Source organism: Phocoena phocoena, chromosome 2 (assembly GCF_963924675.1).
Source record: "Phocoena phocoena chromosome 2, mPhoPho1.1, whole genome shotgun sequence".
Classification (NCBI taxonomy): domain Eukaryota; kingdom Metazoa; phylum Chordata; class Mammalia; order Artiodactyla; family Phocoenidae; genus Phocoena; species Phocoena phocoena.
The window spans coordinates 28,655,914-28,777,809 of record NC_089220.1 but is presented as its reverse complement, the minus strand read 5'-3'; the positions used below and the strand labels follow the sequence as shown (position 1 = coordinate 28,777,809).

At 38.2% G+C, this 121,896-nt stretch overlaps 1 protein-coding gene across 4 annotated transcripts; it reads right to left on the bottom strand.

Annotated features, from left to right (window-relative positions):
- Positions 1-212: 212 nt before the first annotated feature.
- Positions 213-65,398, bottom strand: NUMB (NUMB endocytic adaptor protein). 4 transcript variants are annotated; one of them, XM_065900819.1, is made up of 10 exons: positions 65,273-65,398; positions 36,714-36,788; positions 31,179-31,211; positions 14,290-14,364; positions 12,185-12,325; positions 8,585-8,789; positions 6,550-6,843; positions 4,444-4,593; positions 2,083-2,229; positions 213-928 (listed from the first exon to the last, which is right to left on the bottom strand). In XM_065900819.1, exons 1-10 carry the CDS (start codon positions 65,396-65,398, stop codon positions 213-215), a joined length of 1,962 nt encoding a protein of 653 aa, XP_065756891.1. The 4 variants fall into 4 exon arrangements, with proteins under 4 accessions (XP_065756891.1, XP_065756906.1, XP_065756898.1 ...); XM_065900834.1 differs by lacking the exon at positions 2,083-2,229; XM_065900826.1 differs by lacking the exon at positions 31,179-31,211.
- Positions 65,399-121,896: the final 56,498 nt, after the last annotated feature.

Sequence of the window (121,896 nt, the reverse complement as noted above, 5' to 3'; positions counted from 1 at the left end):
AGTCTAACTGCAAGACAGCTCTTCTCTAGGAATGGTTTTCTCCACTTTTTTCAATCACCCCTTCAGCACTCTATGCCTGGACATGCTCCTGGGGACCTTTGGGATTAGTGAAAAGCGTACTGGTTGGGAACACAAAGTCCCCTTTGCTCCTTTGACCTCCACCCTCCGCCCTTGCCTAAGTACAGACAAAATACGTAAACCATAAGGACTGCTTAAAGTTCAATTTCAAAAGTCTTCTGTAAGTCACTGGAGAAAGGGTTGGTGGGGGAGGGGTTAGTACGCTGCTTGGACTTGCTTTCTAATGCGGCCCACTGGGCTTCGAAAGGATCCACTGGGCAGGTGCCTGCAGGAACCTCTGTGTGCTTGTCTCCTGAGGCCAACCTGCCATCGTCTACACCATTGAAAGCTGCAGAACCGTTGAGGTGCTGAGCAGGAGGCTTAAAGAAGGGACTGGCAGTAGCACTGCTTGTCTCATACTGAGGGAATGTCTGCTGCTTGACCAGGTTGGGAGACTGATGGGGTTGGGCAGCCTGAGGGTGGCCTGCAGTGCCAAACACGTTGGCAACCATCTGGGAGGGAGTGATGCCCACCACAGGCACATTAGGGGCTGGATAGGTCATCCCGTTAGCCACAGGATAGGACTGGGCAGGGACAAAGGCTGGCTGCAGGGGTGGGACCACACCCACTGGCACAGGCTGAGAGGTGAGGAATGCATTTCCTTGGAAAGGTGGCGCTGGCTGGGAGATGGCACTGGGTGGAGGAGGTTGGAGAACTGGCTGCAGAGGGGCAGCTGAGGCCTGGGGCTGCTGAGCCCGGACGCACTTGGACACCTCTTCCAACCAGCGGTCAGCCTCAGAGGGAGTGCGTCTGTGACCAGCCTGGAAGAGACCTGGAGAGACAGCACCAGAAGATTGACCCCACTCGGTCCCTGGAACCAACAAGAGGAAGAGAGGAGAGAATCAGAATTATTAGGGGCTTCTTTCTTCACTGGATAATCTTGGCTATTTGAATGAGCCTAACGTAGAACAAGCCCCCCAGTGGGATATTCTGTGGTTTTGGTAGGTGGGAGGAAAGTCTCTATTACCAGGTTTTGTGGTAGGACAGGGAGAACCCATGAGACCATGTGGCTACCTCAGCCACACTGAGGAGCTGCTAGATATGGCTCAACTGCATCGAACCAAGGCTGCTGGCTGGCATCAGAACCCATCCCCACTGTTGCTGTGGCCTGCACATACTCTAAAGGGCCCGAGGTAATTTACCTTCTGCTCTAGCAGAATGAAAAGAAAATAACCAGCGACTTGGTGCCGTACTTTGTGGCCCCTTCCTAGCTTCCAGACATATGTTGTCTTCCTGGTGAACTGCCTTTAATGTTATTAAATTTTTTTTAAATGTTCATTACAGAAAAACTAGAAAGTATAGAAAAGCAAATATAAGGTGCTTTTTGCAGCCTTTTTTGTAGGCCTGCCATTGTAAGAGGCAGAGTCGTCTCTTCCTACAGGCATGGCCAAGGATCTGCATCCAGGGATAGGCTCTCTGGAGGTGGGGCCCAGGAATCTGGACATTATGGAGCTCTATGGGTGGTTCTATAGTCCTAAGAGCTATCAACCTAACCTCTTTAGTTCCTCTCTGAAGGAACCATCCTTTCTTTCCTTCTTTTTTTAACTGGAGTACTGTTGCTTTACAGTGCTGTGTCATTTTCTGCTGTACAGCAAAGTGAATCAGCCATACGTATACATGTATCCCCTCTTTTTTGGATTTCCTTCCCCTTTAGGTCACCACAGAGCACTGAGTAGAGCTCCCTGTGCTATATGGTAGGTTCTCATTAGTTACTGACTTTATACATAGTAGTAAATATGTGTCAATCCCTATCTCCCCATTCATCCCCTTGCCCCCTTGGTATCCATATGTTTGTTCTCTATGTCTGTGACACCATCCTTTCTTAGTAGTAGTTTATTTCCAAGAGGGAACATACTTTTCCTAAAAGGACTCCTCCCTGGTTCCCACTCAGCTAAATGGCTGATTTTTGAACAAGGGTCACTTATCTGATCCCAGAATCCTCACCATCATCTGTGGTCACCTTACCCGAATGTGTGGCTGCAATTCCCTTGTTAGCAGCATCAGGGGCATAGGCCCAAGGGTTGGTTTCACGCACAGGCATTGCTACGGGTGCTAGAGCAGTATGGGCTGGCTTAGCAGCAAGCACATGGAAGGCTGAGTCAGTGCCATTAGCTACAATGGGAGCAGACAACACCAATGTAGTTAAATTCATGCAAGGTGTACAGGTGGCCCCTTGGAGCTGGGTCAGTCAGGCCAATGTGCAATACTGGTGGAACAGATAAAACAGAAAAGTTGGTGTTGGGATAACCATGCCATTTGCAATGGATACACAAACCTTTTGGCAAAGAGGGAATTAGAGGATGTAATTAAAATGGGTGTACTGATAAAGTTGTATGACTCTTTTAGGAAAATATGTGTATGGAGAGAGAGGAAATGAAGACTAGAAAAACAATTTCAAATTAAGTTGAACAGAGCTGCTTTGTATTACAAGCAGGAAAAAGTCTATTCTAAGATACAGCTTAGCCTTCGGCATAATGATATAAAGTATTTTCTTCTCCTACCACTATTCCAAAAGATCAAATTATGCCAACAATAACAACAATGGTTAAATACAGTAAGTCCTTATTATGTGCTAGGCACTAAGCTATGTGCATCACCTCAATTCTCTCAAAACCTCCATATCACAGATGAGAAAAAGCAAACTTGGTATTTCATATGCTTAATAATTTTTAAATGTGTTACAGAATTAATTTCATCTTTTTTAAAGGTTTTTTTCCCCTCAGTAATGTTTGTAATATCTCAAGGCACCTACTGTTCTTTCCTGTCTCCCTTTACTAAAATCTCCTAACCCGTGCTCCTTTACTCCAGACATCTACTCCATCACTTTCTATTCCTTAGCCTAGCTCTCTATATTTCATATGGAACAGACAAGTAGGCACCTTCTCCTGCCCTACACCAATCAGTCCCTCTTTAAGACTCAGCAACTATGCTTATGGCATTGGTATGATTTACCCAGGGCTTGCCTAAAAGACTAGCTTATCCACACACTGAGATTCCCTTAAAGGCAGGGAAAGGACTATATTCTATTCAGTTTTGTATACCCACTGCCCTGTAAATAGGCATAGAGTAAGTAGAATGTAACAGGAAGTATATTCAGAAAGACCTGGGTTTAAATCCTGGCTGTGTGATTTGGGCAATTTACTTAACCTCTGTGAGCCTCATTTTCCTTATCTGTGATGCCTACCTCAAAGGGTTGTTGTGAGGATTAAATGAGATGAAAAAATGTATGTCCTTACCATGATGTATGTGGTAGACACTGTGCTAAGTGCCCAATAAATTGTGCCTATTATTATTGGTAGTATAAATATTTGTTAGATGAAATGAAAAGCCACTTGGTGCATATGACTATTAAGGGTTTTTTTTTTAAAGAGACTCCCTCCTAGAGGAAAAGCATGTTGTAGCTTTTCAATAAGAGCAGGCAAAAAACGTCTCCACAGAAAAACTTTTTCTGAGCTCTCTCCCAAAAGAAATGAAGAAAGATCAATTACAGGAGCTCAAATTCTAAAAGTCTGTAATTTAAGTTATATAGACTCTTTGCTGACCTTTGAGTCAAAACCAACTATTAATTCAGTATCTCTGAAAACAACAACTTTTACTAATTCTTCAATGCCACAAAGGCTAATTTTAGGATACTTGTTATGGAAAATGAAATGAACTGAAGTACCTTTTTCTTTATGGGCCTCTTGTGACAGGGTACAGACTAGATGGGTCCAGTCTTGGCACCACTGATAATTTGGGCCAGATTGTTCTTTGTTGTGAGGGTGGCTATTCAGTGTGGCAGTAAACAACACTGAAGGATGTTTACTGCCATCCCTGGCCTCTACCAGGATGTCAACAGTAAGCACCTGCTACCATATTGTGAAACCCAAAAACTGTCTCCAGATAATGGATACCGAATTTTCCCTGAGGGGTCAAAATCACCCCAGGTTGAGAACCACTGTGCTAAAGAAAGCACAAGGCTAGAACCAACTCTGATGACTGCTGTTTCTGGAGAAATGGCTGGATACTCTGACTCTTAACAGTTAAGTAGCAAATAAAGCAGTGGGTTGGGACTATAGATGCTCCTGATAGAATGGGATGAAAGACAGGTAGGTACGTGCAAAATGACAAATGCAGACATCTCAGGAAACAGGAAGGTGAACAAAGCACAAAGACACTGTCAAATAGGGAAATTTAACGATTCCGAGATAATATCAAACAGGGAAATTAGTGGGTATGACCAGGTCTTGGGAAGCTCAGAATGCCAACTTACAGTTAGTGAGCAGTGTCTTATATAAAAGAACTAGTTTCAAAGAGAACAGGTGAGCAGGCTAAGTGGGCACCAACCTTGAAAGGCAGGAGACTGTGGTGCCACCACTGTCACTGGTTTGGTCATTGGGGCGGATGAAAAGGGATCCTCGGAGGGTGTGCTGAAGGCATTGGTGATCTGTGAGCACAGGGAGCTGATACTCTCCGCTTCCCCTTCTACCTCTGGCACTGCAAGACAAACAGAAGATGGCTCCAGACAGAAAAATGGAATGATCTTGAAACAGAACAGTATCACACAAGGTGGCATTTTACACTGAACCTTTTATTTGTGGAAGGAAAAGACTCAACTGTCAGGTGGGGATATAAAAGCGGCTTCAAAAAATTTCCTGACCTATTCACTGGCTTTTCACATGAGAAGGTATAAAATGATAACAATTCCTGTACTAGGGTCTATCTTCCTCCCTTGCAAATCCCCAGATTTCCTTATTTCCTCTCCTGTGTGACACTGTTGAGAACTTGCTGTTCTCTTTTTGTGCCAAGATGTCCAGTCAGTAAGATCAACCTGTTTGTCTTCCGACCAGGTCCCAAGGCTGTGGTCTGAGTTAAGATCTGCAACCCTCCAGTGACTCTTGTCAAAAAATGGGTTAAAGTCAGGCGCACCAGTGGGTGCTCAGTCCTTTTCTCTGTAATAAACTACGACAATGTGATCACTCTCATTCTTCTCCAAAGTACCAAGTACATGAGCTGTGATAACATGAAAAAGTGAACTGAGGTCCAGGACTCCAGAGGCTTTGTTCTTAATATTGACTCTAGGGGGCTTCCCTGGTGGCGCAGTGGTTAAGAATCCGCCTGCCAACGCAGGGGACACGGATTCGAGCCCTGGTCTGGGAAGATCCCACATGCCATGGAGCAACTAAGCCTGTGCACCACAACTACTGAACCTGCGCTCTAGAGCCCCTGGGCCACATCTACTGAACCCGTGTACCACAACTACTGAAGCCCATGCACCTAGAGCCCATGCTCTGCGACAAGAGAAGCCACCACAATGACAGGCCTGCGCACTTCAACAAAGAGTAGCCCCTGCTTGCCGCAACTAGAGAAAGCCCGCATGCAGCAATGAAGACCCAACACAGCCAAAAATAAACAAACAAACAAAACAGAACAAAACAAAAAAATTGACACTGGGATACTTCTGTGTCACAGAGGAAGCTAATTGTATGTGCTGAACCTCTGTTTGCTCAACTGTGGAAAGAGAATAATCGGTTTTTTTCCCCATCTGCTCCAGAGGGAGACTGAAAATGAGGTACCTGAAGCATCTGGAGTTTCAGTTTCTACAGGAGTTGAGAGGTGAAAAGACCCTCAGTAACCATCTAGTTTAACTGTTCTTTAGGCTGAGTTTTATCCATCAAAGAACTTAACTCTCTGTACTTTTGTACCACCAGCAGTGGGAGTGCCCTATTGAGACAGAGCTTCCTCAGATTCTGTTATAGCACCAGCTCAACATGTCTCAGAGTGAAGTAAAATAGGGCCCAATAAAAGCACTGACCAGATCTGACACTTTAGCTCCGGATCTTATGATGAGGATAGAGCTACCAGGGCTGGCTCAGCTGTACACAGGCCACACAAAGGCCTGTGTGGCAGTTCTGAAAGGTAATGAATATGTGTGAGCAATCCCACTGTCTCTGATGAACAACAGATCTTAGATTTATACAGGAGACCCGTTTAGAGTTTCCTCCCTATGGAGCCAACCAGCCACAAGGACATTGAGAACTTATCCATTTCTTCTGGTACATCTGACAGTAATGCTATTTAACTGGATGTGTTTCCAAAGCCTTTTAAATTAATTCCCTGCTGGGTCCCAAATGGCAGAATAAGAATGGAAACTTGAGACCCTTGATGTTTGGAAGCAGGTACACTTTCATCAGGACAAATCACAAACCTTGTAGCTCAGGCTGGGAATTCCCATCATGGCTCTGTTACCTATTTGTTGAAGAGAAATGAATGACTCACATCCCTCTCCATGAATCTCCATTTTCTTCCAATGGGAAATGATACAAGATATGTAACCACCAACCAGCCTCAGAAAGAGGGGTGGCTAGTTTGATGGGATCAGTGACTCCACGGGAAGTGATGGTAACGCTTCAGTGCCAGAGCACCCAGTAAGTTAGGTGGATGCTGCATTACCTGCATTTTTTATGGGGAAATCAGTCTTCCTCTGCATAGTGGAAGGCAACTCGTTGATGCGCAGGGATAGCTGGCGTTTAAAGGGTGACATCTTCTGGCTAAGAGCAGGAAATCCTCGGAAAGAGCCTTGGCGAGCAAGTTGTTCAATTGGTGCGTGCCGGCGTGGGATGGCGTGAGGATTGTTCATCTCCAGAGAGGCAGTAGCATCCGAAGTGGGAGAGGTGGGAGAGGATGGGGATGGGGCAGTGTTGCCAGGGGCCACTGATGAACCAACAACTGTCTTATCTGTTTCAGCTCAAGAAAGTCAAGAGAAAGAGGACCTTAGCAATGTCTTCAAATAATTTGAGCTTATATTGCTGAGGAACTCAAAAACTCTTCTAGGTCTTTTTACCCATCTCCTTCACCATGTCTCTTAAAGGACAGGTTAGAAGTGGGGCTCAGATCTCCTATTTTTCAGACAAATAAAACGTTTAGTAATCTACTACATGTCACATGGTATATCTACTAAGACAAAAATATTAGATCTTTTATTCCCATGCAGTGATTAAGACTCTGAACAAGATTAAACAAAACAAAACAAAACTACCTATGAACTCCTAGCAAAAGGTCCTTTAAAGAATGATGGTTCACAGTGTTCAATATTTGTTTGCTTTTTTGTTTGGGGGAGAGGATTTAGGAGTGGCAGAGTCAGAAAGGTCTAAATAAGCGTAAGTTTGATTAGATGTTAAAGAATGTCATAAAGCAGACATGGACATTAGGCATTTGTGGCTCATTTGAATAAAAGCATACAGAAGTAAAATTTTAAATTGGAGTAAACATAAATACAAGACTGTTTCCATGTGAGTACCCACTGTGTCCCATTCTGACTGTGGTAAGTCTCTACTCCCCTCCCCTCACAATCCTCTGTAGATGCTAGGACTCAACCATTTTGGCAGTTGCTGTGTGTATCAAAAAGTATTCTTCGGTGGTGTTAAAGAACATGCATCCAGTCTGAAAATCACTGAAGCATACTAAATAACAGGTATACATACTACATTTTCTAATTAAAATGGCATGGTGTTTCTTTATTCTTTGGTATCCTGGCACAAATATTTATAAGAAATGAAAAAAAAATCACAATCAATAATTTAATTTCAAATAAAAGTATGTATCCTTTTTTTGGCTTAAAAATTAGAGCTGTTTGGGTCAGTATTAATGAAGTTACCTAAAATGGCTGGTTTAGAATTGAAAGAATATAGTTAAAAAATTAGCAAAATTATATTTATATTTAAACCGAACTGTTTAATTCCAAAATATTCCTTGTTGGTTTCAGCCCTAGTTATACACAAGAATGCAAAGCATTCTCCCTAAGCCCTCTCACTCAGTTCTAAAACACACTTGACTCAACAGCCTCCTGAGTGACTTGAACGCTTGTACAGGCATTTCTGCTATGCTGCTATGGGCACCTGAAAAAAAAACACATTCTGCAAAACCACACACTAAAATTAATGGGGCTATGGAAGAAAGATGGGCCAGCATCTCAAAATCTGTGGACTTTTTTCACAAAAGCACTAAAACAACAGTAATAATCTAATAAGAAGAGTATCACCGAGAAATTTCTGCCTGCATTTATACCCAGCATCACCATCAGTGGGTCCTCTGCAGCCTAAACCTGGGACTTGTACTTCTTCCTTTAAAATGTAGGTCCTTGATAGCATTTGCTTCTCACAGACATCAGATGCATCAGAATTTAAAAATCTGTTCGAGGATGCAGGTTTTCCCAATTTTGTTTTTGAATGTCTTTGCGGCTTCTTCAACTGCACTCTCAGCTTCCCCGGTAGTTTAACATAATGGGAAGAGTAAACACTCTGAAGCCACTAAACAAGCCACTCTAAAGGAAAGGACTCTGTTTAGATTTTTAGCTTTGTTCTTAAGGTCTTCATATATTGCTAAGAGTTCTCCTTGACTGAAAAAGCTTGCCCCGATAGCTTCCAAATATTAACCTGTTGGGAAAAACTGTTTAAATAAACACACATTGTAGTAGAACAGATTGTACCTTTCTTAGCATCTTGGATTTGTTTCATAATCTCCTCTCTTTCTGCTTGCTCAGTGGCTGTCGTGACACGGAATGATCCTTCTCTTGTGAAAGTGGTCCGACTGGCATCAAAAGTAGCAGTCACTCCACATTCCTTCTCCCGCTTCTGCTTACGTTCTAAACAGGCTGCAAAAGCACAGCCCACTGCGTGGCTCAGCCTTTCACCCTGTATGTAACAGAAGGTTTAAAAAACTTTTTTAGAGTTATGGTGTCAAAAATTACACATTAGCTTGGACCACAAAATAAGTCTGTTTCCACACAGGCAAAATATTAGGAACTCCAGCTTAAAATCAGATTTTAGTATATTAATACGCCAAATTAATCTAAATGAATTATTACCTTAGGTAATGCTTACGATCCTTTACTGTAGTAGGCATTGGGTAAAGCGACCATCGGTAAGCGGTGTTTTCTGAGCAGCCACCAATACTTCCTTATTAGTCAGGTCCCTCTGTCACTCACATTAACTGTGGTCACCAGCTTAGAAGACACTGCTCAAGGTTCCAAGCCCTAAGTCTTGACACACAAACCTCTATTTGCCGTTTAGGGGAATAGTAGGAATATTTACCAAGCATTTCTAAGAAACCACTGGAAAGGCAGGGCAAATTTCAGAGCTTAAATATACTATCAACATGTCTAGGAACAAAAGGCGCAAACTTAAAACTTCAGATAAATAAATACAACTGCAGCGATGAGAAGCAATCAGGCAAAGGAAAGCTTAGCTTTCTCAGTCTTTCTGAATGCTCCTCCCCTGCCCCATCTGGGCCCTCAGTGCTTGTAGGCTCTCTCCCATAACTTCCCTATCTTCTTCTAGCTCTCTCAAACCCCAACTCTACCTCCCAACCACACACAGGCAAAAGTAAAAGCATGTTTTCACCCACACTTTCTACTTATAAAGGAATTAAACAGATAAACCTGAATTTTTTGTGTGTGGGAGGGGAGGAAGGCTTATGTAAACTAAATATTGTTTTAAAGATACACTGGATTACCTAGAGTAAATTTAATAGATTTGGTGGGTTACTTTTTACCAGGGTTATCTGTATTTTAAACTATATCCCTAATTGTGGAATGAAAAAGTTAGGGATGATATAATAACTGTTGGCGTCTTTAAACAGCGAGAAGAAAATCTGAGAACAGGGAAATCTTTGTGGAGTTTCCAAAATCATACAATGTAAGCGGCTGCTCCTACATATTGCTCTGAGTAAGTAATTTCACTGCATTTTATATGCCAGTATCAGATATCATAAGGGGAGGTAAATGTCTGAAATGCTTTTGTCCCTAAGATTTCACATGACTGTAAACTGTAAGATCTCACGTGACTGCTTATTTAAAGACTGACAGACTCACCCTTTATGAATCTGCGTGAGCTTCTATCTAACTTCCTAGTAGGATGATACAAGGGTAGGCATTGAAGGGTGAAATAGGAGAGAGGACCGAAAGAATTTTAGAACCGTGTGCGTTTGAACACAGCTCTATTACAAGGACAGAACTATAGGCCAAGGAAACTTATTATTTCTGCGAGGCCTTATGGCAGAAGTTCTTGAAGTGGAGCAGTTACCATGGGCCAGACCCTATGCTATAAGTGTTTATACTTGTTACCAAATTTAGTCCCCACAACTGTAATCTCCATCTTATAGAAGTGGATACTAAGACTTAGAAAATGTTAAATAACCTGCCCCAAATCCCACAGCTAGTAAGAACCAGAAAGAGGAACTGAACCCATATCTGATTCAGAGCTTGAGCTCCTAATATTTGTTTATACAACTGCTTTTTAAAAAGTTTTTGGTCAATATTAGAATATGGCCACCACTTCCCTTCCAGGTTAAACCTTAGCAAGAGTTCATCGAGTTGTAGTCATGAATGGCTACAACTGCCTTATTCTGTCTGGATGTTTAAAAACTCAAATATTACACACTCAACGCTATATTATAATGAAGATCATCATCATATAAGAGACTTGTCTTTCATATCAGAATTTTCGGTAATTTAGATGAAGAATGATAGATTCAATTATTCCCTACTTTTTAAAATTAATTTTATTTTATTTATTTTTGGCTGCATTGTGTCTTCGTTGCTGCACACGGGCTTTTTCTAGTTGTGGCAAGCAGGGGCCACTCTTCATGGAGGTGCACAGGCTTCTCATTGTGGCGGCTTCTCTTGTTGCAGAGCACGGGCTCTAGGCGCGTGGGCTCAGTAGTTGTGGCTCGCAGGCTCTATAGCGCAGGCTCAGTAGTTGTGGCACATGGGCTTAGCTGTTCCGTGGCATGTGGGACCTTCCTGGACCAGGGCTTGAATCCGTGTCCCCTGCATTGGCAGGCAGATTCTTAACCACTGCGCCACCAGGGAAGTCCCTATCCTCTACTTTTAAACAAAACCAAAATTTCTACTATGTAGCAATTTCTAGCATAGTTCACTGTACCATAATTTAGTATTTCTATTTTTTAATTGAAAATATACTCCCACTCAGTTCTTGTGGTAGAGTCACTTTGTAAATGAATTTATAAGCGCCTTTCAAATGCCAATATCTTCTACCCAGATGAATCAGCAAACAAATGCATGTAAGGATCTTGAAAATAGTTCTAATAATGAAAAGTTTCAAATAAAGTTTAGCAGCCACCATCACCAGAGAACTTTTACTTTCCTTTAATGACCTTGGATCTCAGCCAATCATCTTGCTCTGTAAGTGGTAGGGTTATACCAAGAGTGTGAATTACTTGAATAAAAGGAGTGAAAGCAGGCTAGTTTAGGCACTTCCAAGTGCTGTAACAGCACGTACTTGATAAAAATGTAGTGGATACGGTATTTGTTTTTCTCTTTCTGACTTACTTCACTCTGTATGACAGACTCTAGGTCCATCTATCTCACTACAAATAACTCAATTTCGTTTCTTTTTATGGCTGAGTAATACTCCATTGTATATATGTGGCACATCTTTATCCATTCATCTGTTGATGGACACTTAGATTGCTTCCATGTCCTGGCTATTGTAAATAGAGCTGCAATGAACATTTTGGTACATGACTCTTTTTGAATTATGGTTTTCTCAGGGTATATGCCCATACCATACGCTAACACATATATATGGAATCTAAGGAGAAAAAAAAAACCAAAAAAGGTCATGAAGAACCTAGGGGCAAGATGGGAATAAAGACACAGACCTACTAGAGAATGGACTTGAGGATATGGGGAGGGGGAAGGGTAAGCTGTGACAAAGTGAGAGAGTGGCATGGACATATATACCCTAACAAATGTTAAATAGATAGCTAGTGGGAAGCAGCCGCATAGCACAGGGAGATCAGCTTGGTGCTTTGTGACCACCTAGAGGGGTGGGATAGGGAGGGTGGGAGGGAGGGAGATGCAAGAGGGAAGAGAGATGGGAACATATGTATAACTGATTCACTTTGCTATAAAGCAGAAACTAACACACCATTGTAAAGCAATTATACTCCAATAAAGATGTAAAAAAAAAAAAAAAAATGTAGTGGAAACTGTTTGGCTGAGCCAACCCAGAAGGAGCTTGGTGACTGAGGCTAGTCATGATGAAATCCATGCTATTGGACTCACCGTGTCCTTGACAGCCATGAAGCAGTGACAGATCCAGCGCCGAGTTGTGCCATCACGACATATGTAAGAGAAGGCCCTATCAAAGTTCCTATCTGGGGCACAGAAAGAAACTTTTTCTATTGTCTGGTCAACTATGAGGTCCTGGAAAAAAGGAAAACACAAAGGAATAGAGGACTTATGAGGTTAATCAAGTTTCTCAGAAGAAACACAGGATGTTCATTTCACAACACAGAATCTCTACATCTAATGCATCAAGGCTATAGAATAGCTGGATCTGAGCCAGAAGTCTGAATACTAAGACTTTGACCTAGGAGAAATCCCAAGAGGCACTTTCCCCAGATGCCTCCCTCACTTCATCTTCATATATATAATATATGCCTGCTGATTCTAGTTTTATGATGGTAAATTCCATGTTCAATTTTACAATATATGTAATCAATTTAATCCAATTTCCATATAACTTACATTCAAATAACATCATTTCCAGAACAGCTCTATGTATTTATTAACTTACTGATTATTTCATTTTGAGTATGACTCTCTATGTTTATATACTTGCTGAATGACATCATATACACATAGTATAAACATTGCACAAAATGTTTTTTAAAATCTTGACACTCTTTGGCTCTTCTGTGTGATATTCCAGTCACCTAAAATCCCTAGATGCTGAGATGGGGGATGTAAGTGCTAAAACATGCAAACAAAATGGCTTTTATACAGCATAACTATGAGAATTCCTATTGCTCCACAAACTTGCCAGTCAATTCTTTAAAGTTCTGCAATACTGGTGGCTCATTATAATTTTATTTTGCATAACCCTGATTACTATGAATTTCCTCTTCAGCAAAGTAATTCAAGTCTTTTGGATTATCTGTCATTTTTCTTTTGATATGTAGGAGTTATTTATATATTCTAAATATGAGCCCTTCATTTGTTATACATATTGCAAAATTTCTTTTCTGCTCATAATGGGTCCCAGGATGACAAGTCATCATTACTATTATCACTCAATGTGGGAAGAAGTAAATTAATTAATTCCAGTGTTATAAGTAACCAATAGGGGGCAACATCACTTTCTAACTATCGTGTAAAGCAACTAAAAATATAGCCTCCACATACAACAAATTTCACCCAAAGCACTAATGAAAACTACACAAAATAAGCTAATTAAAATGATAGTTATTTCCAATTGTAATGTACACTTGAGACTACCACTTCTCTTGAACTTTAAAAAAAAGAAAAGCCTTAGTGAAAAGAACTAAAATGTAGCTAAATTAAATCACTTACAATATACCAGGCAAGCTACCCATGAAAACTGTTCTTTACCTGCCAGACTTTCTCCTCCTTCCAGTGACACCTGAGGGTTTTTTTTCTTTTTTGTTTTTTTTTGAAAATTGCCTTCTTGTTAAAATTTCTCCAGATTTAGGTCTCTTAAAAAGTTCGAATTAATGATTAAATGTACTTATATAAATAACACCTTATGCTAAGGGCAGAGTCTATGTCTATTCTTATTTAGGCATGTAGGATCACTTTCTTTCAAATGCAAAGTGCTACATATTATTTGAGATACTGTGTGTATTCTAAATAAATGTTAACCAAATGAGCAATTTACTAGTCCTTAAGATTTCATTTAAATTGAGTCTTCAGTTAAATAGTAGGTTAATCAGTTCAAATATCACTTTCTAAAAATAGTGTTTTATTAAGGAACAAGAAGAAATTTTAGATATGGTCTATCAACTTTTTTTTTTAACTGTGATATCAATAAAAGGTCCATCATTTTTCACATCGTATTTGTGGGGGCAAACTTTTTTAACGTGTCAGAACAAAAACAGAACTCAGATCTTAACATTAAATGCTAATACACCGTAGGCTAAACATGCTGTGTCATGTAGACCAAAATGTTGAGAGAATTCTCTTCTGTTTTTCGTAAGGTAAATGAGTAACTAAATTGGTTTTTCTGAACATTAACTAGTCTCTCCAAAGATCGTTCTTTGGACAAAGTGGAAGGATACAGAGTGACTACAACAGCTTAATGGCATTATATTTGATCATAGGGATAAAAAACATATGAGCAGTAACATTTAAGCTTATGAAAGTTTTACCTTAGTTTTTTCATCCACAACTCTGAGTCCATCTGCCGATACCCACAGGACTGCCTTAACTGCTTTCTTTCCAGTCTTTTAAGAGAAACCAAAAAGGAAGGGGGTGGGGGAGACACACACATATATAATATTAAAAAATAGTCATCTCCCTAGAAAACACTGACTTCTGCCTTCCAAAAGTCACAAGTACAGATGGAGTCAAGTTCAGGAGGGGTGCCAAAGCTAGATACTCAAACCAAACTGCAGAAACATTCAAGAAAAAATAAGCCAAAGCCATTATTTTAGAAACACAATGCAAAATAATAAGATAAAATTAAGTAAAGGGTAAGGGGGACAAATGGAATAAAAACCAAGATATCACATTCTGTAAAGGGCAAAGAATAAGTAGATTCTTCACTCATTTCAAAACTCAACCACGAAAACCAAGAGTTAGATAAATATTAAATACATAAGGAGTTACACCACAAGTAGCTTCTACAAATGCATTTAGAGTAGAAAGTAATACGTAAGTCTAAAATGAGATGCTGGCCATTCTACTATCCTTTGGCCCCAATGTGTATAGCGGGACCCTTGGTCACCTGAAACTTTCATATTAAAAACCCAAGAAGTCTTCATTATTCCTTTAACAATCTTTAAAAACCATTATTTCTTCTCTCAGGATTAACACAGAACTGGTTTAGTTTGTAATTTGACATTAAATGCATGGAGACATTTTGGGGACATAGGAGAATTAAAAAACTGTTGGAAAAATATTGTCATTATAACATGAATTCTTTTTACTGGCTGAGAAAAGACTTTTGGCACACCAAGAATCACATGAGAACAAGCTGATGTATGATTTCTCCTGTGATGGAATGAAAATGGGACAGTGGGAATTTGTAATAGTAATTTAAATAGCTTCCTTTCTTTTTAACTGCTCCAAAGATAAAAGCAAAATAAAACAAAAGCAAAGTGAAGGCTGAGAATAGGTATCAGAACATCATAAAAAGTATAGATCAAAAGGAATCTGGTACTAAAGGTTGGAACAGCAGCCTCTAGAAGGAACAAAGGAAGATAAAGAAATGTCTACCATTCTTCACTATACATGTCCAAGCCCAGCACTCCTCAATAAGGCATGGCCTTATTTAAGTGAACTGTATAATCCACTCTGGGCTCCGTTTCCACCACCACAACAAATCTGATGAGAGCCTATTATATGCCAGGCAGTAGAAATACTCGAAGAGTTCACAGTCCATTGCAAGGTGACAGATAAACAAAAAATAAATAATACAGTAGTAAGTGCTATAGTAGAGTTGAAGAGTTTGTAACAATGTCAGAAAGGAGGTATGGTCAAATCTATTTGTGGAATTGGGGGAAGGTTATTCCAAACTAAAGATTGAACTGGGTACTAAAATAATTTTTCTAGATGCCCCAGGTGGGGGTAGGAAGGTAGGGAAGTAATAGAGGTAGCGGACATTCCAGGCAGAAGAAACAGCAGAATAGGACGTGGAAGCCAACAATACAGCAAATCTGGGCTCTATAAATATGTCGGTGTGGCTTGAAGTAGGACGGGTGAGCGAGGCGCAGTGGAATATAAAGAGCAGAAAAGGCCTAGCCATGGAGGACTGTATGCCTGCTAAAGAATTCTATCTTAAATCGGTGGGCAATTAGGAGCTACTAAAAGAATTTTAAACACGAATAAACAGATTTGCATTTTTAAAATATCACTTTGGCAGCAGTGTAGAGGGGTTGGAAAGAGACTGATGGGAGGGAGAAATACCACAAGATCCTAGGTGAGAGAAAATGAGGGTTGAGCTCTCTTGGTTGAGATAGGAATGGAGATGGGAAAGTCTTAAATGGTAAATGTAAGAGAGATGCTGAAGACTCCTCTCTGGTTCCTGGCTTGGTAAACTAACTGGGTGCAGACGGTACTACAAACTAAGATAGAGAAAGAAGAGATGCAGAAGCAAGTTGGAGAGTGGGAGAACAGGATTTCAGTTTTAGACAAGCAAAGTTTGAGATATCTGTGCAACATCCAAGCAATTGGATATACAGGTCTAAAGCTCAGTAGAGAATTCTAAGATGGAATTTTAGTTTGGGGAGACATCAATAGTGGGAGTAATAAGAGGGCCAAGGACAGGAGAGAATATTAATAATTAAGGAATTGGGAGACGAGTAATGAAATATCAGAAAAGGAATAGCCAGACGGACAGGAGAATGAAAAGAGATTAGGGTCATTGAAACTAAGGGAGAAGGGTTTCGAGAAGTAACAGGTTGTCCAAAATGTCAAATGTTGCAAAGTGACCAAGTTAAGGAAAGATGTGAAAAATGTCCACTGGATTTAGCAATGAGTAAGACACCACAGTGATAGAGGTTGTGGTGGTTATTTTTATGTGTCATATTGGCTAGTCTATGGTTGCCCAGTTGTTTGATCAAACACTGGTCTACATTTTGTTATAAAGGTATTCTGCAGATATGATTAACACTTACAGTCAACTAACTTTAGGTAAAGGAGATTACCCTTGATAATATGGCTGGGCCTCATCCAATCAGTTGAAGGCCTTAAGGGTTAAAAACTGAGGTTTCCCTGAGAAGAAATTCTGCTTCAAGTCTGTAACAGAAATTCTGCCTGAATTTCCAGCTTGCTGGCCTCTGTGTGTACACATACACACACACACACACACACACACACACACACACACAGAGAGAGAGAGAGAGAGAGAGAGACAGACAAGACAGACAGACAGACAGATGGTAGTTTTGTTTCTTTGGAGGATCTGACTAATAAAAAGGTCGAAGTCACACTAGAATGGGTTGAGAAGTAAATGAAAGGCAAGATGAGTCTACACATACAAAAAGAGCTATAAGGCGATGGAGGACAAGCAGAGGATCAAGGGACGTCCTTTAAGAATTGTGGTAAACTAACATGATATACTAGAAATAGAATGGATTTTGGAGTAAGACAAATACAAGTCTGAATTCAACGCCACTATCCATAAGCTAAGCAAGTTATAGAGTCCTCTGAGCTTCCATTTCTTCATCTGTAAAGTATCCATAGGGTTGGTAAAAGGATCAGAGACATATACAGTATCTGGAATTTAAAGAGGGTAATAAATAATTCGTATTCATTTATCATCATTATATTAATAAACATAAAAAAATTCTCCCAACAATAAAGCTTCTTGAAGGAGTAACACACACTTTCAACAACAACAGATCATGCTTATATGCTGAATGGGAAAAGCCAGTGGAAAGATGGAGACTGAAGGCCCAAAAAGAGTAATGTAGAGAACAAAGTCCTCTAGGAGGCAAAATGGGATGAGGCTAGGATACAAGTTTTAGATGGGAAGAGGGATGTCCCGTCCTTGAAATAGAGGGATGGAGTGAAGCCAAGTAAAAATGAAGACAGATTTGTAAAGGAGTGAGTGACAAGTTGAGGAAGTTCACTCCAAAGAGCCACAAATTCATCTGTCACGGAGATGAGATTACCCGATTTACTTTGCTAGGGAGAAGAAGGTAGACAGGCAGAATAAGAAAGCAGATTGACCATAGCGGTATTGGGGCGGTACAGTATAGTGACTCAGCACAAACTCTGCAGCCAGGCTGTTGTCTGGGTTTGAATTCTGGTTCTGCCACTTACTAGTATGACCAAGGGCAAATTACTTAACCTCTCTATGCTTCAGTTTCCACATCTGCATAATGATATTAATAATGTCACATACCTCATGGATTATTATGAGGATTCAATAAATAAATAGATGTAAAAGGTTTAGAACTACGGTGGCCATATAATTTACTGTCCAAACTGGGACCACTTTGAAAGTGAAAGGGGACACTATTAAAACCCAGAAACAGGTGTTACGCTGGGGCTGTTCAGGCAAACTGGGACAACAGTCACCCCATCAACAACAGTAACTGCCCATATTTAACCAACGCTTATGCAGCATTTCGTATTTTGCTGGAACGTAAGCTCCATGATGGCAGGGTTTTTTCCATCCTTATTGTTCACTGCTATAACTTCAGAGCTTAGAACAATGCCTGGTACAGTGTAGGAGTTTAAGAAATATTTGTTGAAGGAATAAATTTGCTAAATATCTGCTGTAGGAAATAGGAGACAGCTAATCAGTGACACAGAAGACTGCCAAAAGGCACTGAAAATCCTGCGTAAGAAATTTCAATTTGCAGTTATATCAGTATGCTCATCGTGCAAATGCAGCCTACAGTGTTCAGCATCGGAGGCAACAGACAGAACTACTTCAAGGTTGGGAGACTAACAGTGGGAAAAATAAAAGGTCATTTTAGAATGGGACTGTTCCCCATTTAGTTTCCTTATCATATACAGGGAAATACTTCATTGGCCCTATTAGACTATTATGAAAATATCTCTACTTTTTGAGGTATGTCTTTATATTAATTTTTATAGTGTTGTACTAATATATCAGTGAAGCATTGTATTTATCGTATTTCACAGCATCTGATTGCTCTAAATAGGCGAAGAAAACAGATAATATGAATTCTTCCATTTGTTCATACATTTGAGTGCCAGTTCTTGAATGTCAGTATAGTTTGCCACATTACAATTATTTCAATCAGGTATTGAGATATTAACACTCAAAGACACCTGCAGCTGAAATTAAGTCCAGACTTCCTCTCACAAATTCTAAAGTAGGAATGCTTCTGAACTATCTGTAAACTTTAGTGTCTTTCATTCTGATAATATAAACTAAGATTCCTAAACACTTTTTAGAGATAAAAGTCACAGAAGATGAAAGTTTTCCTTTTGTTTGCCCTAAAACTATCTACTTAAGCCAATACCTTAGGAGATAAGGCCAAAGTTAGCTAGCCACAGGACTAAAAAATGAGATAACCCAGAGTAAGTATGAAATATAGAATATACATACATCTTTAAAAACTTTAAAAAAATTTTTTTAATTAATTTTTATTGGAGTATGGTTGCTTTACAATGTTGCGTCAGCCTCCACTGCACAACAAAATGAATCAGCCATACACATACAGATATCCCCTCCCTTTTGGACTTCCCTTAGGTTACCACAGTGCATTAGGTAGAGCTCCCTACGTTACACAGTATGTTCCCATCAGCTGTCTATTTTCTACATAGTATCAATAATGTATATGTGTCAATCCCAGTCTCCCAATTCCTCCCTCCCCACCCCTTTCCCCCTTGGTATCCATACATTTGTTCTCTACGTCTATGTCTCTATTTCTGCTTTGCAAATAAGAGCATCTATACCATTCTTCTAGATTCCACATATATGCGTTATTATACGATAGAATATACATACACCTTAGTGACACAAACACCCCTTAAAAAAAGACTACATAATACTTCAGACATCAATAAAAATGTGGTAGGGGTAACGTATATGTGACACAGTAAGAATTATTTCATCACCACGGTTCCAACGCTTTTTATTTTAATAATAATTTCAAGGTTATAGGTAGAATTCACACTGAATAGTGTTAATGTATGAAAAATAGTTTTACAACAAAGAGAAAACTGCTTATTCTTCAAGGAAAGAAAATGGGTCTAACATGAACAGAATTTCAGTAACTTAGAATTTAAACTGAGAAGGATCAAACTACCTTATGAGTGAAAAATGTCAAATATAATTTTCAAGTAACCACTCAACTCTCTAAATATCCATGTTAAAATTTTAAAACTAACATTTCCCTTAAACACCTTTTACTTTGGGTAGATATAAACCAATACAGAAATTAAGCAGACTGACACTGGAGAAAATGATAGCAGGAAATGGGTCTATTACAAATTATTAAATCAGGAAACTTACACTGCAAGTAAGAGAATGCACAGGTAATCTTAACGTGAAAATACCAGTGAACAAAGACAAAAAGGTTGCAAAAGTGACATGGAGATAGTAACTAAACAAACTCAGTACACTAAGATCATTTCCCCTAAATATAAAAGCTACTCACAATAAAAGGCAATGAAATAACTAATTACAATAAAGAACTGCCATCTGCCTACCTATTAATCTCTAGGGGGTTTTTTGTTTTGTTTTGTTTTTTTGTTTTTTTGGTAGACACCACTTAAAAATTTTTTTAAATGGATGGAGATCATAAGTTGGTAGTGTGCTCAGTACGCTAACAGATCCTCACAGTCACTCTTCTGTTTTACATGCTGTTATCTGGGGAAGTACTTCGGATTTCCAGTTGGAGAAGTATGTTTCTAAACTGTTTAAATCATGATTAGAAAACTTTTCCTGTGAAGGACCAGGTATCAAATATTTAGGGCTTCGCAGGCCATACAGTCTATGTCACAACTACCCAACTCTGCCCTGCTGCACAAAAGCAGCCACAGACAATATGTAAACAAATGGACATGGATTTGTTCCAATACAACTTTATTTATAAAAACAGGTAGTGGGCCATAGTTTGATGACCTCTGATATAAATCATCATAATCCCTGGAAAGTGATTAAACCTATTTTGGAAAGACAATTCATTATATTGAAATACTAGAACTGTTTGGAATTGTCCCTGAATTCTTTTTCTTTTCTATTTTTAAACAAATGTGCTTATATCCTATTATTTTAAACTGAGACCCAAACTCAGGCACAGTCCAACTCTAAAGTTCTATGATTCCTAAGGCCACCAGTGAGATAAGAACACGCAATTAATCAACATAAACAGAAGTGATATTTGGAGGCAAGACAACTGTGTTGGGCATACGACAGACAAGAACAAAAAGGTGTTCTAATGTAAGCCAAAGCGAAGAAATGCTAAAGACACACAGAAGCATAATTTGGCATAGCTATGAAATGTTAAGAAGCAACAGCAGCGAACAGACAAATTTGGGCAGGAAGGGTAGAGCAAGTCACTCTTTCTGAGCAACGGCGATTTGCCATTCTATTGTGCAAAGCTCTTCTGCTACACACCAAAGAGGTCTTCAAGGGTACCCAATATGTAAAGAATCTCTGGTCAGTCTTTCTGTCACACCTACACACAGAGATAACCCAGTCATTATGGAGTAATAATGATATATTCGTAGGCAACCATGACACGGTGTGTCTTGTAATGAGTGAATGAGAGACTTCCTTAACAGGAAACTTGGCTTCTTCTTCTTCTTTTTTAATCTGAGAGGGCCTTCATATCTATCATTTGATGACATTTGAATTTCTGAACAGAACTGTGTAACAAATAAATTTTGTCTTATAATTCCAAGATACGGTAATGTACCTCCGAGAAACACAACTTTCTGTAGGATTTGAGACTGGTACTATCTCCAATGGCTGCTTCCTTAAAAGTACAGTAACTTTTAACCTGCACTTTCTTAAGTGAGAAGGGCCTTTAAAAGGCTTTTGGGGAAAAAATAAGGATAATAGCACGTCATGAACCAAACAACAAAGGCGAGATTTTTGGAGGCTATTTAGCTCTCCTAGTTTATAAATCACTTTTAACTGAGAGAAGGGAACTTAGAACAGAAATTATTCTAATATTAAGTTCATTTAAGTTCATACTAAGTTCATATTAAGTTTCAAATGCATATAATAGAGTGAAAATTCCACAGGGACCTCAAATTCAACCTGTCCAAAACGAAATTCATCATAACTCTTCTCACAGTGAATGATTTCCCCACCACCTTTCATCCATACCATAAACTTGGGTCTTATCTTCTGTCTCCTTCTGTATATCCCTAGGTTGAATAAGTGAATGAGTCGGAGCAGGTTCTCTGTCGCTCCAGTGGCCCTGTTAATGCTGTTCCTTCTATGCCTTTTCCCTCTAACTTAGTTTAACTGGAAGTCACAGTCTTAAGTCTCAGCCTTAGGTATCATCTCCTCTCAGAAGCCTTAATCACAATCTCCAACATTCACTGTCCTTCTCTGCTCCAATAGTACCTATTATTGTTACACAATTTGTTAACTACCTTTTTTTACCTGTCTGGTTTTTCCCACTACAGGGTGAACTTGAAAGCACTGCATGTGTCATTCACTAACTCAGACATTTTGGAACAGCTACTATGGACCACAAACTATTCTAGGCATTGAAGATTCAGCAGTGAACTAAATTAGGTGAAGATCTCTGTCCACAAAATGTTTATGTTTTAGTGAGGAAGAGATTAAAAAAAACCCAAATAAGTAAAATGTAGGCTATGACAAATGGTGATAACCCCTATCAGAAGAAAATAAAGCTAGGAAGGGGAATAGTGAGTGTCTGTATATGGAGGAGGGTGGTATTTGAAATTTAAAATAAGGTTCTCTCAGTGACTGCCTCAGTGAAAATGGGGCTTTTGAACAAATGGGAAGAGATGAGGAAGTGAGCCATGCATATATCTGGATGATGTGTGTTCCAGATTAGCGGTTACAGTAAGTGCAAAGGTCCTGAGGTGGAAGCATAGCTGGTATGCTCAGGGAACAGCAAGGAGGCTAGTGTGGCTGGAACACAGGAAGCAAGAATAGGAGAAGATAGGAAAAGGGACAGAAATAATGCATGTATAATGGCCTGCTAGGCCTAAAAGACTGGTTTTTACCCTGAGTAGCTCAGGAAGCTACTGGAGGATCTAGGGCAGTGGAGCAACACAATCAGACCTCTGTCTTAAAAAGATCACTCTGACTGATATCTTGAGAACAGATGGTAGGGGGACAATAATGAAAGCAGATTGTGTAGAACATTAATGCAATGATTCAGGTGAGCGGAGAAGCTGGCTTGGACCACAGCAATAGTGGTGGAGGGTAGTGAGACAGGAACTGTTGATGGGATGGATACAGGGTAAAAGAGAAAGAGAGGAGTCAAGATCAGATCCAGGATTTGCGGCTAAAGCACATGGACTGGGATGGGAAAGACTAGGGAAGACTAATTTGGGAGAGCGTTTCGGAATTTGGTTTGTGACACATTAGTGTGAAATGTTTAATGATGATGATGATACTGACACATCCATATGGCAGGCTATTCTGTACACTTTGCTTATATTTACTCATTTAATCGTCACAACAATCAGGTGAAGATGGAATTAGTATTATCCTTTTTCTATAAGTGGGGAAGCTGAGGTACAGAATAGTTAAGAACCTCTCCCAACGTCACAAAGCTAATAAGTGGCTGAGCCAGGATTAAATACAATTAATCCAGATCCCCAGTCTGTGTCCTTGACCCCTATGCTACACTGCTTCTAAGATGGAAGTACCACTATGGAGTTTAGGGCAGATGTCTGGAGACAGAACTTTCAAAATCATCAGCATAGAGATGGTATTTAAATCCATGACACTGGATGAGATCATCAAGGGAGAAGTGTAGGTAGAGAACAGTCCACAGACTAAGAAGTAGGCATCAACACAAGGGAAAATCAAGAGAATATGACACCTGAACTCCAAATGAATAGACTGTTACGAGGAGTGGGAGGGATTTGGCTGCTACATCAAATGCTGCTGATAGGTTGAGTAAATAAAGTCTGATTAAACGAGTTTAATAGGGGAAAGGAGAGCAGAAACTGAAGGCACCAAGAAGAAACCTTTTTTTAGAAAGATGGTTTGTTTTAATGCTAATGAATGATCCACTAGAGAAAGAAAAACTGATTATGGAGGAGGGGGGTAGCATTACTAGAATGACTAAGAGCTAGTATAAGAATCTTGCGGAGGAGTTGGCCTCAGCTAGGAGCACAGACAGTTCATCCCTTGAATTGGAGGGAAAACAGAGTATATATGCACAGATTCACGTAGGTAAGTAGATGTGGTGTCATGTTTGAGAGTTCTCTTCTGGTTGATTCTATTTTTTCAGTGAAGTAGGAAGCAAGGTCATCAACTGAAAGAAGAGTAAGAAATTCTGGAGGTTTAAGGAAAAGGAAGGAGGAGTCAAACAGTCATCTGAAAATGAGAGTAAACTGGACTTAAAAAATGGAGATTGTCTCGCTCATCTTTGATCTGGATAGCCTAGCACAGTCCCTAGTATGTTTTAGACACTGTGACTTGAGGCTTGAGAACCACTAAGTCTTCATGAATACAAATAAAAAAGATAACTCCAAAGGTTAATGAATTTTTTTTAAATCTAGAAAAGATCAGTGGCCAGGGCATTTGACATATTAGCTGATCATGTCATAGGAAATACTGAAACCAAGGATCAATGGAAATCTTCTGAGTACTCTTGGGATTGTCTTTTTTCTTCTTCAGAAATTTGTTATATTGCACTTCAAAAGGATAAATAAACCAAATCCTAAAAGATGCAACTAATAAAATACAAAAGAAGGTAAAATTTATAGAAGGGCATGAGAATTTAAAAAACAGAAAGGAAGAAAAGGAAAGAGGCAGCAAGTGATATTCCCTCACATGTAAAGGAAAGGATCCAGAGTGAAGATAAGCACTGAGTACAATTTGCCATTGAGGAGAAAATTTAGGAAATCTAATTAGAATGTAGATGTGAGTACACTGACTTAACAGTGGTCATAAATACCATGAAATGTTTTACTCTTGATACTTAGTTGAAAACAATATAACCCTGCATTACTTTTCAGCTATGTATTCTCTAAAACATAACCATTTCTAATGATGCCATTTAACAACTGTAACAGCATCAAAACTTGAAAAATTATATCTGGCAGTACATTAACAGTATCTGTTAAAACAAATATTATAATATTTTTGGTGCTTTTTATACAGTTAGAAGTGGTTAACACACACACACACACCCCACCACAATCAAGTAATAGCCCAGGGAGGAGTTCACAAACTCAAACGCCTACAGGGTTAAAAGCGGCAACAAAATGAGTGAAGCAGGCTGAGTGTAGGGACCATAGGGAGTTGCAGGGATGTGGCAAACAAGCAACCAAAGGGCACAACTGGTACTCAGCTCAAGCCACTGTTGCTACATACAAAGCATGCCGTTTTGCCAGATCTTCCATTCTTAAGATAGATGTAATAGTTTGGGGTTTTTTTGCGGTACGTGGGCCTCTCACTGCTGTGGCCTCTCCCGTCGCAAAGCACAGGCTCCGGACGCGCAGGCTCAGCGCCATGGCTCATGGGCCCAGCCGCTCCGCGGCACGTGGGATCCTCCCAGACTGGGGCACGAACCCGCGCCCCCTGCATCGGCAGGTGGACTCTCAACCACTGCGCCACCAGGGAAGCCCAGATGTAATAGTTTTGATGTAAAAATTTTCAATGTTTGAAATATTAGCAACTAATCCATATTTATGAACTGTGCGCAGGCCATACAATGCATGTTTGTGGGAAGCATTCAGGCCCTTGAGATGTCTAGTGTCCCCTGCATTTGACACTTCTCCATTCACTATAATTAAAGCCTATCCGAGGAAAGCAGAGGCCAACACTTCTGAATGACAGAACAACACGGGGTAGGTGAAAGAACTCTGCACTAAGTTTCAGAAAACTTTGGTTTCAGGGTAGGCACTGCCATTTACTACTAGCTGGGTGACCTCTTTGAGCTTGTTTATTTATTTGTAAAATGTAGTTTCATGAACTATCACGTCTAATTCACTGAGCTGTTGTGAGTAACAAGTTAGAAAGTAGGTCAAAACACATCACAAACTATAAAGTTCTATATAAATACAAGTAGATGGCTAAGAGATAGTAGAGAATATATACTGGTCTCTGTCCCTGGTTCCTGGCACAGACCTCCTGAAATCCTTGTAATTTCCTAAGTGATAAGAGCACAACAAGCATCTCTTGTCCTGATATTTGGTCTCTGACCCCATCCCTGACACAGGGCTCCTAAAACCCTTGTAAATTCCTAAGTGAAGGGCATCTTTTGTTTAATGAGACAATCCTGGGTGGGCTCCTGGATGAGGGCTTGTTGCCAGAACGACCAAGCCATGATGAGAAGTTTAGGATTTTCAGCCTTAACCCCTATCCTCTAGAGCGGGAAGAGGAGCTGGAATTGGAATAATCTATCAAGCCTACGTGAGGAAGCTACCACAAAATCCCAATAGTACAAGGTTCAGAGAACTTCCAGGTTGGCAAACACATCCACATGGAGAAGGTGACACACTCCAATTTTACAGGGACAGAAGCTCCTGCCCTTGGGACACTCCCAGACTTCGCCCTATGTATCTCTTCATCTGGCTCTTCGCCTGTATCCTTTATCATATCCTTTAATAAACTGGTAAACATAAGTGTTTCCTTGATTTCTGTGAGCTGTTCTAGCAAATTAATCAAACCTGAGGAGGAGGTCATGGGAACCTCCAATTTGTAGCCAAATTAGACAGAAGTTATTATGGGTAACCTGGGGACCTACAATTGCAACTGGCATCTGAAGTGGGTGGGAGCAGTCTTGTGAGACTGAGTCTTTAAATCTATGGGATCTGACACTATCTCCAAATAGACAGTGTTAGAATTGAGTTAAATTGTAGGACACCTAGCTGGTGTCACAGAGAATTGTTTGGTTAGGGAAAAAATCTCTACACATTTGGTGACTAGAAGTGTTTTGTGTCAGTAGTCAAGGACATACCCAGGAGAAAGACTCACAGGAGGTAGACTGAACTGAATTTTTCTAATACAATGGCTTTAAAAAGAGACCTAATAGGGTGGCCTGAAAACATTTTATATCTCTGTGTTCAGTCAGTTCCTCATAAAATGGTAATATAGATTACTTAGCTCATGAGTTTCCTCAAATACATTAAAATTTTAATATCCTTTTCAAACATTAAGTGTCACGTAATTGCTTGGTAATAAAATGTTTGCCGAGTATGGCCAAATACACTAGAAGCTGTATGTAATACTTCCTAAAAAGCTGAGTACATTCTTGACTTTCCTAAAAAAATGATCAATTTAATGTAGCTAAGTTTAGAAAAAGGTATTTCAGAGCCTCAGGGTTTTTTTTTCCTTCTAAGATGTGTGTAATCTTACAATGGGTTAATAATACAGCCCTGTAACACACCCAGGTTTATCTGTTCCTCACTGCTAAAGCTTCTGAAGGTACTGCTCCCATTTGCTGGAGGAACAGGGAGGTCAGGCCCCTGACAGGAATAGAACAGGGTGGTCAGGTCCAGGATGCAACTTAGGGAAAAGCAGCAGCAGTTCTCCTGGCCATGATTTACAAATTCAGAATCAGGGCTAATAATTCTCCCATCTACCTACTTTTCTCCAAATGTGTTTGATGGAAACACTCGATAACTGTTGTTCTCTTTATCTTGGACCATTAAACCATACATGATAAGAAGGCTAAGAAAGTATCAAAATTTATGAGGAACTCTACTAGATAAAAACTCCCTATGAGATTCTTCATTTTTAGCTTTCATCAAAACACAATCGACCTAGCAAACTCAACAAACCAAATCTTTTTCACCAGACTACTTCTTGTAGATTAGTGTGAATGTGAGTTGAATGATGCCAACTTGAAAGGTTTAAAAGGCTCCAAATTAAAGAAAAGTTTTTCACTTAAAATTAAGCACATTTCTGGAAAGTTATAGGTGATGGTTTTTTCTCCCTTGATTTTCAAAACTCTTTGAATGACTTACTGTAATTTAAAAAAATTGTACATAAGAATAAAATTGCCTGGCCATAAAAAGAATTCTCCTCACAATAACATAAGAATTCTGTATTGTATCTCTGTGAGATGAGAGTTGTTCATTAAACTTATTGCAGTAATCATTTCATGATATATGAAGTCAAATCATTATGCGGTACACCTTAAACTTATACAGTGCTGTATGCCAATTATATCTCAATAAAACCGGAAGAAAAAAAATTCTGAGGTTCATGTTTGTTCACATTATGGGATCAATTAGAATCTTTTAAGAAAATCTCACTAGTATGGTTTAAACATCTCTAAATAAATAAAATGTTAGTCTGAACCACTGAAAAAGATTCTTTAAAACATTAACTAGTAACAAAGTAAACTGACAAGAGACAAAAATCCAAAATTAAATTACTACCTTTAGGGACTTCCCTGGTGGTCCAGTGGGTAAGACTCAGCGTTCCCAGTGCAGGGGGCCCGGGTACATTCCCTTGTCGGGGAACTAGATCACGCAGGCATGCCGCAACTAAGAAGTCTGCATGCCAAAACTAAAGATCCCGCATGCCGCAACTAAGACCCAGCATAGCCAAAACGAATAAATAAATTAAAAAAAAAAGTACTACCTTTAAAGAAGAAAGAAAGTAAAAATGAGTTTCCAGGAAGCTCTTAACTAGCATCTTTTAAGGTTAAATCTTTTAAACTTTGCTTGTAAATAATCTGAAAACTGAGTGATTGTATAGCATAGTGATTAAGAGTGTAGACTCTGGAATCAGATTATCTGGGTTCAAATCCTAGATTCTACCACTTATTGTATCTGCGGATTCAGGCAGGTCCCTTAACCTCTGTAAACTTTAGTTTTCTCACTGTAAAATGGGAAAATAATAATTTCAGGGTTACTGTAAGGATTAAGTGAGATAATTCATAGTTTTCTTTCTCATACCATATGGATTTGCCATGTAGCAAAATGCAGTGAAAACAGCTAAGAAGCACAGTGTGACCCAGTTTGGTGACACTGTAGATGCACAATGACCCCATTATTTATAGCAATGAATATTGCCACCTTGGAGGTGATTCTCAAGTGAGAGCTATCTTTGTTCTTTAACATCATGTTATAACCTTTTAAAAAATATACTTTAACATGTTTTTTCTATAAACCAAACCAATATTTTCTCCTTTAGCTTTCTCTATCTAGCCTTCATGGACAAGAAAGACTTTTACTAAAGTAGATATACTAAAAACTGATCACTTAGAAGATAATTAAAATTGTATTTTAACTGGGGTGATGTGAAATTGCTTTGAGAAATTCTATTTAGGAAAGAATAAATGCTCCACCAAAAAAACCTGTTTAACAATTATAGTGTCTATTTATAATGATGCAAATGTCTATAGGATTTATTCTTTCTAGTTATAAATCCTACATTCTACGGACCTGTTAATTTGACTCAGGCTCAAAATATCTACTAAAAAATTTTATTGTGACATGTGTGGGTAATTTATATGACTTTTTATTTCAGATTGACAGAAGTTACTGAATTAAACCATTCAATCTAAAATCCTTCAAATTTGTTTACATTAATATAAAGGTGACCTAAACCAGAACATGTTAAAAAAAAAAAAAAAAAAGGGTTACAACTAAAATATTTAATTGAGAAGAAAGCGGCAACTAATAATTTTTTTTTTTTTTTTGCGATACGCGGGCCTCTCACTGTTGTGGCCTCTTCCGTTGACGCGCAGGCTCAGCGGCCATGGCTCACGGGCCCAGCCACTCCGCAGCATGTGGGATTTTCCCGGAAGAGGGCACGAACCCATGTCTCCTGCATCAGCAGGCGGACTCTCAACCACTGCGCCACCAGGGAAGCCCTAAAATTTTTTTAAAATTGTTCTTTAGGGACTTCCCTGGAGGTCCAGCAGTTAAGACTCCGAGCTTCCACTACAGGGGGCATGGGTTTGATCCCTGGTCAGGGAATTAAGATCTCACGTGGCATATGGCAGGGTCAGGGAAAAAAAATCGTTCTTTAAAGTAACAAAACCACCCAGTGAAAAATGAACTGTGATGGGATTTTTATATTCACATAAACTTTCAGTAATGTACACTCAGTTATACAATGACAGTAGTTTTTTCTTATACTCTCTCAGTCTGACTTATTTTGTAACTTACTCAAAACTAGACAATGATAAGCTTAGACACAAAAGTGTTAGAAATGTATTTATCTGTAATACAGATAAATACATTCTGTACTGTCATCATATATATATATATATATATATATATATATATATATATATATATATATATATATATATAAATATACACTTTTTTTTTTTTTTTTTTTTGCGATACGCGGGCCTCTCACTGTTGTGGCCTCTCCCGTTGCGGAGCACAGGCTCCGGACGCGCAGGCTCAGCGGCCATGGCTCACAGGCCCAGTCGCTCCGCAGTATGCGAGATCCTCCCGGACCGGGGCACGAACCTGTGTCCCCCGCATCGGCAGGCGGACTCCAACCACTGCGCCACTAGGGAAGCCCTATATATATATATTTTTTTTTAAATTTTTATTTATTTTATTTTTGGTTGTGTTGGATCTTTGTTGCTGCACGCGGGCTTTCTATAGTTGTGTTGAGTGAGGGCTACTCTTCATTGCGGTGCGCAGGATTCTCATTGCAGTGGCTTCTCTTGTTGCAGAGCACGGGCTTTAGGTGCATGGGCTTCAGTAGTTGTGGCACACGGGCTTAGTTGCTCCGCAGCATGTGGGACCTTCCTGGACCAGGGATCGAACCCATGTCTCCTGCATTGGCAGGTGGATTCTTAACCACTGTGCCACCAGGGAAGTCCCATCCTATATATTCTTAATTCTAAGGAAATTTGAACAAGCATTCTTTGAAAAGTATCTACATAAAGAACATTCCACATATGACAGACATTTGGCAGACTACTAATTAAGACAGTTTTTCTTAGGTTACCATCCCAGGTTAAAGAGTACAGGATCCTCAAAGATAAGTTTATGTACTTTCACTTACTTCGCCTGAAATTTAACTTGGATTGAAAAAAAGTAATAGCAATGAATGTAAAATTTGGGATACACTTAATTTTCACTTGAATTTAGTATTTCTTCCCACTTCTCTGTCAATATTGAACACTAAGTAAAACTTGTTAAAAAACTCAACAAATATGCTAATATGAACAATTTTGCAAGATCAAATTAAATTTATTTTAACACCTAGTCTTGAGGAAGCAATTCTTTTTTAACCTACTTGATTTATTTATTGGACTTTCCTAGGAATCATCAGATTTAGTATCAACAGACACACAGGTAATATCATAGATAGCTTTCCAATTCATTAATTTACATATTTAGTCAAATCAATTCCTGTATTACAAAGAAATCAAAGCTGTACTTCTTTTTCAAAAAATGTGTCAGTGCTATACTAGGGGTGTAACTCCTTATAAAGCAAGCATGAATGTGGCATCAGACTTACTTTTCCAAAGAAGCCTTTGAAGAACTTCCTTTCCTGGAGGAACAGGGGGACAGGTCGAGCGCTATTATTGTATGGGCTAAATGTCCCAAGGTTTCACAGCAATAAGCATATACAGAGGTTGGGTGAAGGACAAAGTAGGAGAAGGGGAAGGGAGTGAGAGTTTTAAAGAGTTATCCATAACAGGAGTGACCGGGAAAAAGGAAGGGTGCATGAAAATGCAGCGAAACATACTGTATGGCCTAATAATCCGCAGAAAGAGAAGAAATCAGAACCTGTATCCATGCAGAGCAACTAGTTACTTTAGCATTCTCTACTGACTTTTAAAACAGAGATTATTCAAATTTGGCAGCAGAGAAAAAGACTAGGACATACTGGTTTGTGAGATTTGCATTTAAATTTTCGTAATAGTGAGTGGTAAATTGATCTGTTCACATACATTTTTCAATTTAAAATCAGTTGTCAAATATGTGGAAGTCACCAATGAAAAAACCAGTCCACACTCAAATGATCACAAAGTAACATTAAAAAAATGCTACACTTAAATTATGAGTGTGAAGGGAGGGTCCTTGTCAGACTTTTTCTTGCTGAGTTCAAGATGCCACTTTGAGAATTCTTACTTATGCATTAGGACAGGTTTGTATGTATGTGTGTGCTGATCAATTCCATAGCAACTGTGGGGAAATAATAGATATGTTCTATTTCAAACACAGAATAAATCATCTATAAAGAACACATGGCCAATGCTTTCACTGGAGCTGAGAAAACTAATATATTTGAGAACCAAACCACATCTGTTAACCACAACTAAAATTTGAAGAATAGGGTTGTTTTCTTTTTAAATGCTACTGTTTTAGAAGAAAGAAATTTGTACTGACAGTTATAACTATACAATTCTAAAACTACATAGGTAAAAGAGACACAACTGTCTGTGGTCCCAGCACCAATTTTTAAGCATATACAAACCTTGAAAACTGCTCACCATTTAAAATCTGAAGAACTTATGCAAAGTAGATGAGTTCTAACTCACCCAAGCTAGCTTAACTTTAACATTTCCTAGTTTTGGTTGAACTATACTTTAAGCCTTTACCTTTTATAATCCATTATTAATAGTGAATAAATGTCTAGACAAAGACAACTCTACAGAAATTTGACTCATAAAACTCATTCAATACTCTCAAACACTGAATGGTTTGTTTTTTCTCTAGGTTTTGAAAATCACAAACAGCAACATATATTTCCATAAAATGTTTTGAAATAAGACTAAGTTTATTTCTGCTGCCAAGTTTGGTGACCTTAGTTTCGTTAGACTTTTAGGTAACCACCAGCTTTTAAAAGATGCAGCCCAAGTTAAAAGATTCACCATTCTTTAGGGATAGGAAGATGTGGGAAGGAGATTCGTTAATATTTAATTTAGCTCCCAGAAAAGCTCCTGTTAAACATGGAGTTTGCCTTCTATTTATAAAAGACCTCAGATGTTAATGAAAAAAGTTGACGTGCAAAATGCATCAAAAGACAGTTATTAGAGTAGAGAATAATATTAATTAAAAAAATTAAATTATGATTCTTTTACCTGCTAAAACAAGAACATACATTAAAACAAATTTATCAAACAGCAAATAAAAAATCAACATATTAGAAACTGGTAGTGTAATGAAACTAGTCTAAAACCAAGACAGAGAGGGAGAAACACAGAGACAATGGGAAGAAAAGACATTTTAAAAGGAAAGGCATCTTGCACCAGTATCAAGCAAGATAACCAAAGGTCCAATACACTTTTTACAAAATAGATTGATAAATGACAGTACTCCTCCCCCTGCAACTAACTCTGCATTAAGGCAATGAAAATGGGCAATAGTCATTTCTGTCATTTAACCTATACAATCTAAGTCCCTAAGTGGCTAACTGGTAAAATTACGCCACAAAGTAAATGAATGGCAAATAACTGTAACTAACTTTATGCATATAAAGTAAAAAAAATTTAAACATATTTATGCTCTGAGAAGCATATGTTGTTTAGTCACAATATCTTTTCATTTGAAAATATTAAGTATGCCGATAACTTCTAACTGAAGTTAAAGTAATCCTAAATTGTAAGGGACTACTTGGAAGGAAAAAAAAAAACTTGCAAATTATCCTGCTTCTTCAAGCCCGCACAAATTTAAAAAGCGCTAGAATGTTACATTTTTAGTTCAAAGATCATTTGAGTGATAGGTTTAAGATGTTTGTTTTCCTATTTAACTGGTACATCTGAGCTACATAATTCTTTAAATTTAAAAACTTTTTTGGCATTCAAACTTGTTCCAGACATGCTATTTCTTCTTTAATCTGTAGGTCTGTACATTTTTACATTTGCTTCCATTTATTTGAAACGATAAGAGGAATATTTATCATCTATGAAAATAAACAAACATCTCCAGACACATAGCTTTTGGCACAATATAAGCATCTGGCACAGTAGATTATACATGTTTGTTAGATGAATGTTCGGTAAAAGAAGGGAAAAAGGCATCTAGAAAATTCTGTATAGTAAAAATATGAAAAGACAAAAAATGAATTTTTGTGGACTAACATGATCTGAGATGAACAACATCTGAAGACTTCCAACTTTCTGCAGCCTTTTTCATACAGCATTAGAAAGGGTATTAATAGAAGGGGAAGTTCCAGTGAGTATAATAAATAGGAAATTGGCACTAGTCTCCCAAAAATTCAATCTTATTTTTAAAAATACTTGTTTGCCTGTGCAAAATTATTATACAACAGTTGCTCCAAGTCTCCTGGGTAGGGTTAGTCTGAAGAATTTTTAAAAATTTCTTGAATCAAAAGTTCAGAAGTGGTCAATCTTCCTTCAAAGTTCAAAAGTTTAAGTATGTCCAGAAAAGCAATCCAAATATGCATAATTTCATTTTAGTTGTCAAAGACCACAGGGAAATAAGGATTTTTAAGAGATATGCAAAAGGGTTTCATAAACTTTAAACATTAAATATAACATTGTTATGATTATTACGAAATTCAATTTGACCCCCTATTGAGGACTGAATTGTTTCCTGTATATTTATTCCAGAAATATTTTTTGAGTGGCTACTATGTGCCAGACACTGTTCCAGGCATAGATATAATTTTTCAAACAGCAATTTGGTTCCGATTTCTGGTAAAAATAAAAACTTATTTTTTCGATAATTTTATTATTTAAATAAGTCCTGTATCTCAAATAACCATGCTTACAGTTTCCAATTTCCTTGGTTAAAACCAAAAGGTAAAATAAAAAAATTCACTCAACTAAACAATCAGTTTTAAAACTAGACGGCTTCCCTGGTGGCTCAGTGGTTAACAATCCGCCTGCCAATGCAGGGGACACAGGTTCGAGCCCTGGTATGGGAAGATCCCACATGCCACGGAGCAACTAAGCCCGTGCGCCACAACTACTGAGCCTGTGCTCTAGAGCCCGCATGTCACAACTATGGAAGCCTATGCACCTAGAGCCCATGTTCTGCAACAAGAGAAGCCACTGCAACGAGAAGCCCACGCACCACAACGAAGAGTAGCCCCTGCTCGCCGCAACTAGAGAGGGCCCAGGCACAGCAATGAAGACCCAACGCAGCCATAAATAAATAAACAGATAGACAAATAGATAGATAAATAGAGGCAGGCACTCTGCCCTTACTAAAAATAAATAAATGAATAAAAATAAAACTAGACAGTGAATAGTGGCTATCTCTGGGACTGCAAGAGATTTTATGTACTGTTTTTGTTCATTTGTATTTTACAGAATGAACATATACTACCTATGTAATAAAGAGAGGTTTCTAATTAAAAGTAGGTTAAAGAAAACTAGACAGTGAAGAGGACTGACTGCTCATTAAACAACTAAATACCACTTCTTAATTATCTTCTGGGCAAACATAAACCATCCCTAGTTTTTCCTTATTTAGAGAGTAAACATGAAGCCATATGCTGAATTAAGACTTTCCAAAGGCTCATTCCACAGTGACCTTCCAAATGTTAAGTTTATGTAGGCTCTAAGATTTTAATAACTATTTAAGGTTTGTTTCAGGTCTATCTAGTCTATTCACTGATTCATCTGTTGTTTTCAGTTATTAGCATTATGATGTTTAATGACTAGTAGGGCAAATCATTGCATTACTTTTTAAAATGTTCTTAGAAAATCTTATTCTATTACTGAACTTAGAATTATTTTGTTAAATAAGAGATTGAATTTAAATTTCCTGGAAAACTGCATTATCTGAGGCTGTATTTAACTGGGGACTATATTTACGTGGACACGGCAAGTCTATAAATTATTATATAAAGTCCCTTTAACATTAATGATGATTAAATGGAGAGCACAGATAGACTAAGAAGGGCTTCAAACATTTAAGAATTTAAATGACCAAAATCTGCAGTGAAGGGTATGTATGTGTGTCTATATATTGTTTTGTTTTTTAGTTTTTTGCATACCATAATCAGTTATTTTTCTCCTCCTCTCCTTTCTATAACAGATTCAGACATTTGTTCGAAAACATAATCCACTTCTCTGAGTTGGTTGCTTCCTTGACTTTGTATCTTTTATATTGGGGAACTGTATGTAAGAGGTCATATAGAATGTACCAAGAAGCAGAAAAGTTTTGATTAAGCAAATTGAGGGGGAAAAAAAGCACTCATTAGTAGCCAAATTTGTAGCAGCCCACCATACCAGCAAACCCAAAGCAACAAGTATTTAATGCTGTCCTGGGGCAAGGGCATGCAAAAGTAATGCTTAAAGCTTTCACAGCAAAGGGGGAAAAGGCCACACATTGGAGAGAAGGTTGTGAAGAGGGCTGTCAGAATTTAAGAAACATTCTTCAAACCTATCCAAAATATGAAGTTAACACTTTAATCTTAACATTTATGAACTCTGAACTCATTCTCTCCTTTTATTAAATACACAGGCATGTGCCTGGGATGTGTTCTATGGCATAATAGGCAAAACAGACATTATTTATCCTGGAAAAGGACTCTCCATTTCAAGTATGCTGAAGTTTGTGCAAAAGGCAGGGAAATACATTGTTTATGTTAGAGGAGTATAGAGAAGGAAACTGGGGAGTAGCAGTAATGATAATTAAGTCTCCCCAAAATGTAAACCTCACCTGCTGTCAACACAGATATCTCTATTTTATACTTTTTCCTGGAGAGCTGTTTCCTATAGAGTTAAAATCAGTAATTTATAACCCAGTTGTCACAGTTAGGTTAAAAGACTAACTGTAATAGTTTTATCCTGGTTTTAGAATATTATTCATCTATAAGAATTCATACCATTTGTTTAATATGGGTTCTGAATTAAAAGTATCTTTTACATAATGTCTGGCCTAAATTGAAGAAGTTGGTCATTGTAACTTACAACTTTGGATGGACAACGTGAAATGCTCTTTATTAATTAGCCCACATATTTTGGAAATACTGTTCTTACTGGATAGTGGGTCACTAAAATTTACTGAGCAAAATCTTCTGAGAAAATATTTACAGCATATAGATCAACACTGGCAACCATCAAATACATACAGCTTTCAATCTTTTTACAGCATCTTCACAGATGTGCATTCCTCTTGATTCATCAACTTCTACATGCCCAAGGTACTGTAGAAAGAAGAGAAAAGTTACAGCTATTGCTGTTTACTGAGTAGCTGCTATATGGCAGATATTACATGGTAGAAAATTGAATATTAAAATTCCTGCACTCAAGAAACTCACAGCCACTATAGAAGAGTTAAGGTAATGTTACTTTACTTACCCTCAGTGTCCTCATGTGACTGAGATTTAGAATAAAGGTCTCCAAGAGCTGTTATAGAGGAGTAGGCGAAAAAGTACATGATAAGCACTAAATGTTACCTGAATCTATTGGATCTGAGGCATAACAGCCTATGCTAGACACAGTTACTATATCTCTAAACATAAAAATAGTCCTAAAACAAAGTGTGTGTGTTTGTGTGTGTGTGTGTGTTGAAAAGGTACAAATAAAAAAACAGTTACTCAAGGGCTGAAGAGATCACATACTCCTTTTATGGGAAGCACATAAGAACAGGGCAGAAAACTAAAATTTTAAGAAGGTAGTGAGTGCATCTGAGCTTTAGAAGATGTGCAGAACTTGAAGAAGCTGTATTGGAAAGGTTGGGAACCTATTTTAGGCAGGTAGAATTTAACAAAAGCTATAGGTGTAGAACAGAGTAACTATATATCAGCAAATATTCCTGTCTGGCAAGAATATGAGGTATTTGCAGCTGGGGAATTTGAACACTGAAATGAGTCTGTACTTAATCCTAGAGGCAATGGAGAGCTAATAAAGCTTTTTTTGGTTTGTTTTTGCAAGGTAGTAATATTATTCAAATTGTACCTTAGTATGGGAATAGTCTTGGGTTAGAAAGCACAAAGGATGATGGCAATATCACAAGTGCTCTCTTTTAAAAGGAAATTTAGAGTCTGGTTCTGGGTAAGATGGAGTAGACATACATTACCCTGTCCCACCCTCCGAATGAAACCATAAAACCAGAACAGAATACATGGAAGCACCTATTTGAGTTCTCTGTAAAGAGTATAAGATGAATCAGAGAAGAATACCAGAATTCAAGGTATTTCTGAACTGGCAGGGAGTTTACCTTCCCTGCCCCTCCTCCCCTTTGGTACCTCCAGCCTGAACTTTACACAGCCAGATATCCAAGTGAGTGCTATGGCACAGACAGAACTCTGGGAAAAGCACTCTAGCTCTGGCCCAAGGACCAGGTAAGGTAACTCCTTATCCTCAGAGAGTATAGGAATCCCCCTCCCTTTTATTTATCTTTTTTTGAACTTTCACACCCCAGTCCCCAGGAAATTCCGTGGTGGTGTCGGTGGTAGCAGCAAGGGAAACCTGCAAGAGCCACACACCTCTGAGAAAAGGCGGCTGTCCTCCATTTAAAGAAACTGTGATTCCAGGAAGGTGGGCCAACACCTCCACCCCCCTTTCTGCTTCCCCCGCCCCGAATCTCCCACCATTTGGCCCTGGATGAAGATGAAACAGTAGTAATTCATGGGCACAATAACCAGTGCCCTACGAAACACAGGCATGGAGAGTTTAAGTAACTTGCCCAAAACCATTCAGCTAGTGAATGCTCAAACCCAAGCAGCCTGACCCAGGACAGTCCTATAATGCTCATATACTGAATTTTTCATTTTTACCCCTATCTTTCCAATACTGAATAAATGCATAAAACCAACATATTAAAATCAATTTAGGAAACTGTTGGACTTTAGGTAGCAAAATACCTAAGGTATCGATCATAAAGATCATATAAGACTAAGGACATTAAAGAATTGTAACAGCTATAATTTTGAATAAACATTATACAAAGCAGCAAGAATGCTCAGTTTTAAGTGAATCAAATAATATATATATTCAGTTATATATATTATATATATTCCTTTTCAGATTCTTTTCCATTACAGGTTATTACAAGATATTGAATAGCTCCCTGTGCTACACAGTAGGTCCTTGTTGGTTATCTACTTTATACATAGTAGTGTGCATCTGTTAATTCCAAACTCCTAATTTATCCCTCCCTTCTCCTTTACCATCTGGTAACTGTAAGTACATTTTCTATGTCTGTGAGTCTGTTTTGTGAATAAGTTCATTTGTATCGTTTTTTTAGATTCCACATATAAGTGATATCATATAATATTCGTCTTTCCCTGTCTGACTTATTCACTTAGTATGAAAATCTCTGGGTCCATCCATGTTGCTGCAAATGGCATTATTTCATTCTTTCTTATGGCTGAGTAATATTCCATTGTATTTATGTATCACATCACCATATCCATTCATCTGTCGATGGATACTTAGGTTGCTTCCATGTCTTGGCTATTGTAAATAGTGCTGCTATGAACACTGGGGTGCATGTATCTTTTTGGTTTTTTTTTTTTTTTTTTTTGGCCACGCCATGCAGCATATGGGATCTTAGTTCCCCAACCAGGGACAGAACTTGTGCCCCTGCGGTGGAAGCACGGAGTGGTTAATCACTGGACTACCAGGGAAGTCCCTGCATGTATCTTTTTGAATTACAGTTTTCTCCAGATATATGCCCAGGAGTGGGATTGCTAGATCATATGGTAACTGTATTTTTAGTTTTTTAAGGAACGTCCATACTGTTCTCCATAGTGGCTGTACCAATTTATGTTAACACCAACAGTGCAGGAGGGTTCCCTTTTCTCCACACCCTCGCCAGCATTTACTATTTGTAGACTTTTTGATGATGGCCATTCTGACTGGTGTGAGGTGATACCTCATGGTAGTTTTGATCTGCATTTCTCTAATAATCAGCAATGTTGAGCATCTTTTCATGTGCCTGTTGGCTATCTGTAGGTCTTCTTTGGAGTAATGTCTATTTAGGTCTTCTGCTCATCTTTTGATTGGGTTGTTTGTTTTCTGATATTATTGTGTATGAACTGTTTGTATATTTTGGAAATTAAGCCCTTGTTGATCACATCGTTTGCAAATATTTTCTCCCAGCCCATAGGTTGTCTTTTCATTTTGTCTATGGTTTCCTTTGCTGTGCAAAAGCTTCTAAGTTTAAGTCCCATTTGTTTACTTTTGCTTTTATTTCTTTTGCCTTGGGAGACTGATCTAAGAGAATATTGCTACGATTTATGTCAGAGGATGTTTTGCCTATGTTCTCTTCTAGGAGTTTTATGGTGTCATGTCTTGTATGTAAGTCTTTAAGCCATTTTGGGTTTATTTTTGCATATGGTGTGAGGGAATGTTCTAATTTCATTGACTTACACGCAGCTGTCCAGCTTTCCCAACACCACTTGCTGAAGAGACTAACTTTTCTCCAATGTGTATTCTTGCCTCCTTTGTCGAAGATTAATTGACCATAGGTGTGTGCGTTTATTTCTGGGCTCTCTATTCTGTTCCACTGATCCATATGTCTGATTTCATGCCAATACCACATTATTTTGATTACTGTAGCTTTGTAGCATTGTCTGAAGTTGGGGGGGTGGGGTTGTGCCTCCAGCTTTGTTCTTTTTCCTCAGGATTGCTTTGGCAATTCCGGGTCTTTTGTGGTTCCATATAAATTTTAGGAGTATGTGTTCCAGTTCTGTGAAAAAGTCATGGGTAATTTGATAGGGATCACATTAAATCTGTAGATTGCTTTGGGTAGTATGGCCATTTTAACAATATTAATTCTTTCAATCCAAGAGCATGGGATATCTTTCCATTTCTTTGAATTGTCTTCTATTTCCTTCATCTATGTTTTATAGTTCTCAGCATATAAATTTTTCATCTCCTTGGTCATGTTTATTTCCAGGTATTTTCTTTTTTGATGCAATTCTAAACGAGATTTTTTTTTAAACTTTCACTTTCTGATATTTCGTTGTTAGTGTAAAGAAATGGAAAAGATTTCTGTATGTTAATCTTGCATTCTGCTACCTTGCTGAACTCATTTATCAGTTCTAATAGTTTCTATGTGGAGTCTTTAGGGTTTTGTATATAAAGTACCATGTCATCTGCATATAATGACAATTTTACCTCATCCCTCCTAATTTGGCTACCTTCTGTTCCTTTTTCTTGTCTAGATTAGAAAAATTTTAATTCAAAATTATAGGCTGTCAGAAATGTCAAGTGTTTGGTGACTCTGTGAACTCGTTCTAGATGTTGAGATTGAGCTCACACCCAGAAATAATAGAATACTTTGTCACTGAAGACTGCTTTTCATCATTCAGTCAGATGCTACAGTGATATACTACATATTACACTCAAATCCTGGAAAGTTGTATTTTTCAGCTTGGAGACAGTGATGAATGGCCATTTAAATAATTCTTTGAATTCGGCTCTAGAAAATATTCCTTCATGTTCTGTTGATATTTGGCCTTCTTCAAAGCCTAATAATATATTCTTAATTTCTTGGTCCAATAAGTAAAGAAAATCAAGTACTGGGAAAGAGTAAAATCTCAGCAATTGAGCTCTCAGCATTGCTGTTCTAACATTTTAAGAAATTCTGACATCTCATTCTGGGTACCTTGCCACATATACTATCAATTTTTAAAAATTTGTTATTTTGTTTTTTAATTTATTCTCTATCCTTGATCACAATGCCAAATATGTATTTTTAAAAATTACATTATCCTGAATTTTCTATTTTGCTCTACCAATATTTCTATTTTGGCACAAGCTGCTATTTTGATCATTATGTTAACAACTGCTTTGGCATAATCACTTTCGCTAATTTTTATCCCACAGAATTTTCCTGGTTATTTCCCATGTTTATTCTTTGGGATCAACTTTGTAGTAATTTTGTTCAGTTGTTGACAAATAAAACCTTTGGGATTTTAATTAAGATTGCCTTAAATTCACTGGTTAATTTGAGAAAAACTGACATAAAATTGACCCATTCCATCTAATACTATTTATTCAAGTCTTTTATGTCTCTGAAGTTTTAAGGTAGGCTTCAAATACACATTTTCCAGATTAATAAGTATTTAATAATTTTTGTTGCTACTGTGAACTGGCTTTACACCCATTATTTATGTATATATTTGTGTATATATATTCTTTTAAAAGACTTTAGTTTATAGAGCAGTTTTAGGTTCACAGGAAAACTGAGCAGAAAAGTACAGAGTTCCCATATACCCTCTGCACTGCCCCCCCAGCTTCCCCCACTATCACATTCCACACCAGAGTGATACATTTGTTACAATCAACAAACCTATAGTTTATCCACAGTCTATATTAGGTTTTACTTTTGGTGCTGTAAATTCTATGGATTTTAACAAATGTATAATGACATGTATTCACCACTGTAGTATCATACAGAATAGTTTCACTGCCCTAAAAATCCTCTGTGTTCCTCCTATTCATCTCTTCTTCTCCCCTAAACGCTGGCAAGCACTGGTCTTCTTACTGTCTCCATAGTTTGGCCTTCTCCAGAACTGTCATGGAGCTGGAATCATACAGTATGTAGCCTTTCCAGACTGGCTTCCTTCACTAGTAATATGCATTTAAGGTTCCCCATGTCTTTTCATATATTCCATTGTCTGAACATATCACAGTTTATTTATCCATTCACCTGCTGACAGACATCTTTGTTGCTTCCAAGTTTGGCAATTATGAATAAAGTGGCTATAAACATCCGTGTGCAGGTTTTTGTGTGGACATAAGTTTCCAACTCATTTGGTTTGAGTGTGATTGCTGGGTCATATGGTAACTGTACATTTAGTTTTATGAGAAAACTTCTCCTAAAGTCTTCTAAAGTGGCTGTCCCATTTGCATTCCCACCAGCAATGAATTACAGTTCCTGTTGCTCCACGTTTTAACCAGCATTTGATGTTGTCAGTGTTCTGGATTTTGACCATTCTTGATAGGTGTGTAAAATCATTATATTTTTATTTGTATATAATTTGTCTTTCCCTCTCTGGTTGCTTTCAAGATTTTCTTAGTCTCTGATATCTACAGTTTCATTCACGTGTCTAGGAAACAGACTTTTTTTTTTAGATTGAGATATAATTCACGTACCATACAATTCACTCAACGTGCACCACTGAGTCATCAATTAATTTTTTTTAATTGTGGTGAAATACATATAACATAAAATTTGCCCCAAAAAGTTGCCATTTAAACTATTAAGTGTATAGTTCCGTGGTATTTATTATATTCACGATATTGTACAACCATTACCACTACCTATTTCCTGAACTTTTTCATCACTCCAAACACAAACGCTGAAAACATTAAGCAATGACTCCCAAGTTCTCCCTTCCTTCAGCTCCTGGTAATCTCTAATCAACTTCCTGTCTCTATGAAATTGCCTATTTTAGATGTCATATAAGTGGAATCACAATATTTGTCATTTCATGTACAGCTTATTTCACTTAGCATAACGTTTTCAAGGTTCATCCATGTTGTAGCACATATTAAAACTTCATTCCTTTTAATGGTGGAATAATATTCCATTCTATGTATATACCACATTTTGTTCATCCATTCACCTATTGACAAAACACCTGGGTTGTTTCCACCTTTTGGTTATTATGAATAATGCTGCAATGAATGCTGACATATAAGTATCTGTTTGAATCCCTGCTTTCAATACTTTGGGCATATGCCTAGGAGTAGAATTACTGGGTAATTATATGTTTAGCTTTGTGAGGAACTGTCCGTTTTCCATAGTGTTGCACTATTTTACATTCCCATCAAAATGTATGAGCGCTTCAATTTTTCTATATGCTCATCAGCACTTTATTTTCCTTTAAAAAAAAAATTATACCAACCTAATACGTGTGAAGCATATCTCGTGATTTTGATTTGCATGCCCCTAATGACTAATAATATTCAGCATCTATATTTTCATATGCTAATTGGCCATTTGTATACCTTCTTTAGAGAAATGCCTAGTCACATCCTTTGCCCATTTTAAAAATTGGGTTTTACTCTTTAGATATATGATCTCCAAATATTTTCTGCTATTCTTTGGGTTGCCTTTTCACTTTCTTTCTTCAAAAGAAAACGTCCTTTGATGCATAAAAATTTTCAATTTTGATGAAGTTCAGTTTATCTATCTTGGGCTTCCCTGGTGGCTCAGTGGTTAAGAATCCACCTGCCAATGCAGGGGACACAGGTTCGAGCCCTGGCCCAGGAAGATCCCACATGCCACAGAGCAACTAAGCCCATGTGCCACAACTACTGAGCCTGCGCTCTAGAGCCCGCGAGCCACAACTACTGAAGCCTGTGCACCACAACTACTGAAGCTTGTGCACCCTAAAGCTTGTGCTCCACAACAAGAGAAGCCACTGCAATGAGAAGCCCACGCACCACAATGAAGAGTAGCCTCGCTTGCCGCAACTACAGAAAGCCCACGCACAGCAACAAAGACCCAAAGCAGCCAAAAATAAACAAACAACAAAAAAAATTTATCTCTCTTTTCTTTTGCTGCTCATGCTAAGGACTCCACTGCCAGATCCAAAGTCATGAAGATTTACCCCTATGTTTTCTTCTAAGAGTTTTATGGTTTTTACTCTTATATTTAGGTCACTGATTCACTGAGTTAATTTTTTACATAGCCTGAGGCAGAAATCCAACTTCACTCTTTTTCATATGGAAATCCAGATGTCCCAGAACCACTGGGTGACAAGACAATTTTTTCTCCATTGAATGAACTTTGCACACTTGTCAAAAATCACTTGGATGTAGATGTATTAGACTAATTTTTATTTATCCCATTTGCTTCTTCAATCTGAGGATTCAAACACTGCTCTGAATGAATTCATCCTCCTCTCTCTTCCTGGAGCTTCCATTAGGTCTGCTAGTGTCATTGGACTTTTAAATTTGTTCATCCATGTTTCTTAACCTCTTTTTCATATTTTCTCTTTATCACCTTGTGCTGCATTCTGGGTAACTTCATCGAATTTATTTTCCAGTTTACCAACTGCCTTTTCAGCCAGCTCTAATTCACTATTTAATCTATTTACTAAGTTCAATTTCAGGAACAGTATTTTTCATTTTTAGAAGGTAAGATTTGATTCTTTGTCAAATCTGCCCATTCCTTTTTTCACTGTTTTATTTTTTTTCCTATGGTATGAATTCATTTTTTGGTTTCTAATAATTTTATATATACACATTTTATAGTCTCCTCTATAGCCTATTATTTCAAGTTCTTAGAGTGTTAATCCTCTTGTTGATCTTTATTGTATAATCCTTTACTGTATCTGCTGATCATTTCCACATATGATTTAAAACTTTAAAAAAACTGTAAGCTCACCTCTAGTGAAGCTCAATTTTTGTAGGGAAATTTCATGCATTCTACATTGTGGAGTAGTTTTACATTTGCTTCTAAAAGGTACCGCAGATGTTTACTGCCTAAGACCTACTGTATATTAATTTGAAGATTCTTACATCATGCAGGTTTTAGCACATCAAGTCCAAATCCATGGTTTCAATTTTTCCTGGCAGATTCCTTTCCTCACCCAAGTTCTGGGTAGAGGGATGTTTCCTTTTTTGTTTTTGTTGTGTTTTTTTTTTGGCTTTTCCTTCTAGTTCTCTATTTCACTGCTTGTAAAGCCCACTGAAGGTTCTGTTCCATGCTGGGTTCTCAGTTCTAATTCTCTGCTTTTTATGAGTCCAGGACCTTCAGAATGGATGTTAAAACCAAAGGCTCTAGCTCACAAACCGTTTCCCTCTTAGGCTGCTAGTGTGATTTCTGCCTTGCTCTCAAATTCCCTCTTAATTTCTGGTAACTGGAGATCTGTCTTTATTGAAAGCTCAGCTATGGTTTAAGAGAAAAGTTTGTTTGAAAATACAGTCAGCATTTCTAGATATTTGTATTGGGAGTATTACTATGTTAGCTTAATCCACATTCTGCCAGGATCTAAGACCTATAATATTTCCCAACTAAACTAACTGGTTTTTCTATCCACTGATTTCAGTCTATCTTAAAAGCAGCCAAAATACTAGAATTTCCTATCATTTTCAACAGTTTTTTGGGTTGATTCTCTTGGGTTTTTCAGATAGACATCATCTGCAGAAAAAGAAAATACAGAAAATATCTGGATTTCCCACATTTACAACTTTTGTTTATTTTCTTATCCAGAGGTACTTACTACCATTTCTCAATCACTGTCGAATAATAATGATGTTTAAGAACAACCTGACTTTCCTCCTGAATTCATTGTACATGTTTCACCATTATGCATGACTCTGGGATAGTTTTTCAGTCATTGAAAGAAAGTATTATGCTATTCTGATTTTGATAAGATTTATCAGGATGGAAAAATAATATTTTTAATGTTTCCATTTTACTGATATAATCCACATAACATAAAATTAACCATTTTAAAGTGAATAATTCAGTGGCATTTAGTATATTCACAAAGTTGTACAATCTCCACCTTTATCTAGTTCCAAAACATTTTTTATTTATTATTAGACAATAATTGCTTTACAATGTTGTGTTAGTTTCTGCTGCAGAGCGAAGTGAATCAGCCATATGCATACATACATTCCCTCCCTCTTGGACCTCCCTCCCTCCACATCCCACCCAACTAGGCCATCACAGAGCACCGAGCTGAGCTCCCTGTGCTATATAGCAGGTTCCCACCAGCTATCTATTTTACACATGGTAGTGTATTTATGTCAAACCTAATCTCTCAATTCATCCCGCCCCTCCTTGTCCCACTGTGTCCACATGTCCGTTCTCTATGTCTGCCTTTCTATTCCTGCCCTGAAAATAGGTTCATCTGTACCATTTTTCTGGATTCCACACATATGTGTTAACATACGATATTCGTTTTTCTCCTTCTGACTTACTTCACTCTGTATGACAGGCTCTAGGTCCATCCACATCTCTACAAATGACTCGATTTCATTTCTTTTTATGGCTGAGTAATATTCCATTATATATATGGACCACATCTTCTTTATCCATTTATCTGTCGATGGACATTTAGGTCGTTTCCATGTCCTGGCTATTGTAAACAGTGCTGCAATGAACATTGGGGTGCATGTGTCTTTTTGAATTATGATTTTCTTAGGGTATAGGCCCAGTAGTGGGACTGCTGGGTCGTATGGTAGTCCTATTTTTAGTTTTTTAAGGAACCTCCATACTGTTCTCCATAGTGGCTGTATCAATTTACATTCCCACCAACACTGCAAGAGGGTTCCCTTTTCTCCACACCCTCTCCAGCATTTATTGTTTGCAGATTTTCTGATGATGCTCATTCTGACCAGTGATACCTCATGGTAGTTTTTTTTTTGCGGTACGTGGGCCTCTCACTGTTGTGGCCTCTCCCGTTGCGGAGCACAGGCTCCAGACGCACAGGCTCCAGACGCGCAGGCTCAGCGGCCATGGCTCACGGGCCCAGCCACTCCGCGGCATGTGGGATCTTCTCGGACCGGGGCACGAACCCATGTCCCCTGCATCGGCAGGCGGACTCTCAACCACTGAGCCACCAAGGAAGCCCTCATGGTAGTTTTGATTTGCATTTCTCTAATAATTAGTGATGCTGAGCAACTTTTCATATGCCTCTTGGCCATCTGTATGTCTTCTTTGCTGAAATGTCTACTTAGGTCTTCCACCCATTTCTTGATTGGGTTGTTTGTTGTTTTGATATCGAGCTGCATGAGCTGTTTGTATATTTTGGAGATTAATACTTTGTTGCTTCATTTGCAAATACTTTCTCCCATTCTGAGGGCTGTCTTTTCGTCTTCTATGCAAAAGCTTTTAAGTTTAATTAGGTCTCATTTGCTTATTTTTGTTTTTATTTTCATTACTCTAGGAGGTGGGTCATAAAAGATCTTGCTGTGATTTATGTCAGTGTTTTTCCTATATTTTCCTCTAAGAGTTTTATAGTGTCTGGTCTTACATTTAGGTCTTTAATCCATTTTGAGTTTATGTTTATGTATGGTGTTAGGGAGTGTTCTAATTTCATTCTTTTACATGCAGTTGTCCAGTTTTCCCAGCACCATTTATTGAAGAGGCTGCTTTGTCTCCATTGTATATTCTTGCCTTCTTTGTCATAGATTAGGTGACCACAGGTGCATGGGTTTATCTCTGGGCTTTCTATCCTGTACCATTGATCTGTATTTCTGTTTCTGCGCCAGTACCATACTTTATAGTAGCTTTATGGTCAAAACATTTTCTTTACACCATAAGAAGAACCTGTACCTATTAAGCATTTACTTCCCAATGCCCCTCCACACAGGCCCTAACAATCAATAACCTGCATTCTGTCTTTATGGATTTACCTATTCTGGATATTTCATATAAATGGAATCATACAATATATGACCTTTCATGTCTGATATATTTCACTTAGCATACTGTTTTTGAGGTCACCACATTGTGGTATGGGGTCACCACACTGTAGTATGTATGAGTACTTTATTGCTTTTTATAGCTGATGTATTTCCATAGTTTGTTTTTCCATTCTTCCACTGAAGGACATTTGGGCTGTTTCCACCTTTCAGCTATCATGAATAGTGGTGCTATTAGACATGAGTGTACATGTATTTATTTGAGTATCTGTTTTTGACTCTTTTGGGTATATACCTAGCAGTAGAATTGCTGAGTCATATGGTAATTCTATGTTTAGCTTTTTGAGGAGCCACTGAACTGCTTTTCACAGAAGCTGAACCATTTTGCATTCCCATCAGCAATGTAAGAGGGTTCTGGTTTCTTCACATGCTCATCAACACTTGATTTCCTTTTTGTTTTTTTAATTATAGGCATCGAAGTGGACATGATGTGGTACTGCATCGTGGTTTTGATACGTATTTCCTTAATGACTAATGATGCTGACTATCTTTTCATGTGCTTGTTGGCCATTTGTGTATCTTCTTTGGAGAAATTTCTATTCACGTCCTTTGTCCCTTTTTAAATCAGGTTCTTTTATATATTCTGGATACTAGACTCTTATCAGACATATGATTTCCAAATGTTTTCTCCCAGTCTGTAGTTCTCTTTTCACTTTCTTGACATCAATGCACAAAAGTTTTTAATTTTAATGAAGTCCAGTTCGTATATTATTTCCTTTTTTGCTCATGCTTTTGGTGTCATGTATATGAAGGTCACGAAGAGATCCCCATCTTATCATCTAAGAGTTTTATGGTTTTACTCTTCTAGTTAAGTTGTTGATCCATTTTGAATTAATTTTTGTATATGGTGTGAGGTAGGAGTCCAGCTTTTTTTTTTTTTTGGGCCTCTCACTGTTGTGGCCTCTCCGGCTGTGGAGCACAGGCTCCAGACGCGCAGGCCCAGCGGCCATGGCCCACGGGCCCAGCCGCTCCGCGGCATGTGGGATCCTCCCGGACCAGGACAAACCCGTGTCCCCTGCATCGGCAGGCGGACTCCCAACCACTGTGCCACCAGGGAAGCCCCCAGTTTCATTTTTTGCCACGTGGAAATCCAGTTGTCCCATCACCATTTGCTGAAAAGACTATTCTTTCCCCATTGAATGGTCTCGGTACTCTTGTCAGAAATCAGTTGGCCATAGATGTTTAGGTTTATTTTTGTACTCTCAATTCTATTCTATTGTTCTATACATCTGTCCTTATGCCATTACTACAATGGTCTCATTACTTAAGCTTTGTACTAAGTTTTGAAATCAAAAAGTATGAGTCCTTCAATGTCGCTTCCATTGCAATGATGAAGTCTTTTTCCTCTTAGGTCCATCAATTTGATGAACTATATCAAATTTCCTAATACTGAATCATTTGTGGATTCTTGAGTTAAATCCTACTTTTAGATCCCATTTGTTCTACTTTTCTGCCTAGTTTTTCATCTATATTCTTAAGTGGAGCTGGTCTATGATTTTTTGTGTTTGTGCTATCTTTGTTAGGTAGTTGTATCAGGATTTTGTTAATGCCTTAAAAAAAATTGGAAACTGTCCTCTTTTTCTTCCCTTTCTTTCTCTATTTTTTCCCCCCGTCAGCTCTGGTACACTTAAATAGCATAAGAGTTATTTTTCAAGGTTGTGAAAGAAAACTGACCTGTAAAACCATCTATACTAAGTCTTTTGGGGATAGCTTTGGAGTTTGCTTTTTTTTTTTTTTTTTTTTTTTTTTTTGTGGTACGTGAGCCTCTCACTGTTGTGGCCTCTCTCCCGTTGCGGAGCACAGGCTCAGCGGCCATGGCTCACGGGCCAAGCCGCTCTGTGGTATGTGGGATCTTCCTGGACCGAGGCACGAACCCGTGTCCCCTGCATCGGCAGGTGGACTCTTAACCACTGCGCCACCAGGGAAGCCCAGCTTTGGAGTTTTAATAACTTTCTCTATTTCCTTCATGGTTAGGGGTCTATTCAACTTTTATGCTTGTACTTTAGCTAATTTTAATAATGCATATTTTCCTAGAATATTCTTAATCTAAATTTTCAAATTTATCAAACTATACAGTATTCACATATTTAGTCTGTAATTGGGTCTCGCCATTTTCTTTCTTTTCTTTTCTTTTTCTTTTTTTTTGCTGCGCCACGTGGTGTGTGGGATCAAACCCGCGCCCCATGCAGTGGAAGCATGGCATCTTAACCACTGGACTACCAGGGAAGTCCCTTCACACTTTCTTATCTCTAGTATCACCTATCTGTGTGTGTGTGGTGGGTGGGGGGGGGGGGTTTGCCTGTGGGATCCCCGACCAGGGACTGAACCTGGGCTCTTGGCAGTGAACATGTGGTGTCCTAACCACTGAACCACCAGGGGATTCCCTTATATATGTTTTCTTTCTTGTTTTTTATTAAGGTTCATTTCTAATACTACCTCTGAGTTATTTAACCTCTGTTTCCATTTTATATTAATAATAAAATGAGAAAGTAGGGTTTTATGTTCTTTGAGTTACCTTTAGGTGCTGAGAAATGAATAGAGGTTTCAAAGTGTTTCCAAGGGATTTTATTCTATCATCTTGATCATCTCAACTGGTCACATATGGGTATTTATGCCAGGAAAAAAAAAAAACGGAGGGAAGGCTTGGTGGAAAGAAGAAAACAAATCTCATATATGGACTAACTCAGTCACATAATCTATTTTAGAAATGTGGAGATGGAAATCAGCCTTGTGTCTTATTAGACTATGAGAAAAACATGCCAATTGAAAAAACATTATTAAAGAGGTCTCTTTTCTTCTCTGAGACACTATCTCACTGAAGAACTGCAGCTGATTTATGCTTTAATGGCTAAAATATTTGACTCTGGAACTTCTTTTGTCTGTATACCATTTCCAAACTCCCTCTGAGTCAGGGGCTTTTATTCACAAAAAGTAGTTTAGAAAAACTAGTATGTGGAATTTCATTCTTGGATGAATTAAGTCATTTTTCTTTTCTTGAAAAAAATTATTTAAAAAGTAGATTTCCCCCCTGCTTTGACTGTTATCCATGAGAAGAAATTGCAGAGCTCTGATGTGAGAGACTGTACAGTCAGCAGTTCCCAGCATTAACAAAAAGTGACAGAATCATTAATTTATAAGAAGCTACAAGGCACATTATCACATACACATAGCCTATGTTATTTAGCAAATACAGGACGCAGATGTGCAGAACATGACATCAGAATTTGTTTAGGGTCTTTAATCAAAAAGGAGTAGTTAAATTAAAATGGACTATTCTTTAAGTATAAATTTGGAATAATACAATTACATTTGAACAAGTGATCTAAACTAAGTATATTCCCTGGTGGACCAGTGGTTAGGACTCCACACTTTCACTGCCAAGGGCCAGGGTTCAATCCCTCGTCAGGGAACTAAGATCCCACAAGTTGCGCAGTGCGGCCAAAAAAAACCCACTAAACTAAGCATATGTACTAAATCTAACCATGTAAATTTAAAGCTTAAAAGAACTTAAAGAGATCAAAAAACTTCACCTTCCAAATGAGACACTAGGTGTCAAAAAAGTTACGTGCTTTAGACAAGGTTATATAACTAGTAAATTAACAGGTGATAGGTCTGATAGTACTGAGAGGTACTAAACTACATGCATAATCAGGGGACCCTGCTACTTACCTGATCTCACCTCTACTTGTGCCATCTGCTCTAAACACACTGGCCTCCTTGCTGTGCCTCCAACATACCAGGCTTTCTCCTACCCCAGAGCCTTTGCACTTGCTGCCCCACTGTCTACAATCTGCTTCCTCAGACACCTGAATGTTGCTTTCTTACTTTTTTTGGGTCTTTCCTAAAAAATCACTTTTTCAGTGAGGGATTCCTAGAGCATCCTATTTTAAATCTCACCCTCCACATACTCCCTTAACACCTAATTCCCTTTTTGTATGCCAGGTACATTTATTTGTTCACTGTTAACACCCACTAGAATGTATGCACTGTGCAAGGATTTTGTCTGTTTTGTTCCCTTGTGTTCCCAGTGCCTAGATGCCTACAACACAGCAGGCACTCAGTGAATGTCTTTTGACTCATCAATGAATTACTGGACAGAGAAGGAAACGTACACATTACTTAGTGCTACATTAAACAATAATAAGAGTCATAATAATGAAAACTTTTACAATAAACTCAAGACAAAGAAAGGGAGACAATTTATGGTGTAGAATGCAAATATTATTGACCTATGTAATATTAAAAAGAAAAGCACAGTTGATATCAGTTTGAAGGTAAGAGAACAAAGGGTTTTAGTATTTTTATATTACATGGTTGGGAATGAAGACATACCATCTAAAATTAATAGAACAAAAATTTTATGAGTATAGGAAACCAAGAGAAAAAACTAAAAATAATCTAATCCCTGAAGTCTGCGTGGAGAAGGGGCACAGAGAAGATGGAAGGGCAGGATGTGTGGGTTAAATCATCCTTTCTCTTCTTTATAGTGGAGAACCAATGATAAGCATTGGTATATGAAGACCAGACAGTAAAATCATATTATCTGAAGAACTTAAAATATTACCAAGGGGAAGCAGAAATAAAAATGGTTAAGTGTCATTGGGGAGTGGGATTAGGGGTAGGGAAGGCACTGTTGTTTTTTAGCCACAAGCATATATCATATGAATGAAAAGCATATATCATGAAATTTTTTAAAGTTTACTTTATTAAAACAGTCTTGAATATAATTAATTTTTAATTCACACATTGTGTTATAAAATTATAACAGTGCTTAAGAACACAACCCTCTAAATCTAGACTGCCAAAGTTCAAATCCTAACTTCAAATAATCAGATATCATCAACTATTCCCTAACAATATCATGTAATCTTACTGCATTTTACTCCACAAAGAAAATAAATTCTTAAGAGGTACTGAACAGACTAAATAGCCATTTCTCCAGAGAACACATACAGATGGCCAAAAGTCACATGAAAAGATGCTCAACAATGTTAATTATTAGAGAAATGCAAATTAGAGAAATGCAAATCAAAACTACTGAGGTACCACCTCACACTGGTTAGAGGGGCCACCGTCAAAAAGTCTACAAATAGGGCTTCCCTGGTGGTGCAGTGGTTGGGGGCCTGCCTGCCGATGCAGAGGACGCGGGTTCGTGCCCCGGTCTGGGAGGATCCCACATGCCGCGAGCGGCTGGGCCCGTGAGCCATGGCCACTGAGCCTGCGCGTCCGGAGCCTGTGCTCCGCAACGGGAGAGGCCACAACAGTGAGAGGCCCACGTACCACAAAAAAAAAAAAAAAAAAAAAAAAAAGAAAAAGTCTACAAATAATAAATGCTGGAGAGGCTGTGGAGGAAAAGAAACCATCCTACATTGTTGGTGGGAATGTAAACTGGTGCAGCCACTATTTAGTTTTTTAAAAAACTAAAAATAGAGTTACCATATGATCCAGCAATCCCACTCCTGGGCATATATCCAGAGAAAACTATAATCCAAAAGATACGTGTACCCCAATGTTTGTAACAGCACTATTTACAATAGCCAAGACATGGAAGCAACCTAAGTGTCCATCAACAGATGAATGGGTAAAGAAAATGTGATACATACATACAATGGAATATTACTCAGCCATAAAAAAGAAATAATGCCATCAGCAGCAACATGGATGGACCTAGAGATTATCACACTTAGTGAAGTAAGCCACAGAAAGACAAATATCATGATATCACTTATATGTGCAATCTAAAAAAAAAAGATACAAATGAACTTATTTACAAAACAGAAATAGACTCACAGACATAGAAAACAAATTTAGGGTTACCAAAGGGGAAAGGGGTGGGGGGGGATAAAGTAGTAGTGGGATTAAAATATACATACTGGGCTTCCCTGGTGGCGCAGTAGTTAAGAATCCGCCTGCCAATGCAGGGGACATGGGTTTGAGCCCTGGTCTGGGAGGATCCCACATGCCATGGGGCAACAAAGCCCATGAGCCACAACTATTGAGCCTGCACTCTAGAGCCCAAGAACCACAACTCCTGAAGCCTGTGTGCCTGGAGCCCATGCTCTGCAACAAGAGAAGCCACTGCAACGAGAAGCCCATGTACCCCAACGAAGAGTAGCCCCCACTTGCTGCAACTAGAGAAAGCCCGTGCGCAGCAACAAAAACCCAACGCAGCCAAAAATAAATAAATAAAATAATATAAATAAATTTTTTAAAAAACAGGTTTAAAAAATAAATAAATAAAATAAAATATACATACTAGTTTATATAAAACAGATAACCAACAAGGACCTACTGTAGAGCAAGGGAAGTATACTCTATCTTGTAATAACCTATAATGGAAGAGAATGTAAACAAAGAATGTATAACTGAATCACTTTGCTGTACACCTGAAACTAACACAACATTGTATATCAACTATATTTCAGTAAATTTTTTTAAAAAACAGTTACTGAATAGAGTTGAAGCTTCTTTGTAAAGTATACAGCAAATCAGGAGTAACTGAAATGCTTGGGACGAATAAACCAGTAAACATTTCAAAATTTATGTTAAAAACTTATCTGAGGGCTTCCCTGGTGGCACAGTGGTTGAGAGTCCGCCTGCCGATGCAGGGGACGCGGGTTCGTGCCCTGGTCTGGGAAGATCCCACATGCCGCGCGCGGAGCGTCTAGGCCCGTGAGCCATGGCCCCTGGGCCTGCGTGTCTGGAGCCTGTGCTCCGCAACAGGAGAGGCCATAACAGTGAGAAGCCCGCATACCGCAAAAAAACCCCAAAACAAACAAACAAACAAAACTTATCTGAAATATCTCATTGCTCTGATCCAAGGACCGATTTTTCCAAATTTTTAATGTTTCAGAAAGAAGAGCAAATTAAGATGTATTTGTCATTGTCAGAGTGCTAGCAAACGTAGATGTGAATACAATGTATCTGTTCAACCAACTGTCACTTCAGTCGATTTATTTCATTGGTATCACACGTGGCTGAACATTAAGTTTTACAGTGTGAGGCAGCTTTGAAACAAAACATTACATATGCAGAAGATTGTCACACACAAGCAATAAAATTATAAGCAGCAGAAAATATCTCATCTCTTGGGATAAACAGAACTTTTAAAGCTGGGAGAGGTTGGTATAACCAGTGCATAAGTCCTCAGGCACCAAACATCTATCAAAAACTTCTGGCTACTTTTCAAGAGAACACATTTAACTTGCAGTGTTAAAAAAATCAATTGAGGAAAACACCAAAACAATAAGAAATGCAGATTAAAAACTCAAGTATTCAGTTGTCATCTAACCAATAACAACAATCAGAGCAGCAGCAGCAGCAAACATTTATTGTGCATTCACTATGTGCCAGACAGTGTTGTATTTTTCATATACTGTATTTACTCATTTAATTTTCATAACACTATACTAATTCTAGTACTAGTTCTCATTTTGCAGATGAAAAACCTGAGGCACAGAGAATTTAAGTAATTTCTTTTTTAATTTTATTTTTTTATTGAAGTATAGTTGATTTCAACTGTTGTATTAGTTTCAGGTGTACAGTAAACTGATTCCATTATATATTCTTTTTCAGATTCTTTTCTCTTATAGGTTATTACAAAAGTGCAGTTCCCTGTGCTATACAGTAGGTCCTTGCTGGTTATCTATTTTATACATAGTAGTGTATATATGTTAATCCCAAACTCCTAATTTATCTCCCCCTTTCCCCTTTGGTAACCCTAAATTTATTTATTTTTATTTATTTTTTAAATTTTCAAATCATATATTTAATAAAGTACATATATATATAGAATACATAAAGAGCTCTCAAAACTCAAAAATCTGAAAACAATCTAATTTTTCAAATTGGCATCAGATATGAATAGAAATTTTACCAAAAAAAAGTATGAATGGCAAGATAGTTACATGAAAAGATGCTCGACACTACTAGTCATTAGAGAAAAACAAATTAAACCCACAATGAGATACAACCAAATATCTTTAGAATAGACAAAATAATTAGAATTTTAAAAACCTGACAATTCCATGTTCTGGTAATGATGTAGAATCACTGTAACACTTATATTTGTTGGTGGGAATGCAAAATGGTAGAGACATTTTGGAAAATAATTTGGCAGTATTTTACAAAGTTAAGCACAGATTTACCACATGGTCCGCAATTCTGCTCCTTTGTATTTACCTTATTAAAATGGAAACTCATATTTGTATGAAAACTTACACAATCATGTTTACAGGCTTTATCTGCAATCCCCCCAAGCTGGCCAAACCCAAATTTCCTCTAACTAGAGAACTAATAAATGTGGTACACCATACAATGAAATACTACTCTTCAATTAAATGCTAAACACAACAACATAGATGAATCGCATGTACATCATGTTAAGTGAAAGAAGCCATATTCAAAAAACAAAATATCATATGATTCCATTTATATGACTTTCTGGTAAAAGCAAAAATACAGAAGAGAAAAATAGATCGGTGGCCACCAGAAGCTGGTGCTAAATTTATTTTTTATGTCTGTGCTTCTATTTCTGTTTTGTATATAAGTTCATTTGTATCTTTTTTTTTTCAAGATTCCACATATAAGCAATATCATATGTTATCTGTCTTTCTCTCACTGGCTTATTTCATATAGTATGATACTCTCTAGGTCCATCCATGTTGCTGCATATGGCATTATTTCATTCTTTTTTATGGCTGAGTAATATTCCAGTGTATGTATATACCACATCTTCTTTATCCATTCAACAGAGGTTAAGTAAGTTTTAAGAGAGATCACATAGTTAATAATAACTGGCATAGATCAAACTCAACTCAGGTAGTTTGGCTTAAAAGTATATGCGTTTACAGAAGTCTAGATGCCTCTCCAAAATTTTATTACAGAGCCACTGGAGGACAGGAAGCAGGTAAGTGATGTAACCATATGTGCAATTTAGAAAGATCACTATTATGCACTAAGACAACAGTTTGGCAGGGAAACAAGATCAAAAGCAAGAAAAACAGTCAAGAGTTCTTGTAATGGTCTGAGGGAGAAAACAAAGATGAGGACTTGATTAAAGCAGTGGCAGTAGGAAAAAGAACAAAAAAAGAGAGGACAGATACTTAAGAAGATTATATATGATATAGTGACTGTGGCTGACATTGTTAGTTGCCTATGACAGCCATTCTTCCAAGTGGTTTCCCTGCCAGAAGAGCTTGCCTCCACGGTACAGGCTGAAAAAAGCAAATAACTGCTTTCTTGACTTTGCTTGCAACTATGGATTTGATTTGATTCAATCTTAGCCAACGTAAAGTAGTGGGAAGTCTCTGTGTGTATGTTTAAAAAGAGCTGTCCCATTCTGATATAAAAGGTATTTGCTCCCTCGATCTTTATCTTTTGATAATAATGAGTGAGGACATAAATTATTCTTTAATTTGGTTGCTGGATTCTGTTTATTAATAGTTTCTCTTATACTAGCAGACAGAATTGCCAGACAAGCTTTGAAACCTACTTAACTCTAATTATCACTACTCTAATACTAAATTATTACACTTCCACAGGCACCAGTTTATTTAAACATACATGGCAGAGCCCAAACCAGCTGTAGCTTCACTTGATTAGTGTCTAGTAATTGCATTTCTATTTCTAGTAACTGCATATTCTGTATCACCTATTCTCTAGAGTAGCTATGCCAATCTAATTCCACAACTTCTCCCCTCTCTCTTCTACAGATGTCTTCACTTCCTATTTCCTTGAGAAAATACGTCTTTAGAATAGAACTCCATCAATCTCATGCCACCAACACCATAAATTTAAGTGCATTTACCCCGTTTTTCACCTTTGCTATTGTTAAAAATAGAAGCAGCATCCTTCCTCCAGTATAAAACTAATCTACTCTCTACATGCTTCTTTGTAAAGACCTTTATTTATGCTCAAGTCTCTCCCATTTTAAAAACAAAATTCAACACAAAATCAAACCATGGTGATTTACACACTTTAAATGAGTAAACTTCATTTTATGCAACCTATCTAATAAAACTGTTTTTAAAAACAAAACAAAATACCCCTCCACCCCCAACACACACATACAGGTTTTCAACCTCACACTCCCTTTGTTACTCTGCCTTTCTGGTCTCCTTTGAAGACAGACTTCTTCATTAAAAACAAAATTTAAGGGCTTCCCTGGTGGCGCAGTGGTTGAGAGTCCGCCTGCCGATGCAGGGGACACGGGTTCATGCCCCGGTCCGGGAAGATCCTACATGCTGCGGAGCGGCTGGGCCCGTGAACCATGGCCGCTGAGCCTGCGCGTCCGGAGCCTGTGCTCCGCAACAGGAGAGGCCACAACAGTGAGAGGCTCACGTACCGCAAAAAAAAAAAAAAAAAAAAAAAAACAAGAAACCCCACAAAATCTTACTGAGGTATAACTGACATACAATAAACTATACCTATTTAAAGAACACAATCTGCTGAGTTTTTGGATCATGTATATACCTGAGAAACCATCATCACAATCAATGTAATAGACAGCCATTACCACCAAAGTTTCCTTCTACCTCTTGCAATACTGCCCCCTTCCACCCCTCCCCCATCACATAACCTTGTCTGACAAACTTCTTGGATTAGTAATCTCTAGATTTGTTGTCTCCTTATTTTGCATCCATCCACTCAACCCAGATTCCATCCTCATGACTCCAATGTAAGTCACCAACACTTTCAAATATTTAATCTAATGAAGTTTCATTTCTTACTTGATTTCTTTATAGCACTTGACCACTTTCTTCTTCCTTGAAACCTTGGTTTCTGAGACCACATTCTCCTGGTTTCTTTTTTTTCTTTTCTTTTTTTTTTTTTTGCGGTACGCGGGCCTCTCACTGTTGTGGCCTCTCCCGTTGTGGAGCACAGGCTCCGGAAGCGCAGGCCCAGCGGCCATGGCCCACAGGCCCAGCCGCTCTGCGGCATGTGGGATCCTCCCGGACCGGGGCACAAACCCATGTCCCCTGCATCGGCAGGCGCACTCTCAACCAATGCGCCACCAGGGAAGCCCTGGCTACTCATTCTTATTCTCCTTTGAAGATACCTATTACACTGCCTGTCCTTTCTATGTTTGTCCCAGGCCTTCTTCTCTCTCACTTCCCCTAGGCAATCTTACTTACTCATGACTCTAATGTTAACTTATATATAGCCAACCCCTGTTATTCGAGGATTCCATATTTGCAAACTCACCTACTCACTAAAGTTTATTTGTAACCTCAAAATCAAAGCTCATGGTGCTTTTGTGGTCAGTGGGGATCTGCATGTGCATGTCTCATATGCACCTCAAAAGGAACTCATCTTCTCTACCCCCAAACATGTTCTCCCTCAGTAAGCATGCCCACCACCTTACTAGTTGCCTACATGGGAAATTTATTTATACCAATCCATTACTAGTTCAGAATTCAGTGGTTTCTAAGGCAAGTCCAGATAAGATATCATTTGCCCAGTTATATCTGACTGAGGAAATGCATCTATTTCTAGGCTAGGGGAAAAGAATTTCAGGTTTTGATCCTCCTATTCTATCCTGGGTCACCTGTATGTAAGAGTATGGGATAGTGAGGGATAGGGTGGGTTGGGAAGGAAGGCAGGAAAGGGGAACACAACACAGCAGAGGATGAATATCTTGTAGAAAGGATTTCAAAAGACCATTTGGTAAAGATCAAACAAAAACACCCTAAATAAGCTGCCCTACCTGCATAAGATAAAAATCTCTTATCTTCTGTGTTTACCTCTAAAACACATCCCAACCAGCTGTTTCTTATGACAAATGAGAACTTCACTGAAAGATACTGAGCCTTACTTATCTCACATAAAATACTGTACATAAAGCTGTATATTTCATAGGCAATTAAAAGTGCTTCAATTAACTTTACTACAGTTATTTCAACACTATACGAGTCTCTCAGAATCCTGTGAATGAGGTTTTAAATATACATATATATACATATATATATGCTTATTACAAATATGATACATGCTCATGATAAAAAATGTCACTAGTTCCAAAAGATATATATTGAAAAGTAAAAGATCCCCAATCCTTCATTACCATTCAGAGTTCAGAATTACCTGCATCATCTTCTTACAGATATTTCTTACATATATATAAGCATATACATTTTTTCTTTTTAACCATAAACAGAATCATTCTCTATAAACTGCTCTGTACCTTGTCTTTATCACTTCATAATACACTAAAATCATCTGTATAAGCACATGGAGAGAATATTCTTTCATGTTTCCTATATCAATGATCATCACCTCTATCAGTTTGGGACAAGATACTAGGTATCATCCTTAATACTACCCTTTTTCATTTCCTAGATCCAAGCTGTCTCCAATTCCTGTTGCCTTTATCTCAATTATCTTTCAATTTACTTCATTTCTTTTCATCTCCACAGTCACCACCCTAGTCCAGCCTACCATTATCTCCCCTCTGGATTAGCAATCTTTCACCAGATTCCTTGTAACCACTATGGGTGACCTCCAAACAACTGCAGCTAGAGTCCCAGTTTGGGAAGATGAAAAAGTTCTGGAGATAGATAGTGCTGATGACTGCACAACAATATGAATGTTATTAATTTTTTTTGTTATGTATATTTTATCATAATAAAATAAACAAGTAATGAACAACACACCACTTAATGGTTTCCCATTACTCTAAAAGCCTAAAATCCTTAACATGGCCTACAAAGCTCTGCCTTACTTCTTTCCAGGTTTATCTAACTTCCTATACTACAGCTTTCCTTTAGCTCCTTGCTATTCTTTCCTCCCACCACCAGGGCCTATACACTTTCCATAATTTTGAAATGTTCTGCCTATCTTTGTACCTAATTCATTCCTACTCAGTCTTTAGATATCAGGTCAAACTTTACTTTCTCAGGGAAGCCTTCCCTGATCCTGTAGTCTAAGTCAAGTTTTTTGTTACACGTTCTTACAGAACCAGATTCCCTTTTAAAAAGCACTTACCTCAAACAAACGTGATCTAATTAAACTTAAAAGCTTTTGCACAGAAAAACAGACCATAAACAAAACAAAAAGACAACCTACAGGGACTTCCCTGGTGGTCCAATGGTAAAGAATACATCCTGCAATGCAGGGGACACGGGTTCGATCCTTGGTCAGGGAACTAAGGTCCCACATGCCGTGGGGCAACTAAGCCCGTGCGTGCCACAACTACTGAGCCTGCACACCTCAACTAGAGAAAGAGAAAACCTGCACGCCACAACTAGAGAGAAGTCCACGCACTGCAGAGAAGATGCCGTGCGCTGCAAGGAAAGATCCTGCATGCCACAATGAAGATCCCACATGCCACAACGAAGATCCCGCAACTAACACCCGACACAGCCAAAAAAAAAAAAGGTAAAAAAAAAGACAACCTACAGAATGGGAAAGAACATTTGCAAATGATGCGCCGGACAGGGGATTAATCTCCAAAATATGCAAATAGCTCATACAGTTTAATATCAAAAAAATGAACAACTCAATCAAAAGTGTCTACTTAGATGACTTAAGTAGACATTTCTCCAAAGAAGACATACAGATGGCCAAAGAGCACATGAAAAGATGCTTGACTTAATTATTAGAGAAATGCAAATCAAAACTACGATGAGGTACTACCTCACACCAGTTAGAAGGGCCACCATCAAAAAGTCTACAAATAATAAATGCTGGAGAGGCTGTGGAGGAAAAGGAACCATCCTACACTGTTGGTGGGAATGTAAACTGGTGCAGCCACTATGGAGAACAGTATGGAGGTTTCTTAAAACACTAAAAATAGATCTACCACATGATCCAGCAACCCCACTCCTGGGCATATATCCAGAGAAAACTATAATCCAAAAAGATATATGCACTCCAATGTTCACAGCAGCACTATTTACAATAGCCAAGACATGGAAGCAACCTAAGTGTCCATCGACAGATGAATAGGTAAAGAAGATGTGGTAAATACAATGGAATATTACTCAGCCATAAAAAAGAATGAAATAATGCCACTTGCAGCAACATGGATGGACCTAGAGATTATCACACTAAGTGAAGTAAGCCACAGAGATAAAGACAAATATCATATGACATCACTTATATGTGGAATCTTAAAAAAAAAAGATACAAATGAACTTATTTACAAAACAGAAATAGACTCACAGACACAGAAAACAAACATAGGGTTACCAAAGGGGAAAGGGGTGGGGGAGGCATAAATTAGGAGTTTGGGATTAAAATATACACACTACTATATATAAAATAGACAACCAACAAGGACCTACTGTATAGCACAGGGAACTATATTCAATATCTTATAATAACCTATAATGGAAGAGAATATAAAGAAAAGAATATATATATAACTGAATCACTTTGCTCTATACCTGAAACTAACACATTGTATATCAACTATATTTCAAAAAAATTTTTTAAAAGAGAGAAAAAAAGTTTTAAAAAGCACATATCTCGGTTTGTAATCATATATTATTAACACAAATATCTAACTAAAGTCTCTCTCTCCCACAAGGAGACTATAAACTCTACAAGAGCAAGAACTATATCTTATTTGCTTACCACTCAGCATGTGTCTGGCACATAGCAGGTATTCAAAATAATTTACCAAATATGTGAATACAGATCTACCTTATTCTTATTTTAAGTGTCAAAGAATTCCCCATAATTGATGCCATAATTTCTTTACCCAATCCCAGAATGATGGCATTTAACTTGTTTCCAGATTTTTACTATTATAAACAAACTGCTAGAATGATCACTCATGCCAGTGTATATCTATGGATGTACTTTTTTTTTTTTTTTTTTGCAGTACGCGGGCCTCTCACGGCTGTGGCCTCTCCCGTTGCGGAGCACAGGCTCCGGACGCGCAGGCCCAGCCGCTCCGCGGCATGTGGGATCTTCCTGGACCGGGGCATGAACCCGTGTCCCCTGCATTGGCAGGCAGACTCTCAACCACTGCGCCACCAGGGAAGCCCCTATGGATGTACTTAAACGTAATTCTTAAATGTAAAATTGCTGGTCAAATGAAAAGTGCGATTAAAATTTTAACTGATATTTCCAAATTGTCCTACAAGGCTGCAAAGTATCCTCCAAGCAATCAACAATGTGTAACAGTACCCATATCGATATCGATATACTTTTTTTTTTTTTTTTTTGCGGTACGCGGGCCTCTCACTGTTGTGGCCTCTCCCGTTGCGGAGCACAGGCTCCGGATGCGCAGGCTCAGCGGCCATGGCTCACGGGCCCAGCCGCTCCGCGGCATGTGGGATCCTCCCGGACCGGGGCACGAACCTGTGTACCCTGCATCAGCAGGTGGACGCTCAACCACTGCGCCACCAGGGAAGCCCGAGTTTGATATACTTAATACTCAATTTGTATAATCAAAATGAACCTACTGGGCTTCCCTGGTGGTGCAGTGGTTAAGAATCCACCTGCCAATGCAAGGGACCGGGGTTCGAGCCCTGGTCCGGGAAGATCCCACATGCCACGGAGCAACTAAGCCCGTGAGCCACAATTACTGAGCCTGCACTCTAAAGCCCACAAGCCACAACTACTGAGCCTGTGTGCTGCAACTACTGAATCCTGTGTGCCTAGAGCCTGTGCTCCGCAACAAGAGAAGCCACCAAAATGAGAAGCCCACTCACTGCAACCAAGAGTAACCCGTTTGCCGCAACTAGAGAAAGCCCACGTGCAGCAACAGACCCAACACAGCCAAAAATAAATAAATAAATTTATTAAAAAAAAAAGAACCTACTGTTTGGCTGGGTGTGGGGTAATAGAGAAGAGTGTTAGTTTTTATGTAAGAGAGGTGTTTTGTTTTGTTTGTATTTTAATATCATACTAAGCATTTAAAATTAAATATTAAGTTTATTATTCCTATAAAAGAAGTTTCAGCAAATGAGTTGCGTAGACAAAGCTAAGTGATTAGGAAAATGTTTCATTATTGACAGACTGTGGATAATTTGTGTATTTTAAAAATCATGTATTAATTTAACCTATAGATTCTCAAAAGCACTTTTCCTGTCATATTGACTGTTTTTCTTTCTGAGACTTTAGTCCATGTTTCAATCATAGTACTGAGGCAGTAAAAAGGAGCAGAAAATCACAATAAGAATATTCACACATAAGAATATACAAAAAAATAGAGAAAAATGCTAACACTTTATATTAAACTAAATTTTTTTCTTCAAGATATTAACATTTTGTTGTAGTTCCTTCTATTTTTTGTCCTCATACTTAATACATCTCATAGCATGTTTATACTATTTATTGCTTCTTTTCACTAAGCAGTATAGCATGTATGTTTATTTCTTCCATGACCTTAAATACAGACCCTTCTTCTCCAGTCTCAAGTAGCAGTAACAAAAAGCACCTGCACGGCACCCGCTTCTCTAGATCTTCACTATGTTCTTAACCTCTTTAAGCTTCCTTTTTCTGATCTGACAAATGACAGCATTAGTTTAAATGACCTCTACATGATTAAAAGTTATAAGATTAAAGAGGAAATCCCTTTTGACTTAACTCTTCCCATTTAAGCTTTTCTAGAACATACCAGGCCTGTATTTAAGAAGGCAGGCGCCAGCTTCCTCTGTCCCACCACTTAGTAAGCATATCCTGTTGAAAATAATTTGATTCTTGTGATTCTTGATAATTCAGGACTTTTAGATATTTCAGGATTAGTATTCTCATCAGAAGTGATCTTGGGACTGCCTGGTAGCTCAGTGGTTAAGAATCCACCTGCCAATGCAGGGGACACGGGTTCAAGCCCTGGTCCAGGAAGATCCCACGTAATGCGGAGCAACTAAGCCCATGCGCCACAACTACTGAGGCTGCACTCTAGAGCCCATAAGCCACAACTATTGAAGCCCACACGCCTAGAGCCCGGGCTCTGCAACAAAGACAAGCCACCACAATGAGAAGCACAGGCACCGCAATGAAGAGTAGCCCTCGCTCGCCGCAACTTGAGAAAGCCCGCACGCAGCAACGAAGACCCAACGCAGCCAAAAATAAATAAATTAAATTTAAAAAAAGAAGTGATTTTATTTGTAGTGATTCCAGATTATATACAAGAAATTCTTATTTAAATATAAAGAGAAAAATCATTAATTATAATCTGTTTTTCTTCTTACTAATTCTATCATTGAAGCAGAATATAAAGGGATTAGCTTTTAGAGTGTTTTCTTTTAACTGTCCTAATTAATGGAATTTCACATATAATAAACTGTCAATTCTTTTCCACATCTAGATTTATAGAAACATGAGCTCTTACCTTAACTGGGAAGCTACATTTTCCAGTACGAACTCCTTCTTCATCTGTCTGCCACTGATGTGGACGACTGGCCTCTGGAACATAAACATCTTTCTTTCTCCTAAAACTTTGCCGTAGTTTATTCATTTTAATTTTTACAAGCTGTAAAAGAAGTATGAAAAGGAAGTTATTACTTTCTCACATATTTAAAGTTTGGATTACCGTCCTAATAAAAAACTAGTATCCCAAATTAAAGGTTTTGTTTTAGGGGGAAATGAGCAATTAGTATACTTCCTCTTAGAGTAACTCTAAGTTCAAACAAACAAATCACTTCACTTTTTGAAAAGACAATTATAATGCTATTCTTGTAAAACAACAATAACCTGTTGTAGGATCGGAAGAGATGTTATTCTAAGAACCTTCAAGCACTTTAATTGCAATAATCCAATGAGTATTCCTCCTGATCTACCTCTCAAATCCATTCTAACTCCTGAATAAGGAAATGTGTACCTGTAGCCAAATTATAAACTGCTAACAATTTTTGAAAATATTCTGAAAACTTTGATCCTTATTAAGAAAAAAACATTCTGGAACACTGAAATTTGGGGATCTTTTTGGCTTACTATCAGAAGACACTAAGCAAAGCAGGGAATTTAATAGCCTTTTGTAAAAGATATTTTATAAAAAGAAATAAAGTTTCCTTTAAACATACTTAAAGAAGAAAAAGTTCTAGGATTACATTATTCTAAAGAAGAAATTTCTTGCAAGTAGTATGACATCAGAATGTACTTTCATATTCATAATAATTACAGACATGAAAGTAATCTAATAGTTTTCGATGACAAAGGTCCAAGTCTCATCATTAACTCTGTAAATTTAAAAGTATTAAACTACAGTCAGTGTTTTTGTTTTGTTACTGGAAGAGGCACTTCTCTAATGCTTTCAAAGGTACAGTAGAAATCACAAAACTACAGGGAAGGAAGACTTATCTGATAAGAAACAATGGAGCATTTAAGAGCCAATGAATAAACATAATGATTAAGTGTCCCTTTATAGGGCGAATCTCAAAATCTGAAACCAATACCTTCAGTTTTCTGTTAAGGAGCATTGCTCATTCTTTCCATGAGGGATTTAAGCACCTCAACCAGCCTAAAAAAGAGATCCTAACTTGAGAAAATGATGTGACAAAGCTATATAGAGGAAACATCTTCTCTGTCAGGAGTGTTAAATAACAAGGGATGGAACATTAATTCCCACATTAAAAGCAATGAAAGATTTGAAAATCAAAATTTGCATTCTGAGGAAAAATCATTTTGTATTTTAAAGTTCATAATGCCACAGCAGAACTATTACCAAATTAGCTAATTTACACAGACAGGCCAATCTTACCACACGTTTTTCTTAAAAGGTAAAAATTCTGACAGATGAATGGTAATGTAAAAATCTCTGGATTTTCTAAAAATCAATTTATTATTTCTCAATTCAAAGTTGATTTATAGAGATGAGGTAGATATTAAACAATCAAAGGACTCGACGAAAGGTAATCCATCCCTTTGCCTTTAAGTAGATCACTCATTCCTAAACTACCTTAAATGAGTGCCTGCCTTAATCTAACAGACTTCCAAAAAGAATTCCATAACCTTCCTTGATAATACGTCCTGTTATATACTTTCATATCACATTTAAAAAATATATACAAATACAAATATAAGAAAATAAAAAGCACCTATATCTTTGCTCAAGTTGGCACCCTAAGAATCTTGAGGCAAAAAGCCTATATGATTCCTTTCTTTTTAATTTCTTTCTCTTAGCAAAAAAAGACTACACACACCTATCCAGCTGGCCAACCCAAACACCTGAAAGTCATCCCCACTTCTATTCTTTCTCTGACCAATACCTATGGATCTTACCTCCTTAGTATATCTTGAATTAATTCCCCCACCCACCACATCGGTTCTACTATCCTCATTTTTGCTTAAATCATTGCAAAAGCTTAACAACTTAATGGTCTCTTTGCTTCCAAGAGAGGTCCATTCTGATCTGTTCTCCTGACTACTGCAAGAGTGCTTTCTAAAATACAAATCTGACCATGCAATTACTCTGCTTAAAATCTTTCAATTGCGTCACATCACTTTCAAGATAAAGTCTAAATTCCCAAGCATGGCAAACACAGTCCTTTTTTTAATCTGGCTTCACTCACCAGCCCCATTCACATGCTAAGCTCCAGCCATATGAAACTACTTACAGTTCTCCAAACAAGGCATGCTATCTTTCAGAGCCTCTGTACATGTTCCTTCATCTGCCTAGAAAGACCTTTCTATATTTGCTTCTGTTGAAGTTTACTCATCTTTAAAGAGTCAGCTCAGAGTCTTCATAGAAGCTAGCATTTTTTCTGACAAGCCCCTATCTGGTCTGGGTCCTTGCATTTCACGTGATTCCCATGAACACCCTCCGGATAACTCTATTACTCTACTCCTCAAGACTTACAGCAATTTTCTATTTCCTTTATGGTAGGCTATATCTTATTTGTTTAAACTTATTTGTTTAAATAGTACCCCTGCATCTAATACAGTGCCTGTCATATATATGGCATACTACAAATTTGAAGAAATGAAAGATAAACCCCATCGTATTAGATGATATTTACTAGGTAGGATAAATGTAGACATGTAAGACCAGAGAATCATCGATGTTGGAAGAGACTGCATTTAATAGTAGGCCAACCTCCCACTGACAAAGGAACTACTTCGACAACTTTCCTTAGAGGAAGACATCCAACCTCTGTCTAAATAGCTCTATTACAAATTTATTTGCTCTTGGGCAGCTATTTATTGTTGTACCACTCTACTGACCAATAAGAGAACAGACTGGAAGTGTCAATTGGTTTGGGGGGTCTAAATATCATGTCACTTTCAGTACTAAAATGCTTTGCAATCAGCATTTCTACAAAGAAAATTACGTGTCAGTGATTCTTGAACTATGCTTTAGGTAGCCCTAGGATTTCCACAGAGGAGTCCCCAGGACCACCAGTTGTTTGGAAGGCAAGAGAAGGTTAGAAGACTGGACAAAACTCTCAGGAGGAGCTTCAGGTCCCTGTCACAGCTTCAAACAGACAAGCTCCACTTTCTCTGATTTACATGTTGGGGTTCCATGTAAAAGTTTAAGGAAAGGGTTTCACAGCCAGAAATTTTTGAAAATTAGTGATATTAATTATAATTGTTCTAAAATGAACTTGGCAAAGTGAAAATACACAATGATAGTATCTTGTTACTTCTTAATGAGTAACTACCACTGGCCTGTAAAATAATCTAGCAATTAAGATAATAATTAATACAGGGAAGAAACCAAACATTCTATTTTCAAGTAATCTATGTATAATGATTTTGCTTACAAAAAAAAAAAACAGATAATAAGAAAAAAATAAAAAAAGTTAATTCAAAGTAACGTTTACTATTGGTCCTCAGCAAGGTTGAACTTTACTCCCAAATAAAGAAAATCATACCCCTTGTGACAGTCCTGGTTGAATATAGGTAAAGAATATATTTTTGTAACTATAAAACCTGAGAACCAACTTATTTTGTCCTTTCTAAACTTTTTAAAAATGAAATCCCCATTCTACTAGAATTTTCAAAGGTCACTAGGTACAACTTAATTGCCAAATTCAGAAAATCTTTTCACAGTTCTCATTCCTTAAATGCTCTACAAAATTTGACACCACAATTACAGCTCTCCTTTGTACATGTGTTTCCTCCCTGCCTTTCCCTGTCCCCATACTCTACTCCACTGCTTTATCTTCTTCACTTCTGTCTCTACTGATGCCTTTGAGGTCTTCCTCTACTTTCTCCTACACATTGAGGGTATTCCCCAAATATCAGTCCTCCACTGGTGTTCTCTGTGCATTATCACTCTTGGAGAAATAATCAACACAAACTATTACCCCAACTATGATCATTTCCTAATTGTACTCTTAAGTCTTACTCTCTTACTCAAATTCCTATGTTTGGGTGCATCAACGCTGTCTCAATCACATTAATTTAAAGTTAAATCATCACCTCTGGGCTTCCCTGGTGGCGCAGTGGTTGAGAGTCCGCCTGCCTATGCAGGGGACACGGGTTCGTGCCCCGGTCTGGGAGGATCCCACATGCCACAGAGCGGCTAGGCCCATGAGCCATGGCTGCTGAGCCTGCGCGTCCGGAGCCTGTGCTCCGCAACGGGAGAGGCCACAACAGTGAAAGGCCTGCGTACCGCAAAAAAAAAAAAAAAAAAAAAATCATCACCTCTTATCTCCTATTCCTTCGGTCTTCCCCCCTCTGACCCAAATTGTTTGGGTCAGTAAAAACTGTTTGAAAACTTACCATGTGCTGGGCCCTGTTACTAATGCTAGTGGATACAGAAATTCGTAAGACAACTTGCCTTTTGGTGGCTCTCTTCCCTTATAAAAGGTTAATTTCTGCACAATATGGGGAATGGAATAATAATACTATACACAGTATGGCCTAGAAGCAGTCTAGGTTCAGGAAACATTTCCTGTAGGAGATACTATCTGAGCTAAGTTTTAAAAGAACAAACATTAGCCACATACTGTGTAGAGTAGGAGGGAAAAGATATTTCAGGTAGAGGTAACAGCATCAACAAAACACAGATTCAGGAAACGTATGAATTAACTGAGTCAACATGATATAACTGTGCTCCAGGAAAGTATTTTGCCCAAAATGAAAATGATAAGATTGTAAGCCAAGAATTAGCTTCACTGTGTCAGGAAAGTTTTACAAACTAATTTATCTGGGCAAACAATTTGTACATCAGGGCAAACAGCTCTCCTGACAGGATAACAGACTGCTTCAAGAACCTTTTCTTGTTAAGTCCACTAATTTTAAATATTGTGTCACAAACTTTGCCCATCCCAACCAGTTCGCCACCTTGAAGGACCTGCCTTAAACCACATGAGTCCAGATCTCAAAATCCTAGAAATACCCTTTCCTAACTTCCCCTAACTACCAAGGCTCTGTCAAAGTGGTGCTCTCCCTTGCTGCAGTAAGTTTAATAAACTCAGCTTTGCTTGATCAACAGGACTCTCTTTATGGGGAAAGTCAAGAGCAGGAATTTATTACAGAAGGTGAGGAAGAGGGAGAAATCCAAATATGACTCCTAAGTTTTAGGCCTCAGTAAACTGGGTAGATGAATTCAGCAAACTGAATTGTTGAATTTGAGGGGTCTGTTTATAGGGCTTCTAGGTGGAGATATGTATAAGCCTGAAGTTCAGGGAAGAGATCAGGGCAACCATAAGCAGTCACGACAGGTGAAACTTTTCTTGTGATGATCTCATTATTTCCCTATTTTTCCTAATAGGAGTTAGGATACAGTAAGTAGAATTAAACCCAGCACACTCAAACATGAATAAATAGAGGTGCACACACTATGTAACTGGCCAGTATGAAGTAACATAGCCATAGCAGTGATTAAGTTTTTGCAATGCTTGCATTCTAGATAGTAAACAGCCACTGTGCTGAGCCCCTAGCCTAGGATCTACCCCTTGACCGGCCACAATCCAACAACTGGTTCAGCTGAGTAGTAAGGCCAGTGAATGTTTTGATTGGTCAGGAACAATGTAAGTCAGATTCCAAAAGTCTCATCTCTCTCAGGCAGAGTTGCTGGCTTCCTACAGGGTCCCCAAAGGGTTGGCCTGCCTTCATGTGCCTCTGCCCGGTCCCAGGTAGGCACAGCAAGGATGATACAACAGTACTCACCAGCCCTCCACCCTGTCCACCATGGTCCTGAGTGTTGGCCCCCATCGCCATATGTTCCCCCAGTGAAATGTGGAATAGACTTGTTAGGGGAGACAGTACCTTCAGCAGTGACACTAGCTCCCCAGTAGTCAAACAGACTAACTCTTCACTAGGCTGGATAAAAAAGCAAGACCCAACCATGTGCTGCCTACAATAAACCCACTTAAACCCAGAAAAATGGTACAGATGAACCGGTTTTCAGGGCAGAAATAAAGACACAGACGTGGAGAACAAATGTATGGACACCAAGGGGGGAAAGTGGTGGGTGGGGTGGTGGTGTGATGAACTGGGAGATTGGGATTGACATGTATACACTGATATGTATCAAATGGATAATTAATAAGAACCTGCTGTATAAAAATATAAAAATAAAATAAAATTCAAAAATAAATAAACCCACTTAAAATATAAAGACACAAATAGGTTAAAAGTAAAATGATAGAAAACAGTATACCATATTAATACAAGTCAAAAGAAAGCTAGAGTGGCTATATATGCCCCCCTCAATAAGTAATAGAATAAGTAGGAAGAAAACCATCAAGGATATAAACAGCAAGACTTGAACAACAGTTATCAACCAACATAACCTGACTGACATTTATAGAACATTCCACCCAATGACAACAGAATATACATTCTAATCAAGTGCATGTGGAACATTTACCAATACAGAACATTTTCTGGGCCATAAAACAAGTCTCAGATTTAAAAGGCTTCAAGTCACGCAAAGTATGATCTCTGACCACAATGGAATTAAACTGCCAAATATTTGGAAACTAAATAACACATTTCAAAATAGCCCACGGGTCAAAGTAGAAATCGAAAAGGAATTTAGAAAGTATTCTGAACTGAATGAAAACAAAATATATCAACATTTGTGGGATGTAACAAAAGCAGTACTTAGAAATTTATAGCACTAAACCGGTGGTTCTCAACCGGGGGTGGGAAGGGCAATCTTGTGCATTTGGCAATATCTGGAGGAGACATTTTTGGTTGTCACTAGGGGAGATGCCACTGACATCTCATGGATAGTGGCCAGAGATACTGTTAAACATCCTATGCATAGGCCAGCCCCTGACAACAAAGAATTATCCAGCTTAAAATGTCAATAGTGTCACTACTGAGAAACCCTGCACTAAACGTCTATATTAGAAAATAAGAAAGGTCTTACTTAAAACAATTACCTTAGCTTCTACTTATAAAAACTAAAAGGACAAAGAAATGCAAAGGAAGCAGAAAAAAAGGAAATAGTAGGAATCAAAGCAGAAAACAATAAAGTAGGAAAACAGAAACATAGAGAAAAGGAAACCAAAAGCTGGCTCTTTGAGAAGATTAAAAAAACTGATAAACCGGGCTTCCCTGGTGGCCCAGTGGTTGAGAGTCCGCCTGCCGATGCAGGGGACACGGGTTCGTGCCCCGGTCCGGGAAGATTCCACATGCCGCAGAGCGGCTGGGCCCGTGAGCCATGGCCACTGAGCCTGCGCGTCCGGAGCCTGTGCTCCGCAATGGGAGAGGCCACAACAGTGAGAGGCCCGCACACCACAAAAAAAAAAAAAACTGATAAACCTATAGCTGGACAATTTAGGGGGAAAAAAAGATACAAATTACCAAGATCAAGAATGAGACAGGTGTCGTCTCTAATATTCTACAGATATTAAAAATAATAAGGGAATATTATGAACAAGTTATGCCCATAAATTCAACAACTCAGATGAAATGGAAAAATTCCTTTAACGTTACAAACTTTCATAGCTTATTCAAGAAGAAATAGATAACCCAAAATAGTCCTATATCTATTAATGAAACTGAATTTATAGTTTTAAATCTTTCCACAAATACAACTCCTGGGCTAAATAGATTCACTGGTGAATTCTGCCACACATTTAAGGAAGAAATTATACCAATTCTACACAAACTCTTCCCAAAAAATTGAAGAGGAGGGAATATTTCTCAAATCATTCTATCAGGCTAAGATTACCTGACACCAAAACCAAACAAAGACATTATTTAAGCTTCTTAAATAGATAGACCAATATCTCCCATGAACATACATAAATTCTAAACAAAATTTTAGCAAATCAAACTTAAAAAATACATTAAAAATATATGACTACATGGGAGTTTTTCTAATAAATGCAGTTAGTCAACATTTGAAAATCAATCCACATAAGTCACCTTATTAGCAAACTAAAAATGTCCCTGTTAATATGTAAGGTTATAGCTCATGACAAACTGTACCTTTCCTTCTCCGAATTCACAGATTATATACTGAACTGAGATTTTTTTTTAATTGGTTAAAATTCAACTAATTATAAGCATAAATTCTTTTCTTTCTCTATCTCCCACAGAGTTTATATTTAGCCCTGACTACTTTGTGATTTCTAGTCTTGTACTTCCAATTCCAATTCAAATGTCTCCAAATCAATTTATCTTTCCTTTCAAACAAGCTCTTCTTCCTGACTTCCCTATTTCTATGTAACACCTTTACATCCATCAAAGCTTTGAAATGAGAAGAGCATACTCTAAGGTTCATCTCTGACACTTTTTCATAATTCTTCCATACCAAGTCCATCAACAGGTGCTATTGGATGGGAATAGGTATCAATATCTCTGGTATTCAGCCATTCAGCATTTCTATTCCTAATTGCCCTGGCAGAAAAATCACTTCATCCATGAACCTCTGCAACAGCCCCTGGACTCCAAGTCCTCTTTCCTCTATCTCCTTACATAGTTGTGCCAGATTAATATTCCTAAAATTCTTCCTTGAATGTGTTCAAAAACTGTTGGGCTGGAAAAAGGTTGGGTTCAAGTTGTGGAGGCTCCTGAATGCCAGACTCAGACATTAAACTTCAGGATCTTCAACAGTCCAGCCTTGTCTCCCAATGCTTTCCTGCATAATCCTATGAAGATCAGACCTTTCAAATATTCTGTGGCTTTCTCACTTCTTTCTCTTTCTTCACCCTATATATTCTACTTGTAATATTTTACTTTCCTCCTCATTTAACTAAAATACTACACTAGGGTATGATAAGGAAGCTGATTTTAAAATAATTTTCTCATGTAATAGATGTGACTTGTAAAGAACAGGAAAAACAGAAAAATCCAAAGAATGAAATACAAATGACCTGTAATCCCACTAAACAGAAATAACCTCCATCAACATTTTAGAGTTTTAGCCTTTGTTTTTTTTCTATGCATATATGCTTCAATTTCTTCTTTTTATAAAAGAGGGATCACATGATATCTTTCTCTCAGCAAGGCAAATTTGAAAATCTTTCCATCCCTTTCAGAGTAGCATGCTTTTATTTATAATTTAGGTCAATAATTCAGAGAAACAAGAATTTTATGCTAGTTATAATCAAAACTTCATATTTAAAAATGAAGAAAAAAGTTTCAATTTATTTGAAGACAAAATTTATTTTTCACTCAACACCTAGTTCATTTATTTACATTAATGTTAAATTATATATAAAAGACCTCAAATATTTTAATTAAAATTCAGTCACCAAGTATTTATTGACTGGCTACCATGCCATGCTGCAGTAACCAATACAGAAGAAAACCCCTGCCTCTATGAAGGAGACAGACAGAAAATAAATAGCCAGATTATTCACAGTGGTGTTCTGACTGACAAGATCCAACTGTCAAATTTTCAGCAAGTTTGTGAACTGGGTGCTAAACATAGCCTTTATTACAAATTAAATTATATGTTATAATTATATGTTATATAACTTATAATTATATAAGTTACTTTAAAACAAAGGTAAAAAATCATCACTTCCTATATTTTTAACTACATTTTACGATTATCTATGCTTTTGGGGTTATTTATGATTTTCTATCTGTAAGGTAGAAATACTATCTAATGCCGGGCTATTGTACATCTCTTCCCAACAACACATTCAGTTCAGTGACTTCATGCTGGTAACTTGAAATCGGCCATGGCAGAAGTATTTACACTACAGAATTTGGCAAAAACTACCAATCACTGCTTGATTTATTGTTCTGTGATTGTCTAGATCTAAGAAACTGATGGAGAAAATGTTAAGATGCAGATTGAACTTAAAAGTGTGTGGTGTCTATAACCATTACATTGTGAATAGCACAAAAATTTTGAGGAAATATTCTTCCATTACTTGAAAACTATTATCTGATTCAGCAAAGAAGTCTCTTACGTCAATGACAAATGAGTGAAATTTTGACACACATCTTCATTGCTTCACTTTCATCTTACTAAACAAGCAAAAATATCAACCATCGTTCATGTTGGAACTATACTTGGAGAACTAATTGTGAAACACTTACCCGAACACCACCAACTCTGTGGTATGTTAGAGGTGGTAAATGCTATGCAGAAAAAGATGAACAGGGTTAAGAGAGGGATTAGAAGTACTGGAGGCAGGGATGAAATTTTAAACCAAGAAAGTAACACTTGAGCAAAGAATTGAAGAAGGTAAAAAAGTGAGCCATGCAGTAGGATGAGCGTTCCAGAAGAAGAAAATAATTAATGCAAAGGTCATGAAGGGATAGCTTGCCTAGAGAGTCTGACAAACAAAAGAAGGTCTGTGTGTCCAGTGCAAAATGAAGACAAGAGAATAGGAGAGATGAGACCAGATGGGTTATAAAGGACAAACTAATATAGGACCCTGTGGGCCAAACACTTTAGTTTTTCCTCTGAGAGAAATGGGGAGCTACTGGAGGGTTCTAAAACGAAGCACCTATATTTTACATTTGGCTGCTGGGTTAAGAATAGATTGAAGAGAACAAGAAAGAAGCAGGGAGACAATTAGGAGGCTATAATAATCCAGCAGATGACAGTGAACTGAATCCAGACTGTTAGTACTAGAAGTACTCCTGAATCTTGTTTTCATGCCTGCTCTAGAAAATGCACTATTTGCTGATATAATATCTGTTGAAATCAGATTTAGAGTATTTAAATGGGAGAAAGGTGTACTAAATTCCAGTGCTGGAATTAAAGGCAGTTTTCTGAAAGTATCTGCTCGACTGTTTCAAATGGGAAATCTTATCTATAATATTAATCAAAAGATCAGCTAAATTATCATACTTTTCATGGTAATTAACCTCATGCTTGACAAGATAGATTTCTTGAACACTACCTAGGTATACGAGTGTATGAAGGATTACAAGTACACGTGGTAATTTGCTCTACCCAGGAAAGACAAAAAAAAGAACAAGAAAAAATAATAAATATTAGGCATCCACTGTGAGTGGTACTTTAACAGGACTTTCATGTGCAAGTTTACAGATTGTTAAGAAATACTGTCTCTGGGCTTCCCTGGTGGCGCAGTGGTTAAGAATCCACCTGCCAATGCAGGGGACACGGGTTCGAGCCCTGGTCCGGGAAGATCCCACATGCCACAGAGCAGCTAAGCCTGTGAGCCACAACTACTGAGCCTGCGCTCTAGAGCCCGTGAGCCACAGCTACTGAGCCCATGCACCACAACTACTGAAGCCTGCATGCCTAGAGCCCAAGCTCTTCAACAAGAGAAGCCACCACGAGAAGCCCATCGACATAATTAGAGGAAGCCTGCGTGCAGCAACAAAGACCCAACACAGCCAAAAATAAATAGATTTAAAAAAGACACTATATACCATTTTACATCTGCCAGTTTTGCAAATATTAAAGAATCAGACAATAAAATATGGAGCAATGGGCACTCCTTTACTCTTACAGGAGCATAAACTAGTGCAACCATTTTGATAAGTAATTTGGCATTGTCTAGGAAAGTTGAAGACTCACATACCCTTACAACTCAGCAGTTCCTTCTCTAGGTGTATATCCTAGAGAAACTCTTAAACATGTGCACAAGAAGGTGTGCAAGATGTCTGCATAGCATTGTTTATTATTTGTAACAGTAAAATAAACACTAGAATCTAATTATCCATCAACACAAGCAATAGAGAATATTCACACTATTAGAATACCATGCAGAAATAAAAATAAGACCTCAATTTAAACACTCTTAAAAATAAAAAATTTAATTAAGAGAAAAAGAAGTAAAAATAACTCATCTACAGCTATAACTATCAACATGGATGAATCTCACAATCATGTTGAGGGAGGAGGGAAGCAAACTGTTTATATTATGATTCCTTCATACAAATACTAACAACTCAGAGAATACTGCCTGCGTACCAGGCACTGTACACTGTGCACTTTGCATATAATGACTCATTTTATTCTCACAATAGCCCTATCAGGTAGATTCTATTTTTAATCTCTATTTCATGAATGAGGAAACAAGCACTGAAAAGTTAAGTAATTAGCCCAAATCACATGGTTAGTTAAGTGGCAGATTTGCCTGGCTCCAGAATTTGTGCTCTTAGTCCCCTCACATTACCTCTCAAAATTATGCAAAACTAAACATGATAACATTTAGGGATATGTGTATAGAAATAGAAAGAAAAACAAGAGAATGATAAACATAATTAAGGGCACTGTTACTTCTGAGGGAAAAGAAAGGGGGACATAATCGGGAAAGGTTCACATGGGGACTTCAAAAGTTTTCGTAGTGCTTAAGCTGAGTAGAAGATACACAAGTTTTCATTTCATTATGCTCTATAACCTACATATGGTACATATATTCTTTTGTATACATCAACTATTTTATAATTTTAATTAGGTGGAAAGCAAGTCACCTAAAATCCTTCTGAGGATAGAGACGGGGAGTGTAAAAATATACATACACACCTATAATTATGAGATATCTAACAAGGGGTAAGAAAAACAAGTCACGGGACTTCCCTGGTGGAGCACTGGTTAAGAATCCGCCTGCCAATGGAGGGGACACAGGTTCAAGCCCTGGTCCGGGAAGATCCCACATGCCGCAGAGCAACTAAGCCTGTGCACCACAGCTACTGAGCCTGTGCTCTAGAGCCTGCGAGCCACAACTACTGAGCCCATGCACCACAACTACTGAAGCCTGCATGCCTAGAGCCCATGCTCTGCAACAAGAGAAGCCACTACAATGAGAAGCACACGCACTGCAACGAAGAGTAGCCCCCGCTCACCACGACTAGAGAAAGCCCGCGTGGAGCAACAAAGACCCAACGCACAGGAAGGAAAGAAAGAAAAGAAAGAAAGAAAAGAAAGAAAGAAAGAGGAAAGGAAAGGAAAGGAAGGAAAGAAAGAAAGAAAGAAAAGAAAGTCACATTTAGTTATAATATTTAAGTCTCACTTTTACTAAAAAGAATAAAGTTACTGAAATTCAGTTTGTCCAGCCCAGTCGAAAATGAACCAGATGGAAATTCCCTGGCGGTCCAGTGGTTAGGACTCCATGCTTTCACAGCTGAGGGCTCAGATTCCATCCCTGATCGGGCAACTAAGATCCTGCAAGCCACGTGGCGCGGACAAATAAAATAAAATAAAATGAGCCAGAAGAAAAAGAAAAAAAAAATTTTTTTTTAAGTTTTTTTAAAAAGAGAAAATAAAATGAACCAGAGGCTTCTGCAGGGCTAATGGAGAGCTACAACTCTTAGAAAAATGGGGACTTTTCTCTCTAGAGTTTTTTTCCTTCTAAATTATACTTGTTTGCTTTTCTTTGTTCTATTGACACAATTACACCTCTAACTTTATGCCCCTCTTGTATATAAATTATAAGGAAGATTGGACAAGACAATGCTTTAGAAAATTCACTATGAGAAAAAAACCCCATAAACGCTAAATAGCACATACTTGATATACACAGATATAGACAAGACACATACAGGAAACTTGACCTTGACACTTAAGACAGTTTCCCTTTAAGAAAGAAAAAGAAAAATCAAAGTTAGGGAAAATCTTAAAATTACTCTAATTGTTAAAACAGTATTAGTTGGTTTCAAATGTAAAAATATATAAACTAAAATATAAAACCATGGGTACCATTCTGAATAGCTGGAAAAATATAAACTCACAAATTTCCTTAGATTAGCTAAATTTATCTTTTCAGGACACTCTAATCTCACAGGGTTAAGTTCCAAAGATAGCACTAAAAGCAAAACATCACATAAATTCAAAATAACATTGGGAATACTTTTTTTTTTTTGGCTGCCTTGGGTCTTTGTTGCTGTGCGTGGGCTTTCTCTAGTTGCGAGAGCGGGGGCTACTCTTTGTTGCAGTGCGCGGACTTCTCATTGTGGTGGCTTCTCTTTGTTGTGGAGCACAGGCTCTAGGCGCATGGGCTTCAGTAGTTGCAGCACACGGGCTCAGTAGTTGTGGCTCTTGGGCTCTAGAGCGCAGGCTCAGTAGTTGTGGCGCACAGGCTTAGTTGCTCCGCAGCATGTGGGATCTTCCCAGACCAGGGTTCGAACCCGTGTTCCCTGATGGCAGGCGGATTCTTAACCACTGTGCCACCAGGGACGTCCAAACACTGGGAATACTTAAATCATCCACAGAGTACCACAGTACAATCTCTTGCAATAAGTGCAACACACCCAAGGATTATTTGTAATATGGAACAGTTTGCTGTTTTCAACTGAACACAGTTGAAGTAGCTTACTAATGTTCAGGAATTATGCTATGAGAAAAATATCTACCTAGCACTAGAACCACAGAGCATGCTCACAATATGGGAGGCACAAGAACACTGTACAGCAGAAACTCATTGAGAACAACAGATAATCTAAATTTAATTATATTGTTTTTAACTCTCACTTTTATTTTACTGTTTTCTGAACAAACACAGTTGAATGTGAATATATACAATTCCACTATATTCTTTTTTTTTTTTTTTTTTGTGGTACGTGGGCCTCTCACTGTTGTGGACTCTCCTGTTGCAGAGCACAGGCTCCAGATGTGCAGGCTCAGTGGCCATGGCTCACGGGCCCAGCCGCTCCGCGGCATGTGGGATCTACCCAAACCGGGGCACGAACCCGTGTCCCCTGCATCGGCAGGCGGACTCTCAACCACTGCGCCACCAGGGAAGCCCTCCACTATATTCTTCATCACACTTCTACGCCAGAATTCTATAAGTTACGAGAAAAAAATTGCACTGACTGTCCATCTGCCAATAATAGTAATAATAATAATTTGTTCAGTCACTAAAAATGTAAGCTAAAAATGCCACATATTAAATCACCATTTAAAGTATAATATTATACCATAAAGTATTTCGTTTTTGAATTTTCTTTCTTTGATGTCTACTTTTTCTTGTGATGTGAAACTTGCTTTCAAGATTTAGAGTGAAGGAAAGAAATCCTTTTATTTGATCAAGTTAAGTAAGTGAAAAAATGTAAGGGATCCTAGACGCTTACCATGGCCAAAGGACTTAGCGGTAGGTCATCCAGTCAATCACCTACTCAATCAGTGAATCCTAAGAGTTGTGGATTTCATTAAATATTGGTCTAACTGGCATAGTCTGCCTAACAGGAAACAATTTATTAAGTTGTATCACTAGCTCAGTGTTCCACTTAGGCACTGAGCCAAATGAAAAGTAACAAAGTACAGATTCATCACCAACTGTGAAACAAATATGTCCAGTACTTAACCTATAGGACTAATAAAGTTTATTTTAAAAGTTCACACTCAGGGGGCCTTCCCTGGTGGCGCAGTGGTTGAGAGTCCGCCTGCCGATGCAGGGGACACGGGTTCATGCCCCAGTCCGGGAGGATCCCACATGCCGCGGAGCGGCTGGGCCCGTGAGCCATGGCTGCTGAGCCTGCGCGTCCGGAGCGTGTTCTCCGCAACGGGAGAGGCCACAACAGTGAAAGGCCCGTGTACCGCAAAAAAACCCAAAAGAACAACAACAACAAATTGAGTCTGGGCTGCCCTAAAGATTGGTATTTGAGAAGAGATTACTGTCACAGTATGAATGTTGAAGCTCTCTAGGCACATTCTACTCCTCAGCCCTGATTACCATTCAGACCACGTGTTCTCGACCAGGGCAACTGCATAGGCTCTTCAGATTTAGCAATGCCCTAAGATTATGTACAAATCTGAATGCACATGTATCTGTGCACTTTCTGGGGCCAGATTCTTCAACTTTCTTTGGTACCTCAAAGGATTCTGTAACTACCAAAAATTTAAGAACCACTGATTTAAACAGTATTCCATGATCCTTATCTATTATCTGACTTTAATTTCAGATTTCTGCTATACGAATTTTCATATTGTCCACAAAATTCTCCCTTTTGTTTTGATACATGGCTTCTTTACTCACTCCTTAAAAACAGTGGAAAACTAGAGCTTCATAAAGTGAGGAAAGACCCTGTCGACTTAAAACTTCAGTCAGGGACTTCCCTGGTGGTCCAGTGGATAAGACTCCGCACTCCCAATGCAGAGGGCCCGGGTTCAATCTCTGGTCAGGGAACTAGATCCCGCATGAACGCCACAACTAAGACTTCGCATGCCACAGTGAAGATACCGCATGCTGCCACTAAGACCTGGAGCAGCCAAAATAGATAAATTAAAAGATAAAAATAAAATTGCAGTCAAAGTTGGTTTCAAAAGCTGAACCTATATATATTTAAGAAACATTTAAAAAAGAAAGCTATCTCTTCTGAGAGTTTTTCTTTCAGTTACACAACCAATTTTATCTTTTAGTTGATCACTTGCCTTTCAACTGAGAAAACAATTGGTGAACTGAATTTGCAGTTCAGCTATTCTTACCCTTATCTTTTAAGGCATGTTGAGACTTAACAGATAAAAATACATATGACCATCACCCCTAATCCCACAAAACACATATACAGAGACTGACTTCCTAAGATGCTGTTCCTTCAAGAATTAAACCTTTACTTATAGAACAAAATTGTTTTGCTCTGATATAGCAAGGACTGATTTAGCAAGGAACATCTTGATAAAAAGGGCAGAACTGCTGAGAATGCTAGCCTACTTTTCAACTGACTTTCCTCCTCTAAGCATCTGTCAAGTGTGGGATAAGAAAAAGGTGCTGCAATCTGGAGAGGCAGACTAGAATAAAAATATATTTGGTTCCAAGAATTTTTTAAAAAGACAGAAATGCCACAGGAAAAATGATAGACATAAGAAGGTTGAAAAGAGCTCTGCTCTCCTTTACTGACAAATAACTTCGCAAATTATCTACACATATCATCTCTTCAATTCTTTAACCCTCTCCAATCTGACTCCTTCCTTTCCCTCACAACCCTCTCCCTTCATCCAAGACATCAACAAAAGACTTGTAAATATACCTTAAATCTGTCCACTGCTCTTCACCTTTACCATCAGAACCATGATCCAAGATTACTTCATATCCTACCTGAACCACCATCAACTAGTATTCATTTCTATTTCCTCTGCTGTCCCCTTCTGATCAACTATGTACAAAGTAGCCAGCGTAATCTTTAAAAATGGATCATGGCACTGAGTAATAGTTCCATGGCTTCCCAATGCATCTTCAAATTAAATCCAAACTCTCAGCATTCAGAGAGTCAGTATGGCACAATTACTCACAATGCTCAAGAAGCGCTTGGAACAGTGGCCAGCACTTCACTAACGCAAAGCAGATGTTAGCGTATTAAGGTATAGCCCCTGCCTGCTCTCCTACCTCGAGGTGGCACTTTCCTCAACTAACTAGTATTCTTTCAGTTAACTGCAAGCTCTTTCCCACTTTGGGCCTACTGTTTCCGACTGTCTAAAATGCTTTTGTCTTTGGGACCTCCCTGGTGGTCCAGGGGTTAAGACTCTGTGCTCCCAACCCAGGGGGCCCAGGTTCAATCCCTGGGGTAAGGGCACTAGATCCCGCATGCCACCAACTAAGACCCAGCACAGACAAATAAATAAATAAATATTTAAAAAACAACAACAAAAACCCAAAAAAACTTATGTCTTCCACTCATACTTCAAGTCTCAACCTAAATGTCACTTCATTGATGAGACCTTCTTTTCCTCTCTTTCTAAATACAATCCCCTATAATTCTTTTTTTAACATCTTTATTGGAGTATAATTGCTTTACAATGGTGTGTTAGTTTCTGCTTTGTAACAAAGTGAATCAGTTATACATATACATATGTCCCCATATCTCTTCTCTCTTGCGTCTCTCTCCCTCTCACCCTCCCAACCCCACCCATCTAGGTGGTCACAAAGCACCAAAGTGATCTCCCTGTGTTATGTGGCTGCTTGCCACTAGCTATCGATTTTACATTTGGTAATGTATATATGTCCATGCCACTCTCCCACTTTGTCCCAGCTTACCCTTCTCCCTTGCTGTATTCTCAAGTCCATTCTCTAGTAGGTCTGCATCTTTATTCCTTTCTTGCCCCAAGGTTCTTCATAACCATTTTCTGTTTTTTTTAGATTCCATATATGTGTGTTAGCATACGGTATTTTTCTCTTTCTGACTTACTTCACTCTGTATGACAGACTCTAGGTCCATTCACCTCACTACAAACGACTCAATTTCATTTCTTCTTATGGCTGAGTAATATTCCATTGTATATATGTGCCACATCTTCTTTATCCATTCATCTGTTGATGGACACTGAGGTTGCTTCCATGTCCTGGCTACTGTAAATAGAGCTGCAGTGAACATTATGGTACATGACTCTTTTTTTTTTTTTTTTTTGCGGTACGCGAGCCTCTCACTGTTGTGGCCTCTCCCGTTGCGGAGCACAGGCTCCAGACATGCAGGCTCAATGGCCATGGCTCAAAGACCTAGCCGCTCCGCGGCATGTGGGATCTGCCCGGACAGGGGCACGAACCCGTGTCCCCTGCATCGGCAGGCGGACTCTCAACCACTTCGCCACTAGGGAAGACCCCGCATTGTAGTTTTGATTTGCATTTCTCTAATGATGAATGATGTTGAGCATTCTTTTGTGTGTTTGTTGGCAATCCGTATATCTTCTTTAAGAAATGTCTATTTAGGTCTTCTGCCCATTTTTGGATTGGGCTGTTTGTTATTTTGATATTGAGCTGCATGAGCTGCTTGTAAATTTTGGAAATTAATCCTTTGTCAGTTGCTTCATTTGCAAACATTTTCTCCCATTCTGAGGGTTGTCTTTTCGTCTTGTTTATGGTTTCCTTTGCTGTGCAAAAGCTTTTAAGTTTCATTAGGCCCCATTTGTTTATTTTTGTTTTTATTTCCATTTCTCTAGGAGGTGGGTCAAAAAGGATCTTGCTGTGATTTATGCCATAGAGTGTTCTGCCTATGTTTTCCTGTAAGATTTTGATAGTGTCTGGCCTTATATTTAGGTCTTTAATCCACTTTGAGTTTATTTTTGTGTATGGTGTTAGGGAGTGTTCTAATTTCATTCCTTTATATGTAGCTGTCCAGTTTTCCCAGCACCACTTATTGAAGAGGCTGTCTTTTCTCCACTGTATATTCTTGCCTCCTTTATCAAAGATAAGGTGATCATATATGTGTGGGTTTATCTCTGGGCTTTCTCTCCTGTTCCATTGATCTAGATTTCTGTTTTTGTGCCAGTACCATACTGTCTTGCTTACTGTAGCTTTGTAGTATAGCCTGAAGTCAGGGGGCCTGATTCCTCCAGCTCCGTTTTTCTTTCTCAAGATTGCTTTGGCTATTTGGGGTCTTTTGTGTTTCCATACAAATTGTGAAATTTTTTGTTCTAATTCTGTGAAAAATTCCAGTGGTAGTTTGATAGGGTTGCATCGAATCTGTAGATTGCTTTCGGTAGTATAGTCATTTTCACAATGTTCATTCTTCCAATCCAAGAACATGGTACATCTCTCCATCTATTTGTATCATCTTTAATTTTTTTTATCAGTGTCTTATAATTTTCTGCATACACGTCTTTTGTCTCCTTAAGTAGGCTTATTCTTAGGTATTTTATATTTTTTGTTGCAATGGGAAATGGGAGTGTTTCCTTAATTTCACTTTCAGATTTTTCATCATTAGTGTATAGGAATGCAAGAGGTTTTTGTGCATTCGTTTTGTAACCTGCTACTTTACCAAATTCATTGATTAGCTCTAGTAGTTTTCTAGTAGCATCTTTAGGATTCTCTATGTATAGTATCATGTCATCTGCAAACAGTGACAGCTTTACTTCTTCTTTTCCAATTTGGATTCCTTTTATTTCTTTTTCTTCTCTGATTGCTGTGGCTAAAACTTCCAAAACTATGTTGAATAACAGTGGTGAGAATGGGCAACCTTGTCTTGTTCCTGATCTTAGTGGAAATGGTTTCAGCTTTTCACCACTGAGGACAATGTTGGCTGTGGGTTTGTCATATATGGCCTTTATTATGTTGAGGTAAGTTCCCTATATGCCTACTTTCTGGAGAGTGTTTATCATAAATGGGTGTTGAATTTTGTCAAAAGCTTTCTCTGCATCTATTGAGATGATCATATGGTTTTTCTCCTTCAATTTGTTAATATGGTGTATCACATTGATTGATTTGCATATATTGAAGAATCCTTGCATTCCTGGGATAAACCCCACTTGGTCATGGTGTATGATCCTTTTAATGTGCTGTTGGATTCTGTTTGCTAGTATTTTGTTGAGTAATTTTGCATCTATGTTCATCATTGATATTGGCCTGTAGCTTTCTTTCTTTGTGACATCTTTGTCTGGTTTTGGTATCAGGGTGATGGTGGCCTCGTAGAATGAGTTTGGGGGTGTTCCTCCCTCTGCTATATTTTGGAAGAGTTTGAAAAGGATGGGTGTTAGCTCTTCTCTAAATGTTTGATAGAATTTGCCCGTGAAGACATCTAGTCCTGGGCTTTTGTTTGTTGAAAGATTTTTTTTTTTTTTTGTGGTACGTGGGCCTCTCACTGTTGTGGCTTCTCCCGTTGTGAAGCACAGGCTCCAGACGCGCAGGCTCAGTGGCCACGGCTCACGGGCCTAGCTGCTCCGCGACATGTGGGATCTTCCCGGACCGGGGCATGAACCCGTGTCTCCTGAATTGGCAGGCGGACTCTCAACCACTGCGCCACCAGGGAAGCCCTGTTGAAAGATTTTTAATCACAGTCCTAATTTCAGTGCTTGTGATTGGTCTGTTTATATTTGCTACTTCTTCCTGGTTCAGTCTCATAAGGTGGTGCATTTCTAAGAATTATTCCATTTCTTCCAGGTTGTCCATTTTATTGGCATAGATTTGTTTGTAGTAGTCTCTTAGGATGCTTTGTATTTCTGCAGTGTACGTTGTAACTTCTTCATTTCTAATTTTATTGAGTCCTTTCCCTCTTTTTCATAATGAGTCTGGCTAATGGTTTACCAATTTTGTTTATCTTCTCAAAGAACCAGCCTTTAGTTTTATTGATCTTTGCTATCGTTTCCTTAATTTCTTTTTCATTTATTTCTGATCTGACCTTTATGATTTCTTTCCTTCTGATAACTTTGGGGTTTTTTTGTTCTTCTTTCTCTCATTGCTTTAGGTGTAAGGTCAGGTTGTTTATTTGAGATGTTTCTTGTTTCTTAAGGTAGAACTGTATTGCTATAAACATCCCTCTTAGAACTGCTTTTGCTGCATCCCATAGGTTCTGGGTTGTCATGCTTTCATTGTCATTTGTTTCTAAGTATTTTTTGATCTCCTCTTTGATTTCTTCAGTGATCTCTTGGTTATTAAGTAGTGTACTGTTTAGCCTCCATGTGTTTGTATTTTTTACAGATTTTTTCCTGTAATTGATATCTAGTCTCATAGCATTGTGGTCGGAAAAGATACTTGATACGATTTCAATTTTCTTAAATTTACCAAGGTTTGGTTTGTGACCCAAGATATGATCTATTCTGGAGAATGTTCCATGAGCACTTGAGAAGAATGTGTATTCTGTTGTTTTGGGATGGAATGTCCTGTAAATATCAATTAAGTCCATCTTGCTTAATGTATCATTTAAAGCTTGTGTTTCCTTATTTATTTTCATTTTGGAGGATCTGTCCATTGGTGAAAGTGGGGTGTTAAGTCCCCTACTATGATTGTGTTACTGTTGATTTCTCCTTTTATGGCTGTTAGTATTTGCCTTATGTATTGAGGTGCTCCCATCTTGGGTGCATAAATATTTACAACTGTTAAATCTTCTTCTTGGATTGATCCCTTGATCATTATGTAGTGTCCTTCTTTGTCTCTTGTAATAGTCTTTGTTTTAAAGTCTATTTTGTCTGATATGAGAATTCCTACTCCAGCTTTCTTTTCATTTCCATTTGCATGGAATATCCTGTTCCATCCCCTCACTTTCAGTCTGTATGTATCCCTAGGTCTGAGGTGGGTCTCTTGTAGACAGCTTAAATACAGGTCTTGCTTTTGTATCCATTCAGCCAGTCTATGTCCTTTGGTTGGAGCATTTAATCCATTTACATTTAATTATCGATATGTATGTTCCTATTACCATTCTCTTAATTGTTTTGGGTTTGTTATTGTAGGTCTTTTCCTTCTCTTGTGTTTCCTGCCTAGAGAAGTTCCTTTAGCATTTGTTGTAAAGCTTGTTTGGTGGTGCTGAATTCTCTTAGCTTTTGCTTGTCTGTAAAGGTTTTAATTTCTCTGTCAAATCTGAATGAGATCCTTGCTGGATACAGTAATCTTGGTTGTAGGTTTTTCCCCTTCATCATTTTCAATAAGTCTTGCTACTCCCTTCTAGCTTGCAAAGTTTCTGCTGAAAGATCAGCTGTTACCCTTACAGGGATTCCCTTGTGTGTTATTTGTTGTTTTTCCCTTGCTGCTTTTAATATGTTTTCCTTGTATTTAATTTTTGATAGTTTGATTAATATGGGTCTTAGCATGTTTCTCCTTCGATTTATCCTGTATGGGACTCTCTGTGCTTCCTGGATTTGAGTAACTATTTCCTTTCCCATATTAGGGAAGTTTCTGACTATAATCTCTTCAAATATTTTCTCAGTCCCTTTCTTTTTCTCTTCTTCTTCTGGGACCCCTATAATTCGAATGTTGGTACGTTTAATGTTGTCCCAGAGGTCTCTGAGACTGTCCTCAGTTCTTTTCATCCTTTTTTCTTTATTCTGCTCTGCAGTAGTTATTTCCACTATTTTATCTTCCAGGTCACTTATCCGTTACTCTGCTATTGATCCCTTCTAGAGAATTTTTAATTTCATTTATTGTGTTGTTCATGATTGTTTGTTTGCTCTTTAGTTCTTCTAGGTCCTTCTTAAACGTTTCTTGTATTTTCTCCATTCTATTTTCAAGATTTTGGATCATCTTTACTAACATTATTCTGAATTCTTTTTCAGGTAGACTGCCTATTTCCTCTTCATTTGTTAGGTCTGGTGGGGTTTTGCCTTGTTCCTTCATCTGTTGTGTGTTTCTCTGTCTTCTCATTTTGCTTAACTTACTGTGTTTGGGGTCTCCTTTTTGCAGGCTGCAGATTCATAGTTCCCATTGTTTTTGTTGTCTGCCCCCAGTGGCTAAGGTTGGTTCAGCCAGTTGTGTAGGCTTCTTGGTGGAGGGGACTAGTGCCTGTGTTCTGGTGGATGAGGCTGGATCTTGTCTTTCTGGTGGGCAGGTCCACGTCTGGTGGTGTGTTTTGGGGTGTCTGTGGCCTTATGATTTTAGGCAGCCTCTCTGCTAATGGATGGGGTTGTGTCCCTGTCTTGCTAGTTGTTTGGCATAGGGTGTCCAGCACTGTAGCTTGCTGGCCGTTGAGTGGAGCTGGGTCTTGGTGTTGAGATGGAGATCTCTGGGAGATTTTCACCGTTTGATATTATGTGGAGCTGGGAGGTCTCTGGTCGACCAGTGTCCTGAACTTGGCTCTCCCACCTGAGAGGCACAGCCCTGATGCCTGGCTGGAGCACCAAGAGCCTGTCATCCACACAGTTCAGAATAAAAGGGAGGAAAAAAAGAAAGAAAGAAAGAAGATAAAATAAAGTAAAATAAAGTTATTAAAATAAATAATTAAAAAAAATTTTTAAGTAATAAAAAGAAAGAAAAAAAGAAGAGAGCAACCAAACCAAAAAACAAATCCACCAATAACAAGTGCTAAAAACTATACTAAAAAAACAAAAAACAGACAGAGAGAACCGTAGGACAAATAGTAAAAGCAAAGCTATACAGACAAAATCACACACAGAAGTATACACATACACACTCACAAAAAGAGAAAAAGGGAAAAAAAAATATATATATCATTGCTCCCAAAGTCCAACTCCTCAATTTGGGATGATTCGTTGTCTATTCAGGTATTCCACAGATGCAGGGTACATCAAGTTGTGGAGATTTAATCCGCTGCTCCCGAGGCTGCTGGGAGAAATTTCCCTTTCTCTTCTTTGTTCACACAGCTCCTGGGGTTCAGCTTTGGATTTGGACCCGCCTCTGCGTGTAGGTCGCCTGAGCCCGTCTGTTCTTTGCTCAGACAGGACGAGCTTAAAGAAGCAGCTGATTAGGCGGCTCTGGCTCACTCAGGCCAGGGGGAGGGAGGGGTACGGAGTGCAGGGTTAGCCTACAGTGGCAGAGCCCAGTGTGATGTTGCACCAGCCTGAGGTGTGCCGCGTGTTCTCCTGGGGAAGTTGTCCCTGTATCACGGGACCCTGGCAGTGGCGGGCTGCACAGGCTTCCGGGAGGGGAGGTGTGGATAGTGATCTGTGCTTGCACACAGGCTTCTCGGTGGCTGCAGCAGCAGCCGTAGCGTTTCATGCCTGTCTCTGGGGTCCACGCTGAGAGCCGCGGCTCGCACCCATCTCTGGAGCTCCTTTAAGCAGCGCTCTTAATTCCCTCTCCTCGCGCACCAGGAAACAAAGAGGCAAGAAAAAGTCTCTTGCCTCTTCGGCAGCTCCAGACTTTTTCCCGGACTCCCTCCCTGCTAGCTGTGGCACACTAGCCCCTTCAGGCTGTGTTCACGCAGCCAACCCCAGTCCTCTCCCTGGGATCCCACGGAAGCCCGAGCCTCAGCTCCCAGCACCCGCCCACCCCAGCAGGTGAGCAGACAAGCCTCTTGGGCTGGTGAGTGTTGGTGGGCACCGATCCTCTGCGCAGGAATCTCTCCACTTTGTCCTCCACACCCCTGTTGCCGCGCTCTCCTCTGTGCCTCTGAAGCTTCCCCCTCCACCACCCGCAGTCTCCACCTGCAAAGGGGCTTCCTAGTATGTGGAAACCTTTCCTCCTTCACAGCTCCCTCCCACTGGTGCAGGTCCCATCTCTATTCTTTTGTCTCTGTTTTTTCTTTTTTCTTTTGCCCTACCTAGGTACACGGGGAGTTTCTTGCCTTTTGGGAGGTCTGAGGTCTTCTGCCAGGGTTCAGTAGGTGTTCTGTAGGAGCTGTTCCACATGTAGATGTATTTCTGATGTATTTGTGGGGAGGAAGGTGATCTCCACATCTTACTCTTCTGCCATCTTGAAGCTCCTTTAATCCCCTGTAGTTCTTTACTGTTACTACTCTTTTCATTTCCTTCACAGTGCTTTATATTTTTTAATTACTGGGTTTCTTTTGTTTGTTTGTTTTGTTTTTTGGGCATGCCACACGGCATGCAGGATATCTTAGTTTCCCAACCAGGGACCAAACCTGTGCCCCCTGCAGTAGAAGTTCAGAGGCCTAACCACTGGACGACCAGGGAATTTCCTTTACTTACTTTTTCTGTTTCATTGGTTAAACTCTTTCTTGAACATCATCAGATGACTAAACATCCATCTAATAAATTCTCTAACTTGCTTAATGTAGGAAACACTGGATTATGTTGTTTATATTCAAAATAATCTTAACTAATGTAGGTATTAATCTCCTCTCACCAAGAAGCTAAAAAACTGGTCACTAATATAAATGTGTCACAGTCTGTGCTATGATTCATTATACCTACACACTTCCATTAATTGTTAATTAAATACAACCCTGTGTCCAACAAAGTACTGTGCTAAGTGCTGGAAGAAGAGGAGTCAGGATGAGAAAATAAGGATTATTTCCTCCATTAAGATCTTGAATGATATAAGCATAGGATGGGAGAGACCAAAAAATGGGGCATTTCAAGTAGAGGATGGGGTAAGATAAGGAGTCATAGTATGTATGTAAAAATGTATATTTCATCAAAGCTAAGATACCGTCAGTTGCAAGATATATCATTATTTTATGTTCCAAAAGAGAAAAAAATGCTGCCAAAATTAATTGTTAATTAATAATTGTTCATTAATTGTGAAATATCATCAATAGTAAGATGCATCTCAATATGAGAGATACAGATATGTTCAAGTGTAAAGAAAAAGGAAGAGGAGAAGGGAGAAGAAGAGAAGGAAAAGAACGGGGAGGAGGAGAAGAAAGAAAAAGAAAATGACTATTCTATGGTTAACACAAAATCAATCTTTTTGAGACTTCCTCAAAACATCTCAATGATATGGAATATTAGTTATTTACTAAAGTTTGCTATCAGGAAGGGGACAAAAAGCCACTGAAAGGAATGGTCACAGAGCAACTCTTCCTTTCTTAGTGTTTCCATTTGCCTTGTATATCTTCACCTATCCCTTTTATTTTTCTATATCACCTGTGTGTCTCTTGTATACAGCATAGTTGAGTCCTGCTTTGTAATACAAATTGAAAATCCTGTTTCTTTTTAAAGGTGAGTTAAATATATTATATTTTATATAATATAAAAAGATAAATCTTTTTTTTTAAGATTTTTTTGATGTGGATCATTTTTTAAAAGTGTTTATTGAATTTGTTACAATTTGTTCTGTTTTGTTTTGGTTTTTTGGCCACGAGGCATGTGGGATCCCAGCTCCCCAACCAGGGATCGAACCCGCTCCCCCTGCATTGGAAGGTGAAGTCGTTACTGGACTGCCAGGGAAGTCCCAGGATAAATCTTTTCAAATCCACATACTTCAAAATTCCAATTGACTTGTGGGTCCTGGGTCATGGCTTAAGGAGACAAGCACAACTGAAAATCACAACAGCAAATTAAAAATCTTAAAAATGTGTAGTTAATAATAATGAAAATACTCTATTCAAACCTCATGAGCCACTTACAAATGTATAGCTCTAAATGCTTATATTAGAAAATAAGGCTAATAACTGGTGAGCTAAACATCTATCTGAAGGAATCAGATAAAGAATAAAGAAAACCCAAGGAAATTAGAACAAAAGACCACCTCCAGTAACATATTAGGCTAGATTATTCACCCAATTCTCTCACTGAAAACAACTAAAAGTGATGGATAAAATTTTATTTCAAAAAATATTAAAAGCACTGAGGAGCTCAAAAGATGGTAAAGGAATAACCAGACCAAAATCTATAAGAAAGAGATAAGTGGCTTAATAAAACTGTCTTTGTCCTATAGACATCTGCCTAACTCACAATGTTGAGCTTCAGATTTGATGATCTCCTGGCAAAGAACAGAAGTCAAAGTTCAAGACCCACCCAACATGGAAAATCTAACAGAAGACCCTTTCTTCATAAAGCTGGGACACACACACACACACACACACCCCACCAAAAGTTTCATCCTCAGGAAACAAGTGAACCAGAAGTAAACCTAGTCCACCCATTGCCACATAGGATCCCCAAAGGACTATAAGGAAATTTGTCTTCCTGTGGCAAAAGAGAACAAGGATTCCTAAGAGATTGTGAAGATCAGCAAGCCCACACACATAACTGCAACCCAAATTCACTTCCTTTGGGTGGTCCAGAAACTCAAAGGATGAATCTAGTCACCAAACTGTAGTACCTGAGGCATCTGGAAAAAAAAAAAAAAAACAGAGGTAAATCCTCTTGAAGCAATGCATTTCCTTCTTAGGCCTCAAAGAACAGCCACAAATATTTTTTCCAAGGAAACTAAGCAGTTCACAGTCAAAATCTCACATAGGATAAATAAAAGAAATCGATACCTAGGCACAACATATGAAACTTCAGAAAATCAAAAACCACAGAGCTCAAAAGCAGTCCGAGGTAAAAACAATTCGCTTAAATGAAGAACTATTTGGCAGCTGATTTATCAATAGCAGCAATGGAATCCAGAAGACATTATTTCTTCTGATGACCACGAAAATAACTACCACCCCAGGATTTTATACCTAAAGAAGATAATAAAGACTTTCAGACAAAATAACTGAGTTTACTATAGAAAATCTCATTAAAGAGAATTCTAAAGAGAAAATTTTCTGAAAGACAGTATGCACATGGAAAAATCTGAAATCTCTAGAGGAATCAAGAGCACACCAAGCTGGAACTGACATCAAATTTCAGAGACTCATTTTCACTATTTTCTGCCATGCAGACTGAAGAGTAGAAAAGCCAGTTGATAGCAAGACAGAAAGAAATAGACTTAAAGGAAAGAGAAAGAAGTAAGGTCCTAGTACCATTGTAAGCCCTGGTTCCAGCTGTTCTTAATCCCTAATGAAAGCCTGTCCTTGGGAACTGGGAGACATCCCACTGTCCTTATGTTAGACTCTGCATTTCCCTTAAAAATGAAGAAGGGAGAAAGGTCAGAAATTAATGAAATTGGAAACATACAATAGAGAAAATCAAAGTCAAGCACTGTTTTTCTGATGAGGCTAAGAAAATACATAAAATCTCTAGCAAGACTGATGAAGGAAAAAATGGAAGGCACAAAAAATATGAGGAATAAAAAAGACAGAGATAAATACTTACACAACAGAAATTTAAAACAGAAAGAATGCTTTAAACAACTTTATGCCAAATACTTGAAAAACGTAGACAAAATGGATGGATTCTTAAAAAAAAGAGAAAAACTTTCTAAAACCTGGCTTAACTAGAAACAGAAATCCTAGATAAAACCATTTAGAAAACCAAATACATATCTCCCCCTCAAAACACTAAGCTCACACCTCTCCTCCCAAAACACTAAGCCCAGAGAGTCAAACAGAAATTCAACCAAACTTTCAAAAACTAGATCATTCCAGTCTTTTCTTTTTTTCTTTTATTTATATTATTTTTGGCTGCGTTGGGTCTTCATTGTCGCAAGCAGGCTTTTCTCTAGTTGCGGGGAGCAGGGGCTACTCCTTGTCGTGGTGCGCGGGCTTCTCATTGCAGAGCATGGGCTCTAGGCGCGCAGGCTTCAGCAGCTGTGGCTTGTGGGCTCTAGAGCACAGGCTCAGTAGTTGTGGCACACGGGCTTAGTTGCTCCGTGGCATGTGGGATCTTCCCGGACCAGGGCCCAAACCTGTGTCCCCTGCATTGGCAGGCGGACTCTTAAACCACTACGCCACCAGGGAAGCCGTACCATTCGAGTCGTATACAAATCCTTCTGGGAGGTGGGGATGGGGGGGTTAGTTCCCATCTCATTCTTTAAGGTTGGCATAATCTAGATACCAAATCAAATAAGGGCAATACTATAAGAAATAAAAATTATGGACCAATTTCATCTGTGAACACACATACAACAATTCTAAATGAAATATTAATAAGTTAAATTCAACTATACTTTTTTTTTTTTGGCCACTCCTTATGGCATGTGGGATCTTAGTTCCCTGACCAGGGATCGAACCTGCGCCCCGTGCAGTGGAAGTGTGAAGTCTCAACCACTGGACCACCAGGGAAGTCCCTCAACTACATATTATTTAAAAAGACCATCATGATTAAGTTGGGTTCATCCCAGCAATGCAAGGGTGATTCAACATTAGAAACTTGATAAATGTCATTCATCATATTAACAGAATGAGGACAACCACATGACCATCTCACAAATGTAGGAAAAGCATCTGATAAAATTCAATACTCAAAAAAAAAAAATTCAATATTCATTCTTCACACACATACAAAAACTTAGCCAAATAGCAACAGAAATGCCTTTAACCTACAGAGTATCTATCAAAACTCTATGGCAAAGATTATCCTTAATGGTAAAACATAAGGAGCACTTCCTTTTAAAAACTAAGTGCAATATAAGAATGCCCATTGCTGGGACTTCCCTGGTGGACCAGTGGCAAAGAATCTGCCTTACAATGCAGGGGATGCTGGTGCAATCACTGGTCAGGGAACTAAGATCCCACATGCCGTGTGGGAACTAAGCCCACGCGCCGCAACTAGACCCCACATGCTGCCAACTACAGAGCCCATGCGCCCTGGAACCCGTGCACCACAACTAGAGAAGAGAAAACTCGCATGCCACAACTAGAGAGAAGCCCGCACACCACAACAAAGGGCCTGTATGCTGCAACTAAGACCCAACACAGCCAAAAATAAATTAAATAAATAAAAAATTAATCTTTTAAAAAAATTCAAAAAAAACCAAAAACAAAAAACAAATGCCCACTGTTAACACTTGTATTGAATACTGTAGTCAAAGTCCTAACTAGCATAGTAAGGCAAGAAAAAGAAACAGTGTAAGCACTGGAAAGGAAGACACAATTACAATCATCATACTTTAGTAACTAGGTACTAAACATAGATCTATATACCAAAAAAGCTTATATCAGCAAACAAAATGGAAAAAAAGAGGAAAAACATACTATTTACAATAGTAACAACAAATAAAGTATCTAATAATTAAATTTAAGAGATTTGAGAGACCTTTACAGAGAAAAAGAAACTTTACTGAAAAATACTTTATCTAAATAGCAAGAAAGATATACTATGTTCAAAGAAAGGAAGGCTCAATATCATAAAATAAAGAGAATAAAGTAAATGCATGTGTAGATTAAAGCTTCTGGAATCTTGGGCTCATATACAAGCAAGTCCCATTTTTAATAACAGCTTTTGAATTTTTACGTAACTTGACTCAAATTACTCACTTTGATGGACATTTTTGCAATTGGTATAAACTTATTAAGCACTAAGTATATATACTTTTTAACTAATTGTAGCAAGAGTTGATATCACACTTCAGAATTCTGACAGCTACAAGGAACAAGTATGAGCGAGGAGCATATGATCGGTACATGGTCAAGTTCTAGTTGAATGTGCTGTGGTCCCACTGATTCAAAGGTCATTCAGTGTGCACAATCACCACAATGTAAGTTCTAACAACCACTCCTGCAAGTGATGAAATGTTGCCAACATTTTACATAACACGTAAAGTTTTCATTCTTGATAATTATCTGTGAACATTGCCAAAACACCATCTCCTTAAAAGTCACCTAAAAATGTAAACATTTATTTTGAATACAAATTCCTCTTACAAGAGGAAAACAGACAAAACACATTCATCATACAATGATCATATTGAGCTCAAAGGGTACCTCTAGTGGACCTATGTGTGGTGCTTACACATACAATACCCTTTGTACATGTGAGACCGATAAGCAGTTGCCCATCTGCTTTTATAATAGATCTGAACTTGATCAAATGAATGATTTTCTTTAGGTCTAACTTATTCAATTTTAATTTTGGTTTACATAGATTTCATGAGCTGCTTAAACTCTGCTTTATCCAAATTTCCTAATAGAGTATTAAAAATAATGATCATCTGTTTACTGATTGTTAGGAGATGATAATACTAATAGTTAATATTTATTGAATGCTTAGTGTGTGGAAGGCACTGTTTTAAGTGCTTTGTATACAGTAAATCATTTAATCTTCACAATAACCCTCATCAGGTGAATAATATTACTATCACCGTTTTACAGATAGGAAAACTGAGGTACAGAAAAGTTAAGTAACTTTCCCAACGTCACACAAGTAAGTGGAGACGCTTAGTGATTCATACCCAGGTAGCTGTCTCCAGAGCCCAGACCCTCAATTACTATATTTCTTTTCACAATATTTAAAAGATACACAAAATTACTATGGATGAAAAAACTCACCATTAAAAAAATTATCAATAAGAGTTAAACAACAGTTAAGCAATATTAATATCAATACAACTTATCATAGGTTGACACTTCACAGCTATTTCAAAGTTTCATGGCCATGATTAAGAGTTTTGAAGTTGGACAGACCTGGCTCTGAATCTTGACTGTGCCCTTTACAAGCTGTGTGACTTTGGACAAGTTTCGTAACTTCACCAAGCCTCAGTTTCCTCATCTGTAAAATGAGAATAATAAACATCTCACAAAACTGTTGTTAGTAATATAATTATTGCTACATTACATTGATATGTAAATCCAAACAAAACAACAGATACACAAAATAGAGAGGTTCACAATTTCCCCCAGAAATCAGGGCTTTATTATAAATAATGAAGATGACCACTCCGAGTCATCACAGCAACTATAAGACTCCCATACAAACAGAACCATAATACCCTCTAATTCATAATAAATAATTCCCCTGGATAAAAGTCAAATGCCTAGAGGTAAATTACTGAATCTCTGAAATATAAAATACCATATATACATAGAGAAAGAGACAAATAAGACGTTGTTTGTTGATAACAATTCCCACGAATCCCATTCCACGCATACACTTTCTAAGACTAGTAGTATTCAAGGGGCCCAAAACAGGAAGAGCGGTGTCAAGAAGGAGTGATTCCTGGCACTGGTAGGAAGAAATTTTTTTAAGAGAAAAACAAAAAGAAATAAACATGTCATCAAAGTAGGGTACAACTATCGTTACCACCAAAGAGTGATTGTGTCCCTTTACACCTGGCATTTTACACTAGTCAAAACAAGTGAAACTGTCACTACTGCTGTCTTTAGAACCTCAATAAAATAATTTTACAATGAATAATGAGATTTCTATCAATACCTGCATTTACCAATAATACTTCCATCTGTGATAAGGTTAGGTGTTTCTTTGACGGGGGTGATTTTAGCAATACAATAATACAATGATCATTTTAAAAAAGGAAAAATAGGAATTATATTATACAAAAATCCTATAGGATAATTTTGTTAAACAGCTCATCAATACTATCATCAGGGCTTCCCTGGTGGTGCAGTGGTTAAGAATCCGCCTGCCAATGCAGGGGACACGGGTTCAATCCCTGGTCCAGGAAGATCCCAGATGCCACAGAGCAACTAAGCCTGTGTGCCACAACTACTGAGCCTGTGCTCTAGAGACTGCGAGCCACAACTACTGAAGCCTGCACGCCTAGAGCCCGTGCTCCACCACAAGAGAAGCCACCACAGTGAGAAGCCCGCGTGCAGCAACGAAGACAAATGAGGCCAAAAATAAATATATTTTGAAAAAAAGAATACTATCATCGGGCTTCCCTGGTGGCGCAGTGGTTGAGAGTCCACCTGCCGATGCAGGGGACACGGGTTCGTGCCCTGGTCCGGGAAGATCCCACATGCCGCGGAGCGGCTGGGCCCGTGAGCCATGACCGCTGAACCTGTGCGCCCGGAGCCTGTGCTCCGCAACGGGGGAGACCACAACAGTGAGAGGCCCGCGTACCGCAAAAAAAAAAAAAAAAATTACTATCATCAAGGTGAGTTTTTATGAAGGTTACTAGTCTAAAATATGAATTATATTATTAAAATAACGTATTACATTAAAATAATTATTAAAATGACTGTGTGTTCATTGTAGCTCAAAGATTTAATAAGGAAAGAACTTCCATCCTCCCAAATACCCCCTTTTAACAAATAATTGCAAAATGGCCTTCAATTTTTTTTTTTTTTTTTTTTTGGCGGTACGCGGGCCTCTCACTGTTGTGGTCCCCCCTGTTGCGGAGCATAGGGTCCAGACATGCAGGCTCAGCGGCCATGGCTCACGGGCCCAGCCACTCCACGGCATGTGGGATCTTCCCGGACCGGGGCACGAACCCGCGTCCCCAGCATCAGCAGGCGGACTCTCAACCACTGCGCCACCAGGGAAGCCCCAAATTTTCTTAATAAATTTGTAAAATTATCTGTCTGGAACAAAGGTTATCTAATTTTTACAAAGCACCTTTTTAAAGAAAACTTATTAGTTATATAGGAAATGTTCAGGAAATCCTTAAACTAGCTATTTTATAAAAGTTTAATGAAATGAACATAGGACATGAGGTACTCAAGGTTACTACGCCAGGACGGAAATACAAACAAAAAGATCTGGTCCTTTGACTCTGTACCTTAACAATTTGGAGTTTTTCTACCTGATCAGTATTTCCTTCACTACTCTACTTTCTCTAAATGATGAGAATAATTTTTCTGTCCTTTTCATGAGTTCTACAAATCACTGATAAGGTCAAGTCAGTTCAATCACAACTCAAATATTTTAATTTAGGAATTTTTAGGTAAATTTTTACCTAAATTTTTTATGTAACAGAGAAAATTTGCAAATATCACTAACTATTTACATTTTACCCCATTTGCTTTGTCAGTCTCTTTCTTCCTCACACATTTTTTTCTGAACCACATGAGAGTGAGTTGCAGACACTGTAGCATTTCGGCCCTCAATATTTTCATGTAGTTTCCTAGGAACACAAACTTTCACTTAGGTAACTACAGTATAGCTAACCAAATCAGTATTGTGTCAATGTTAAAATTTCTACTATATAATTACAGCACATATTCAAATGTCATTAACTGCCTTAAAAATGTCCTATAAAGCCATTAAATGTCCATTTAAAAATGTCCTCTGGTCTCCCCAGTCCAGAATTCAATTCAGGATCATGTACTGCATTTAGTGGTAATGTCTCTTTAGAATCCTACCATCTGGAACAGTTCCTTAGTTTGTCTATGTCTTTTAAGACTGATATTTTTAAAGAACACAGACCATTTATTTTGTAGAATGTTCCTCAATTTAGGTTTGTCTGATGGTCTCTCATGTTTAAATTCAGGCTATGCATTTCTGTAGGAATGTCACAAAGTCATGGTAGGTGCTTCTCACCGCATTATATCAGAAGCTGCAAGAGGCTAGTGGGTTCTATTACCAGTGATGCTAACTTTGATCACTTGGTTAAGGAGTATCTGCCAAGTTTCTCCACTGTGAAGTTATTGTTTTTCTCTTTGTAATAAGTAAATATTTTGTTAGGAACTGTCTTGAGACTACGTAAATATATTCATCAAACTTTTACCCCATAGTTTTAGTACCTGCAGAAGATTCTTGTGCGAAAGTACTATTTTAATTGTTCCAAAATGGTCATTTCCTAATTCCAACAGTTCTACGCCTATTAGCCATTTTAATGAATAACTTTCATTTCTCCCCAACTTAGTAATTTATTCATTCACTTACTTATATTTGTATGGTTCTTATTTTTTCAGTGGGTTATAATCTACAACTAACATTATTCATTTGGCCAGTGGATGCTTCTCCAAACTGATTCCTGTTCCTTTTGACTGTCCCCACCATTCTTTGACTATCTCCTTACTTTCTGCAACAATAATATGTTCCAGCCTCCTCTTGTACTTTCCCCGATCCAGTTCCTCCTGGGATCATCCATTTCTCCAAGGAGCTGTGGTTTCCTTTAAGTGGAGAATGGTTTTGAAACCAGCATATGGGAGTTAGGTGTGTTCACTGTAACTGCTTCTAGGCCTCTTAGCAAACAAAGCTGGAATATACACAAATACACACATCTACGCATATGCATACACATATCTATGTATACATACAAATATACACGTATGTCTCTAAGAGAAAGATACGTAAGTGTATACATGCATACATGTATGTTTCTCTGTCTTTATATAAATAAATGTTAAAAACCATGAGTTCATAACCTCTGATTCAAATCCAGCGTCACAGGGTTCATTGGAGTCTTTTCTTCCTTATATCTAAAACTCCCTTCTCCAACAAAGAAAAACCTGGCTCCCATTTTCCTCAATACACTCATTCATTTGTTGAGTCCTAAAATAGATAGAAAATAGTTTCAAAATTACCAATTCACACCATTACAAAAAACAGCCTACAAATTAGGGTTTGTTATTTGTTTACAGCTCCTTTTATCTTGAATTTCAAAGTATAGGATGCTCAAAAGTTATTTGGCTTACTTTCTCCCTTCAGTGTGTTTATGTTATGAATTTGAAACACAGGTTTATTTGTTTCTGTTTATATTTTAGTGTTTTATCCCAACTTTATTGATTTCCTTTTATGTTTTTAATATAAAAACATGTTATTTATGTTATTAATTTGAAACAGGTTTATTAATTTGTGTTTATGTTATTAATTTGTTTATATTATGTTATTTAAATTATGTTATTAACTTGAAACACAGGTTTATTTGTTTCTGTTTATATTTTAGGGTTTTATCCCAACTTGATTTTCTTATTTTTTCTTTTTTTTTTTTTTTTGCGGTACGCAGGCCTCTCACTGTCGTGGCCTCTCCCGTTGTGGAGCACAGGCTCCGGACGCGCAGGCTCAGCGGCCATGGCTCATGGGCCCAGCCGCTCCGCGGCAAGTGGGATCTTCCCAGACCGGGGCACGAACCCGTGTCCCCTGCATCGGCAGGCGGACTCTCAACCACTGCGCCACCAGGGAAGCCCCCAACTTGATTTTCTTTGCTGATTTTTTGTTTTGTTTTGTTTAGTATCTAAAACATTAGCATGAAAATGTTCTCTGATATTCTGCACCGATATCACATGCAATTGCTACCAGGGGTTCTCTCTCAACCAGTGATTGTAATACAACTTCATAGTTTAGAAAGTATATTTCCCACAAGAAATGAGCCTTTCTGTAGCCAATCACATGTATCTACCACCATCCCACTGAGGCCCAGCTGTTTTCTGGGAATTACTGTTTCTAGATATAGAAAGAAGGATAAAATGAAATGGGCAAACCCTACTCCAGCAACAGATATTACTTATAAAATAGTTTTCATGCTACTTAGAGAGATGCCACAGGGTAGAAGAGGGCAGGACCCAGTGGGTAGAACTCCAGGTCCCTGCCCTGACTTGAATTCAAGATGCTATTGCTTTCACTGACATAATATATTGAGCTTTAGTCTGAGATTTTGCTCATCCAATTCATTCAGCAAACATTCACTGAGTGTCTATGTTGTTCCAGGCACTGTTGTAGGTGCTTCAGTGCAAAAAGCCTTCATGGGACTTACAATTCTAGTTGTGGGAGAGATAAACTATAAACCTAAGTAAACTGTATATAGAAAAGTTATAGAAAAAATTCAACAAGATAGTTTGCAATATTATATAGCATGTCCAGTTTAGGTCTCACTGAAAAAAGAAAGCTTCCTTTTATATGAATAATTTTTTAAGTTTGAAAGTCATTAGGAGAGAAGAAGAGCAATCCAATTTTTCAGTTGGTGCTAACCTTATGTCTACAGGCCCAGGGACAGACTATGAGAAAAAAGTCATAAGACATTTTCCTTCCTTCTTTCACTGAATCTTAGCCAAAATCTAGAAATATTTAGGTTGGTTTTTCTCAATCCAGATCCTCTACTTTGTAAGTAATTACATATCTCTCCTAGATTCTGGCAAAGGGCTTTCCATCAATCTCAAACTCAAAATATTAAATTTCTTTTTTTCTTCAAACGATTTTAGTGGGAAATTGATAGAGGCAATATCAGGGCTGTTAACCACTCTTTTAGACCTTTAATCCTAACCAGATCACACTATCACTCCCCTACGTTTACAATCAACAAAAGACTAAGCTAGCTAATCTTTCTCAGCTGTGCTAGACCATACCACTCAAATCCTAAACAACTGAGTTTGTTTGAACCTAAGTGCAGAACTTTATAGTAACCACAGGTAACAGTTAATCAGTCCCTACCACGTCCCAGGTATTATTTTAAATGACTTATGTATATTACTTCTTTTATACTTCAAAACAACCCTACGTGATAAGTATCATTAGTACATCCCTTTTATAGATGAAGAAACTGAGAAATGAAGAGGTTAAACAACCTGCTCAAGGTTACAAAGCTTCTAAGTGATAGAGCTGGAATTAAAAAACAGGCAGGCAGTTACTGCACATATAAACTGATTCTCAAAAAATCTTTACATAATGTGTTCTAGATTCTATCTTGCTAGATTTAACCAATTCAGTCTATGGAGGGAAAAAATATCTGACTTCAATGCTGTCATCCCATATATGTGCTATCTTTCAAAGCTTCAACTGAATACTTGATCACCATGCCATGAAAGGGTCCAATGAAACTATTAATAAAAATGTGACCAGGAATAGTAGCAAATCAAATCCAACAATGTATAATAAGAATTATACACCACAACCAAGTGGGATTATTCTCAGGTATGCAAGGCTGATTCAACATTTGTAAATCATTTAATGCAATCCATCACATTAACAGGTTGAAAAGAAAAGTCACATGATCATATCAAGAGATATAGAAAAGGCATTTGACAAAATCCAACACTCATTCATGATAAAAATTCTCAGCAAGCTAGGAGTAGAGAGGAATTTCCTCAACTTAATAAAGAACACCTACAAAGACCTACAGCTGACATTTTACTTAATCATGAGAAACTAGAAGGCTTCCTGAAAAGATCAAGAACAAGGCAAAGGGACTTCCCTGGTGGTCCAGCAGTTAAGACTCTGTGCTCTCAATTCAGGGGGCCCAGGTTCGATCCCTGGGCAGGCAACTAGATCCTGCATGCCACCACTAAAAGATTCCACATGCCGCAACTAAAAATCCGCATGCCGCAACTAAAGATTCAGCATGCCGCAACTGAAGATCCCATGTGCCCGCATGCTGCAACTGAAGACCCAGGGCAGCTAAATAAATAAATATTTTTTTAAAAAAAGGAACAAGGCAAAGGTGTCTCCTCTTACCACTCCTTTGTAACATCATATAACTCCTAGTTAACATCATTAACTAGGAAATGCTAGTTAATGGAATAAGACAAGAGAAGGAGATAAAAGGTATACAGAATAGGAAGGACAAAGTAAAACTGTCTTTGTTCACAGATGATATGATCAACTACATAGAAAATCTAAAAGAGTCGGCAAAAAAACTCCTGGAACTAATAAGCAATTAACTATAGCAAGGTTGCAGGATACAAGGTCAATATACAAAAGTCAATCACTTTCTTATAGTATACCAGCAATGAACAAGTGAAATTTGAAATTAAAAATTATACATTTACATTAGCACCTAAAAAATTAAATACTTAGGTATAATTTATGGCAAATCTAACAAAATACGTACAAGATCTTGAAAACTACAAAATTCTGATAAACAAAGTCAAAGATAAACTAAATAAATGGAGAGATAATCCATGTTCATGGATAGGAAGACTCAATATTGTTGAGGTATCAATTCTTCCCTACTTGATCTATAGATTCAATACAGTTCCAATCAAAATCCCAGCAAGCTGTTTTGTAGACATTAACAAACTCATTCTAAAATTTAAAGCCCCAAATGGACCCACATAAACACTGTTAACTCATCTTTGACAAAAGAGCAAAGGCACTATAATGGAGAAAAGATAGTCTTTTTAATAAATGATACTGGAACAACTGGACAGCTACATGCAAAAAAATTAATTTAGACACAGATTTTACACCCTTCACAAAAATTAATTAAAAATGCATCGGAAACCTAGATGCAAACTGCTAAACTATAAAACTTGTAGAAGATAACACAGAAAAAAAAAATCTAGATAACCTTGGGTATGATAATCACTTTTAAAATAAACCAAAGGCATGATCTGTGAAAGAAATAACTGATGAGCTAGACTTCATAAAATTAAAAACTTCTGCTCTGCATAAGACACTGTCAAGAGAAGAGAATACAATCCACAGAATGGGAAAAAATATTTCCAAAAGACACATCTGACAAGGGACTGTTACCCAAAATATACAAAGAGGGACTTCCCTGGTGGTCCAGTGGGTAAGACTCCACGCTCCCAATGCAGGGGGCCTGGGTTCGATCCCTGGTTGGGGAACTAGATCCCACATGCATGCCGCAACTAAGAGCTTGCATGCCGCAACTAAGAAGACTGCATGCTGCAACTAAGAGCCCACATGCCCCAACTAAAGATCCTCCTGCATGCTGCAACAAAGGTCCAGCATGCTGCAACTAAGACCCTTCGCAGCCAAAATAAATAAATATTTTAAAGTATATATACAAAGAACTCTTAAAACTAACAATTCAATTTTAAAAATGTGCAAAAGACTTGAACAGATATCTCAACAAAGAAGATATACAGGACTTCCCTGGTGGCACAGTGGTTAAGAATCCACCTGCCAATGCAGGGGACACGGGTTTGAGCCCTGGTCTGGGAAAATCCCACGTCGCGGAGCAACTAAGCCTGTGCACAACTACTGAGCCTGCGCTCTAGAGCCCACGAGCCACAACTACTGAGCCCACACACCACAACTACTGAAGCCCTCGCGCCTATAGCCCATGCTCAGCAACAAGAGAAGCCACCGCAATAAGAAGCCCATGCACCACAACAAAGAGTAGCCCCCACTCACTGCAACCAGAGAAAGGCCGCGCGCAGCAACAAAGACCCAACACAGCCAATAAATAAATAAATAAATAAATTTCTAAACAAAAAGGAAGATATACAGATGGCAAATAAGCTCATGAAAAGATGTTCAAAATCATATGCCATTGGGGAACTGCAAATTAAAACGACAATGAAATAGCACTACACACCTATTGGAATGACTAAAATCCAGAACACTGACAACACCAAATTCTGGCAAGGATGTGGAACAACAGTTACTTTCATTCATTGTTACTGGGAATGCAAAATGGTACGGCCACTTTGGAAGAGTATGGCAGCTTCTTACAAAACTAAACATACTGTTACCTTACAATCCAGCAATCCCCTCCTCCCAGGTACTTACCCAAAGGAGCTGAAAACTCCACACAAAAACCTGCACATGGTTGTTTATAAAAGCTTACTTCATAACTGCCAAAACTTGGAAACAACCAAGATGTCCTTTAACAGATGAATGGATAAATAGTAAACTGTGATACATCTAAAGAATGGAATAATATTCAGCACTGAAAAGAAATGAGTTATCAAGCCATGAAAAGACATGGGGAAACCTTAAGTGCATATTACTAAGTGAAAGAAGCCAATCTAAACATACTGTATGATTCCAACTCTACGACATTCTGGAAAAGGCAAAAATATGGGGACACTAAAAAGATTGTCAGTGGTTGCCAGGGACTAGAGGGTTTTGAGGGATAAAGAGGCAGAACACAGAAAATGTCACAACAATGAAACTATTCTACATGATACTCTAATGTTGGATATGTTATATATGTGCCAAAACCCATAGAATGTACAAAACCAAGAGCGAACCCTAATGTAAAATACAGACTTGAGGTAGGAATGATATGTAATGTAGGTTCATTGATTGTAACAAAGGCACCACTCCAGTGCCAAATGTTACTAGTCGGGGAGGTTGTTTATATGTGGAGGCAGAGGGAATATATGAACTCCCTGTACTTTCTGCTCAATTTTGCTGTGAATCTAAAACTGCTCTTAAAAATAAAGTCTGTTAAAAAAAAGAAAGAAGGACCAGACCCAATTAGGATACTTACAACAGGCCAAAAAGACTTCTCTCCAGGATCAAGTAGGCATGGAACCATATATGTTTGCCCTTTGTGTACAGCATTTTACCCAGTTATCAACTCACCTACCTGAACTATCAAGAAACCCACATTTTGGGTAGAGGTAGAGAAACAGGTGAAAGGGATGAAGAAACACAAACCTTCAGTTAGAAAATATACAAGCTGCAGGGATATATCATACAGCATAAGGAATATGGTCAGTAATATTATAGGACTTCCCAGGTGGCACAGTGGTTAAGAATCTGCCTACCAATGCAGAGGACATGGGTTCAATCCCTGGTCCAGGAAGATCCCACATGCCGCAGAGCAACTAAGCCTGTGTGCCACAACTACTGAGCCTGCACTCTAGAGCCCACAAGCCACAACCACCGAGCACATATGCCACAACTACTGAAGCCCGCATGCCTAGAGCCCATGCTCTGCAACAAGAGAACCCACCACAATGAGAAGCCCTCGTACCGCAACGAAGAGTAGCCCCTGCTCGCCTCAACTAGAGAAAGCCTGCATGTAGCAACGAAGACCCAACACAGCCAAAAGTAAATTAATCAATTAAATAAAAATTTAAAATATAGTACAGGGCTTCCCTGCTGGCGCAGTGGTTGAGAGTCCGCCTGCCGGTGCAGGGGACACAGGTTCATGCCCCAGTCCAGGAAGATCCCACATGCCGCAGAGTGGCTGGGGCCGTGAGCCAAGGCCGCTGAGCCTGCACATCCGGGGCCTGTGCTCCGCAACGGAAGAGGCCACAACAGTGAGAGGCCCGCGTACCGCAAAAAAAAAAAAAAAAATTACAGTAACTTTGTATAGGGACTAGACTTATCGTGGTGATCATTTCATAACGTATGCAAATATCAAATCACTATGTAGTACACCTGAAGCTAATGTAATACTGTTTGTCAACTATATTTCAATTAAAAAAGAAACCCACATTTCTATATCTTAATCCAAAAACATGTCTCAAGAGTAACAGTTCCTCTTCCTATATTAGACAAAAACATCTAAGTGCTGCTTCTTAATTCTAGAATTATTTTTTAATGCAGTTTGTAAAAAACATTGTAATTTGAACCAGAAAACATACCATATGAATTGGGGACCATTTATAGGACAGATACTCTTCTAGACTGTGGAAATAAGGCAGAGAATTAACCAAAGTCCCTATCCTCCTGGTGGTGTACTCTATTTGGGGAGAATGTGAAAATAATAGAGAAACAAATATATGTTACGTTATGAAGAAAAATCAAGCATGGTGAGAGGAAAGAAAGTGTTGGGGTTGGAGGGTAGATAGAAAGGACTCTCTTTTAAATAAAGTGATAAAGGAAGGCTTTGCTCATTAGGTTATACTTGAGCAGACAATTCTGAAGGTATTGAGTAGCAAGAGGGTAAGCCCAAGTAGAGAGATGGGAAAGAACATTCCAGGTCAAAGGAACAAGTGCACCAGTCCTGAGGCAGAACTATGTTCCCTGTGCTCGAGAAGAGCAAGGAGATGATGTGGCTGCAGCTCCTACAGTGAAGGGAAGGTAGAAACTGAAGTCAGAAAGGAAGCCAAGTGCTTCAAAGGGTTTCACAGGATATTTGGCCTATTTATCAGAAATACAATAAATCTTGGTCTTCTATTCTTAATAAACAAGCCACTGGAAGGTTCTGAGCAGAGGAATAATGAGATTCATATTTTTAAAGGATCATTTTGGTTACTGTAGGTAAACATCATGAAGCTGGAACTAGTCAGGAGGCTATTAAAGCTGGAACTAGTTAGGAGGTTATTAAACTAACTAAACTAGTTAGAAGGTTCTGAGCAAGAGGAATGAGATTCATATTTTTAAAGGATCATTTTGGTTACTGTAGGTAAACAGATCATAAAGCTGGAACTAGTTAGGCTATTAAACGAATCCAGGTGAGAGGTGATAGTTGCTTGGACCAGAGTGATAGCAGTGGAGGTAAGACAGGTCAGAGAGATAGGTGGTCCACTTTTCATCTGTGCCCTCAGCTCAAGAAGACACCACACCTGGAGCAGCAATTGCATGAGAAATCACCAAATGAATAAATTTACAATAATCCACAGTCATTTTCCAGGATATGTATCTTAAGATATATCTTAAGAATGGAAAAAAAAAAAAAAGAATGAAGCTGACAGGATTTTGTTGATGAACTGAATATACAGAGTGAGAGAAAGTGAAGAATGAAAAATGACCTTAAGGTTGCTGGGCTGAGCAGCCGCAAGAATGGAGTTGCCGTTTACAGTGATGCAGAAGACAGAAGGTGGAGTAGGCTTAAGGGGGTAAATGAGAAGTTTGGTTGTTAAGCCTGACAACATGTATAAGTTTACAAATGAGATAGTTATATATTGTAACTATTGGTATAGGTCATGTCCTATAGAGCTTAGATACCTTGAGAGCAGAGTTCATGGTTTATAGTTGTACAATAGTAAAAAGGCCTACCATTTATTGAGCACATTTAACAATCAGAGCTCATTTAATCCTTCTATTATTGCTTCTATTATTAGTATATAACACATGGGGAAATTCTGGTTCAGAGATATTAAATAATTCTATTCATCCTTCAGAGCGCTGGCCAAATATCACTTCCGCAAAGTAGCTATCCTTGACCACCCCCATCATCTGAACTAAATCTCTATAATAAGCTCATAATACCCTGTACGCCTCCTCTACTGTTTATCACAATATAAATAAATAAGTGTGTTCTTGGTATCTCTCCTCCCTACAAGAATATAAGCTGCATAAAGGCAGGATACCCATATGTTAAGTTCACTACAACGATTGATATATGTTTTAAATCGTTTATAATATTGCTTTATTATTCTTTAAAATAAATTTATTTATTCATTTATTCATTTTTGGCCGCGTTGGGTCTTCATTGCTGCACACGGGCTTTCTCTAGTTGCGGCAAGTGGGGGCAATCCTTCATTGCAGTGCGCAGGCTTCTCATTGTGGTGGTTTCTCTTGTTGCGAAGCATGGGCTCTAGAGCACAGGCTTAGTAGTTGTGGTGCACAGGCTTAGTTGCTCTGCGACATGTGGGATCTTCCCAGCCCAGGGCTCGAACCCATGTCTTCTGCACTGGCAGGTGGATTCTTAACCACTGTGCTACCAGGGAAGCCCTGCTTTATTATTATAAATTATTAATATTATTTAATAAATGACTTAATAAGTAGAGACATCCATTACAAATTATTATAGAGTAGAACAGACCAATTCTCTTGGCAAGATAAACTATAAAAAAATAAAATAAAATAAAGAAGGCAGCCAGGATGTAAGAAGTCAAAATACCAGGGGCTTCCCTGGTGGCACAGTGGTTAAGAATCCACCTGCCAGGGCAGGGGACACAGGTTTGAGCCCTGGCCCAGGAAGATCTCACATGCCGCGGAGCAACTAAGCCCATGCACCACAACTCCTGAGCCTGCGCTCTAAAGCTCGGGTGCCACAACTACTGAAGCCCATGCACCTAGAGCCCATGCTCCGCAACAAGAGAAGCCACTGCAATGAGAAGCCCGTGCACCGCAACGAAGAGTAGCCCCTGCTCGCCACAACCAGAGAAAGCCTGTGCACAGCAACAAAGACCCAACGCAGCCAAAAAATAAAAAATAAAAAAACCAAAATACCAGCGAAAAAGGAAATGCATAGTTAAGCCTAACATTCTCCACTACTTTTTCCTCTTGAGGCAACTAGCTGCAGACTAGAGCTTTTAGTAGTCTTACAGGCCTGCAGAGACACAAATCAGAGTTCAGGGCTTATCAAGACAAGCAGGATTTGAGGGGCTAAGATTTCAGAGAGAAGGCAACCATAGAAAAGTGAGTCTGGACATCCTGTACTGTTTTTGCCCTCAGGCTATTTACTGAATTCTAACCTGTGTGGCGCCAAGAGGCCAAAAACCAAGCAAAGTGCCTATTTTAAAGCAAAATGGTAAGTAGAATTTTTGGTAGTCTCACAATGCCAGGAAAAGAAAAATTACTGTTCAGGGCCTGCCAAGATGGAGAGGCCCTAGCAAACACCACAGGATTCTATTTGATACCTCTGAAGGACAGCGCTCTTGGACTAAGGGGAAACTGGATTTAAACCAGCCCTTAAGAGGCTTAAAACAAAGCCTCAAGTCATCAGGCCTGTATTGAATCAGGGTCATCTGCTCCTGCTTCTAACTACCACCAGAAGAAAATTAGATCCTCCCTAGAGAACAATATCACCATCAAGAGCCTCTATAATTTCTCACACATAATGTTTGACATTCATTTTTTAAATTACCAGGAATCCTAGGAGACAAGACCAGATGACTGAAAGCCAAGAGAAAAAGCAGACAACAGAAAAAGACCAAAAGGGGATCCAGATATTATAATTATTAGACACACACTTTAAAATAACTGTGATTAATATGTTCAGGAAAACAGATGACAAGATGAGAATTTCACCAAAGAAGTAGAATCTACAAAAACAAATGAAAAATAATTAAAATTTTAGAACTAAGAAACACATAATAAAAAATTAATAATAAAACAGATTCTTGTAACAGCAGATTGGACACTAAATGAAATAGAAAATAGGTCAACAGAAAATATCCAGATGAAGAACAGGGAAAAAAAAAAAAGATGGAAAATACAGAAAGAAGGAAGGAAGGGAGGGAGGAAGGAAGGAAAAGAGAAGGGAAGAGAAGGGAAGGGAGGGAAGAGAAGGGAAGGGAGGGAAGAAGGGAGGGAGGGAGGGAGAGAGGGAGGGAGGGAGGAAGGAAGGAAGGAAAGAAGGAAGGAAATACCGAACAGCACATGAGAGATATATGGGATGCAGAGAAAGATCTAGCACACATCTAAAACCCCAGAAGAAAGTGAGTGCAGGAGTGGGGCAGAAGCAATATCAGAAGAAATATTCCAAACCTGACAAAAGACATCAAGCTACAGATTCAAGAGTATCTATGGAACTCAAGCACCTTAAATACAAAGAAAACTGCCTAAAAGGCCTTACTGAAAACATGAAAACCAAAGACATTACCTCTCTAACAAAAACAATGGAGTCAGAAGGCAATGGGATGATATACTTAAAATGCTGAAAGAAAATAACTACCAACCTGGAATTCTATACCCAATGAAAATATCCTTTAAAAGTGAAAACAAAATAAAAAGTGCTTTCAGACAAAAAGAGAATATTCACTACCAGTAGACTCACACTAAAAGAAAAAAATTATCTAGTGAAGTCAAAGACAAATATTATATGTTATCACTTATATGTGGAATCTAAAAAATAATACAAATCAATCTATATACAAAACAGAAACAGACTCACAGACATAGAAAACAAACATATGGTTACCACAGGGGAAAGAGGGGGATAAATAAGGAGTATGGAATTAACAGATACAAATTACTATATGTAAAACAGATAAGTAACAAGCACAAGGAACTATATTCAGTATCTTGTAATAACCTATAATGGAAAAGAATCTGAAAAAATATATATACATATAACTGAATCACTATGCTGTATACCTGAAACTAACACAATATTGTAAATCAACTATACTTCATTTAAAAATTTAAAAAGAAATTATCTGTGAAGAAAGAAATACTCTCAGATGAAAGCATAACACAGGAAAGACTCAAGAACACCAGAAAGAGAAAACATGAGTAAAATTAAATAACTATGAATTATTTAAAACAATAATAAAAATAAATAAAAACAAAGCAAAAAAAACCCCTAAACAAAACCCAACACAAACAAATAAACAAAACCCAAAATGGGAACGATAAATGGAATGAAAGAGCTGTAAGGTACCTGTAGTGTCCAGAAAATAATAGCAGTAGACTGTGTACAAAAATGGCCACAATAATTCCTCCCATTCCTTATGCACACCCCTTTACAATGTGACTTTGCTACTCTTCCTATCAAGAGGTGGAATTCATTTTCTCTACCTCTTGAATTTGGGCTTGGACATATGACTTGCTTTGGCCATATGACTTGCTTTGGCCAATGGGACATTAGAAAATGTGATACAGCAGAGACTTTAAAAGTGCTTGCACATTTCAATCTCTCTGCTACTCTTAGAACTTTGAGTCATCAGGTGAATGAATGTGCCTGCTGGAAAGAATACATGGAGAACAAACTCCTCACACCCTTACCCTGGCCAAAAGCTTGCCAACCAACACACATATAAGTGAGGCTATTCTATACCATTTGGCCCTAGCCAAACCACCACCAGACTACGGAGACCAATATATCCCAAACTGACAATCCAAAGAACCATGAGCTATTAAATGATTTATTTTAAGCTACTAAGCCTTTTAAGTAAAAACTAACTGATACAGCACTAATATGTGTAAGTAGTCAGTGGTTCTCAAACAAGGTTGATTTTGCTCCCAGGGAACATGTGGCAATGTCTGGAGGCATTTTTGATTGTCACAACTGGGTGAGTGCTACTGGCATCTAGTAAGTAAAGACCGGGGATGCTGATAAACATCGTATAAGGTCTCCACAACAAAAAATTATCCTCCCCAAAATGTCAACAGTGCCCAGGTTGGGAAACAAAAATTAAAGAATGACAGAATGAGGCAGACTTTAGAACAATCGTATCCAACAGAACTTTCTACAATGATGAAAATGTTTTATATCTGTACTACCCAATACGGTAGCCACTAGCCACGTTTGGCTAGTAAGCACTTGAAATGTGGCTTTGATGGAGGAATTACTTTTAAATTTTGTTCAGTTTTAATTAATTTAAACTTAAATAGCCACATATGGCTAGTGGCTTCTGTACTGAATAGCACAGCTCTAATTACTGAGATACTGAGAGTAGTGAAAATTTGGTTGGATAACAGTGGAAACGGGTTTGATAAAGTTAAGACCCATAGTCACTTGCTACAAATAAATATTCCAAACATTCTTCTCTGTTTCAATATCTATCAATTCTGAAATGTACTACACTGATAAAACTATAACTGAAAGTTTTTAATAAATTTACCATATCCTCCTGCAAAAAAACCCCAATTATTCAGGAAATGCTGACTGACAGCCTTAACCAGAGGGCTTTTCTAGATTATTAGCACGAAAGCCCTAGGAATTTCCTAGGGCTTTTTTTTTTCCCCCCAAAGTTTAAAGTGATCCAAGAAGAACTGCTGCACTTTAGAGGCCTTCAAATTGTACCAAATGAATAGCTTTTTTAAAAAATTAATTTTTATTGGCGTATAGTTGCTTTACAATGTTGTGTTAGTTTCTACTGTACAGCAAAGTGAATCAGTTATACGTATACATATATCCCCTCTTTTTTTAGATTTCCTTCCCATTCAGGTCACCACAGAGCACTGAGTAGAGTTTCCTGGGCTGTACAGTGAATAGCCTTTAATCAAATCATTTCAGGTAATTAAATATTCATTTACTCCCCTGCAGCAGTTCACTCTCCTTTCTTATCCTCTTCTCTACTCCACCCTATCCACCACAAGAGAAGGAAGAAGTTAATCCAATGCTGGTATATTTCCAAAGATTTTTTTTTTAAACTTGTCAGCATTAAGTAGGTCAGTTCTCTGCTATTGGGTGTTTTGGCAATAGGTTTTCTTACTAGAATACAGTGGCTACTCAGCCTGGTAAGCACATAACACAAAGAAAAAACAGACTCTGAATAACTCTCCTAAGGGAAGAACAGGCTGTCTAATCTCTAGAAGAAAGTCCCTGAGTCTTAACTGAATACTACCAGGAAATTCTGACAGCAAAACAAAACAAAAGTAAAAAAAGTTCCAATTCCAAATTTGTTCTACATAGTGAAGTCTAAAGATTTTAAACACCCTCAGTGCATAGCAACCCACAGAGATTTTGTTGAGAGTCATATGTTATCAGCCCAATTATAATCACTGAGATTATAAATCAAAGGAAAGGTAATAAAGGATACTCAATCTATCAGATGTTTTGTTAAGCAGTCTAATAAAAAAAAAACTTTATCACTAAAATGAAAATTATGGAAAACCTCTCCCTTGTAAGATATAACTTCCTTGTGAGGACTTTTTTTTTAAGTGAGAAATGACTTAAAACTTTTAATGACTGTATTACAGCAGAAAGCAAATTTCGTAGAAGTTTATTAGAATAAATGATTTATACATAATTAAGCTATCATTATTTCTTTTAAAAATCATTATTGTCTATTGTGGCTCTGAGAACTCATTTTTAATCATTTGTCAATCAAATATTAAAGAAGAAAACTGACAGGTACACATTCAACTAGTTAATTTATTTCATATCAGACCAAAAGTTCCTGCAGGGGCAAGATTAATATTCCCTATTAAGAACAGTGGTTCAGGGGCTTCCCTGGTGGCACAGTGGTTGAGAGTCCGCCTGCCGATGCAGGGGACAGGGGTTCGTGCCCCGGTCAAGGAAGATCCCACATGCCGCGGAGCAGCTAGGCCTGTGAGCCATGGCTGCTGAGCCTGCACGTCCGGAGCCTGTGCTCTGCAGCAGGAGAGACCACAACAGTGAGAGGCCCGCATACTACAAAAAAAAAAAAAAAAAAAAAAGAACAGTGGTTCAGGGAGTTCCCCAGTGGCCTAGTGGTTAGGATTCCAGGCTTTCACTGCCGTGGCCTGGGTTCAATCCCTGGTCAAGGAACTGAGATCCCACAAACCACACGGCCAAAAAAAAAAAAGAACAGTGGTTCAAATGAAAGAAAGGTCAAAACAACTATATTTACTGAATTTGTTTTCCAGAAAGTTTCAAGAATTTTGACAAATTCTAGAAGAAAAGAATGGAAATACTGCAAACCATATCTTTTTTTTTTTTTTCTTCGGTACACGGGCCTCTCACTGTTGTGGCCTCTCCCGTTGAGGAGCACAGGCTGAGTGGCCATGGCTCAAGGGCCCAGGCGCTCCGCGGCATGTGGGATCCTCCTGGACCGGGGCATGAACTCGTGTTCCCTGCATCGGCAGGCAGACTCTCAACTACTGCGCCACCAGGGAAGCCCCCCTATCACTTTTTAAAAAAACTATTTATTTGGCTCCACATCTTAGATGCAGCATGCAGGATCTAGTTCCCTGACCAGGGATCGAACCTGGGCTCCCTACAATGGGAGTACGGAGTCTTAACCACTGGACCACCAGAAAGTCCCCAGATCACTTATTAATGTGACTACAGAACACACTTAATAAATTACATGAAAAAATAATGCACTGTGTTCAATATTCATATTGCTATAAAATATGCTGACATTCATTTTACCATATTTCACTCACTGTTAGAAGCAAAATATTTAGAAATATAGGACATTCCAGATATAATATAAATTCCAGAAAAAAGCCGGAAATTCACTCACATTCATTTTTACTTAAGAACTAAAATAAATGCACTGCTAGACTTTTTCTTTTCTTAAAGAAAAGGAGTTTCAGCCAAGAAGCTACCCATTCTCTTTTCCATTGTCAGATGTTAAAAGTAGATAAAATCAAATTTAAATAAGTAAAATTTAAAAATCTGAATGTCAAAATACACAACGGCTCTACAGAAAAAAATTCCCAATACTTATAAATTCTGGCTCCTAATTTAACAAAAGTCTTTAAAATAAAGTACTTCCAGCTTATTGTCTATGTGGGCCAAGAAGAGTCACAAGTTCTTACTGGGATCTTTTCCCCTGTTTTACCAGCTTGGCACCATTAGTAGCAACTTTCACAGCAAGTCTTCGTACATTTTGAAGTTGTGTTTCAGAATGAAATACCGTGCCAGAGGTAAGGAAAGAAGAATGATCTAACCATTCACAACAGGGATTAAAGGTGGCTATTACAGGTATAGCCACATATGATGTGTTCTGCAGCAGGAAAGGCATAGTTTTTTTCTGTGTTTTTTTAAACTGTTCTCTTTTTAAAAGTATAAATAACATTAAAGTACTTTATTGTTGAAGATAATGCAGGTGAACTGAGTTCTAGGATGTATAAATGGATACAAACAGCTAAAAAAGAAGTAAGATCTTTAATACAGCTACTTTTCTCTATATAGAAAAAGAACCTAAAATGAAGTTGATGTAGACTTCAGGTGGGAATGGAAACTAGTACAGCCTTTTTAGAATACAATTTGGCAATATGCATCCAAAGACTTTTAAATGAAAATATATCTAGGAATTTATCATATAGAAATCATCAGATCAATCAGATAATTTACAGTACATCTGTATACTTCTACAGTGCTTCTTAAACTTCAGCATGCATCAGAATCACCTAAAGAGCTTGTAAGACCATAGACTGCTGGGGCCCCAACAGAAGAGTTTCTGATTCTGTTAAGTCTGGGTAGAGGCCAAGAATTTGCATTTCTAACAAATTCCCAGTTAACACTGATACTGCTGGTCTAAGGACCACACTGAGAACCACTGAGCTACAGAATGGACTTCCATGAAGCCACTGAAAATGAAGTAGATCTATATTGATATAATGTATATATGCAGTAGTGTGCTGATAAACGGGCTCTGGATTCTGGACAGAACTCAGCAGGGAAGGGGAAGGCCCGATTTGTAGCATTTGCCAATTTCTTTAGTGTAACTACTCCCACCATAGCTAATATCAAGTTACCAATGATATGGATTTGCATAATTCTTTAATTACTGGCTCTGGTGAGTCAATGATTTAGAAAAATATCAAAAAAGATATAAGGTAAGGGACTTCCCTGATGGCACAGTGGTTAAGACTCCATGCTCCCAATGCAGGGGGCCCAGGCTCAATCCCTGCTCAGGGAACTAGACCCCACATGCATGTCACAACTAAGAGTTTGCATGCCCCAACTAAGGAGCCCAAGTGCTGCAACTAAGGAGGTTGTGAGCTGCAACTTAGGAACCCGCCTGCAGCAACTAAGACCCAGCGGAACCAAATAAATAAAGAAATATTTTAAAATAAATGCACAGACACTATATGTCAAAAAAAATGATATAAGGTAAAACGGTAACAGTTATCTTTGAGTAGAAGGATTCCAGGAATTTTATTTTCTTTATGGCTTTCTATATTGATTGTTTTGAAATGAACATTCTTACTTTTATAATAAAAAGCTGTTAACATTTTGAAAAATAAAATGAAATTATCAATTTAGATTCGTTTTTTTTTTTTTTTTTTTTTTTTTTTTTGCGATACGTGGGCCTCTCACTGTTGTGGCCTCTCCCGTTGTGGAGCACAGGCTCCGGATGCGCAGGCTCAGTGGCCATGGCTCATGGGCCCAGCCACTCCGCGGCATGTGGGATCTTCCCGGACCGGGGCACAAACCCGTGTCCCCTGCATCGGCAGGCGGACTCTCAACCACTGCGCTGCCAGGGAAGCCCTAGAGCTTTTTATAGCTGAAATTTAGCAGCGCTCTATCAGAGGAGACAGTGATATTTATTAAATGCAGGTCTAAGTCTACTCTTGAGCTATCCTTCTCTGCTAACCTGGGCTTGCCAAAGTGGGAAAAAAAAGAGAGAAAGATAAGGCCCAATGGGGAAATCTTTGAACTCTAGCCCTGGAACATCAAGGGCTAGATGTCATCCTTATAAAATGAAGCGTTAACAGCTGCCCTAGAATCCAAGCAGAAAACAGACTGAGCCTGCAACTTGCTATAAACCCAGTTTCACAAAGGGAGCAAAAGCATGATGCCTCTAGCCCTGCCTCGTCAAAATGCAGGCTTGATTAATAGTTCACCAAGGTATGGATAATGAGAGGAAAAAACGTAAAAAGCATAAATGTGCCATAGTAGATTAAAGCCAGAAAACGGAATGATATGCACCTATTACATGGTGATGTAAAAAGATTTCCAACAACAGGGGAAAATGGTCATAAATTATTGTGAAGTGAAAAGTGTAAGTTATGAAATTGTGTATATGATCTTATGAATAATCAAAAATACATATTTGTGTATGTGTATATGAATTTGTACATGCATGAATATTTAAAGACCAGAAAGATACAGCCATATTAATAGCAATTACCTCTGGACTGGAGTATTAGAGATGACCTTTTTGTATCTGCCTATTTGTATTTTCAAAAATATCTACAACTAACAAGTATTGTTTGGGTAACTTTTTTAGTCAATATGCAGGGGAGACACAAATGATATCAAAGTAAATAAAGAGATACCCAACCTCACTCTCAATCACAGAAATGTAAATTAAAACAAAATACTACTTTATTCCCATCAGATTGACAAGACTAAACAGATGGATAAGACCAAATGCTGGCGAGGATTTAAGGAAATGGGAACCCTAATACACTGCTGGTGGGAGCATAAACTGGGAAACCATTCTGGAAAACAATCTAGCAGTATTTAGTGAAATTAAGTATGTGTATAGACCACAAGTCAGGAATTCCTTTCTTCAGTATGTACTACAGAGAAACCTTTGCACAAGTCGATAGGGGATATGTATAAGGAAGTTCATAGCAGTACTATTGTATCAGTAATTTTTAAGCCACACCTAGAAATCCATTATCAGAGAAATACATAAGTAAAATGTAGAAATGCATATAAAATGCAATATTATACAACAGTCAGTAGGTATAAACTAGATTTATACATGTTTAAGTCTTAAAACAGTGTTAAGCAAAAAGGAATGAAATTCCCAGCACAAAATCATTGTACCAAGGCCCCAAAATTCAAGCCAGTTTCATCTTGCGTAACCAAAATCTCACCTTCACAACTAAATTTAAAATTCATTTGGTTTCCTGTTTCCCTTAGTACCCAGTAAGATGTTATTATGTAATTATAAAGCACCTATGTGTTGAACATCATACTGAAATAAAATGAATGCATTTCTAAAGTAAAATGAATGCAATCATATAATTGTGACAGATGCTGTTTACTGGCTACCCAAAAAGCCACTCCCAAATCCTTCCTCCCTCCTTGCCTCTCTATAGAGGCCAAAAGGCTAACTACAGTTAGAGGTGTCCATATAACCCAATTTAGGCCCATGAGACATTAGAAGCACTTCTGAGCAAGTCACTTCTAGGAAAGCTTTTGCTTGGCCTGGATCTTTTGCCTTCATCCTTAATTGTACGTGGAAGGCTAGAGCTACAGTAGTTACCTTAGGACCATGAAGGCCAAGCAAATCATAAAGATATGGGCCCCAACATTGTCGAGTCACTGAAGCAACATGAGCAACTGCCTACTTCCAGACTTCGGTAAGAAAAACAAACTTCTCTTTGTTTAAGCCTTGTAGTCAGATTTTTAATGACTTACGGTTTATACAGTCCTTATATATCACCGTATCAGAAACTCTACAACTTTAACTGTAAGTAATAAATTAGCCTGACAAAGTTCTAACCTCCTGATAAGGACTATTCTAATGAGTATCTGCTCACAGACCTGTAGGAAGTCTGAGCTGAGGGAAGAATGAGAGAGAACAAGAATATAGAATCAGGAAGCTCTCTAGGCTGAACTGCACACACTGTAAGAGCCCAGACTCTCAAAATAACCACCAAGAGCATATCATCAGGAGAGCCATCTCCTTGAACAATAACTTAAGCCTTCAAGAGTCAAAATTAAAGCCCTGGAACATTAAGCCTACTGTCCAAAAAAAACTCATACTGTTAATATTCTTAGGTATGATAATGGTATTCTTTCAACATTCTTATACATTTGAAGGTTTCATAATAAAAAGTTGGTGTTAATGTTAATTTCCTGGTTTGGATATTGTGCTATAGCTATGTAAGATGTAACCACTGGAGGAAACTGCATAAAGAGACAGAACCTCTCTGTCCTCTTTTTACAACTGCCTATGAATTTAAAATTATATCAAAATAAAATGTTAAAACAAAATGCTGGGAAGACTTCCAGTTTAGTAATAAACACACACCTCTCTTTATCTCCCACTGAACTAAACTATAAAACCTGGACAGAATGCATGAAGAACTATTTGAATACTGTGAAATGTAAATATTACAGGTAGATCTGGGAAGAGCACCAGAATTTAAAGTATCACCTAACTTGCTGTGAGTTTACCATTTTTCCCCTCTAGTATCCCCCAGCCTGCACTCAACACAACCCAAAACCCAGAAGTGAGCACTACCTGTGCAGGCAGCGCGATACAGGAGAAACCCTCTAGCTCTGGCTCAAAGCCAGAAAAGGGAACTCCTAAAGTGCAAAGAAAGTGGAGAAATCCACTTGGGTATTTTTTCTTTCTCCTTTCTCTCTCATGTCCCAGTCCCCAGGTCTTCTGTGGTAGGTGCAACAGCAACAAAAGCAAGATCAACTGGGAATGGAAAGCCTTCAGGAGTGAAAATTGTGAGGGGAACATTCCTCTCCATTCAATGGAGCCCTGCCTCCTAGTGGGCAGACCAAACTCCATTGTTTTTTTCCTTCTTTCTCTGTTCTCAAGAAAGTGACTCCATAAAGTTGTTTATGAACTCCTGAGCTCACACTCAACCTGTGTAGATATGAATCTGATGCTAATTAACATAATAAAATTTTTGAAAACTGAGAAAATGAGTAGACCTCCACCCAGATCCCAGACTGACCAACGAGTGGAACACATATGGGACAGATCTGACACTGACAAAGCTCTGAAAACTGAATTGACATTGGAACCACAACCCACAGAATGCTAAAACAAAAATATCAACATTTTCCACAGACTTTAAAGAAAATCTAGAATCTCATTACATAATACTCAGAAGGTCCAGGATACAAACCAAAATTATTCAACATAAGAAGAACCACAAAAGTCTCTGCTCACATGGGAAAACACACCACCAATGAAGAGATGAACTTAGATATGGGAATTATCTCACAAGGACTTTAAAGCAGTTATTGTAAAAATGCTCAAATGAACATCAAACACTCTTGAAATAAATGTTAAATTAGAAATCATTAGCAAAAAAATACAAGCCATAAAGAAGAACAAATTTTAGAACTGAAAAATTAAGTAACCAAAAGCTGTGAATAAGATTTCAATGTCCTTTGAATTAAAATATACTTTTTCTTTCCCTCCCATTTTAATGTTTTCAAAAAAATCAAACTACAGAAATACGTTCAGTCTAAAAAAAAAGAAAAAAGGAAAGAAAAAAACTCGGAAACCATTCATCTCACATAATGAACCAGGAGGCACCTACCACTCTTCTTCCTCATCTTTAAGCAACCCCTCAATGTAGACTGACCTCTTTTCAGACTCCAACTTACCTAAAATCCTACTCAATCACAGGACAGCACTCAAATGCCATATCCATGAAGCAAGTAAGAAAGAACATTTCTCACCTATAAACTCAAGAAGTACTATAAGTTGCACACTGAAATTTGGCATCTATGTTAAGAAATATAATTTCTTTTTTATGGTTATTTACAAGTTCCATCTCTTCTAAAAGATTTAAAATGCTTTCAGACCATGAAGTTTGCTCCCATCTCTTACCCACCTCAACATCTTCACTGAATTAATATAAATTTGTTGAATTTAACTTCAATTATTAAAAGATCTTTGAAACAAAATGTATTGAATTAAAGAACTTTGAGCTACATCAAAATTTTCAGTTTCTCTGTTTTAGTTTTATTTATGAATCAAAACCTACATAATCTACAGAATGACAAATCATTATTTTTCACAAAAAAATGAAACAAGGATTTACTGTATAGCACAGGAAACTATATTCAATATCTTATAATAATCTATAATGGAAAAGAATCTGGAAAAATATATATATATATAACTGAATCACTTTGCCATAAACCTGACACTAACACAATATTGTAAATCAACTATACTTAATTTTTTTTAAGAAATGAAGAAACATGTAATATGGAAAAAGAGACATATTCTTACTCCTTTTCTTACAAAAGTTTCTTTTAAAAGAGAAAAGAA

Coding starts and splice junctions, on each gene's coding strand:
- NUMB (XM_065900819.1), bottom strand. CDS start 65,398: ATGAATAAACTACGGCAAAGTTTTAGGAGAAAGAAAGATGTTTATGTT. Junction 2,230..4,443: donor ACAGTCTCCTGCCTTTCAAG/GTTGGTGCCCAC, acceptor CTCCCATTGTAG/CTAATGGCACTGACTCAGCC. Junction 929..2,082: donor AATTGCAGCCACACATTCGG/GTAAGGTGACCA, acceptor TGTTGGTTCCAG/GGACCGAGTGGGGTCAATCT.